This window comes from Danio rerio, chromosome 8 (assembly GCF_052040795.2).
Source record: "Danio rerio strain M-AB ecotype USA chromosome 8, GRCz13ab, whole genome shotgun sequence".
NCBI classification, from domain to species: Eukaryota; Metazoa; Chordata; class Actinopteri; order Cypriniformes; family Danionidae; genus Danio; species Danio rerio.
The window spans coordinates 15,134,086-15,259,847 of NC_141028.1; the positions used below are offsets into that span (position 1 = coordinate 15,134,086).

The 125,762-nt window shown below is 36.8% G+C and overlaps 1 protein-coding gene and 2 long non-coding RNA genes across 17 annotated transcripts; 1 reads left to right on the top strand and 2 right to left on the bottom strand.

Annotated features, from left to right (window-relative positions):
• Window positions 1-19,756: 19,756 nt before the first annotated feature.
• kcnn1b (potassium intermediate/small conductance calcium-activated channel, subfamily N, member 1b) lies at window positions 19,757-120,115 on the bottom strand. 6 transcript variants are annotated; one of them, NM_001442582.1, is made up of 10 exons: window positions 119,882-120,115; window positions 112,218-113,784; window positions 91,926-92,378; window positions 69,975-70,070; window positions 62,848-63,266; window positions 40,058-40,199; window positions 37,912-38,022; window positions 34,430-34,557; window positions 24,926-24,995; window positions 19,757-21,523 (listed from the first exon to the last, which is right to left on the bottom strand). In NM_001442582.1, the coding sequence occupies exons 2-10, from the start codon at window positions 112,932-112,934 to the stop codon at window positions 21,224-21,226; spliced, it is 2,436 nt and encodes an 811-aa protein (NP_001429511.1). In that variant the 5' UTR covers window positions 112,935-113,784; window positions 119,882-120,115; the 3' UTR covers window positions 19,757-21,223. The 6 variants fall into 6 exon arrangements, with proteins under 6 accessions (NP_001429511.1, NP_001429512.1, NP_001429513.1 ...); NM_001442583.1 differs by lacking the exon at window positions 119,882-120,115 and adding an exon at window positions 116,241-116,317; NM_001442584.1 differs by lacking the exon at window positions 119,882-120,115 and having other exon boundaries at window positions 112,218-112,889.
• On the top strand, window positions 78,524-85,973 carry LOC110440006 (uncharacterized). Of its 8 annotated transcripts, none has more exons than XR_015497659.1 (8): window positions 78,524-78,568; window positions 83,028-83,138; window positions 84,056-84,113; window positions 84,203-84,296; window positions 84,420-84,577; window positions 84,677-84,772; window positions 84,944-85,073; window positions 85,828-85,973. It is a non-coding gene; the product is annotated as an uncharacterized LOC110440006 (long non-coding RNA). The 8 variants fall into 8 exon arrangements; XR_015497658.1 differs by having other exon boundaries at window positions 83,028-83,100; window positions 84,944-85,061; XR_015497655.1 differs by lacking the exon at window positions 83,028-83,138 and having other exon boundaries at window positions 85,831-85,973.
• On the bottom strand, window positions 79,363-83,092 carry LOC101886813 (uncharacterized). Of its 3 annotated transcripts, none has more exons than XR_015497665.1 (6): window positions 82,627-82,670; window positions 81,461-81,530; window positions 81,284-81,349; window positions 80,761-81,015; window positions 80,166-80,530; window positions 79,363-79,483 (listed from the first exon to the last, which is right to left on the bottom strand). It is a non-coding gene; the product is annotated as an uncharacterized LOC101886813 (long non-coding RNA). The 3 variants fall into 3 exon arrangements; XR_015497664.1 differs by lacking the exon at window positions 79,363-79,483 and adding an exon at window positions 83,014-83,092 and having other exon boundaries at window positions 79,936-80,530; window positions 81,442-81,530; window positions 82,627-82,898; XR_015497663.1 differs by lacking the exon at window positions 79,363-79,483 and having other exon boundaries at window positions 79,936-80,530.
• Window positions 120,116-125,762: the final 5,647 nt, after the last annotated feature.

Sequence of the window (125,762 nt, forward strand, 5' to 3'; positions counted from 1 at the left end):
TTTACGAACAAAAAAACAAACTTGCTACCACTCCACTATGTCCTTAAAAAAGTATAAATATTTGATCAGTCCATTAATTCACATCCGTTCTGTACCCCTGGCTGAATTGAGAGTATCCTTTTATTAAACAAGGCAAAAACAAACCTGGGAAAAAAGTGGCAGATTTATTTGTTTTGGTTTTCAAATATTAATAAACACTCACCGAGCAAAGCTTCTTGTCGTGGGAAGATTGCTGAGCTGAGACACACTTGGGGAAAATACAGAAAGTGCTTCTATTTTTCTTCAAATTTTAATGCAAGAGGAATTTCCCCAGCAGAGCACATTTTGGGGTAAAAGAACTTTATGACAGACGCATTTGGGTGTAAATAGCTTAGCGACTGAGAAAGCTGCATGTTAAGTTAACACAGAAAAGAAAAGAATTGAAGATGAAGGACAGAATCGATTCAAAATTCCTATAACCATTAGCAGAAACTGTAGACGATTTAATTTTAATTTAATTTATTTTTGCTCAATCAAAATTTTGTAAAATAAATAAATGAATAAAATATGAAAAAAAATCTGCAGATTGATTTTGAGAGTAGAGCAGCTGAAAATTAAACAAATAAATAATAAAACATGTGTGTGAATGGTGTATATGGATGTTTTCCAGTGATGGGTTGCAGCTATAAGGGCATCCGCAGTGTAAAACAAATGCTTGATAAGTTAGCGGTTCATTCCGCTGTGGCAGCCCCTGATGAATTAAGAGATTAAGCCGAAGGAAAATGAATGTATTTCGTTTATTATTAAAGTTTATATTGCAAATCCAAGTATCCACTTATTTGGTAAATAAAACTAAGTCTAATATAAAAAATCCACTAAATGAGGATGTAAATATATGCATATTATTTAATAATATTAGTGAAGGTAAATTATGGTAAATAATTCACCATGTGCAACCATCACCACAGTTAAAAATAAAATGTTGTTATGTGTTTAGCCTCATATTAACAAAGGGTTTCTGTAATCTTATCTTAAAAACTCCTGTAAGTTTCTCTTTTTAAGTTTTAAGTTTTTAAAAGAGAGGAAAAATGCAATTGAATGAACGGTGAAATAAAGTAAGGGAAAAAAAAAATATATATATATATATATATTACTAAGTATACTTGAAACACCCAGGCAGGTGTGTTGAGGCAAGTTGCAGCTAAACCCTGCAGGGCACTGGCCATCAGGAACAAGATTGGTGACCCCTACTTTAAGCTGTATAGAAATGTCTTGAAAAATATCTAGTAACATATTATGTACTGTCATCATGTGGCAAAGATAAAAAATAATTATTAGAAATGAGTTATTAAAACTATTATGTTTAGAAATGTGTTGAAAAAATCTCTGTTAAACAGAAATTGAAGAAAAAACTTAACAGGGGGAGTAATAATTCAGGGGGGACTAATATGCTACTAGCCGGCATTTACAGTTCAATTTTTAAAGAGATGTATCTATAATTCCTAAATGCCCTGTAGTATTATGTCACTAGTACAGCTTGGGTGATTATACAGCCGTTTGGGAAAGTGATTTTCATTCTGAGTACCTATTCATTTGCATTGAACTGTATTTTGATCACGTTTATGCATGCTGTGCGTGTCACCGAAGCGCTTTGTAGCACTGAAGTCAATTACTAAAACAAGATTAACACAAGAACGAATATCAATGAGCTTGAGATGAGACAGGTTGTCCAGATCACAGCACCCACTCCTTTCAGCTGACTGAATAGATCGACGTTTTCTACTTTTTAGTCACTACGCAAGGTTGTCAAAGATGTTTCTAAAGCAGATTTTTAGATGAAATCAAGGTAATTTAAATGCAAGTACCTGGTAGCAGCACTTCGAGGGTAAAAAAAACCCCAAAACATACAGGCAATACAAAATAATACCCATGTCTCCTGGAGATACACAGAGGTTTTATGAAGTCAGTTTCTGCAAATTATGATGTATTGTTCATCAAAACGATATTTTCTTGCTCATCTTGGATACTGCAAGCTGCAAAATACTGCAAAAAAAAAAATGGATCAACTTAAATGAATCACTTAAAACAGTAAAAATGTAAACGTACAAAAAACGTCAACATAAGCTCATTCTGAAAACGTACCCCTATATACATTTCTGAAGATCGCAAATAATGTAGATGGAGGTTTGTATGGCTGCATTTTGTCATCAAAATGAACGCTGCAAGGTGGTATGATGCCGTTCTTTTTCTCACTTACCAGTTGACCGATTATCTCCGTATGGACGGCTTTCCCGCTGTTACCAGGTTGTCTGGTAGCTCGACACATACTGTATGTCGGCGGACTTGAGACACAGAGCAGAATTGACTGCAATAACAGGGTTGGAGTCCTGCGAAGAACGGTTCCAGAAAGCGGGTAAGACAAAAGACAGAAGTCAAAAAATAAAATAAAGTAAATAGCAGGGTGAGAATGTGGTAAAATCTAATAACATGGTAAAAATCAGGCACCCTAGAGGGCTTTTCTTTTTCTGGAATGCATTTGAAAACACTGCGTTTGGGTTTAGGAAAGCGGGTGGGTGGGTCAATCTGTGCTTTTTAAGAAACTATTGGTTGGGTTTAGGGAAGGGGGAGGGTGTGGGGTTATCTGTTGATTGGTCAGTCAGTCAATTGACAGTGCCCTCTGATGGATTTAGGCAAGAACAGCAGGTGTAAATGGCACTTATGAGAGAAATTTGATATCTGAAAAAACATACACAGCGGCCTCTGGTGGAGTCGCAAAAACAAAAACTGCAAAATAAAAAAACGTAGCTCCTGGGATGTATTTGGCGCTCAGCAGAAATGTGTATAGGAGTATGAAATCAGAATGAGCCTGGGTTGAGAAACTTGGTAAACTTAAAGTAATTTGTTTAAGTCTTCAAATTTTACATTACATTTAATGAGTTATAACTGTGTGACTCCGTCTCTCCATCATTATTCAAATCAATATGAGGACTGTTTGCAAAGCCAGTGATTTGATGATGATGATAATAATAATAATAATCATAATGATAATAATGTTCTACAGTGCTCAGCATAATTGAGTTCACCCCATTTTGAAAATGAATATTTGTACTTTTTTCTCAGTAAATATAGGCAATGTATTTTGGTGTTTTTAAACAAAACAGATTGATTAAAGATATACTTATGTAAATAATATTTTAGTCACTAAACATATTTAGAAATAAAAAATTGATACCATTAAATTCAAACAAAATATAGCAAACAAATTACAAACTACAATATATATATATATATATATATATATATATATATATATATATATATATATATATATATATATATATATATATATATATATATATATATTTTTTTTTTTTTTTTTTTTTTTTGCTTCTCTTGATTTTCCTAATTTTTAAATTTGTATTTAATATTTTTCCATAACATATAAAATTTGGGTGTACTAGTTTTCGGACCGTTTTCTTAAGTTATTTTGTCCAGATTTGGCTTCAGTCCTGACTAATATAATGTATATGCATATATATAATATTGTAAAGCTTCCTAATAAAAATATGAATTTAAAAGACAGATTTGTGAGGAGTGTACCTATATATGCTGAACACTGTCTATATAGTTTAAAACATTTGGTTTCTTTGACAAATTTTGCTTAAGATCTCAATTTTATTATTATTATTATTATTTTACTCTAAAAGTGCCAGTAGCCATTGACATTAACATTACAGTACATGAATCACCAAGAACATTTTTTAATGTACACTGAAGAAAAGAAGTCATCCACATCTTGGATGACCTGAGGGTGAGTAAATTAATAGCCTTTTTTTTTTTTTCATTTTTGTCTGAACAATCTCTTTAAATTTGTTCTGCCAACCATCTTAATGTACACACGCAGAGAAGAGGAATAGATGGATGGATGAACAATGAACGTGAGAAATAAAAGCACTTTTACAGGCTTTTATTCCTGCAGTTACAGGCTTGTTCAGAGTGGCCTAAAAATACTGTCCATTACATGGTTAACCGGGAGTAATACTGGAACTGCTATTCTGGGTTTGCGTCCCACATCCTGCGTCATTACTACTGCTGTTAGACAAAAATGGACCAAGTGAAACATCAGTGCGTTTGAACTGGTGAAGAATTCAGTAACACTTTACTAGAAAAGAGTGTTCATGACACCTTTATGATCATTAATGTTCCTTACCTCCACAACAGTGGTCCAAATTGAGTTTGTCAATAAATGTCATCAAATATAATGACTTAATGTTGAACAATTCTAAAGTAACATTTATCTGTGATGTATTAGACATTACGCATTACATCATGTCAGCATTATTTACCTATAATCAATTATCCCTTACCTACGTATATTACAAGGATGTTGAATGCTTGATTCTAATTGGCTGATGAGCATGCTAGCATATCTGCCAACACTTTCTTGGGAGTCTCTTGTATTTTCATGTATTTAAATAAAATAAAAGGTTTAGCCTATTAAAATCAATGGCCTATACAGAAATTAAATAAAGCTATAAAATCTACTTCACTTTTAATTGTATTTGCATATTGATCAAAGTTACTAGTTATTTAGTGAAGAGCAGCATATTAATCTCTCATTGTTTTGTTTGAGATCAGAGGTGTTAATGTAAGAATGCACAGACCTATAATGAAGCATTCGATTACTTTAGTAACTGTTTGTGCTCATTTAAGAGAAAATTAGTTGTGTTTAAAATAAAACAAGAAGGACGGACATGTTTACATATTTTTAAGTGTATTTGTCTGTTTAAACACACACCCGAATCTGAGCGGAGAAAAAAATAAAAGAAAATTAAAGCTGCAAGCAGCGATGAAAGGGACCTCGCACCCGGGCTCACCGCTGCCCGGTGACGTTACGATGACAGAGAACAGCGAACAATAATAATTTAAGCCGATATATAAAAAAAAAATCTAAGAAAATCACAGATTTATGCCAAACTTCCTCCTGTCAGCAGGTGGCGCTATAACTGTGACTTAAGATTGGCATGTAGATGTCTTAAGGAGAGGAAGCTTATCAACCATGTGAAGTTTCAGGCACATGGGACATTGTTTGGCTGACATATAAGCCAAACTACCTTCTGCCAGCAGGTGGCGTAATGACTGACTTAATATTGTTATGTGGATGTGTTCAGGAGCGGACTTTTATCAACCATGTGAAGTTTCAGGCAGATCAAACATTGTGTGGTTGAGTTATAAGAAATTCCTGTTCCATGGCGAAGCGTTGAGGTTTGTCATGCCACCACAGACACGCCCCTCAGCAAAAACTCTAGATCTTCACAATATATCATCGCTAGAGCTTGCAGACGACACCACTCTATTTTGGTGCTGATACAGGAAAGTTTGTGGGAGGAGTTTGTTACAGTGTCAAACATGTAATTTCCTGTGGCCAGCAGGTGGCGCTATAACTGTAACTGGATATCGGCACGTAAACCTGATCAGGTCAGGACTGTTATTAAATGTGTGAATTTTGAGGCAGATCGAATATTGCATGCCAGAGTTATAAAGACTTCCTGTTTTGTGGCGAATCATCAAAGTTTGCGAGGCCGCCACGGACACGCCCATCGATGAAAACTCTAAAGCTTCGCAATTTAACATCACCAAGGCTTTAAGATGACAAAACCCAATTTTGGTGTTTATCAGATAAAATCCCTAGGAGGAGTTCGTTAAAATACGTCTGAAAATGGCAAAAGCGCCACTTTTTCGCCACAGGAAGTTAAAAATATCCGACTTCCTGTTGGGTTTGAGATATAGCTCCAAGAGACTTTTTCATATTTTTTGCCATGTTTGAGGTGTGTGCCAATTTTTGTGCATGTGCGTGATTCGTAGCTCGGGGGCTCGTCCGTTTAATTTTTCTAGGTGGCGCTGTCGAGTCATTTTGCCATGCCCACTTCAATATTGTTATGTGGATGTGTTCAAGAGATGACGTTTATCAACCATGTGAAGTTTCAGGCTGATCGGACATTGTGTGGTTGTGTTATAAGGACTTCCTGTTCCATGGCGAAGCGTTGAGGTTTGTCATACCGCCATGGACACGCCCCTCTGCGAAAACTCTAGATCTTCACAATATATCATCGCTAGAGCTTTCAGATAACACCACTCAATTTTGGTGTTGATACGAAAAAATTTGTGGGAGGAGTTTGTAACTCCGTAAATCATGTCATTTCCTGTGGCCAGCAGGTGGCGCTATAACTATATCTGGATATTGGCATGTAAACGTGTTCAGGTCAGGACCCTTATCAAGCGTGTGAATTTTGAGGCAGATCGGATAATGCATGCCTGAGTTATAACGACTTCCTCTTTTGTGGCGAATCGTCAAAGTTTGCGAGGCCGCCACAGACACGCCCATCGATGAAAACTCTAAAGCTTCGCAATTTAACATCGCCAAGGCCTTTAGATGACAAAACCCAATTTTGGTGTCGATCGGATAAAATCCCTAGGAGGAGTTCGTTAAAATACAACGCCTGGAAATGGCAAAAATGCCACTTTTTCGCCGCAGGAAGTTAAAAATATCCGACTTCCTGTTGGGTTTGAGATATGGCTCCAAGAGACTTTTTCGTATGTTTTGGTGTGTTTGAGGTGTGTGCCAATTTTCGTGCATGTGCGTGATTCGTGGATCGGGGGCTCGTCCGTTTAATTTTTCTAGGTGGCGCTGTCGAGTCATTTTGCCACGCCCACTTCCAAAGCCCATAACAAACGTAAATTTTCGCCACTTCTGAGGCGTGTGCAAAGTTGCGTGAGTTTTCGGGCATGTTTAGCCCCTCAAAACCGCGATTCATTTCGCAGGAGAATAATAATAATAATAATTAAAGCTGCAAGCAGCGATGATAGGGACCTCGCACCCGGGCTCACCGCCGCCCGTTGGCATCAGGATGACAGAGAACAGCGAACCATATTAATTTAAGCCGATTTATATAAAGAACCTGAGAAAATCACTTATTCATGCCAAACTTTCTCTTGTCAGCAGGTGGCGTTATGACTGTGACTCAGTATTGTCATGTAGATGTCTTCAGGAGAATAATTTTATCAACCATGTGAAGTTTCAAGCAGTTCTGACATTGTGTGGCTGAGTTATAAGCCAAACTTCCTTCTGCCAGCAGGTGGCGCTATAACTGACTCAATATTGTTATGTAGATGTGTTCAGGAGAAGACTTTTATCAACCATGTGAAGTTTCAGGCAGATCGGACATTGTGTGGCTGAGTTATAAGCCAAACTACCTGTTGCCAGCAGGTGGCGCTATGACTGTGACTCAATATTGGCATTTAGATGTCTTCAGGAGAGGAATTTAATCAACCAAGTTTTAGGCAGATCAGACATTGTGTGGTTGTGTTATAAGGACTTCCTTTTTCATGGCGAAGCGTTGAGGTTTGTCATGCCACCACATACACGCCCCTCTGCGAAAACTCTAGATCTTCACAATATATCATCGCTTGAGCTTTCAGATACACAACCAACCAAATTTGGTGCTGATATGAAAACATTTGTGGGATGAGTTTATTACTTTGTAAATCATGACATTTTCTGTGGCCAGCAGGTGGCGCTATAACTGTATCTGGATATCAGCATGTAAACTTGTTCTGGTCTGGACTTATATTAAACGTGAATTTTGAGGCAGATCGGATAATGAATGCCTGAGTTATAATGACTTCCGGTTTTGTGGCGAATCGTTAAAGTTTGCGAGGCCGCCACGGACACGCCCATCGACAAAACCTCTAAAGCTTCGCAATTTAACATCGCCAAGGCCTTTAGATGACAAAACCCAATTTTGGTGTCGATAGGACAAAATCCCTAGGAGGAGTTTGTTAAGATACAAAGCCTGGAAATGGCAAAAATGCCACTTATTTGCCGCAGGAAGTTAAAAATATCCAACTTCCTGTTGGGTTTGAGATATGGCTCCAAGAGACTTTTTCGTATGTTTTGGCGTGTTTAAGGTTTGTGCCAATTTTCGTGCATGTGCGTGATTCGTAGATCAGGGGCTCGTCCGTTTAATTTTTATAGGTGGCGCTGTCGAGTCATTTTGCCACGCCCACTTCATTATTGTTATGAGGATGTGTTCAGGAGAGGACTTTTATCAACCATGTGAAGTTTCAGGCAGATCGGACATTGTGTGCTTGAGTTATAAGGACTTCCTGTTCCATGGCGAAGCGTTGAGGTTTGTCATGCCGCCACGGACACGCCCCTCTGCGAAAACTCTACATCTTCACAATATATCATGGCTAGGGCTTTCAGATAACACAACCCAAATTTGGTGCTGATACGAAAAAATTTGTGGGAGGAGTTTGTTACGATGTAAAACATGTCATTTCCTGTGGCCAGCAGGTGGCGCTATAACTTTAACTGGATATCGGCACGTAAACCTGATCAGGTCAGGACTCTTATCAAGCGTGTGAATTTTGAGGCAGATCGGATAATGCATGCCTGAATTATAACGACTTCCTGTTTTGTGGCGAATTGTCAAAGTTTGCGAGGCCGCCACGGACACGCCCATCGACGAAAACTCTAAAGCTTCGCAATTTAACATCGCCAAGGCCTTTAGATGACAAAACCCAATTTTGGTGTCGATCGGATAAAATCCCTAGGAGGAGTTCGTTAAAATACAACGCATGGAAATGGCAAAAACGCCACTTTTTCGCCACAGGAAGTCAAAAATATCCAACTTCCTGTTGGGTTTGAGATATGGCTCCAAGAGACTTTTTCGTATGTTTTGGCATGTTTGAGGTGTGTGCCAATTTTCGTGCATGTGCGTGATTCGTGGATCGGGGGCTCGTCCGTTTAATTTTTCTAGGTGGCGCTGTCGAGTCATTTTGCCACGCCCACTTCCGAAACCCCTAAAACCCAGCCATTTACACCGCGTTTGGTGTGTGTGCAAATTTTCGTGAGTTTTCGGGCATGTTTAGACCCTCAAAAGTGCCCCGATTGGGGGCGGAATAATAATAATAATAATAATAATAATAAAAAACAGAGCAATTCCAATAGGGCCTTGCACCGTTCGGTGCTCGGTCCCTAATTAAAGCTGCAAGCAGCGATGATAGGGACCTCGCACCCGGGCTCACCGCCGCCCACTGGCCTCAGGATGACAGAGAACAGCGAACAATAATAATTTAAGCCGATTTACATAAAGAACCTGAGAAAATCACACATTTATGCCAAACTTCCTCCTGTCAGCAGGTGGCGCTATAACTGTGGCTCAAGATTGGCATGTAGATGCCTTCACTAGAGGAATCTTATCAACCATGTGAAGTTTCAGGCAGATCAGACATTGTGTAGTTGAGATATAAGGACTTCCTGTTCCGTGGCGAAGCGTTGAGGTTTGTCATGCCGCCACGGACACGGCCCTCTGCAAAAACTCTAGATCTTGACAATATCATCGCTTAAGCTTTCAGATAACAACCAACCAAATTTGGTGCTGATATGAAACAATTTGTGGGAGGAGTTTATTACTCTGTAAATCATGACATTTCCTGTGGCCAGCAGGTGGCGCTATAACTGTATCTGGATAATGGCATGTAAACGTGTTCTGGTCTGGACTCTTATTAAACGTGTGAATTTTGAGGCAGATCGGATAATGCATGCCTAAGTTATAATGACTTCCGGTTTCGTGGCGAATTGTCAAAGTTTGCGGGGCCGCCACGGACACGCCCATCGACAAAAATTATTAAGCTCCGCAATTTAACATCGCCAAGGCCTTTAGATGACAAAACCTAATTTTGGTGTCGATAGCATAAAATCCCTAGGAGGAGTTCGTTAAGATACAAAGCCTGGAAATGGCAAAAATGCCACTTATTTGCAGCAGGAAGTTAAAAATATCCGACTTCCTGTTGGGTTTGAGATATGGCTCCAAGAGACTTTTTCGTATGTTTTGGCGTGTTTGAGGTGTGTGCCAATTTTCGCGCATGTGCGTGATTCGTAGATCAGGGGCTCGTCCGTTTAATTTTTATAGGTGGCGCTGTCGAGTCATTTTGCCACGCCCACTTCAATATTGTTATGTGGATGTGTTCAGGAGAGAACGTTTATCAAGCATGTGAAGTTTCAGGCAGATCGGACATTGTGTGGTTGAGTTATGAGGACTTCCTGTTCCATTGCGAAGCGTTGAGGTTTGTCATGCCGCCACGGACACGCCCCTCTGCAAAAACTCTAGATCTTCACAATATATCACCGCTAGAGCTTTCAGATGACGCCACTCAAATTTGGTGCTGATACGAAAAAATTTGTGGGAGGAGTTTGTTACAGTGTAAAACATGTCATTTCCTGTGGCCAGCAGGTGGCGCTATAAGTATATCTGGATATGGGCATGTAAACGTGTTCAGGTCAGGACTCTTATTAAACGTGTGAAATTTAAGGCAGATCGGATAATGCATGCCTGAGTTATAACGACTTCCTGTTTTGTGGCGAATCGTCAAAGTTTGAGAGGCCGCCACGGACACGCCCATCGACGAAAACTCTAAAGCTTCGCAATTTAACATCGCCAAGGCCTTTAGATGACAAAACCCAATTTTGGTGTCGATCGGATAAAATCCCTAGGAGGAGTTCGTTAAAATACAACGCCTGAAAATGGCAAAATCGCCACTTTTTCGCTGCAGGAAGTACAAAATATCCGACTTCCTGTTGGGTTTGAGATATGGCTCCAAGAGACTTTTTCGTATGTTTTGGCATGTTTGAGGTGTGTGCCAATTTTCGTGCATGTGCGTGATTCGTGGATCGGGGGCTCGTCCGTTTAATTTTTCTAGGTGGCGCTGTCGAGTCATTTTGCCACGCCCACTTCCGAAGCCCATAATAAACGTAAATTTTCACCACTTCTGAGGCGTGTGCAAAGTTGCGTGAGTTTTCGGGCATGTTTAGCCCCTCAAAACCACGATTCATTCCGGACGAGAATAATAATAATAATAATAATAATTAAAGCTGCAAGCAGCGATGATAGGGACCTCGCACCCGGGCTCACCGCCGCCCAGTGGCCTCAGGATGACAGAAATTAGTGAACAATAATATCTTAAGCCGATATATATAAAAAACCTGAGAAAATCACAGATTTATGCCAAACTTCCTCCTGTCAGTAGGTGGCGCTAGGACTATGACTCAATATTGCAATGTAGATTTCTTCAGGAGATAAATTTAATCAACCATGTGAAGTTTCAAGCTGATCGGACATTTTGTGGTTAAGTTATAAGGACTTCCTGTTTCATGGCGAAGCGTTGAGGTTTGTCATGCCACCACGGACACGCCCCTCTGCAAAAACTCTAGATCTTCACAATATATCATCGCTAGAGCTTTCAAATAACACAACTCAAATTTGGTGCTGATACGAAAAAATTTGTGGGAGGAGTTTATTACTCTGTAAATCATGTCGTTTCCTGTGGCCAGCAGGTGGCGCTATAACTGTATCTGGATATCGGCATGTAAACGTGTTCTGGTCTAGACTCTTATTAAACATGTGAATTTTGAGGCAGATCGGATAATGCATGCCTGAGTTATAATGACTTCCGGTTTTGTGGCGAATCGTCAAAGTTTGCGAGGCCGCCACGGACACGTCTATTGGCAAAACCTCTAAAGCTTCGCGATTTAACATCGCCAAGGCCTTTAGATGACAAAACCCAATTTTGGTGTCAATAGGATAAAATCCCTAGGAGGAGTTCGTTAAGATACAAAGCCTGGAAATGGCAAAAATGCCACTTATTTGCCGCAGGAAGTTAAAAATATCCGACTTCCTGTTGGATTTGAGATATGGCTTCAAGAGACTTTTTTGTATGTTTTGGCGTGTTTGAGGTGTGTGCCAATTTTCATGCATGTGCGTGATTCATAGATCAGGGGCTCGTCCGTTTAATTTTTCTAGGTGGCGCTGTCGAGTCATTTTGCCACGCCCACTTCAATATTGTTATGTGGATGTGTTCAGGGGAGGACTTTTATCAACCATATGAAGTTTCAGGCTAATCAGACTTTGTGTGGTTGAGTTATGAGGACTTCCTGTTCCATGGCGAAGCGTTGAGGTTTGTCATGCCGCCACGGACACGCCCCTCTGCGAAAACTCTAGATCTTCACAATATATCATCGCTAGAGCTTTCAGATAACACAACCCAAATTTGGTGCTGATACGAAAAAATTTGTGGGAGGAGTTTGTTACGATGTAAAACATGTCATTTCCTGTGGCCAGCAGGTGGCGCTATAACTATATCTGGATATCGGCATGTAAACGTGTTTAGGTCAGGACTCTTATCAAACGTGTGATTTTTGAGGCAGATCGGATAATGCATGGCTGAGTTATAATGACTTCCTGTCTCGTGGCGAATCGTCAAAGTTTGCGAGGCCGCCACGGACACGCCCATCGACGAAAACTCTAAAGCTTCGCAATTTAACATCGCCAAGGCCTTTAGATGACAAAACCCAATTTTGGTGTCGATCGGATAAAATCCCTAGGAGGAGTTCGTTAAAATACAACGCCTGGAAATGGCAAAAACGCCACTTTTTCGCTGCAGGAAGTCAAAAATATCCAACTTCCTGTTGGGTTTGAGATATGGCTCCAAGAGACTTTTTCGTATGTTTTGGCATGTTTGAGGTGTGTGCCAATTTTCGTGCACGTGCGTGATTCGTGGATCGGGGGCTCGTCCGTTTAATTTTTCTAGGTGGCGCTGTCGAGTCATTTTGCCACGCCCACTTCCGAAGCCCATAAAAAACGTAAATTTTCGCCACTTCTGAGGCATGTGCAAAGTTGCGTGAGTTTTCGGGCATGTTTAGCCCCTCAAAAACGCGATTCATTGGAGAGAAGAATAATAATAATAATAAACGGAGCAATTCCAATAGGGCCTTGCACCGTTCGGTGCTCGGTCCCTAATAAACGGAGCAATTCCAATAGGGCCTTGCACCGTTCGGTGCTCGGTCCCTAATAATAAACGGAGCAATTCCAATAGGGCCTACGCACCGTTTCGGTGCTCGGTCCCTAATTAAAGCTGCAAGCAGCGATGATAGGGACCTCGCACCCGGGCTCACCGCCGCCCAGTGACCTTACGATGACAGAGAACAGCGAACAATAATAATTTAAGCCAATATATAAAAAAAGATCTAAGAAAATCACAGATTTATGCCAAACTTCCTCCTGTCAGCAGGTGGCGCTATAACTGTGACTTAAGATTGGCATGTAGATGTCTTCCAGAGAAGAATCTTATCAACCATGTGAAGTTTCAGGCACATGGGACATTGTGTGGCTGAGTTATAAGCCAAACTACCTTCTGCCAGCAGGTGGCGTTATGACTGACTCAATATTGTTATGTGGATGTGTTCAGGAGCGGACTTTTATCAACCATGTGAAGTTTCAGGCAGATCAGAGATTGTGTGGAGATTGTGTTTTAAGACAAACTACATTCTGCCAGCAGGTGGCGCTATGAAAGACTCAATATTATTATGTAGATGTGTTTAGGAGAGGACTTTCATCAACCATGTGACATTTTAGGCAGATCTGACATTGTGTGGCCGAGTTACAAGCCAAAATTTCTTCTGCCAGAAGGTGGCGCTATGACTGACTCAATATTGTTATGTGGATGTGTTCAGGAGAGGACTTTTATCAATCATGTGAAGTTTCAGGCAGATCAGACATTGTGTGGTTGAGTTATAAGAAATTCCTGTTCCATGGCGAAGCGTTGAGGTTTGTCATGCCACCACGGACACGCCCCTCTGCAAAAACTCTAGATCTTCACAATATATCATCGCTAGAGCTTTCAGATGACACCACTCTATTTTGGTGCTGATACGGGAAAGTTTGTGGAAGGAGTTTGTTACAGTGTCAAACATGTCATTTCCTGTGGCCAGCAGGTGGCGCTATAACTGTAACTAGATATCGGCACGTAAACCTGATCAGGTCAGGACTGTTATTAAATGTGTGAATTTTGAGGCAGATCGAATATTGCATGCCAGAGTTATAAAGACTTCCTGTTTTGTGGCAAATCATCAAAGTTTGCGAGGCCGCCACGGATACGCCCATCGATGAAAACTCTAAAGCTTCGCAATTTAACATCACCAAGGCTTTAAGATGACAAAACCCAATTTTGGTAATTATCAGATAAAATCCCTAGGAGGAGTTTGTTAAAATACAACGGCTGAAAATGGCAAAAGCGCCACTTTTTCGCCACAGGAAGTTAAAAATATCCGACTTCCTGTTGGGTTTGAGATATGGCTCCAAGAGACTTTTTCGTATGTTTTGCCATGTTTGAGGTGTGTGCCAATTTTTGTGCATGTGCGTGATTCATAGATCGGGGGCTCGTCCGTTTAATTTTTCTAGGTGGCGCTGTCTAGTCATTTTGCCACGCCCACTTCAATATTGTTATGTGGATGTGTTCAAGAGATGACGTTTATCAACCTTGTGAAGTTTCAGGCAGATCGGACATTGTGTGGTTGTGTTATAAGGACTTCCTGTTCCATGGCGAAGCGTTGAGGTTTGTCATGGCGCCACGGACACGCCCTTCTGCGAAAACTCTAGATCTTCACAATATAACATCGCTAGAGCTTTCAGATAACATCACTCAATTTTAGTGTTGATACGATCAAATTTGTGGGAGGAGTTTATAACTCCGTAAATCATGTCATTTCCTGTGGCCAGCAGGTGGCGCTGTAACTGTATCTAGATAGTGGCATGTAAACGTGTTCAGGTCAGGACTCTTATCAAGCGTGTGAATTTTGAGGCAGATCTGATAATGCATGCCTGAGTTATAACTACTTCCTCTTTTGTGGCGAATCGCCAAAGTTTGCGAGGCCCCCACGGACACGCCCATCGACGAAAACTCTAAAGCTTCGCAATTTAACATCGCCAAGGCCTTTAGATGACAAAACCCAATTTTGGTGTCGATCGGATAAAATCCCTAGGAGGAGTTCGTTAAAATACAACGCCTGGAAATGGCAAAAACGCCACTTTTTCGCCGCAGGAAGTTAAAAATATCCGACTTCCTGTTGGGTTTGAGATATGGCTCCAAGAGACTTTTTCGTATGTTTTGGCATGTTTGAGGTGTGTGCCAATTTTCGTGCATGTGCGTGATTCGTGGATCGGGGGCTCGTCCGTTTAATTTTTCTAGGTGGCGCTGTCGAGTCATTTTGCCACGCCCACTTCCGAAGCCCATAACAAACGTAAATTTTCGCCACTTCTGAGGCGTGTGCAAAGTTGCGTGAGTTTTCGGGCATGTTTAGCCCCTCAAAACCGCGATTCATTCCGCGGAAGAAGAAGAATAATAAGAAACGGAGCAATTCCAATAGGGCCTTGCACCGTTCGGTGCTCGGTCCCTAAAAATAAGCACTTTTCCGACGGTCCCTTACTGAGGTGCACTCAGCGCGAGCTCTTCCGGCTAAACGCAGATTGCGAGGGCTTAAACGGAGCAGTCGTTGTAATGTCGAGTGAAAAAAAAAGAAAAAGACAGCTGTGAAACATAACCAGCTTTGTCTTTTTGTAGGAAACACACTTTAGATCTTTTTAGGGTAAGAGGTTTTTGAGTTATTGCTGTGTACCACTGAATGTGTCAGGAATATCGAAAACAAAACCAACTTAACTGCGCTCATTTCTGGCGCCCCCCTGGACGTACATCGCCCTTAGCATTTGCCTATACTGCCTATGCCATGGGCCGGCCATGCACAGACCACAGGTTGAGTGCCCCTGCTGGCCAAACTAACACCACTTCCAACAGCAACCTTATTTTCCCATGTGTTCTCCCATCCAAGTACTGACCAGGCTCAAGCGAGTCACACACCAGATGCACCACTCGGCGCTGCGACACGGCGCGCACATGACAGTTGAATGTTTAGCACACCAGACACGCACATTTGTGTGTTAAGTTTTATTGAAATTATTCAGATGGCACTCTGTGGTGTGGCAGAAATATGAACAGTGTCCTGAGTCGTGGATGGGCGCCGCGGACAGCCGCCAATTTGTGGCGACGTTGTGTGTACCTTGATAGAAACCTATGTTTAGGATTCTAAAATGCATGGCGCTGCGTGGCGCGTTGTCGAGCAGCGCTTCTGGTGTGCGACCCCCTTCAGCCCTTAGCTTCAGTGAGTAACTAGTCTTGGACCACAGGTTGATACGGCTGTTGCCAATTAATGACAGTTGTCATAACCATGCATAAAACTCTTGGCGCCATGTCAGGATTAAAAAGTGTCATAACAGTGTCATGAACCCCCCTTCAAGTGAAGCGTTACCAAGAATATTTAAAAGTACAACATAAGATAAACAAGTTTGACAAAGGCAAGGCTAATAAAACGCAATATGACTACACAGTGGATTTGTTCATTTATTTTTCTTTTATATTGGAGCCCAGCATTGTAATGTAAATCCGCTACAGCTTGGTCAACAAGGCCAAAGACACACAGTAAAGGCAGTTTGCTGTTTTTCAAACCCGTAATGACAATCGCATCGTTTCCATTCTTAAACTATAGAACTGGGGACCAAATTGTTTAATTCAGTTGAGTGGTAATGATATCCAAGTGTGGGATTCATGACTTGTTGTTGATTTTTACATTTTGTTTAGGTGACATTTCTGTTTAATTCAGTCTTTGTTTAAGGAATGCATGTTTCCAACTATGCTGCCACTCTGCGGTAACATTTCACATATCCTCTACAAGCTATAAAAATCTAGGTAAATAATAAAAAAGGAATCTCTGTAAAAAAAAATGAGAAAAGAAAAGAAAGGAAAAATTAAGAGAAAACCATCCTGTAGGTTAGCTCCATCTTCATTTGCATTGAAACGTGCAGGGGGGTGGTGAGGTGTACAGTGTTTTTCCTTTACATCACATCCACAGGCAGATTTCTTGAGCTAAAAGAGTTCGAAGGACTTCTGGAAGTTTGGCCATGAATGTTGATTGGCCTCAGTTTATGTGGTTTCAGGTTGAAAATAAAAATGGGTTTATTTTTCCTAGGAAGAACTTATTTTGCTAGCCTCTGAATGCTTTGACATCAGTGAAGCATTTAGCAGATAAACATGTTAAAAGGGATTACTCAGCAAAATCTGCATTTGATTAATGTTTTGCTTTTCTTAATGTTCATTCATTAATTTTTCTTCAACTTACTCTATTTCACAGGTCGCCACAGGGGAATGTACTGCCAACTATTCCAGCATATGTTTCAAGCAGCGGATGCCCTTTCTGCCGTAACCCAGTACTGGGAAACACCCCTCCCCCTCCCACACACACACATACAGTATAAACAATTTAGCTTACCCAATTCACCTATAGCGCTTGTCTTGAGATTGTTCGGGGAAACCCACGCAAACAAGGAGAGAAAATGCAATCTTCACACAGAAATACCCAACCCAGACTCATTCTGCTTATGTACCCCTATATACATTTCTGGAGAGAGCAAAACATGTCACAGGAGTTACGTTTTTTGCTGTTTTTGTTTTCGCAAATCCACCAGAGACCACTGTGTACACTTTTCAGATCTCAAATTCGTACCTGCTGTTCTCATATAAATCCACCAGATGCCGCTGTCGACCGACTAGTCCTCCCTACCTCCGCCTTCCCTAAACCCAACCAATAGTGTTTTAAAAAGACGCTTAGTGTTTAGTATAGTGCTTGACCCACCTACCCCCTTCCCTCACAACCGCAGTGTTTTAAGAAACAATTCAGAAAAAGGAAAGTTCCCTGATTTTCCCACATTTTCAGATTTTACCACAACCTCACCCTGTTATGTACTTATTTTAATTTTTAGCTTTGTATTTGTCTTACCCGCTTTCTGGAACCGTTCTATGCCAGACTCAAACCCTGTTGTCACGGTCAACTCTGCTCTGCATCTCAAGTCCGTCAACATACATGTCAAGCTACCGGACAAACTGGTAACAGTGGGAAAGCCGTCTATACAGAGGTAAGCGGTCAGCTGGTAAGAGAGAAATGAAACGGCATCATACCGCATCGTAGATAAAAAAGCAATCATACGTAGCTCTGGCTACAAAATTCATGATCTCCAGAAATGTATATAGGGCTATGTTTTCAGAATGAGCCTATGTTGGAAATACCAACTGGCCCAGCCAGGACTCAAACCAGCAACCTTCTTGCTGTGAAGTGACAGTCCTAACCACCGAGCAACCGCACTGCCTGCATTTCTTACTATCTGAATAAATTTAGCCTCTAGTCTTCCAAAAGCCCTTCCTTGGTTCTTATGAGCTCAATAATTTAATGACAAATCTATCCAACAGAATATAATACCAGCATAGTATTTACTGAACGCTGCACAGCAAATACTGCATACCTTTTACTTGTTATTATCCAAATCTCTAAACTTGACTTGCATTATTGTTGTCATAAAAACAAATCCTTTCCAACTTGGATTTTGGCAAACTTTTAACCCTCTGGTTTGTCCGTACTTACTGACAGACTAACAGGTGCCATATTAATCAATATAACAAACTGTATTTGTTGCTTTATTTGATATTTTGAATTTGGAGGGGATGTCAGTGCTAGATGATATTAGAAATACTGGAAAGAAATTGATATTATTATCAGTGGTTTAATAAAGGCGTTTAAAAAAACATCTTTTAAGGTGCAAACACTACATTTAGACATATGGATTTCTACATTTTCAATTTAATTCCAATGCCGGTCATTACAAGTGTGAATAATGTTAAGATCATTTAGCCATTTCTAGGCCCACCCGGAATCTGTGTGCGCAGTATTCCGCAGATTTTCTGCAGATTTTTAGCCCATCATTAATTCTGTTTATTTACTTAAGTAAATGTGTGTAAATCTGTATTTATTCAGTTGTTTTTTTTATTATTATTAATTTCAGTGATATTATTGACTAATGTGAAAATGTTCATCTGATTTATGTACAATGCAGTTTGTACAGTAATATTTTCTGTCTTTTACTAGATATATTATATGACAAACTTGCTTTATTTACCAAACAAAGTGAATCTAATTGGATTTGCAGTTTAAATATTAAATAAAAGTTAAAAAGATATTATTTTTTTATTTTATATATTAAGGTTTTAGTGATGATACTCCCAAAATAATTCCGCAGAAATCAGCAGACTTTTACCAAAATTCTCTGCAGAAATAGCAAAAAACGTCCGCAGATTCCATCTGGCCCTAGCCATTTCACATAATGATCATGTTTTCTTTTACATTTATACACTACCTGACAAAAGTCTTATAGCCTATTCAAGTTTTAGGAACAACAAATAATAACTTGACTTCTAGATGATCATTTGGTATTGATCATTTGGTATCAGAAGTGACATATGAAATTCAAAGGCCTCTAGATTATCTCAGCAGGGACTCAAATAACTGATTAATAAAGTCATCTGGAATGGCAAAGAAGCGTTCTTGCAGGACTCCCAGAGTTCATTAAGATTCTTTGGATTTGTCTTCAATGCCTCATCCATCATACCCCAGACATGCTCAATAATGTTCATATCTGGGTACTGGGCTGGCCGAACCTGGAGCACCATGAACTTCTTTGCTTTTAGAACTTTTAATGTGGAGGCTGAAGTAAGAGAAGGAGCGCTATCCTGCTGAATAATTTGCTCTCTCCTGTGGTTTGTAACGTAATGGGCAGCACAAATGTCTTGATACCCCATCCACTCTGCAGACCTCCCGTACACCCTCATACTGAATGTAACCCCGAATCATGATTCACCAAACTTGACTGATTTCTGTAAGAATCCTGAGTCCATGCAGGTTTAATAGGTCTTCTGCTGTATTTGTGATGATTGGGATGCAGTTCAACAGATGATTCATCGAAAAAATCTACCTTTTGCCACTTTTACAAATGATCAACTAGAAGTCAAGTTATTATTTGCTGCTCTTACAACATCAATTTTGGGATCAACGACAAGAGTTTTGTCAGTTAGTGTGTATAAAAGGTATGATTCACCCAAAGAAATTAAATTCTGTCATCATTTACTCACCCTTTACTTGTTGCATTCCATATTTGTGGCACTTAAAGGGATAGTTCACCCACAAATTAAACTCACCCTTTACTATATGCAAATCACTTTGAGTTTCTTTATTCTCTTAAACAGAAGAAGATAGATTTACTGCAAACCTGTTTCCACTACCTTCCATTTGTTTTTTCAATTCATTTGAATATTTTTAAGCTTTTTTAAGATATCTTAACATAAGAAAGAAACTCAAACTGATTTGCAACAAGGGTGAGTTTTAATTTATGTGTGAACTACCCCTTTAAGTGCCACATTCATTCCTTCATTCATTTTCTTTTTGGCTTAGTCCCTTTAGTAATCTTGGGTCGCCATAGCAGAATGAACCGCCAACTTATCCAGCTTATGTTTTACACAGCAGATACCCTTCCAGCTGCAACCCAGCACTGGGAAACACCCATACACTCTCATTCTCACTCACACACTACGAACAATTTAGTTAATTCAATTCACCTATACTGCATGCCTTGTTCGACTTGTGGGGGAAAGCGGAGCACCCAGAGTAAGCCAACGCCAACACTGCGAAAACATGCAAACTCCACACAGAAATGCCAACTGACCCAGCCGAGGCTCGGACCAGTGACCTTCTTGCAGTGAGGCGAGAGCGCTACACACTGTGCCACCACATGGCCCTAAGTGCCACAAACATCTACAATAAAAAAATGGACCGAACATAACCAGAGGGTTAATTCAGTTGTGCTTAAACTATTCCAATTAGCTGACTGATCCAAAAACTGATGTTAAAAATCTAGCCTGACATTAAGTTGAAAAGGGAAGCTTAAGTTGAGTGCATTCCATTGTGGGATATGATTGAACTCTGGCAAATGTAGTAGGGCATTTTATTTATAGAACTGTTTGGAATACAAATAGATCCCGCAGCAGCAATAAGTAATATGCTAGTATGCTGTTTCAAACAGCAAATTTTTCAGGTGACCTCTTACATTTTTCCTTTCTTCTCAGTTGTCGGTATTTTCATGGGGTTTTAGCTCCATTTCATGCTATGCTTCGAAACTAGATCTCTCTTTATAAAATCCATTCCACCCCCTGCAGTCAGAATACAGTCCATACTATACAAGGGCTTTACAAAAAAGCTAACTTTAAACAGCCATACAATGGCTAAACATAAACCATATCTCTACCATGATGTGTTAATTCGTTACATTTTATTCCAGTGTAGTGTGTTGAAAGGAATCATTCTTGGTTTAACGTTTTAGTACTAAAAGTATATTTAGCAGTGTTAGTTGATGACAGAGGTGTGTGGGAGTGTGTGTGTAGGTTTCGAGTATGGTTTCAAGAGTGTGAGAGCGTGCTAGCCGCTATCGGAGGACGTGTGTGGTGCGGTAGAGGGTGATCTCCGTCGGTGCACGGAGGACGCCCAGGAGCGTTCGGAGGTCTGCGAGGAGGGTCTCGTGAGGGTGAATCCGCGCTGGGTCAGCCCGTCCAGCAGGTGGTGCTGTTGCTGCTGTATGGCTTGTGAGAGCAGGCCAGGCAGAGCCTGCAGACTGCTGTTTATGGAGTCCAGTTTTGTTTCGAGGTGACCGATTCGCTTTTCCAGCTCCTCGCTGCGCTCCTGCAGTTCTGATACCAGGTCGTACATCACATTCTGTGTCTGAGGGAGTGATGAACACAAAAAGTAATACATGTGAAAACATGGCAATAAATATAACTGCACTTATAATACAGTAGACCTATTGGTCTGCTGATAAGTCAACCAAAAAACAATCAAAGGTATGCATGGTTCCTGATTACAAAGGTAAAAGTGGAAGATTATTAAGAATCTAAAGAGCAAATGTTATTTTAAAGTCTGTGTGAACAAAGTTTCTGAGACTTTTATTCTTAGTTTGTTTGATGTACTTCCAACTAGTGACGGCTGCTTTCGAAGAACTACATCGAAACCTTTACGAATATTTGTTTAGAAATCAGTGGTTTTGGGGCACATATGAAATTGGCAATATTACGTGATTTCAGTAAACAGGGCTTCATTATGAACTATATGCACAGCTTGTGTTTTTCAGGCAATGATGAACTTCCGGTGAAAGCTTAATGTGACTATTTTTAATTTCATAAGGTTCCTTTTACAGCGTTGATGTTGTAATGTAATTACAATTCATTCAGTTAAATAGGCGTAAACATTCATTTTTGCTGTTAAAGTGGAAAAAGAGACAAAAGACCTTTTAAATGCAGGTGCCATCATTCACTGCAGGCTTGTGCAGAAAATTCTGGGGTAAAATAATTATCCATATTTTAAAGACATGGCGCTGAAAAATATAATTGAATGCAGTGGTTCTTGTTTGGTCTGAGACCCACTTTATATCGTATCTAAGCCAGGCAGCGAAGATCGCTGGTTTTTAAAGAAATCAGATCTTAAACGTAGCAATTTTGTATGGGATGACAATTTACCGGAAGCCCTGGGGCTGGCTGACTGAAATTAAAAGTCTGTGTGCAAATATCCTATTGCTTCATAAGTGTTTTGAAATGCTTTGAAAATTTGATGGTTCTGTGTAGTACCATAACATCCACATGAATCACATGACTTCATTCAGATCGCTCCACAATGGTAAATCACTAAAATAGTTTTTAGTTTTTACATGATCTTGGATCAGTTTTATGAGTCTGTAGACGTTTTAATAAGACATCAGTAAAAAAGTCTCCTGTTGACCTTTTTAGCAGAGCCCACCACCACAGAATAAATAATATACAAGCCTTGAAAACATATTGAAGAGTGCATAATATGCAGACACTTAATATTTAATATTAGATTATAGGCTAAGTGCATTTATAGGTTAAACTTTCAATTACAATTTTGCAATATGCTTCAATACCTATAGCCTCTTTTTTTGTCTATTCTTTCCCTCTCTCTAATGTTTACTGTCTTATCTCAGTAAAGCTTTATTCGCGACTATTCATTTCAACAGAGAGTCAGCGACTTCTGGCGACCTCCGACTAAGCGAGCGATTGCGACCATAGGCGACCAGGTGGGCGTGTTCAACTTTATGCAAATGAAGAGTGACTTTCTTGAGCGACAGCCAATAGGAGCACGAGTAGAGCTCACGTGATCCTCTCTCTGCTCGCTCAGAGGCCGGTTGTATCCATGCTGTATATACTGTATACCTACACAGACCTGCGTTTGCAGCACCCAGAGCTTAAAGGCATAAAGGCTTAAAGGCTTAAAGGTGAAAACTACTAAAAATATTATACATTTTAAAAAGTTATAGATGTTTTGTTTCGTTTACATTGCTTTGATCAACAGGTATCTTAAGCATGTTGTGTTTTGAACACTTCAAAACAGTAGATAACTTTTGCGGACAATTGGTGCAATTGTTTAGAAGCTTTTTGAAAAGCTTAGTTTCTCCCATCACTACTTTAATCTGAAACAGAATATTAAGAAGAGGCAGAGCTTTATTTTAGCACATCATTCCCTTGTAGCAAACTAGTAGTAAGTGAGACATGGTTAAGAATATTGTGGCTGAAGCTGTCAAACTGACGTCAACCAAGAAGGACCGCCACTCTAAATACGGAACGAAAATAATCAGACTTTGATTGAAGACTTAAGCAGGTCGCACACCAGAAGTGCCGCTTGGCGCCGCAACACGATGCGCACATGACAGTTTAAAGTATTGCACACCAGACACACACATTCGCATGATATTTACATGAAACTAATCAGATGGCGCTCTGTGGTGCTGCTGAAAAATGAAATGCGTCCTGAGTCGTGGCCGAGCGCCGCCGACAGCTGCTGACTTGTGGCGCCGGTGTGTACCCTGATAGAAACCTATGTTTAGAATTCTAAAATGCATGGCGCTGCGCTGCGTTGCGCGCCGCCGAGCGGCACTTCTGGTGTGCGACCTGCTTTAGGCGACGCGGTGGCGCAGTGGGTAGCACATTCACCTCACAGCAAGAAAGTCTCTGGTTTGAGCCTAAGCTGGGTCAGTTGGCATTTCTGTGTGGAGTTTGCATGTTCTCCCCCTGTTTACGTGGGTTTCCTCCAGGTGCTTCAGTTTCACCCACGAGTCCAAAGACGTGGTAGAGGTAAATTGGGTATGCTAAAATTTACCTTAGTGTATGTGTGTGTGTGTATAGATGTTTCCCAGCGATGGGTTGCGGCTGAAAGGGCATACGCTGCGTAAAACATATGCTGGATAAGTTGGCGGTTCATTCCACTGTGGCGACCCCAGATCAATATTGAATGATTGAAAACTTTTTTCAGTGGATTAATTTGCACGGATTCACCAAAAGAATGCAAAATAAAAATAAAAAGTTTTGATTTCACACGGATTTATATTACATATTTAGCTTTCAATGTCCTGTTGTGTATGTGTATTGCTGTTTGAGATACGAGAATACTTTTGTGTGAAAATAAACCAAAAGAACGACTTTATTTAAGATTTTCTTCTTTTTCCTCAGTGTCAGTATATTGCGCACGTTCATGAGAGTTGTGCACTAATGCCATTATCTGTGTATTGGAATGCTCGGGTAAGATTATGTAAAATTATCCTTCTATTCTGTTTTAATTTCACTTTTTACTAAGCTAAATATTCGATTAAAGTGTTCCCTCTTACTGAGAGATAGGGTAGTTCACCCAAAGATGAAAAATCTGTTTCACTCCCACTTTTGCTTTTTTCAAAACACAAAAGAAGATCATTTGAAGAAAAATGGAAAACTATAACCACAGAAAACACTTCCATAGTGTTTGTTTTTCCTACTATGAAAGTCAATGGTTACAGGTTTTAGTTTTCTTCCAAATATTGTCATTAGTGTTTAAGAAAGAAACTTATAAAGGCTTATAACCACTTGAGAATGAGTAAATAATGAGTACATTTTCATTTCTGGGCAAAGAATGCTGAATTGGTCACACTGCTTCAAATGTGTGAAACGCACAGCATAAACCCGACAGATGTACATTGATGGCCTGGTGTGTCAAGATTCTTACAGTATATGACTCTGCTACAACAAAACATCCAGCATAACATCAGTAAAAAGTCAAACAAGTGATAAGAAACACTGTACGGACCTTTGCTAAGTCCACCAGCGTGTTTGCTTGGTCATTCAGTTTCCTTTGCTCCATCTTCACACTTCGAAGTCTAGGAAAACAAGAAGCCAGGGAGCAGGTGGACAGAGATGGGCCACGAGACACACATTCAGATGAGAGGCAGGAGAGTATAGAGGAGAAATTGCAGGGGGAGGTGATGAAGAGTCAATGATAGAGCAGGGACAATCGCAGGGAAAACAGGAAGAAACAGATTTTTAGAGAGAATTAGCCTGAAGTCTAGAGGTCTGAAGAGTCACATTATGATTTTTCTCCTATTAAATGATGTGCCCGCATGCAAACATTTACATTCCTGTTTGGTCCAGTCTGACATGCAAACTTATTCAGCCAGAGGAGATACAATACAAAAAAGAAAAAAAAACTAAAGCGGAGGCATCGTTTCAAAACTTCATAAAGCTTATGGATATGGGTTTTATCATTCTAGCTAAAAAGTGAAGAAACTGCTGCAGAACTTTTTAGATGGTGATTTGATGCTGGTAAAAACTCTCAACAAAAGTGTAATGGACAGTAATGAAATGCAGTTGGACAATTATGAAGTAATAAAAGCAAGAAATGCATTTATAATGGTTTGAAACCATAAAGCTGTTTCACAGTTAATGGCTCTTATGAAATATATATTTTAATTTGCAAGTGAATCTAAATACGTGTTGATTTTGTTCTGTTAGTTTGAGAAGTTTTATTCTGTGTAAATAGCTGTAGAAAAAAACTGAAAAAAAAAAACTAGAAACTTCAAGGATTTACAAGGTTTAAGTTTGAGTAAAATACTAATCATTATTCTAAAAAGATCTGATAACATTTCCTCCAATGTTTTATTTATTTTTCCCAGAAAATTCCACTAACCAATGTACATTTGTTGAGATTTTTTTGTAGAAAATAGTTATTTCACCAAATATTGATTTATTAACACTTAGAAAAAGTAACATTTTGACTGTGGAAGAAATGCCATCAGCAGAAAATAACACACACGCACACACACACGCACGCTCACACACGCACGCACACACACACACACACACACACACACACACACACACACACACACACACACACACACACACACACACACACACACACACACACACACAAATATATATATATATATATATATATATATATATATATATATATATATATATATATATATATATATATATATATATATATATATTTCCTCTGATTTCAAACTAAATCGGGGTAATATATATATAAGGTATATACAGTGTTCAGCATAACTGAGTACAGCCCATTTTGAAAAATAATATTTTTATCAATTTCTCAGTGAATATAGGCAATGTATTTTAGTGCATTTAAACAAAACAGACTTATTAAATGGATATATTTATTAAAATAATATTTTAGTCACCAAACATATTTAGAAATTAAAAGATAATACAATTAAATTTAAGCAAATTATTGCAAAATTAAACATTACATTCTACAAAATTTCAAAAATGTTTTTTTTTTTTATTTGTATTTAATATTTTTCTATATCATTATGGTCAGTTATTTTGTTATATAAGCTCCAGATTTGGCTTCAGTACAGACTAATCTAGCATACAGTGCATTTAGGAAGTATAGCGCTTCACTTTTTCCACATTTTTTATATTACAGCCTTATTCCAAAATGGATTTAATTAATTTATTTCCTCAAAATTCTACACAAAATACCCCATAATGACAATGTGAATGTTTGTTTTTAATTGTTGCAAATTTATTAAAAAAAAAAAAAAAATCACATTTAAACAAGTATTCACAGCTTTTGCTCAATACTTTATTGATGCCCCTTTGGCAGCATTTAAAGCCTCAAATCTTTTTGAATATGATGCCACAAGCTTAGCACACCTGTCTTTGGGAATGTTTGCCCATTCCTCTTTGCAGTACCTCTCAAAATCCATGAGGTTGGATAGGAAGTGACGGTGTGTACAGCCATTTTCAGATCTCTACAGAGATGTTCAATAGGATTTAGGTCTGGGCTCTGACTGAGCCACTCAAGGACATTCACTGAGTTGTTGTGAAAACACTCTATTGATATTTTAGCAGAGTGCTTTGGGTCATTCTCCAGCTGAGGTCAAGAGCACTCTGAAGCAGGTTTTCATTCAAGGATGTATCTGTACATTGCTGCATTCATCTTTATCCTGACTAGTCTTCCAGTTCCTGCTGCTGAAAAACATTCCCACAAATACTGCCCCCACCATGCTTCACTTTAGGGATGGTATTAGCTTGGTGATGAGCGTAACGCCTTGCATTCACTCCAAATGGTTAAATTTTTATTCTCATCAGACCAGAGAATTTTGTTTCTTATGGTCTGAGAGTTCTTCGGATGCTTTTTGGCAAATTCCAGGCAGGGAGTGGCTTCTGTCTGGTCACTCTAACATACAGGCCTGATTGGTGGATTGCTGCACAGATGGTTGTCCCTCTGTAAGGTTCTCCTCTATTCACAGAAGAACACTGGAGCACAGAAAGAGTAACCATTGGGTTGTTGATCACCACCCTGACCAAGGCCCTTCTCACCCGATCACTCAGCTTAAAGGCCGGAAAGTTCTAGAAAGAGTCCTGGTGGTTTCAAACATCTTCCACTTATGAACGATGGAGGCCACTGTGCTCACTGGCTTTCAGAGCAGCAGCCAATTTTCTGTAATCTTCCCCAGCCTTGTGCCTCGAGACAATCCTGTCACAGAGGTCTACAGACAATTCCTTTGTCTTCATGCTTGGTTTCTGCTTTGACATGCACTCTCAACCCTGGGACCTTGTATAGACAGGTGTATGTCTTTTCAAATCATGTCCAATCAACTGAATTTACCACAGATGAACTCCAAATAAACTGCTGAAACATCTCAAGAATGATCAGTGGAAACAGAATGCACCTAAGCTCAATTTAGAGCTTCACAGCGAATACTTACGTATATGTGATTTTTCAGATTTTTAAATTTGCAACAACTTCAAAAAATCTTTTTTTCACATTGTCATTATGGGGTAATGTGTGTAGAATGTTGAGGAAGAAAATTAATGTAGTCCATTTTGGAATGTGAAAAAACTAAAGTGCTATGAATACTAGTAATATACAGTTGAAAGTCTAAACAGAACTTCATCTCTGAAATCTAGACTTTACTTCTGTCAAGCTGCTTTGACACAATCTACATTGTAAAAAAGCACTATATAAACAAACATGAATTGAATTGAATATAATATTGTATGACTTTCTATTAAAATATGAATTTAAAAGATTGATTTGTGAGGGGTGTACTTATATATGCTGAGCACTGTATATATAGTTTATTCAATGTCACAGATTTGATTACCAGGACTGTCTAAATATTACACACAGAAAACCTGATAATCAAAAAAAGCATTTGAACATTTGAATGTTTTTGCAGCCAAACCGGCGTCATAAATGAACAGCTCTATTGTACCCATGAACAGTGCTAAATGTGCGAAAACACCTCAAACAGCACCTCTGCTGACATTAAACCTCAATAGGACATGGCTGAACACATTCATTATATTGTGTCAGACTGGAACTGGTGTAACGTGGAAACAGATGAACTGATAAAGACACAGAATGGAGCGGACACACGCTTTGTGCTCCATGGAAATGACAGATGAGCTAGCAGTGGTGCGTTAGCATTAACCTCATTTCGCTGCCTAGCTAATCAGAACGCTAACACCAGAAACTCTCTAGATACACAAAGTCAGGCTTGAAACATGAGCAAAACCCGGAAGGGAAAGATGGCGAGGAGTTTTGTGAGGAGAGTTTTTGTCTGATTTTAGTACAGTTTCTAGAGAAAATTCAATGATACTCACATGCAGAATAGAAAAAGAAGATGATGGCTTTCATGGCTTCTTCAAAAATACAGTGAATGTCTTCTCCAGATTTATCCAAGCAAGCAACCAAACCCAACAATACATTCGCTTCAATCTCTTCCCCTCCCAACATCAAGAAAGGCGAGTGTGAAAAACTCAAGCTTTATGGAAAATAAAGGGGTGGACGTTTGCGCTTTTTCACATGTGCTTGTGTTGTTTTAAAGATGAACTTCTCAATTTTGGGAAGGGCCAAAATTGGTCTGATTGTTTCTGTACCCAGACCTCCACAGTTTCCTGCACTCCAGATGTGACCGTTACCACAAGCCGATTTGAGTTTGCGAAGCATTTCATGCACAGGTATTTATAGAATTTTATGATTGTATGCATTAGGCAAGGGAATGTTTATGTGGTCTCGTAAAAGTGAAGGCCAGATACATTATAAATGAATTGTTGTGCTCAGCAGTAGCGCTTTCACTTTGACTGCGTGCCAAACTGAGGTGATTCGCATCAGAGAACCTATAACATGGCCAGAAAATGTTACTGCACTTAAAGGGTTAGTTCAGCCAAATATTAAATTCTGTTCATCATTTTATCACTCTTATGCTGCTCCAGACTTGCACCACTTTTTTTTTTTTTTGGAACAAAAAGTAAAAATTAAAATTGTAAAATGCACCGATCACTGTTTTTCATGCTGACAAAATGCATTAGCTGCTACTGGATTTATTAATTTATGGAGATAATTTAATACTGTAGATAATGAAATGAATTAGATTTGAACCAGAATCAAAGTGCAATATTCACTATGTAAATGTAAGTGATGAATAATATCATTTAAAAATATAACCGAATCAATTCATTAAAAAAATATTTTGATAATACAAATTTGCATTTAGATTTTACCATAAATGTTTTATTTTTTTCATTAGATGAAGATCATTGTATTTATATTTGTGTGTTTATTAATAATAAATAATTTACACTTGCTTTAATAACTAATTCACTTATATTTTAATTTGAATGTGGTCCAGTAATTACTCCTCTAAGTTTATTATTTTTTTCATTTGGATATTTTTTTATGAAGACAAATGAAAAGGCTTTATGTGTATTCATAATTATAAATTTACTTCAGTAATGTCCAATTTAAATAAAATTGTTCAACCAAAATCGAGGTAATCTATATATATATATATATATATATATATATATATATATATATATATATATATATATATATATATATACACACAAACACACACACCCACACGCACGCAAGCTCGCTCACTCACTCACTCACTCACTCACTTACTAGCCACTTTATTAGGTACACACTCTAACACCTAGTATCGGACTGGAGCCCCTTTTGCCTTCAGAGATACCTTAATCCTTCAAGGCATAGATTCAACAAGGTACTGGAAATATTTCTCAGAGATTTTGATCCATATTGACATGATAGCATCACACAGTTGAAGATTTGTCAGCTGCACATCCATGATGGGAATCTCTAGTTCCACCACATCCCAAAGGCGCTCTATTGGATTAAGTTTTGGTGACTGTGGAGGCCGTTTAAGTACAGTGAACTCATTGTGATGTTCAAGAAACCAGTCTGAGATGATTCACGCTTTATGACATGACGCGTTATCCTGCTGGAAGTAGCCATCAGAAGATGGGTACACTGTGGTCATAAAGGGATGGACATGGTCAGTAACAATACTCAGGTAGGCTGTGGCATTGACACGATGCTCAATTGGTACTAATGGACCCAAAGTGTGCCAAGAAAATATCCCCCACACCATTAATACAAGGCAGGATGGAGCCATGTTTTCATGTTGTTGATGCCAAATTCTGACCATCCGAATGTTGCAGCAGAAATCGAGACGCATCAGACTACACAATGTTTTTCCAATCTTCTATTGTCCAATTTTGGTGAGCATGTGTGAATTGTAGTCTCAGTTTCCTGTTCTTAGCTGACAGGAGTTTCCTGTTCTTAGCCGATGTGGTCTTCTGCTGCTATAGCCCATCCGCCTCAATATTGGATGTGTTGCGCTTTCAGAGATGCTCTTCTGCATACCTCGGTATTTGAGTTACTGTTGCCTATCTATCAGCATGAACCATTCTAGCCATTCTCCTCTGACCTCTGGCATCAACAAGGCATTCACGCCCACAGAACTGCCGCTCACTGGATATTTTATCTCTTTCGGACCATCCTCTGATTTGGTTGTGCGTTGTACATAATAAAGTGGTATTATTGTACTTAATAAAGTGGCCGTTGAGTGTGTGTATATATATACAGTATATTCTATTATATAAATTCTATTTGTTATTATATTATTATATAGCAAAACTTTATATTAATTACAATCAATTTATGTGATCAACAAAGTTTTTTAATCCGATTTAAATAATAATAATTTGGACATAAATACTTACACCAATATTCACAATCTCTGTTCAAAAACAATGTTGAATAAAAGATCTTACATTGGTTGACTAGCTGATTGGTGAATTTACCCTTTTTGAGCCAAATGCAAAGGCTTGTTTCTATTTTGCTGTTTCTCTCTATGCATCCTGATGAAAAAGTTTAGCAAATTTGCATTTGAAAGAACACAGTGCAGACCATGCAGCAGACGATCAGACTGTACATGGTGGACTGAACGGATATGCAGTGCCAGGTTCTGTGGAAATCTGGTACAGGCTAAAGATGAATGAACTTCAGACATTGTGGCATCTGATCAATTTGAAGCTGAGAAGATGCAAAGAACCTTTCCCTACAAATACCTTACAGATTGGTAAACCATTCAAACACAAATTGACTAATCGATAGTAAGCCTAAGTAGAAATGTCGCCCAGCTTCAAATGTTTTCATCATGTTGGTTGAATATTGCTGAGTAAGACTTATAAAAAATGAAAAGGGTTTCCAATGGTAAGGAAAAAGAGAAGACATGACTTACTTCTGAGCTCTGGAGTGATTTAAGGCAAAACAAATGGAACACAGAATACATTTTTTAAAAACCTCAAAAGTTGCACACCACACCAAAAGACTTTCAACTTTTATGAATGACTCAAATATCTGTCATTGGACTCTTACGTTGGCATGCCATTTAGCAACATTTTTGGGATACTTCCATTTTTCATGATATTTCCATCAATACTAAATAATTAATGACTGCTGTATATCTCTTCCTCGTTGTTTTTACATGAACTGAGGAACATTTAGTGACCCTGATCTCCTCCATCATGTATACAGGCTACTTTTTATTAGAGCTGCACGATTAATCACAATATTATTTTATGCATTTTAAAAGAAAAAAAAAACATTTAGAGATGATATATTTTTCTGCAGTTATTAATAGGTATGTAAAACAATGTCCATAGTCTTTTTGAATGCACAGTACTCTTTTACTACCTTAAAATTTTTAATCAACTTTTTTTACAGTGCAGAATTACTAAGATAACACAGAGACAACTGTTTATAGTTTGGATTTAAAAATTCGTGTTTACTGTAGTGATCAATAAAGTAAATGATCTTTTGGCAATACTTTAAATATTTCTATCAGTTACATTGATAAAATACATGTTAACGTATGAAGTTAAAAAAAAAAAACTTATTTGTTTAAAAGATTTGTTAAAAATAAAAAATAAAAACGAGCATGAGGCGGTTTTTTTTTTAATTACGCTTTTGCACCTGCCGTTTTGTGCGTTGGTGTGCATGATCTCATTGGCGCCCTTTATTTAGTCACGAGGCGTTAAACGTCAGAAAACGTGAGCAAAAAGCGTCCCGGTATGCCAGGCCTTTAATGTGTTCGTCATTAAGTCGTTCACTTAAGATATTTGTTAATCAGTCTTTATCAGTGACTAGCTAATTCATTCCAGAGATTTGTTCAAAATGTTAAAATTTGTTCAAATGATTTGTTTAAAAACAAACTTATTAGTTTAAAGATTTGTTTAAAAATGCTGATTCATCCAGTAATTAAACAAGTGAAGCTTGTTTGAGCAAGTCACTGCTTCACTTGTTCAAAAGATTCATTCAAAAATGCTGATTCATCTAGTAACGAAACAAGTGAAGTCTTAATGTGTATGTAATTGAATCATTCAGTCAAGATATATCTTTAAAAATTATGATTCATCCGGTAATCAAACAAATTAAATCCTTATCAGTGAGTAACAAAATCATTCAAGAGATTTGTTAAAAATGCTGATTCATCCAGTAATAAAACAAGTGATTTTTTTTTGAGTAATTCACTGAATCATTTGTTTTAAAGATTCATTCAAAAATGCTGAGTGATCTAGTAATGAAACAAATAGTCTTAATGTGTACGTCATTAAATCATTCACTCAAGATTTTCATTAAAAAATTTTGAATCATCCAGTAATAAAACAAATGAACTCTTTATCAGTGACTAGCAAAATCATTCAAGTGACTTGTTCAAAATGCTGATTCATCCAGTAATTAAACAAGTGCAGCTTTTTTTGAGCAAGTCACTAAATCATTTGTTCTAAAGATTCATTCAAAAATGCTGATTTATCTTGTTATGAGTGATGTCTTAATGTGTACGTCACTGAATCATTCACTCAAGAGATTTATTTAAAAATGATGATTCATCATCATTACAACAAATCAAGTCTTTATCAGTGAGTAACTGAATCATTCAAGAGATTTCTTCAAAATGTTGATTCATCCAGTAATAGACTCATTATATTAAGAGATTTGTAAAAACAAATGTGAATTAATCCAGTAATGAAACAAGTGAAGCATGTAAGTCACTAAATCATTTGATTTGTTCAATAGGGTCATTAAAATAGATAATTTAGCAATAAAACAAGTGAAGTCTTTGAGTTAATCACTGAATCATTTACTCAAAATTACAAATTTACAATTTTTTTAAAAACAATAATAATAGTATGTAACCTTTTTTAATTGCAGCAATTACCATTTTTTTAAAAATTGTTAATAAATCTTCAAGTTATTTTGTTTTCTATTTGAAGAAAAATGTGGACTCTATTTTAAAACGTGAATCAAAATGAATCCAGAATCGTGCAGCTCTAATACCAGTCAGACTTCATTATAAGAAGATATAACATATTTAAATAAATATAAACAAATAAACTCAAAACAACGGCATGAACCCTTCGAGTATAATTAAAATCATTAATAAATAATTAAGAGCAGTGAGTGGGTTTTCTCTTTTTCTTGCCAGTAGTATCGTTTGATTGATATTATCATCATAATAAATGTGAAACAGCAAGTTACCACAAATGGATCCGATATTGTAAGAAAACAACATTTATACACACAATTGAGCAGCTTGTCTGATAAACGAACACTATAGTTATTATATTTTCAGCATCACTTTGTGGAAAGCCTAGTTAATGCCATTCTCAAGATAATAGGCCATGATCTGACAGATAAAACCTCCACGATCTTAAAAACGCAGAGGCAATAAATCCGCTTGAGTCTATTTGGTCTAAAAGGTTCAATTGGGTTTTCAGAACTCCATATAAAACATTTAATGTGAGTGGATTCCCTAAATTGGAAACTTGAACTAAATCCAGTTTTAATCACCATAAATTTCAGATTTATATTTCATCTCTCACATAAAATAGAAAGGTGGACAGCAGACGTAGCAGAAAAGAGGATGATGAGGATTAAATGTTGTGAATGTATACGTACTGGTGAATGGCCTGCAGGAACTTGCGCTGATGCTTGCGGACCTTGGCATGGTCAATCTTCTTCACAAGTTTTGTGTGTTTGTAGATTAGCCATGTTTCCCTGAGTACATTAGCAGCCGTGTTTTTCACCTGTCAGCAAATGACGTTCAGATTAGAAACTTGCATTAAAAATTCATTTTAAAACATCAGCAACAGCTGGTGTAGACAAAAAGACACAGTGCAGTGTTTTTTGGAACATATTACACCATAAAAATGGAAAAGTCTATAGGAAAAAAAATCTACTGTTTTACCTCAGTTCAGGTGACGATGTAAATAAAATAGTAAATAAATAAATATAATCGCTTCTACACTACCTGACAAAAGTGTTGTCGCCTATCCAAGTATTTAATTAGGACAGTAAAGTCTGACTTAACAGAAATAATGTACAGTATAGAATATAAAGTCATGGTCCAGTGGAAAAATGTATGCAGTGCATGACTCCCATGAGCTTGGAGGACTGCATCCATACATCTCTGCAATAACTCAAATAACTTAATAAAGTCAACTGGAATGGCAAAGAAAGCGTTCTTGCAAGACTCTCAGAGTTTATCAAGATTCTTTGGATTCATCTTCAAAGCCTCCTCCATCTTACCCTAGAAATGCTCAATAATGTTCTTGTATGGTGACTAGGCTGGCCAATTCTAAAGCACCTTGACCTTCTTTGCTTTCAGGAACTTTGATGTGGAGGTTAAAGTATGAGGAGCGCTTTCCTGCTGAAGAATTTTTTCCCTCTCCTGTGGTTTGTAATGTAATGGGCAGCCCGAATGTCTTGATACCTCCGGCTGTTGATGTTGCCATCCACTCTCCAGATCTCTCGTACGCCTCCATACTGAATGTAACCCCAAACCATAATTTTTCCTTTACCAAACTTGACTGATTTCTGTAAGAATCTAGGGTCCATGCCGGTTCCAATAGGTCTTCTTAACTATTTGTGATGGTTGGGATGTAGTTCAACAGATGATTCATCTGAAAAATCTACCTTCTGCTACTTTTCCAGGGGCCTCATGTATCAACGCTGCGTACGCACAAAAACTTTGCGTACGCCAGGTTTCACGCTCAGAATCGCTCACGTTTGGATTTACTAACAATGAACTGAACGTGGGAATGTGCGCAGCTTCACGGCAGCTTTCTGGCAGGCGTACGCACATTTTTTGTGCGTGTCTGTTTTATTTCCATTGGCGACTCCTAGAGGCAGTTGTGTTAAATTCCTCTCTACAAAGTGTCTGAACCTTGCAATGGCAGCTGTATGAGACGGGTTCAGCAGGTATATAAGGTTTCCATACCATACATTTGACCAGCTAAACATTAAAGCACAATTTGCAGCAGTCGCCTGTTTTCCCAATGTAATCTGAGCGATCTACCGCACGCACATTGCTATAAAGACACTATCTGAAGATGAATTTGCATGCGTGAATCAGAAACATTTCCATTCAATAAATGTGCAAATAAAATATGATGCTTATTGATATGAACTTATTGATGATTCCTACTTGTCTTTCTCGTGATAAATAGTTGGCAAAATCTGATATGTAGCGGGGGGAAAAAACAAGAATGAGTCCATCAGACGCTGGATTCGAGCCGAGTTCATGCTCAAACGTATCAATTCATGATCACAAGCGTCTTACGAGCGCGCCACTGAAACTGTTAAACATCCTGCAACATTTTACAGATATAAATCACACTATTTTTTTAATGCACTCAGTGCGATATGTTCAGACCCAACTGTGTTGACCGCATCAGCTAAACTCTCCCACTCTATTTTTTTCTTTTGTTGTTAATTCCGGAGAACAAACTTGCAAATAACACCGCTTTTCTCCGGTCTACCTCCGAAAGCAGCACCTCCAATTCACATTCTGTTCAAAGTTTCTCTTTTTGCTTGCTTTTGCCATTGCTTTTTCGTTGGGTTTTCCATTAGCATAGTCATTAGCATATTCATACGGGGGAGGAGGCAGGGAGGGGTTTTGTGCTCGTGCATGTTGCGCTCAGTTTCACGTTCATTCAGATGTACAAAAGAATATGCGTGAGATTTGGCGTACGCAGTGTTTCATACATCTAAAATTTTTTCTGCGTACGCACATTTACAGCTTTGTGCATACGCAATGTTTTAGTAAGATTTCCACGCAAGTCCTCGTACATGAGGCCCCAGATGATCAGCTAGAAGTCAAGTTATTATTTGTTGCTCTTTCAGCATCAATCTTGGGATCGACGACAAGACTTTTGTCAGGTAGTGTAGATTTGAATTTAACAAATTACATATAAAATTGACTCTATTACTATTAACTGTTTAGATTTAAATACATTTAAAATACATGGTTAATAATCATTTATTCATGAACGTTCATGTTTAAGTGTTTTTTTTTTATGTTTGTTGACAAAATAATGCTAAAATATCTTCTTGACATTCTTTTTGACAAAATGATTTGCAGAAAAAAACAGATTATTTATATCTCATTTTGGGCAAAAATCTAAATTACTTAATTGTTTAGATTATCAAAATGCATTTAAATTACTGTTAATAAACTAAAATAGTATTTTTTGCATTAAAAAAGTTGGCCTCAGCTCAAGTTATATTCTAATTATTTTACAAATTTATACTATTATACTATTAAAGAATAATACTTTATTAGGTAAACAAACCTACTGAACTGATATATATATATAAATGTACAATGCATAAAAAAATTCTTGAACTTCAGTTCAAATGAAAGTCAAAATGTATTATATTTTAATGATTATTATTGAATAAGTGATACATTTTACATTAATGTGGATAAAAAAACGAATGGGAAAAATACATAAAAAGTAGTGTTGTAATGTGATTATGCTCAAGTGTTTATTGATGGTTGACTGTGTTAATACGTTCCGCTGTGACGACCCCTAATAAAAAAGAGACTGAGTTGAAGGAAAATAAACAAAGGTAAGAACTGCCATTGTCTTAATTTATTTTACAAAATTGCCCATTTTATCTTTTTATTTTTGTTATTATTTTATTACACTGTAAAACCCAAAAAGTAAAGGCATCTCAAACCGTTTCAGGAAACCAATTGCAACAAACCATTTAAATAAAAAACTAATCTATATAAATACTGTGAACTGAGTACTGTGATCAGCAAACAAAAATAGTCTTGTACCTCTCAGTGTAGGATACAATAAAAATAAACTACTTTGTTTAATTAACAATAAATAATCTTAGAAGCGAATAATAAGTACATTTCTACCAATAGTAAAATTGACAAACAGTACTAAGTGCTACTAGTTGTAGATTCTAAAAGTTTTTGAGATATTTCTGCCTAGAAAATGATACCGTCGGGAAGTCTAAAGTCAGAAGTTTAAAGTGGCCTTGAGCAGTGACTTTGACTGCTCTGTTTAACCCTCATGTTAATTTAAACCTAATTGTTTGTCATTTAGCTACCCTTGTTATTCTGTATACTGAAACATGCTCACTCTTTTGCAGAGTTGAGTGTCCATCATAAAGTTATGGACATGCTTTTCAGCCTTGGTGAGCTCTAGTTTTCTGGCTACGACAGCCACCACGAGGGCAGTGCACCCGGCCCCCTGAAAAACACACAAAAATACAGCAAACATTAGACATTTCGGGAAGCTTTTTATACACAGCTCCTCAAAGTGGCTTCATGGCTTGACAACATTATGGATTGAGTGGATATAAATCATTATAAGTAAAAATTATATATGCAAATACACTTGAAAGGGTATTGTAAAGAGGAGATTTTCTTTTCACAGGATGTAAAATTAATTGTTGATGTCCCCAGAATGTGTCTGTGAAGTTTAAGTGTGTGTGTGTGTGTCGTTTTAAATGCAAATGTGCTGCTGCTTTCCAAAAGAGGGCGGAGCCTCCACATGCAACTCTGACACTCTAGAAACAACAAAACAAGCACTAGTTTGCATAGTAGATGACTGTAGTAGATGGTTAATACCTCCCATTCAAACCAGAGTCTGGAAATTATGATGAGGAAAAGATTACAGGATGATTCTGAGAGGTTACAGAATACATATATGTAACTATTGTTAAATAAAGTCTAGCATATTACTGCTCTGATGTGCCTTTGTAAATAAACATTACATTATAAGTACAATTCTCTTTTCTTTACAGAAAACAAGTCTGTCATACGACTATTCAGTGCATAATAAATGTGTGTACAAGGTTTATAAAATGAGTGTTATGGCGACTAATTTCATGTCTCTGTAAATACAGTCCGAAACAACGGTAACTTTATTCACATTAGCAAGTGTACAAATATTCTCAAAATATGAACTGACTTACTTTACCCTTAGTTTGTGAAGCAGTTCAGTGTAAAATATATATTTTTCTCAATTATAGCAAAGAAAATAAGTTCTTATCAGTGAGTAACTGTATCTTTCAAGAGATTTGTTCAAAATGCTGATTCATCCTGTAATGTTTTATGAGTAAGTCACTAAATCATTTGTTGAAGACATTCATTCAAAAATGCTGATTCATCAATGAAACAAGTGCTCTTTATGAGTGCGTTGTTGAATTATTCACTCAAGAGATTTGTTTTGAAAATGCTGATTCATCCACTAATGAAACAAGTGCTCTCTACAAGTGCATCATTGAATCATTCAATCAAAAGATTTGCTTAAAAATGTTGATTCATCCAGTAATAAAGCAAATCAAGTCTTTATCAGTGAGTAACTGAGTCATTCAAGAGATTCGTTCCAAACACTGATTCATCTAGTTATATAACAAGTTAAGTTTTTTTTGGAGTAATTCACTGAATCATTTATTCTGGATATTCATTCAAACATGCTGATTCATCCGCTTATTTTAAAAGTTATGTTATGTTTTTTTTATATTACTCACTAAACAATTTGTTCAAGACACTGATTCAAAAATGCTGATTCATCCAGTAATAAAACAAGAAGTTTCACGAGTAATACATTGAATCTTTTGTTCAAAAGACTCATTCAAAAATGCTTATTCATCCAGTAATGAAACAAGTGGTCTCTACGAGTCCATCATTGAATCATTCACTCAAGAGATTTGTTTCAAAATGACGATTCTTCCAGTAAAGAAACAAATCAAGCCTTTATCGGTGAGTGAGTGAATCATTCAAGAGACTCATTCAAAATGCTGATTCCTCCAGTATTAAAACAAGTGAAGCTTTCAGAATAATTCACTGAATCATTTGTTCAAGCTATTCATTCAAGCATTCTGATTCATTTAGTGATGAAATAAGATAAGTCTTGAAGTAAATCACTGATTCAAACAGATTTAAAAAATCATGAAAATTAAGTAAACATTCTTTTAAATGCATTGCAGGAATCACCATCTTATATTAATTAACTATTAATCTGTAGATGATAGTAATTTCATACACAATAACCATACAGCATAATAACAAACATTCTTAAACACTTAAACATGGAAAAAGTCCCCAAATGTATATACAGTAGTTCCTCTATAAAAAGCTTTATAGCCTGCTGACATTACAGCTGAGTGGACACTACTAACTCTAAAATATATGCAGATACACTGGCAGGGAGATTAATGTCTTAATATAATACGAATATAAGATTTGTACGTGGTGAATAGGGTAAAATAGAGACGCACCATGATTCCTGTGAGGAGACACACTCCCTTCCCACAGTATGTGTTAGGCACCATGTCTCCATACCCGATCGACAGGAAGGTTATGGAGATCAGCCACATGGCTCCCAGGAAGTTACTGGTGACTTCCACTTTATCGTGATATCTGTTGAGAGAGAACGACAAGAAAAGAAGATGGGATTAATTTGATACAGTGACTAATCGATAGCTTTTAGAATAAATCTCAGGAGAAAACCTTTAAAGGTGACCCCTGTGCATGTCTGTAATGAAAAAATAAATTAGGTTTATATAGGTTACAATAAGTATGATTGAGTAAAAGTTATGTATTCAAAATACATAGTTTTAGCTTTTTTAAATAATTGGGACAAATTGCACCTCAGCTCAGGTTTCCTAATTATTTTAATATATTAATTATTAAATACACTTAAATAACCTATCAAATAAATAAACAATTAAGATTTATTTTGACAAACTAAATAAATGAGAACAAAAAAGGATTTGTTTACCATTAATAAGTTAATTTGATTATTTGAATAGTTTAATAAAATAAATGAAAACAACGTAGCTACATTAGGCTAACATAACTTAATTTAGATCAGTTCAATTTAAAATTCTAAATAAATGTATCACCTAAAATATTAAATATGTAATTGAATTGAATTAAATAAATACAGCTACATTACACTTATGCTGACAATAATGAACTGAAATTCTTTTAAAAATAAATTATTTAAATACGTCATGGAATAAATGATTAAAAACAAATGTATTGACAGGCAAAGGAGTTTTTTTATACCTCGATTTAGGTTAAAACTTAAATTAAATTAGAATATTTAGACCAAAAGTGTCAAACTTCCTATGGAGGCCACAGCCCTCCATAGTTTAGTTGAAACCCTGCGTCAACACACTTACCTGTAAGTTTCATACAAGACTGAAGTGCTGCGTCCCAATTTACACACTATCTATCCTAAATAGTATTTGAAAATAGAATAAGTATGCCCCAAATCGTAGTATGTTGTAAAAATATGTCAAAATACATAGTTTACGGAGGGTTTACTATTTCAAATGTAAAAGTGTAGAAGTGTCCATACTCTAATCGCTGATATTCCCCACAGTACATTGCACATTGGACGTGAATTTGATTAAAACTACAAACGAGGGTGAAAAGTGTAAAAAACGACTAGCATCATAGACACGCGAAACCAACCGTCAAGTAGAGAGACTTTGGGAAAGATGTTTGTATGATTGTTAATTAATATCTAGGCCACTGGAAAACATTTAAATAGCGTTTTAAATGTTCTAATAATAGCGTTCCAATAATTTTGACCTTAAAATGATTTTTAAACAATTAAAAACTGCTTTTATTCTAGCTGAAATAAAACAAAAAAAACGTTCTCCAGAAGAAAAATATATTATCAGACATACTGTGAAAATGTCCTTACTCTGGTAAATATCATTTGGGAAATATTTAAAATAGAAAACAATTCAAAGGGAGTTTATTAATTCTAATTGCAACTGTATATTTTTATCTTCATGAAAAAGTAAATACTTTTAGGGCGTAGTATAAGTATGCAAATTGGGATGCAGCAAAGGACTCAATTAGTTTGATCAGGCGTGTTTCATTAGGGTTGGAACTAAACTGTGAAGAGCTTCGGCCCTCCAGGAACGGTGTTTGACACCTGTGATTTAGACCAAGGTTTCCCAACCCTGTTCCTGGAGGCACACCAACTGTACATATCTTGGATGTCTCCCTTATATGACCCACTCACTTCAGGTTTTGGAGTCTCTTCTAAGGTTATGTGTACTGTTGGTGTGCAGGTTGGGAAACACTGATTTAGATCATCTCTCTCAATTTAATAAAAAAAAAAATTTAAAATTAAAAATAATAATAAAACAGAATCTAAATTAATCTTGACAAAGAAAATATAAAGTGAACACTTAAAGAATTGATTCCCGCACCTCACTCCAAATTTTATGAACTCTACTTAACAATCTGTGCTGCTGCAATCATATTTTCATAGATTTGCATTGATTTGTCCCATACTAAATAATACGCTTACATAAAATACAACACAAAGAAAGAGCCCTCTGAATCAGCAGCCAACTACTTTACACCTTTGCATTAGGGGTCTTTTGAAAAGCCCAATTACATTTGAAGGGTAATCCTAAAGACGACCTAAAGTGCAATATCAATAAGTATTGAATGCAGCAGCATATATCAATATTCAAGCCTGAGCGCACGGGATAAAAAGGCAGACGGCCCAAATATAAATCAAGGTGCCTTTGTGTACATCATATTCACGGGAGCGATGTCCATACATTGTTCTGGTGTGAGTGAAAGGGCCCATTAGGAGGCCTGCTCTTGTTCCCCCAGTGTTCTAGATCAGTCTGGTGCGGAGAAAGCATCTGTGTAAAACTATTGTGGAGGTCACAGTCCATTACACAAGCATAAAGAGGCTATATGAAGAAAAAAAGAAAAAAACATGCCGGCAGTGTAACCAAATCCAAAGCTGCCATGAGCTCAGATAATGCACTGCTCTGACAGTATGAGGCACATCAGAGCATTCAGGCAGTCAAATTCAACATTATCTCCCATCAGAGAGCTTCATTTGTACATCTCACAGAATCATACACATAGATTCAGCCTTTACAGAGGTTTACCACAGTGAGCCAGCAGTTACTACATTTTTCTTGTCCTTTTCTTGTCATTACTGTAAAAAAATAATAAGGAAATGACATTCAGAAAGTTTTTCATGGTGTAGCAAGAATGAGTGCAGTAACTGGAATTTCTGGATTATGTTTAAGTTATTAGAGCTGCACGGTTGTGGATTAAATGAAAAAACATTTTTTCTGCATGATGATGAATAGGGCGACACTAAAGGTGTCAAAATGAATAGTTTCCGGTTATTACATTTTGATGTAATTTATCTCATATGTGCTTTGTAGGTGGTGAATACAGTGGCCAGAGCGTTAGAGTCAATCGCAGCCTTTTCTGTTGAGCACGTGACCATTCATAGGCATTTACCAACTTGCTTGACAACGATAAAAAAGCAAGTGGGATAATATTGACATTTATTTATTTGCTTAAATACTTGTGTTGTTCTGTGCATGTACTTTAGTTTTGTTTTATGCAGAGGGTTTTCTCTTTGAGCAGGTCAAAGTAAAGGTACGGGGGTGATCACCAGAATGGGAAAGTCCCGGAGTAAAATGAGAAAATATGATACACTTGTGTTTTGGAATATGGAAAAACTGTCTTTACGCTGTTTTCATTTGTTTCTATATTATTTGTTTTTATTTTATTTGCACCTGTCTCTTTTATTCCTGTTCATTTAAGCACTTTGAATTACCCCTGTGTATCAAATGTGGTTTATAAGCAAACTTGCCTTGCCTTACAGTTCATCTTGGATTAAAGGACAGGATTGTACTACAAACACATATTAAATGTATTTATAAATTTTACATTTTTAATACAAGAACTCTTGTGCTGTGAAGTAAAATATAAAATTGTCTATGCAAAGCATTTAATCAATCATAAATACATAATCAAAACCGAATCCAACCGTGAGACAAGTGTATATTTACATCACTAGGTGGCACGGTGGCTCAGTGGTTAGCACTGTTGCCTCACAGCAAGAAGGTCAATGGTTTTAGTCCTGGCTGGGCCAGCGGGCATGTTCTCCCCATGCTGGCATGGGTTTCTTCCGGGTGCTCCGGTTTTCCCCACAGCCCAAAGACATGTGCTATAGGTGAATTGAATAAACTAAATTGGCCGTAGTGTACGTGTGTGAATGCAAGAGTGTATATGGATGTTTCCCCGTACTGGCTTGTAGCTAGAAGGTCATCCGCTGTGTAAAACATATTGTTGGCAGATCATTCCACTGTGGTGACCCCTGATGAATAAAGGGACTAAGCCTAAGGAAAATGAATGAATGATGCTTAATAGAAAAACTAATAAAACAAACACATGTACTTTACTGAATATTCGAAATATTGCTGCACAACCTCACAAAGATTACTTAAAACTACTAGATTGATGTCGATTGAGTTTGTGACTCAGTACATCTAAAACAGCTTTAATTCGAAGCTAAACGAATTTGTGCAGTTGTAAGCTGGTGTAATTCTGCAGCTACACTGAGTATAACAGACATCTTTTCTGTGTATTATAGCCTTGGTGACATAGTAGCTCAGTGGTTAGCAAAGTCGCCTCACAGCAAGAAGATCTCTGGTTCGAATCCCGGCTGGCCCAGTTGCATTTCTGTGTGAAATTGGCATGTTTTCCTCATGTTCGCGTGGGTTTCCTCTGGGTGCTCCGATTTCACCCCACAGTCCAAAGACATGCGCTGTAGGTGAGTTAAATAAACTAAAATTGGCCGTAGTGTGTGTGTGTGTGTGAATGTGAGAGTGTGTGGGTGTTTCTCAGCACTAGGTTGTGGCTGAAAGGGCATTCGCTGCGTAAAACATATGCTGGAATAGTTGGCGGTTCATTCCGCTGTGGCGACCCCTGATATATAAAGGACTAAGGTGAAGAAAAATGAATAAATGAATGAATTTCAGCCGCTCCCACTGATTAGCATAGGCTTTGCAAACAGGTTGAGGTTGAAAAATTAAATCAAAAATGAAAACCGAATTAAAAATGTTTATAAAAGGAAAACTTAACGTTACGTTTGAATTTGAATTGTGTCAGTATTGCAGCGTTTTCACTCGGAAATGAAGTAAAAATCAAACGGTAAATCGACAACCATTTTATTGATCAATTTTGACAGGGGTGATGTGTTGTCACAGTGAAAATGTTAAATAATGTAATTTGATTTACAATTTTGGCAAATATTTTCCGAACAGTGTATCATAATGAAATTGCTCATGTGGTTTTCATTTTAATTTTTTAAGGTTTATTTGATTTATTTAAAATGTACCTTCCATAGCAACCACCATCCGCTAATGTCTTGTCTTGGTCATATCAAAATAGCAAACACTGAACATCTCTAAATTTAGACTAAAAGACTGCTTTATTTCTTTCTTTATTTATTTATTTAAGACTACTTATTTATACTGAATGTTTGTGCTTTCATTTTAGTTGTCTTTTATTTCTTCAATTCTATTTTCCAAAACGAATCCTCTTTGCACTTAAAAAGTTTACAATAAAGCGTGTTAACAAATTTTAAATGATTAATGAAGGAATTATAATGCTTTGACTTATTGTTTAATCTCATTTACAAGCACAGTAGCATATTTAAAGCTGCTGTATAGGCTATTTCTGGCCGTTCGCATCCCGTCCCTTTGTGCCCCCTGACGGCTTATTCACAAACTGCGGTCATACACTAAAAACAGGGCGGCAGCTATTTCAAACGGCGGCGAAATAAGCTCCGGCGTTAATACTCACTTTGAACTCTCACCGACTGTAACAGAAAACAACTGCGTAAAAAGCCTCTGAAGTTCATAACTATACATTTAATCTCTGTGTCAGCGGTAATGTGAAGGCAGATGGCACTATTTGTGGTGACCTTACCTGCAATATATCCCAATCATCGACATTTACTGTTGGAAGAAGATTGTTTAAGTGTTTGAATCAGGCTTTTAGCAATTAAACGTGCAGCTGTAGTGGTCACCCCTGTTAAATCTCCATAAAGGCAATGGCATACCATCTATGTTGATTCTCTCAGATAAAAAAATAATAATAATACAGTCAACTCAGGTAAAAAAATACTCACCCAAACGCCCCTTAAATAAACATCAAATCTAAAATAATTCAAAAATGATGCCAGGGTTCCAGAACAAGGTCTTCTTTTGGCCTCAGATTCATGTTCCATCAGAATGAACAATATTATGTCCATGTGCTGACGACGGCGTAACTCTACATTTATGTTGGAATGAATCAATCAGCGAGAGTCCAGCTTCTGCGCCTATGAATTTAACTGAGGCCTCATTAGCTTGAGTGCTATTAAACGAGGCCTGTCGACTAGCCTGCCGACAAATGATTTAAAGTGAGCAAGTAGCGGTGGCCATTTAGAGGCGAGGCCAAGGGAAATACGGCGTCTCTGAGGGCTCTAAAGGTGCTGATGAAGCACCGCTCCGTTCCTCCAAAGACTCATCCACTGTAACTCTTACGCAAGACTTGATAATACTGAAAAATTACAAGCTTGCGTCACACTAGACTGGAATATTAGCTTAGTTGGTGGCCTCAGCACTTTTTCCACAACCACGCTGCAGAAAATTATTTTGTAAGATTGTGTTTTGGACTTGCTTTCCAGTAACAAGATCTGGGCATGCTTAAAACAAGATGAATTTATCTGGGAAGCAAAGTTGTGGTGATAATGTGCTCTGTATTCTGAAGCTTTCTTATAGTTTGAGCATGAACCACACAAAACTTGTTCTCATGAATGTCACTGAGGTAAGACAAATAATGTCACTGAGGAGATATGGCTGTTTTAGCTACTATGGGCACTTTTATTGTTTTTTTCAATTAGTTTAATTGTCTATGAAAAAGAAAATATGACGAAAAGACGTGTTAAAATATATACAGTTGAAGACAATATTATTAGCCCTCCTGAACATTTTATTTTTTCAAATACTTCTCAAATGATGTTTAACAGAGCAAGGGATTTCTCCACAGTATTTCCTTTAAAAATGTTTCTTCTGGAGTCTATAAAAGCAGTTCTTAATTTTAAAAAGGTCAATATTAATAGAAATGAGTTATTGAAACTATTGTTACGAAATGTGCTTAAAAAAAGATCCAATTTCCCTTAAACAGAAATTGGTGAAAAAATATACAGAGGGGCTAATAATTCTGATTTCAACTGTACATTTAAATATAAAACCAATAATATTATACAAATTAATTTAATCTTTAATATTAGTTTAGTTTATTAAATTGCAGAAAATAATATGAAGAACAAAACCATGATGTAATATTATTTGGGGAAGAAGTGAATTTAAAATATTAAAAAAACAACCTATTTAATAGTTTTTTTTAGTAATAAATACAAAACAAATAATATTCTTTACATACTGTATTGATTCGACATGACATTCAAAGATATTTAGTGCATGTTTTGATTTAGTTTGATTGCATAAATGAAGCAATTGTTAAGTGTTTATATACAAATGATTCCATAGTCCATGATGTAATATTGTGTGGGGAAAAAGTGTGAATTTAAAATATTACAAAATTACATATTTAATTGTTTTCAGGAATAAAAAAAATAACAAATAACATTTTTCACTTACTGTCTTAATTTGATATGAGATTCAAAGATATTTAGTGCAGGTTTTGATTTAGTTTGATTGCATAAATGAAGCAATTGTTAATAATACAATATATTTTATTAATAATTAATAATTTCATTAAAAAATGTGAAAATCATCATCAAAATAATGTTGTTATTTTTTTTAAACAACTTAATATTAACTGTTCTTCTGATACATGATTGTCAGATGATGGTGGACAAATTAAATAAACATCAAGTTTATTTATGACAAACAAAAGTGACTTTTTTTGTCAGAAACAAACTTCCACACGTCAGTGTTTATTCAAGCTCTATGTTTGAACACATTAGTGTTTATATACAAATGATTTAATGGTTCATGATGTAATGTTGTGTGGGGAAAAAGTGTGAAGTTAAATATTCCAAAATTACATATTTAATTGTTTTAGGGCATAAATAAAAATAACAAATAACATTTTTTTACTTACTGTATTATTTTGATATGAGATTCAAATATATTTAGTGCAGGTTTTGGTTTAGTTTGATTGCCTAAAAGAAACAATTACTAATAATAAAATGTATTGATTATTATTAATTATTATTTTTAGTTAAAAAATATGAAAATCATCAATAAATTTAAGCTATTTTCTTTAAACAGTTTAATATTAACTGTTCTTCTCTGATAGATGAATGCCAGATGATAGTGGACAAATTAAAATAAACTATTAAGCATATGAAAAGCATGTCTCAGTGAACAAAATGATTCATTGGATTTACTAGATTTTTAAGGTAAGTGCTTTAAAACAAATTATAAGCGCTGAGTTTAAAAAACAAATCAAAAATAAAAATGTTCGACTTCATTTGTTTGTTTAAATTCAGGCCATATAAATTGTTTGTAATAACTTACCTTAAAAATACTAAGTAAACCCAATGAATTATTTCTTTCAGTGTAGATTGGCATGATCAAAAGTTCCCATGGTTGCAGAAAGCCCACATCTCTCCACTGTATTGGAGAAGCCTTGTGTAGTACTGAAATGCAGAAGGAGCAGGTGTCTGATGGAGCACATACAGCCCAGTCTGATGGGTCAGAAATGGCACAGAGCCCTGCTGAAGGGCTCGAGATGACCTGATTGGCATTGCTGTGCTGTTCTCTCTGGGTTTATGGGTCATGACAAACAGTCCGGATCTCTATTTTTCGCCCCCGAGGTCTAGGTCAAGATGGCATCTTGGTAAGAATAGCACTTTAGAGCACCAGAAAAGGTCAAATATCTGACAGCGCTTTAGGAAAATAACAGGCTGCCATGAACATGATGACCACCATGTTGACACATGGTGTCAGCAGCCTGAAAATCCCAAAATCTATTGAATGACACAAAAACAGTCAATTGCCTAAAGCTCTTCAACAGAAGCTGTTTTCATAGTAGGGATGGGCGATGTGTACTCAAAAACATATCACAATATTTTCTGGTATTTGCTGTAATGAAATCAGTGACGATAATTCACATACACAAAAAAAGTCCTGTATCATTTAAAAGAAGTATTTTTCCTACTTTTATTTATTTATTATTATTGCTTTATTCTATTTTTTTACAAACTTTTTTAGTGTGTTTTTTGAGCAAACACGTAATATAATATATGGTTTTCCTGCACAATTGGACTACTAAGGCTCATTCTGAAAATGTACCTCTATATACATTTCTGGCGAGCGCCCCCATCGGCCGCTGTGTACGCTTTTTCAAATTTCTCTCGCGAGTGCCATTCACGCCTACTGTTCTCACAAAAATCCACCAGAGGCCGCTGCCGACTGACTGACTGACTGACTGACTGACTGACTGACTGACTGACTGACTGACTGACTGACTGACTGACCGACTGACTGACCGACTGACTGACTGATTGACCAACCCACCCTCCACCTTCCCTAAACCCAACCGATAGTGTTTTCAAAAGCACCGATTGACCCGCCCATCCACTTTCCTAAACATAACCAACAGTTCTAAAAAGAAATCCAGAAAAAGAAAAGCTCTCGCCTGATTTTTACCACGTTTTCAGATTTTACCTCATTCTCACCCTGTTATTTAATGGTTTATTTTAGTTTTTAGCTTTTGTTTTTGTCTGGAACCGTTCTTCGCCAGACTCGAACCCAGTCGTCATGGTCAACTCCTCTCTGCTTTTCAAGTCCGCCGACTTAAATGGCGAGCTAACTGGAAAAACTGGTAACAGCGGTAAAGCCGTTCATACAAATGTATGAGGTCAGCTGGTAAGCGCAAAAAGGAATGGCGTCATACCGCCCCGTAGCATTCGGTTAAAGGACGAAATGCAGCCATTCCTACTTCTGGCTACATACTTTGTGATCTCCAGAGATTTATTTAGGGCTGCGCTTTCAAAATGAGCCTATGTTGCAATTGTACTAGCAAAAAAAATAAAATAAATAAAAATAGGCAACTTTTATAACCACAAAGTAGGTAACTGTCTACACATCACAAAATAACTAATCAGAATAGCAACATCTGGGAGAGGTATGTGAAAATACTTTTTTCTAGTAATATGCATTAGGGTTGTCAAAAGTACTAATTAGTACTGAAATTTAAAAAACATAAATTTCTCTCTAAAATTTGAGCACTGTTAACTTTGTTCTTAAATACCGCTGATTGCCCTAGTGTTCACACATGGTGGTAATCGGTCTACCACACTTCACCGCTCTTCACCAAGTGCAAACACAAATAAACAGACACTGGAGCGTTTCAAAGCTGCAAACACAATGGCAGTCAGTGGTATTTAAGAACACCATTATTTCACTTATACTTTGGAGCTGAGGGATTGAGATGCAGTATGTAGACTACATGACTGACTAATAGTGGTGTGCAACAAGGCATGGCCTAAAGAGAAAGGTAAAAGTGAAATAATAGATTTTTTCCTTATAATTTTAACAGATTTTTATTTTACTTTAAACTATTGAAAAGTAACAGTTCAGAGTAAAAGGTGTTAAATGCTAAGTCTTTTTTGTTTGTTTGTTTGTTATTATTATATTGTTGAGGGCTAAGAGATTAATGTAAGTTCAGTAAAAAAAAATCACAAGCGGACGTATGGTCACCCTAGTTTTGTGACAGTTCGCTATGTAATAAGCAGGATAACGTACATGCAGCTGATTGTTTTCATAAAATAAAGGAATAAAGCCCCGCAATCTTACAAAACAGCTGTTAATAAGCCTTTCAGGATTTTTTTTTTCTGTGGGAACAATCGACTGGATGTACATTATCCCTCACAAAAATATAGCATGACTTCTTCCTCATTCTATGATATAAAGCCACGTCTGGTCACAAGAAGAAGATATTTCAGTCACACTTTAATGTACAATTCACACTTTTAACAAATCATTACTAAGAATTTGAGCTCAATAAACTACTAATTAGCTACTTAATAGTTAGTAAGGCAGTAGTTTGGTTTAGGTATTGGGTAGGATTAGGGAGGTAAAATAAAATCATTCCTTATATGTGCTAATAAACAGTTAATATGTTATTAATAAGCTAGCAGTAAATGGTGTGAATTGTTACTCAAACTAGAGTGTTGTCATTATTTCTAACACCCTGAATTACTGAGGTTAAATTTAGAAGTAGAGGTAAAACTATGTGTGTAAATCTCTTTGTTTGTAAACAGGCTCTTACATGTTGACATATCTAATTGCAAACATGCTTTTTTAGTAAATTTATTCACAGTGCACACCCATTGTAGGTTTGTTGGAGAAAATGTTAACAGGTATATCGCAAATGAAACAATATCGTCCATCCCTGATTTATAGGCGTTTATAGATGGAAGCAAATTTGGAAGAGGACAGAATTTGGGATTTCCAGGATGCCAGCGATTTGCAGTTTTGCGAGAACAGCTCATTGAGAGAGAAAGAGAGAAAGAGAGAGAGAGAGAGAGAGAGAGAGAGAGAGAGAGAGAGAGAGAGAGAGAGAGAGAGAGAGAGAGAGGTGAGCAGAAGCTAAGAGCCAGGGCATTTTTTTTTTTCCTTGCGGATCACAGACTCACTTTGGACCCCTGTCCAGCAGCAGCCGTGTGGGAAAAACATAGAACAAAACCATCAACAATGAGAAACACACATTCACACATCCGCGTCACCTGATTAATCACATTTATAGCACAGGAAACACCAGCAGCATTTGATGGAGAAAATACACAGTAATCATTCACTCGAGAAAAAAAAAAAAAATCAGTCATTTACTAATAATACTCAAGATTTTCTGAACCCATACAATTTCTTCTCCTGTGGAAATACTTCCTGGACATTCTTTACCATATAATGAAAGTATCTTAGTTTGGCAAGTCAAAACAGCATGATAAAAGTATCATAAAAGTAATCCAAAATAAACCTGTAATCCATAGTTGAATGCCATTTTCCAGTGCTTCTAAAGTCATATCATAGATTTGACATGATTTTCCTTAGTACACAATATAAACAATCAAATTAATGGGTCTAGGTTTTATCTGTTTATCACGAAGAGAATCGTGTAAATAGTGAGAAAATGAAAATAGTGCATAATGTACTATAATAATGCATATTATTGTGAATTTTAATTCATTAATTAATCAGAAAATAGAAATTATTCATGATGATTCTATGTAAAAACATTACTTTTTTATTATCTAAAATATTTAAAAAAAAGAAATATTATAATTTTACAATATTGAATATAATAATATTGTACAATATTTCATAGAGTGAAGGTGCTATGTAATATTCTATGTAAAAAATTGATCAAATGACATGGGATTGTGTGTTTTAATTAATCTATTCTTTATATTATGGTTATATGTCATTATTTCATTATAACTGTTATATAATTCATAAATGCAGTCACAAAGCAAAAAAATAAATTCATGTTTTTACATTTCTTTATTTTATTAAATATAATACAAAAATTATTGTATGACTTTAAAAAAGGCTGACTTGCATATCTTAATTAATTAGTTATATTTTATAAATCATTTTCAGTATTAATCATAACAAAACTATTAAAATAAACACACATCAAATGTGTTTTCATTCCTATAATTTGATTTAGTATCAACTGTTTGAATAACTCTAAAACTTGAGTAAACAATTTTATTTCATTTATAAACATATTAATGCCTGGAAATATCTCCGTTACATTAATTATTGTTTGACATGGGGAATCACATAAAGAACTCTTTTGACAAAAAGAATGTCATACAGAAGAAAGTTATTTAGTTTTTTTGAACAACATAAGGAATGAGTTTTTATTGTGTGTGTGTGTGTGTGTGTGTGTGTGTGTGTGTGTGTGTGTGTGTGTGTGTGTGTGTGTGTGTGTGTGTGTGTGTGTGTGTGTGTGTGTGTGTGCGTGTGTAATTTTAATTTAACGCAAGACATTGCAGGTGAATAGGGTTTACAGTTGATCATACTTCCCTAATTGCAACTGCATGCAGTTTGTTGTATTACAAGTTTTTTAAAACATTGCGTTTGAATATACAAATGGGGTATTATTTTATTAAATATGCACTAAATTTCATTTATTGCTGCCATAAAAATCTGTTCACTTGAAAGAGTCAGGTTTAAATATTGAAAAAAGATTTATTAGTCGATTTAAAGTTATTTAAAGTTTTTAAAGGGGAGGTTTTGGGATTACTTCAGGTTTCAGAAAATTATGACGAAAATAGCCAGGAAACTTTTAGCAGAATAAAATGTTGTATATAATCAGCTGAACTTACACTGTAAAAAAAATAAATAAATAAATAATATATATATATATTCACAATATATATATATATATATATATATATATATATATATATATATATATATATATATATATATATATATATATATAATATTCACATATATAATCACAAAATACAGAAAACAGATAATATACAAAAAAATAAAATAAATATATATATATATATATATATATATATATATATATATATATATATATATTTTTTTTTATTATTATTATTTTTTTTTTGTATATTAGCTGTTTTCTGTATTTTGTGATTCATGTTTTAATCCTGTAATTTTTTCCTGTTTATTATGCTTTCAAATTGCATTATGGGACATTTATCTTACTTCCAACAACTTTTAACCTTTAAATGTTCGAACAACTAATTTTAATTAACATTTTTAATAAAGTGACATTTTGTCTGGGCTGTTGTAGTATATTACATTATAAAAACCTTGTAATAAACTGACTTATTTCTCTCTATATTATTTCTTATACATTACATTATATTATTTCAAAATACTAAAATATCAACAAAAGTCACTTTGTTAAACTGTAGAGGTGAATTTTTATATTTCAATTTTTTTTATTAGGTTTTTACATGGAATTTTAACCATATCAGTAATTTTCCTTCCACATTCCTTCCATGTTAATGTTAACACTACCCCACATGATTACTTCCCTCCCTCAACAACCTCTAACTTCCCATTGAGAAAGAAAAGGTAATAAAATAATAATAATAAAAAGGTAAATAAAAAAATGAAACATAAACATAAATGAAAAATGAAAATAAATAATAAATATGTATTCATGTATTATTGCTCAGCTAAAGAATCAAGAGAGTTTGTCAGCAGGAACCCTAAAAAGGGGCGCCACACCTTGTCAAAGGTCTTTAAAGAACCAGTAAGTGAGTCTATTTTTTTTCAAATTTAATGCAAGTAAACACTTCTTTTATCCATGCATTAAAAGAGGGTGGAGAGATGTGTTTCCACTATAAAAAGATGAAACGTCTCACTATTAAAGTAGTAAAAGCTAAAGCCTTTTGGACCATTACTGAAAGCTTAGCATCTACCGCCGATTCAAAAATGGCCAGAAGTGGATTTCCAGATCTATGTCGAATGCATCTTTCAGAGTTTTAAATATTTTAGTCCTTTTAATCAAATAGTTTAGGGCATTCCCTCAACATGTGGACGAGATCCGCTGGTGACTGTTTGCACCTATTACATGCATCGCTGACAGAGGTGTATATTTTAGCAAGTCTAGCATTAGTCTAGTAAATCCTATGTAGAATCTTACATCGTATAAGCCTATGTCTTGCAGATATAGAAGAGGTATGTGTGAGCTCAAGAATATGCTCCCAGTGTTCATCAGAGAACTCAAAACCTAAGTTCTCTTCCCAAGCACCTCTGGCTTGATTTGCAGACCTTGGATTAATATTGTGATTCAAGTTATAAATTGTAGAAATGTTTTGAGCGTGGTTCAAGCTTTAAAGGGTCACGAAACACTAAAATACATTTTTTTAAGCTGTTGACAGTCATATATGTGTCCCATGCTGCTACAAACACTTTTAGCACACATATATTACACAAAAAGGGAAAATTAGTTGTTTTTGCATTATTTTGAGCAAATCCGGTCTTTTATTTTGAAACAAATTTTTGAAGCTGCGTCACGGCGATTAGATGCATGTATTTCAGTGTGTAGACTGGAAGTCTGTTCCTGAGAGTACTTGTGACGTCTCTGAGTGTGCTTCATTCATTCATGAGAAAGACTTGGTTCAAACCAATCAGCTCACTCTATTGTACATGAGGTTCAGCTTCATTAATATGCATGATAGCTTTGAAGACTGTTTTACCTGAAACAGTGTTCAGACAGCAGAGAGACGACATGTTGTGTTGCCAAAAAAAGTGGGAGAAGAAGAATTGTTTGAAGATACGGGTCGTCAGTGTTGTGTTATTAAATGTGCTAAAACGTTCGAGGTTACAGAAGTAACCCTTCGTTCCCCGAGGAGGGGAACGGAAGTGCCATGAATGGGAGGATTCGGATCAGAAGCCGCTTATCTGGAGAGTATTGAACGGGCCAATGAATGAAATTAATTGGCAGCGTAAGCTTGCGCAGGTGTGCGACATCTGCAATCATCTCAGCATATAAGCACACCTGAAGCCAGCAGACGCCATCCTTTTAAGCTGAAGAGACTTTCAAACAGCTAAGGGACAGTCATTATGGCGACGGAATATGGCACTTCCGTTCCCCTCCTCGGGGAACGAAGGGTTACTTCTGTAACCTCGAACGTTCCCCTTCGGTTGGGGAACTTCAGTGCCATGAATGGGAGAATATGGAAAGCGCCATAATGACTGCACCTTACCAACACCCCCGATGAGGAGATAGTCAAGCAAGCGTGACGCACCCACATCATGGGGGGCGCGGTCCTCCAACGTGTCCCTGGCCCTAATTTATCCTACTTCAACAGAAGTTTTACGGATTTAGATATATTTTTTGGGAAGTCGTGAGCATCTAGATAATTCTAGGAAATACGACAGTACGTTGGGAAGCGTGCAATCCCGATAGGGAGGACGCTGCGGAGGCCATCCGTTACCCAAGGGGGGGATAGATGGCAGAATTACCTATGGACTAGCCCTAAAAGGGGGAGTACGCATAGCAAAGAGTGGTTAGCGGAGAGGGAAGACACGGGTCCGCCCAGGGGGGGGACTTAACCGTGGCGGAATAAGCATATGGGATCGCCTAGTGGGGATCACGCATAGCAGGCACCTATACCCAAAACGCGGGCTGACCAGCGGGCAGACCTACAACGTAGTGGACCAGCAAGTGACTCCTCCGCTGAGTCAGTGCTGGGGGCCACGGAGGAATCTGCAGGGCTCACCTGACGGGGAACTTTACTGACAGATAAAAAAGGCGCACGTACCTCCGTGTTAGGGAGAATGGCGCAGCAAGCGTGTTTCAACACCCTACCGAGTTGTCTCCTCAATCACCAAAGGGTTACCTAATACCCTTGAGGAAACCGGCTCCACTCGCAGATTGTAAAACCTTGCAAATGTGTTGGGTGTCGCCCAGCCCGCAGCTCTACAGATGTCTGTTAGAGAGGCGCCGCGTGCACGCGCCCAAGAGGATGCAACGCTCCGAGTGGAGTGTGCACGTACTCCCGGGGGACACGGCTGACCTCGACTCGAATAAGCGAGTGAAATGGCATCCACAATCCAGTGGGATAATCTTTGTTTCGATACGGCACTTCCCTGCTGCCGACCGCCATAACAGACAAAGAGCTGCTCAGATGATCTAAAATTCTGAGTACGGTCCACATAAATGCGCAGAGCGCGAACTGGACAAAGTAAAGAAAGGGCTGGGTCTGCCTCCTCCGGGGGCAGCGCTTGCAGGTTCACTATCTGATCTCTAAAGGGGGTGGTAGGAACCTTGGGCACATAACCGGGGCGGGGTCTCAGGATAACGTGAGAGTAATCCGGCCCGAATTCCAGGCACGAGTCACTGACCGAAAATGCCTCCAGGTCCCCGACCCTCTTGATGGAGGCCAACGCAACCAGCAGAGCTGTCTTCAGGGACAGAAATCTTAGAGATACTGATTCGAGTGGCTCAAAGGGATCGGATCGCAGACTCGTGAGAACGAGGGCGAGATCCCAAGAGGGCATGAGAGGGGGGCGAGATGGATTAATTCGCCTAGCACCCCTAAGGAACTGGATGACCAGGTTATGCTTTCCCACGGTGCCGCCAGCTACCGCGCTATGATAAGCGGAGATGGCGGCCACGTAAACCTTGAGAGTGGAGGGCGACAGCCTGCTGTCCAACTTCTCTTGAAGGAAAGAGAGCACAACACTAATCTGGCAATTTCGGGGGTCTTCTCTGCGAGAGACGCACCATTCAGTGAATAGACTCCACTTCAGGGCGTAGGCGCGCCTCGTGGAGGGGGCTCTAGCCTGAGTGATGGTATTAACCACCGCAGTCGGTAGGTTACCTAAGTCTTCCTCGCGTCTAGGGACCACACGTGGAGGTTCCAAAGATCGGGGCGAGGGTGCCAGATGGTGCCCTGTCCCTGAGAGAGTAGGTCCTCTCTCAAAGGGATCCGCCAGGGGAGGGCCGTCGCGAGGAGTGAGAGCTCTGATATCCAGGTCCGGTTGGGCCAAAGGGGCGCAACTAGCAGAACCTGTTCCTCGTCCTCCCTGACCTTGCACAGAAACTGCGCGAGCAGGCTCACTGGGGGAAACGCATACTTGCGCATGCCCCGAGGCCAGCTGTGGGCCAGTGCATCCGTGCCGAGAGAGCCCTCGGTCAGGGAAAAAAACAACTGGCAGTGAGCGTTCTCGGGGGAAGCAAACAGATCGATCTGGGCCTCCCCGAATCGCGCCCATATCAGCTGAACAGACTCGGGGTGGAGTCTCCATTCTCCAGGGCGTAACAGCTGTCGTGAGAGCGCATCGGCTGCACGATTGAGCGTGCCTGGGACGTGAATGGCGCGCAGCGATTTCAGCCGCGGGTGACTCCAGAGGAGCAGACGGCGGGCGAGCTGAGACATGCGGCGAGAGCGCATACCCCCCATGCGGTTGATATACGCCGCCGCCGCCGTACTGTCCGTCCTGACCAGCACGTGTTGCTGCTCCAGCACCGGTAAAAAGCGGTGGAGAGCGAGGAACACTGCCAACAGCTCTAGGCGATTGATATGCCAATGCAGCTGGGCACCCTTCCAGAGGCCCGCAGCCGCATGCCCGCGACACACGGCCCCCCAACCCGTGTTGGAAGCGTCTGTTGAAACAACAACATGGCTGGACGCCTGTCCTAGAGGCACACCGGCCTGTAGGAACGAGGGGTCGTTCCAAGGGCTGAGGGCGCGGCGACACAGCGCAGTAACCGAGACCCGGTGTGTGCCCGCGTGCCATGCGCGTCTGGGGACCCGATCGTGAAGCCAGTGCTGAAGTGGTCTCATATGGAGCAACCCGAGCGGCGTGACGGCGGCTGCGGATGCCATATGCCCCAGGAGCCTCTGAAAGAACTTCAGTGGGACCACTAGTTTGCTGTCGAGCTCCCTCAGACAGTTCAGCAACAGGCGAGCGCGTTCCTCGGAGAGGTGCGCTACCATGGTGATCGAGTCCAGCTCCATCCCGAGAAAAGAAATCCTCTGCACGGGGGCGAGTTTGCTCTTTTCTCGGTTGACCTGAAGCCCCAGTAGGCGGAGATGCCGAAGCACCTCGTCCCTGTGCATAATCAATTGCTCCCGCGAGTGGGCTAAAATCAGCCAGTCGTCGAGATAATTGAGTATGCGAATGCCCGCGAGCCGAAGGGGCGCTAGGGCACCCTCCGCGAGTTTGGTGAAGACCCGCGGAGACAGAGAGAGCCCGAAGGGGAGGACCTTGTACTGCCACGCTCGACCCTCGAACGCAAACCGCAGAAATTGGCGGTGGCGTGGAAGAATGGAGACATGGAAATACGCGTCCTTCAGGTCTATGGCTGCAAACCAATCCCGAGGACGAACGCATTGGAGAATGCGCCTCTGCGTGAGCATTCTGAACAGCAGCTTGTGCAGACAGCGGTTCAAAACGCGCAGATCTAGGATTGGCCGTGACCCACCGCTCTTTTTGGGTACGATGAAGTATGGGCTGTAAAACCCACTCTCCATCTCGGCTGGAGGAACCGGCTCGATTGCACCCTTCGCCAGGAGGGCAGCAATCTCCTCTCGCAAGACAGGGGCGGACAGGGGGTTGACCCTGGAGAAATACACGCCCGTAAACTTGGGGGGCCGTTTCGCGAACTGAATCGCGTAACCGAGTCTGATTGTGCGTATGAGCCACCGCGAGGGGCTGGCCCGCGCTAACCAGGCAGGCAGAGCCCTCGCTAATGGAGTCATCGCTACAATCGCTGACGTACCAGCGGTGGGGCAGCGCGGAGTGGGTGTGCTGATCCGGGAAGCACGAGGGTCCCGCGGAAAAGCTGGAGGAGAGCGATTCGCTCTGGCTCCGCACCCTGACTCCGGAGAGGGGGCTGGAGGGCTGAGGGAAGGGAGACCGTCCCCCCAGCGCTCGTGAGCCACTGGCGAAGCACGTAGAGTCTGCGAGCCGGAAGGCAGCGCGTCCCGGACTGGCAGAACTCGTGCAGTCACATCCGGGGAAGGGGAAAAGTGCTCTTTTACTGATGTTTTGGTGGCACTGAAAAGTACCGTTGTAATCGGGGCCCCGCCCACCAGCGGGGAAAGAGCAAGTTTCCTCTTCTCCGGATGGCCTGTCTCAGGGACGCTTCGCGGTCCGTTTACCGGACTTAACGGCGCCCTGGGCAGGAGGGGCTGCCTGCTTTCGAGGTGAACGCCGCGCCCGCTTGGCCGGAGGCGCAGGCGGGGGCGGGGCAGCACTCGTTGGCGGGCGCCCTCGGCGAGGAACAGCGGAGGTGGATGGCTCGGCGGGCGGAGCGGGCTTACGGCCACGCCGATAGATGACATTGCCCATCGCATCCGACTGCTCTTTCACCGCCTTGAATTCCTGGGTGAATTCACCGACGGTGTCGCCGAACAGGCCAGCCTGGGATATGGGCGAATCAAGAAAGCGAACTTTGTCAACGTCGCGCATATCGGCCAGGTTTAGCCAGAGGTGGCGTTCCTGAACCACAAGTGTGGACATCGTCCTCCCCAGCGCACACGCGGCGGACTTAGTAGTCCGAAGAGCATAGTCGGTCGCGGTGCGCAGCTCATGTAATAAGCTTGGGTTGGACCCGCCCTCGTGCAGCTCGGCCAGCGCCTGCGCTTGGTAGCGCTGGTAGGTGGCCATCGCGTGCAAAGCAGAAGCAGCCTGGCCCGCAGCCTTATAAGCTCTGGCTCCGAGGGAGGCAGACAACCTACAGGCTTTGGACGGGAGGCGGGGCAAACCCCGCCACGTAGAGGCGCCGCGCGGACAAAGATTGACCGCGATAGCGCGCTCCACTGACGGGATCGCCTCATACCCCCTGGCAGCTCCGCCGTCAAGGGCGGTGAGGGCGGAGGCACTCGCAGCACGGGCAGAGAAAGGTGCCCTCCAGGACTGCGTGAGCTTACTGTGCACTTCCGGGAAGAAGGGGACGAGAGGCTTCGAAGGCTTCGCCTTCTGGTCCTCTACGTAGCACCCATCTAGTCGGTCCGGCCGCGGAGCTGGGGGATAAACCATCTCCAACCCCACGGCCGAAGCAGCCCGGGAAAGCACGGCTAACATGTCCGCTTCAGGATCCGATTTGACAGCGCTCACCTGCCCGGAGGGGGCGAGCGGGTCCGGATCTTCGTCAGACAGTGAAAGCCCACCCTCCGATGCCGCGGAGGACATCTGATCTCCGGTGTCAGCGAGTGTGAGAGCTACCATCTGGTTAGACGGATCACTCTCACCACCCGAAGCTTGGATGGAGCGCCGTGAGGAGCGAGAGGTCCGCGAGCCCGTGGGCGGCGGATTAGCTCCCGCTGAAACCCTCAGATCTGCCCGAGCGCCCGCTGCTTTTTTAGAACAGGAGGCAACTGGGGTGGCTCGCTCTCTTGCGAAAGTTAGCCGCGATCTTAGCTGTGCAACGGTCATGGCATCGCAATGACGACATGAACCGCCCGCGAGCACCGCATTAACATGCTGGACCCCCAAACATGCAATGCAGTGATCGTGTCCATCATCCGGAGACAGGAAACCCCCGCATCCAGAAACGCACAGTCGGAGCGCCATCCTGAAAAGGACGTGCTGCACGACTGTGTTGCTCTTTTAGGAAAGTTGCAACTATACGCACCGCTCTGGAGGACCGGACCCAAAGAACCGCAGGCAAGGGAGTAACCCAGCTCGACCGTCTGCCACCGCGAAGACCCACTCTGGACCGGGAGACACACTCATTCGCTCTGAAGTGCTGATCAGCAAGAGGAACCCTCATCGACTCACTCAGAAAGGATCTGAAGCGAAAAGGATGGCGTCTGCTGGCTTCAGGTGTGCTTATATGCTGAGATGATTGCAGATGTCGCACACCTGCGCAAGCTTACGCTGCCAATTAATTTCATTCATTGGCCCGTTCAATACTCTCCAGATAAGCGGCTTCTGATCCGAATCCTCCCATTCATGGCACTGAAGTTCCCCAACCGAAGGGGAACTAAGGTTTTGTTTTCATTTTCCCACTATGAAAGCGCAGCTGGACTCACGTGTGGATTACAGTGCACGCGACACGCGGCAGAAATACATTTGTACGGAACATTTTTTACTCGAGAGCTTTTCGCATCTGGAAATGGTGAAATCTGGATTTGCTGCTTGTCTCCTTTTAATAAAGATGTGGCTCCAGTTGGTGTTGATTGTCTTGTCTCTACAGATGTGGTAAGTGACCGATCAGTGGTTTTTTATTGTTTATTCAGACGCAAAGTTAGTTCATATCGTCAGCAGTACTCTTTCAGTGTTTAAAGACAGACCTTAGTTAAACTGATTTCTAAGTTACTTCGTTTACAGTACGTTAAAGTCACTACAATATTATAGACTGAAAGATCCGCTATAAATGCTGCTCTCCGAGTGTTAACATATAAACACCACAATCAAACTATTACCGACCGCTGTGTTAAATTTTCAACGTATTTTGTGACAGGATAGTCTACACACACACGGCTTTCTGACCTACCTACTACCTACCTAACTACCAACCGATAAATACAGAGGTTTTTTTCTCTTATACGATGTGCAATGTCAAACATTCCACTGTCAGTAAACACAGTCACTGTCTTTCTCCCCTGTGTGTGTGTTTGTTTTGCCTCGGTGAAATGCCCAAATGGAAACTACCATTTTTATTCAAATCCTTCCCTCTTTCCCTCCCCCGACACTCCCACCTAAACCGAGCTAGAAACACCCACTTTCCTGACTTTTTCCAAACTAGAGGAGTGAAAACACCCTGCTGAAACAGGGGGGGTTTCATGGCCCTTTAACAAGTCATCTAGTGGAGATTCAGGAGGTCTATTTGGAAAATGAGGGAATAGTTTTTGCACAAAGTGCCTGTCTTAAAAAATGTTTTTAAATAAATAAATAAATAAATAAATAAATAAATAAATAAATAAATAAATAAATATATAAATAATAAATAATAAATAAATAAATAAATAAATAAATAAATAAATAAATAAATAAATAAATAAATAAATAAATAAATAAGTGTGAAATAGGTAGGTCAAATGTTTTAGAAAGGTTATTAAAGGATGAGAAAACACCACTCTCGTAGAGGCCACAAATTGTTTTTATGCCCTTATCAAACCACATTCTGAAAGCTGCATAAGTATTAGATGGTGCAAAACAGTGGTTTTTAAATATTGGAGAAAGAATGAAAGACCTATGTAAACCTGTGTGTTTCCTAAATTGAATCCATATCTTAACTAATTGGGACACTACTACATTTGAGCTGAGCTTTGCAGGTTGGAGTTGAATTTTTAACACCAAAAGTCAACAAAGCAGAGACTAAGGTCCCATAATGCAAGTCACAACAGCAAATAAACTTAAAAATAAAATAAAAACTCTTGTCAATCACAAAATACGGCACCTTGTAATTTTTTTACAGTGTATGTATGAACAGATTCCTCTATGAAAACCTTTAGAATGTAGATATAAATAAAATTTTAATGCTTGGTTTATTTAAGTGCTGCTGAAGTGATTAAAGAAAAGCAACTTTATGAAAACCTCCTTTAAAAATATCCATAATAAAAAAATCTGCAGACACTAATTAATAAAGTGTGGCAAAAGAATCAAGTGTGTTTTTTGACTATTTCTTTCAATCAACTAATAAAAACTCCAAAGCAACAGGTGCACTTAAATACAGCATCTTGCCTCAATCCTCATTGTACAATTAGTTTTTATGCTGAAATCCCTGTTTTCCTCACCTCTCGCAGACATGCACAGTCCAGGCGGCGATGATCCATGACGAGATGCTGAAGACCAGCAGGACGGTGCCTGGGCAGATGGTCATGAGGGTCTTCATGACGAAGCGCGTGTTGAAGTTGATCTTATTGAGGGCTCCGATGCTGCGCGACGAGGCGTCTGTAAAGAGTTTACTGTGCAGGAGCATTACACGGCCGATCAGGTAGAGGCGCAGGAACATGGGGATAGACAGGATGATGTCCACGTCTGCGTCTGCCACCGACGGCGTGTAGGTGAAGGCCAGGCGGGCCGTCCATGTGAACACATACTGGCCTGGGATGGGGTGGATGGCGCACACCAGCAGCTCCAGGACTATGAAGAGGATCCGCTCGTACGTCATGGCAATCCGCCAGTCGTCTGCGCCATTGTCCACCATAAAGAGCTGGACATCACACAACAGACAGGACAATCAGTAAGGAATATGAGGATCTGTTAACAAAAAAAACCCACCTATATATAGTTGAGGTCAGAACTGTTAGCCCTCCTGAATAATTAGCCCCCTGTGTATTTTTTTCTCAATTTCTGTTTAACAGAAAAAAGTTTTTTCAACACATTTCTGAACATAAAAATTTTAATAAATAATTTCTAATAACAATAATATTTTACACTAGTATTCAGCTTAAAGTGACATTTAAAGGCTTAACTAGGTCAAGTTGGGTTTATTAGGCACGCCTTTGTATAACAATAGTTTGTTCTGTAGACAATCATAAAAAAATATTGCTTATGGGGGCTAATAATATTGACCTTATTAGACCTTAAAATGGTTTTAAAAAATGTTTTATTTCATTTTAGCCGAAATAAAACAAATAATACTTTCTCTAGTAGAAACAATATTATAGGAAACACTGTGAAAATGTCCTTGCTCTATTAAACAGCATTTGCAAAATAAAAAAAATAATAATAATAAAATTATATATATCTATAATAGATATACTTATAGGGCTAATCCTTTAGGGCTACTCATTTTGACTTCAACAGTATATGTTTTGCCATGTAAATATATGGTATATAATTACTTTTAATATTTAACATTTAGATTTCTTTGTTAACCAGACACTTTTATTTAAAGTTATGTGCAGAATACAGCAAAGCAATTTATCATAAAGAGTTAAATACTATGATAAGCGCTAATAATGAAAGTTTCACTTTCTAGACAGCAAAATCCAAGATGAAATAAACAGGTATTAAACTGATTTAAATACTCATTTAACATATAATTTTCAGTTAATTTACTGTAAAAGAATTTCAGATATTTTTATCTGATGCATACAGTTAAAGGGAAATTCATTAGCCCTCCCGTGAAATTGTTATTCTTTTTAAAAATTTTCCCAAATGATATTTAAAGGTGCAGTATTAGGTTTTGCATTCCTGGATTAAAACAAACGCAAGCCAGCCAAACTGAGGACCACCAGGAGTGAGTCTGACTATCGAGCCTAAAGGCTGATTTAAATTGTGTTCTATATAAAAGCAACAGCACGCTATAGAAGGAATATTTTTATATTAAAAGGAGTTTTTGTTCTAACCAACTCCTTGAATTGATATATTAGAAATGGCTTTCATTTCTTGCAGCTAAACAACAGAAAACCAACACATATCAGTGATTCAGCATGTACATTTAATAATGTTAGAGGTTTAATATATATTAATTGGATTATAAACATTACCATTTTGTGAGTGAGTGCGTATACTGTGCTATTGAATGGCTTATTTTAAATTTCTGTCATCTTTCGTTTGGTGCAAACAGCCTTAATTGCTTATCACTGCAAAACTCGTCATGTAGAATGTTGTTAGGACACACACGGGGTACAGTGTAACCTGCTCACCTAATGTTTACATTTGTACTAATTACTTTTTTTTTTTTTTGCTAATTAATAAGCCCCTCATGTGGAACTCTAAATCTGAGTCTCATTTCAGAGTCTGCTACTGTCCACCGAAGGTCACATTTCAGTCACAGACGCATGCTTTAAAAGCCTTCTTGACTTGAAAAAATGAAATATGCGGTTTTCCACCAAGGCAACCCGAGGTGCTGCAATATAATTGGCTAAACTGGCAGTGGGCGGGTTAAAAGAACCAAAACAAAGACAGCCGGTCTGGTCTTTGATGGATATTTTCAAAGCAGAATATCTGACTTCAGCGTTGTTTTTCAGAATAAACAAGACTGTTTACTTTGCATGTTTCTTAAATATCTGCAAACATATTATGGTATTTTCATGCACAAGAGTCAAAAACTTCCATACAGCAGCTTTAACAGAGCAAGGAAATTTTTCCAGTATTTCCAAAAATAAATTTTTCTTTCAGTTTGGCTGGAATAAAAGCATTTTTTAATCCTTTACAAATATTTTTAAGGTCAATATTAATTTTTAGCCCCCTTAAGATTTATTTTTTTCAGATTGGCTACAGAACAAAGCACTGTTGTCAAATGACTTGCCTAATTAACCTTATTTGCCTAGTTAAAGCAGGCTAATTTGCCTTATTACTAATGTATGAATACAAATATCTTGCAAAATAATTAGTAGGATATTATGTACCGTTATCCTGTCAAGGACAAAAGCAATTAGTTATTAGAAATTAGTTAAACCTTTTGTTTAAAAATGTGTTGCAAAAAACTTTTCTCCATTAATCAGCACTTATTCAAATTGAAATAATTTAAATTTCACAGGAGGGTCTATCTATGTATCTATTAAATAGAAATTAAGTCTCTGGAAGACATATTAACTATTAACTATGACTTAGCTTCAATAAATTCTTAAATTACATGTGGACATGTTCTCCCTGTGTTCGTGTGGGTTTCCTCGAGGTCTACTGGTTTCCCCCACAGTCCAAAAACAAGCGCTTTAAGTGAATTGGGTAAACAAAATTGGCCATAGTTTGTGAGAGTGTGTGTGAATGAGTGTGTATGGGTGTTGGAAACATATGTTGGAATAGTTGGTGGTTCATTCCACTGTGGCGACCCCTGATAAATAAGAGACTAAGCCGAAAGAAAATGAATGAATGAGTAATAGTAAGACAGTTGATGCAATAGCTAAGTTTATATGTTACTTATAAGAACTAATAAACAGCCAACACATGTAAGCCAGAAGGCAACTAGTCAAAAGAAAAATTGAGCCTCATATATTCTCTGAGGTTTCAGTATTTTCATTATGACGTGGACCTTTTACGTTTTTGTAATGTACACAACCTGCAATCAGGAGAAAAGGTTTTTAATTGTTCATCTGTTCAGTAATGTGACCGCCAGCTGATGCTCCAAGTCATGAAATAATGCTTACAAACCAACTGATTGACAGGCTTGTATTAAATTATGTCTCCTATTAGCCATAAGCCCCACTTGTAATACCATCATTAATCAAAATCAGCGTCTTCTCTGTAAAGAGCTTTTAATGGATAGGTAGAACAGTACAGACTCTGAATGCAGATCTCAGGAAATATAATAGCTAGAGTGAGTTTTCCTTCTGCCAATACTATTAGGCAAGACACTGCAGGCAAAAACAGGTTTTTCATGCACCTGTCAATTGTCAGATTTTTGGCTTTTTTCCTTTCTTAAAGTGTTCTTCAATTTGTGAAGAACATTTCCTAAATGATGTTTAACAGAGCAAGGACATTTTCACAGTATGTCTGATAATATTTTTTCTTCAAGAGAAAGTCTCATTTGTTTTATTTTAGCTAGAATAAAAGCCGTTTTAAATTTTTTTAGAAACATATTAAGGTCAAAATAATTAGTCCCTTTAAGCTATATTTCTTTTCAATAGTCTACAGAATAAACCATCGTTACACAATAACATGTCTAATTACCCTATCTTGCCTAGTTAACCTAATTAACCTAGTTAAACCTTTAAATGTAACTTTAAGCTGTATAGAAGTGTCTTGAAAAATATCTAGCCAAATATTAAATAAAATAAATTTATTTAAGTAGAAATATTTAAATAAAATAAAATAAAACAGTTATTAGAAATTAGTTATTAAAACTATTATGTTTAGAAATGTGTTGGAAAAATCTTCTCTCCGTTAAACAGAAACTAGGGGAAAAATAAACGAGGCTAACAATTCAGGGGGGCTAATAATTCTGACTTCAACCGTATATTCATTCACAATGTGCTTAAATATTTACAACATTTTATTGTACAAAATGATACATTTTTCCTGGCTTTTTCACAATGTTTTCTGAATTATGGAGTGTCAAAAAGATGACTCTGACTCATTCTGAAACTGTTCCGCTATATACATTTCTGGAGAGCACCACATACATCCCAGGAGCTGTTTTTTTTTTTGTGGAGTTTTTGTTTTCGCAAACCAACCAGAGGCCGCTTTTTGAGGTCGCAAATTTCTCTCGCAGGTGCCATTCTCACCTGAAGTTCTTACATAAATCCACCAGAGGACGCTGTCGACTGACTAAATGACTGACCGACTGACTGACTGACTCACCCTCCCCCTTTCCTAAACCTAACCAATAGTATTTTTAAAAGCACCAATTGACCCGCCCACTCACTTCCCTAAACCCAATTGAAAGTTTGAAAAAGCAATCCAAAAAAAGACAAACCCTCGCCTGATTTTTACCACGTTTTTTGATTTGACCACATTCTCACCCTGTTATTTACTGGTTTATTTAATTTTTTGGCTTTTGTTTTTGTCTTACCTGATTTCTGCAACTATCAGATCCCAGAAATGTATATATGGGCGATCTCCAGAAATGTATATGGGGGACATTTTCAGGATGAGCCTATGCTGCAACCAGAGATTCTCAAAATCCCCCTCTGAAAAAACGTTGACTAAAATGTAAAAAAATATTACGTGTTTTTTATCATGCTATATAGATTTTTATCTGTAAATAGCAATTACAACACATATTTCTGAAGTCCTTTTCAAAACAAGTTTCTTTCTACACTCCACTGAGCATTAAATCTGTTTTTTTTCTGTTTAATAAATTTTATTCATCTATATTCTGAAGGTTCATACAGATTTATATTCATTCAAAATGTGCTCTATTATACAGTATGCAACATTTTATTCTACAAAATGATTCGTCCCCCCCCCCCCCCCCCCCCCCTGACTTTAAATAATATTTTCTATGTTATGGAGTGACAAAAAGGCAACCAAGGCTCATTCTGAAAACATAAAGCTATGTACATTTCTGGAGAGCACCAAATACATCCCAGGAGCTACGTTTTTTTTTTTCTTTTCAGTTTTGGTTTTCGTAAATCCACTAGAGGTAGCTACTGACTGACTTGACTGACTCACCCTCCTCCTTCCCTAAACCCATCCAATAGTGTTTTTAAAAGAACCGATTGATCCATCCACCCACTTCCCTAAACCAAACTGACTGTTTCAAAAAGCAACCCAGAAAAATAAAAACCCTCGCCTGATTTTTACCACATTTTCAAATTTTACCACATTCTCACCCTGTTATTTACTTATTTATTTTATTTTTTCGCTTCTGTTTTTGTCTTACACGCTTTCTGGAACCGTTTTTCACCAGACTCAAACACTGTCATCATGGTCAACTCCTCTCTGCATTTCAAGTTTGCCGACATTCATAGCGAGCTAACTGGACAAACTGGTAACAGCAGGAAAGTCGTTTGTACTTCTGGCTATCAATTTGTCACTGTAAATATTAATTACAATACATATTTCTTAAGGTTTTTTTTAATTCTCAAAACAAGTTTTTTTCCTCCCTCACTGAGCCTTAAATCTGTTTTATTCTGTTTAATAAAGTTTTATTTATATCTACACCACCAGTCAAAAGTTTGGGGTCAGTAGGATTTTTAAATGTTTTTAAAAAAGCTTCTCCTGCTCACAAAGGCTACATTTATTTAATCAAAAATACAGCACAAATTGTAAAATTATGAAATATCATTGCACTTTAAAATAACTGTTCAAACGTAGTTTATCATTTAATTTAATCATTTATTCCAGTGATTTTAATGATGAATTTTCAGCTTCATTGCTTCCAGTCTTTAGAGTCACGTGATCCTTCAGAAATCACTATAATATTAGTTATTATTATTGTTGTTGTTGTTATCATTATTATTAATGGTAACAGTAATAAAAGCAATAATGACTGGAGTAAAAATTTCATTTGAAACTATTTACAATAAGAAAGCAGTTATATAAAGTTTTAATAAATATTTAACAATTACATTTTTTCTACATTTAATAAATGCCGCCTTGATGAACAGAATCATTTTCTTTGAAAAAAAAAAAAAAAAAAATGACCCCAAACTTTTGACCAGTAGTGTATATTTTAAAGGTTTATACAGATATACATGTTAATTCACAATGAGCTTGATTATATAAAACATTTTATTCTACAAAATAATTTATGTGTTTTTCCACTGAAGGTTCTGAATTATGGAGCCTTTAACTAAAACCTTTGACTAAAATGTAAGAAAAAAAATTTGTTAAACACAAACTTTAAATCTGACTTGGTCAAATGTTCCAATTTTTGTGAAAGAAATGTATGCAAATTAGTGCATATTTCACAAAATAATGGCTCATTTGCTTATTTACACATACCATTTTACTTGTAACACAAACAAATATCTGCAGCTGTAATAAATCAACTGTTAGACTAGAGTATGGTGATATATATATATATTCAATTCATCTTTGTTTGTATAGCGTTTTTACAATGTAGATTGTGTCAAAGCAGCTTCACAAAAATGGTCATAGTAATTGGAACAGAGTAGTTCAGTTTTTAGTGTTTAAGTTCAGTTCAGTTTAGCTCAGTTCAGTCAGTATGGTTTAAAATCATTACTGAAAGTTCAAACACTGAAGAGCAAATTCATCGATGGGTAGCTCTACCAATCCCAAACCATGCAAGCTAGTGGCGACAGCGGAGATGGAAAAAAAACTTCACCGAGGCGAGTGAAGAAAAAAAAAACCTTGAGAGAAACCAGACTCAGATGGGCACGACCATTTTAATTTCTCCGCTGGCCAAACGTCTTGTGCACAGCTGCAAGTATATATATTTGTTTTCTCTGTTCACCTGCAGTGTCTTGCCATAAGTCATGAGAAATTTGGCATAAGTGATTCTCTGTAATCTATCAGGCTGGTGTTTTAGTCTCTGCTGATATTTACGGCTGAATCGTCTGCTTACCTGGATCTCTCTTGCGTGGTACATAATGATCAGACAGAGTAGAATTACAGTGGAGAGGCTAATAAGGCATTTCAGTGCAAATGAATATGAGGATTCCTGCAGAGACAGAACAAAAAAAAAAAAAAAAAGAGATGTTAGATTCATTATTTGTAAACACTGATTCATTGCGTCTTTGTTCATGCTATACATGTCAGTCATTTGATTCCAAGAGAAGACGTATACTAAGAAGCATATGTCTTTAATGCACTGCAATGACTATAAGAGATATACTGTATTTCATGACAGACAGAAAAACAGCATTTTAGGACGTTTTTACAGTGTGCTCAGATCTTGTAGAGAAGTTCTAGAAGCAAAACAAGCAGTTTGTCAAGTTTGAACTTCATTGTTTTTTTATATCTGATGCAAAAAGGAAATTGCTGATGTCCACATTTCTTTTAAAAAAACATATAAATGACACATTAATTGGGGGTTTTTCAGAAAGTAAAACTGTACAGTGTCCTGAGATGGTTGCATTTAGGGCAATAGAAAATACAATTTGAACAGTATTAAAACAATGGAAACTTATGTAATGTCCCTATAATTTACAAAAACAAATGTGTGTGTGTGTGTTCTTGTATACATGGTTTACAGGGTCCAAACAACACCAGGTTATTTACCAGCATTACAGGGTCACCCTAGTATACAGGGACACATCAGTGACCCTGTAAATCTGAGACCCACTGTGTTATTTTATGACTCCAAATAAAATGAACGATGAATGAATGATGAAGTCAAGTATGCAACTAACCTCACTCAGTGTTTTTTGTTTTGTTTCTTGTCCCGGAAAACCATGTTCTCACTTTTAAACCACTTTGCTTGTTGTGTATGAATGATTTACGCACGCACTTACTGTAAACCTGTGTCCCAACAAACCATGATACAGATGACCCTGTAAACTTGTGAAAAAACAGGTGTATTTTCCACAACTGCATGGTCAGAAGTGATTTTTAAGTGAGATTTTACAGTGCTCAGCATATTTGAGTACACTCCATTTTGAAAATTTGTAACAATTTCTTAGTGAACATAGGCAATGTATTTTGGCAGATATATTTATTAAAATGATATTTTAGTCACCAAACATATTTAGAAATTAAAAGATAATACAATTAAAACCAAGCAAAATATTGTTAAAAAATAAAAAATACAACCTACAAAATGTTAACTACATTTTTTTTTCTTCTCTTGATTTTTTTTCTCTTTTTAAAATTTGTATTTGATATTTTTCTATATCATATAAATTTGGGTGTACTAGTTTTTGGGCCGTTACCGTTATAAGTTATTTTGTTAGATACGCTCCAGATCTGGCTTTAGTACTGACTTATCTAATGTATACAGTATGCAGAAATATAACATTGTATAGCTTTCCATTAAAAATATGAATTTAAAAGATAAATTTGTGAGGGGTGTACTTTTATACACTGAGCTCTGTAAGTAGTTTGAACAAACAGCAAGCATCATTGAGTGTAATGTCAGTTTCAATGATAGATTTGCCATGAAAATGAGAAATGTTTCCTTTGCAACTAGCTGAAATATGAAACACTCTCTAAATTTTTAGCATCCTTGCTCCAGTTTTCTATATCACAGAAATTTTAAGCAAAGCTGAGTTTGAAGTATCAAATATACAGTAAGCAGTCCGGCAAATTCTGTTCAAAGAACATTCTAACAAATGCAATCAACACGGCGAATACATCGCAAAACCACTCATAAGTCTAATAATGTTGTCAACTACCAGAGCGCACAATCAGAAAACTACCAACAATCATATATTTCACTTTCTTTCCCTCAATCTCAGCTCATCGTCTCTGGATGACAATCCTCATTATGAGATCAGTGCAATTGGAGCTCATTAAAGCTGTCTGACTCTGCTGAAACATTGGAACATGATGTGCTGGCAAAGATATACAACTACGCTTTAGGGGGAGGTAAAAAAGGAAAGCTCCACCCCAGGGATCGTCTAACTAGCTACAGGGCCAGCAATACACTTAGGATAGAATAATAATAATAATATTGCAAACAGATTTACTGTAGAACCATAGGGAGGATGTGGATGACGATTTTCAACAGCCAGACTAGAGGACATAAACTTCAAAAGAAGTCATGAATAGCATATTTATAATGTTCTCCTCGGTCTACTTATAATGTTAGCGAGATTTTAACAACATCACCACAATTTAGAAGTAATAATCTCTCCTGTTTTTGAGACACCGTGTTGACAGACACACCACGCATTCAGGACTTGTAAGTAAACGCCTACTGCTCTGATTAAGTAACAGTTTTGCATATTAAAATAATAGATGGGCACTGCTGTGAAGAATGCTGAAAAGAATATGGGTTTTTTTGGCATAAAATTTAGAATTAATTTGTACATTTCAAAAGGTATGCACGTATTAAACATGCACTGTAAAAACAGGCATTTCTAGAATCACTTAGACTTTAGACTTAGCTCATATATTGATCACCTTTATGATGAGTAGGCTGACGTGGGTGGCGATTCTTCAGCATTATTTTCAAAATAATTTGATTTATTTCTTGTTCTCTGTTTTTTACTAGCAATATCTAGCAACACAAATAAGTCACGGCTTGTACCTCTTTTCCTGTGAATTTAGCTCCATACTGCTGATTATTATTGAGCTCATACAAAGGAGAGAGACATCTCTGATGTGCATTACCAAGTGCATCACCAGGGCCAGACAGAATCTGCAGACATTTCTTTTTTGGCTTTTTCTGTGCAGAATTTTGTCAAATAAATAAATTATTAAATAAGTATGTACATTTGACATCAGAATTATTAGCCCCCTTTGAATCTTTTTTCTTTTTTCAAATATTTCCTAAATGATGTTTAACAGAGCAAGGAAATCTTTACAGTACAGTATGTCTGATAATATTTCCTCTTCTGGAGAACGTCTTATTTGTTTTATTTCAGCTAGAATAAAAGCAGTTTTCAATTCTTTAAAATCTATTTTAAGGTCAAAATTATTAGCCCCTTTAAGCTATATTTTTCTCGATAATCTACAGAACAAACCATCATTATACAATAACTCGCCTAACAACCCTAACCTGCCTAGTTAATCTAATTAACCAGTTAAGCCTTTAAATGTCACTTTAAGCTGTATAGAAGTGACTTGAAAAGTATCTAGTCAAATATTATTTAGTCATCATGGCAAAGATAAAAGAAATCAGTTATTAAAAATTGGTTATTAAAACTATTATGTTTAGAAATGTGTTGAAAAAAATCTTCTCTCTGTTAAACGGAAATTGGGGAAAAAATAAACAGCGGGGCTAATAATTCAGGGGGGTTAATAATTCTGACTTCAGTTGTATATCTGTGGAATTATGTGGAATGACTATGAGAGTAGGCAATGCAATGGTGCAGTAGGTAGTGCTATCGCCAGCAAGAAGGTCGCTGGTTCGAACCTTGGCTCAGTTGGCGTTTCTAGGTTTACACTGCAAATCCAATTAGTACAACTAACGAAATCTAGTAATACAATAATAAAAAACATACTCTAAAATATAAAGAGATACATTTAAAAACTGTAGCGTATACAAATTCTCTAAACTAGGGGTGCCCAAACTTTTTCGTATAAAGGGCCAAAAAACAAATTTCATTGATAGCCGTGGGGTAAATATACCAAGCTATATTAGATTAAAGCTGCCATTGGTTATTTCCTAATTTATTTCATAAGATTTAAAAGTAAATAAAAAATACTTTAAATTATATTACCTAATGTAGTATAACAATTAAAATGAAAACTCATTGCAATAATAACATAATCACATGTATAACACAGTAGAGTTTAATGCTGAATAGACTAGTCAAGCAGAATCTGCCTTTGACTTGATTTGTCCTCTATGCATCTTGTGACGGCATGTACATTTAAACTCAATCTGATTCATTTACAACATTAATTGAACTATTAAGCTTCAGCGTTTAACAATAAAGTAAACAAACAAAAGATTACATTACATTTGAAATGCCTATCATTCTTCCTCTTCTCAGATGGAATGGCGAGCCAAATCAAATGTTATATGGGCCAACTTTGGCTCGCGGGCCCTAGTTTAGCCATCCCTGATCGAAACCATTTAATAATATAACTGAATCAAATGTTTAAAAAACTGAATAAATATATATTTACACACATTTACATAAGCAAATAAATGTGATGTGTTCAATCAGTGGGAAATTGTGGATTTCTGCAGGAGCAGATTCTGTGTGGGCCTGCACAGCACAGCACATCACATCACTAACAAACTGTTTGGTTCTGTTCACACTCACACTTGTGAATGTGGTTGCCATTACTAGCATTTTCAGGAGTTTAATCTGTATGTTAAATCTGGCTATAACTTATAAAGTACTGAACGTTGTGTACAGAACAAGATTAAGCCCTAAAAGGTACACTGACAACAAAATGTAGCTGCAGTATAACAGTATGTGGCCACTGAGACTAAATCCAAAACAAGTCGTTCTGGCAGCTTTGGTTTCAATACATGCCTCTTTTGAACTAACAAAAACATTCTGACTTCTGAAACTTTATGACATTTTATGTGCCAAAAGATGAAGAGAAATTTGATTTCTCAATAAATGAGCTCTTTAAGCTGGTCTCTGGTTGAGCTGATTTTAGGCACACTTACATGACACCAATGTTCTGAACAATGGAAATATTTTTACATTACAGTTTATAGGTTTTGCGATGTTGTCAAAATAACCCATTCACACTAATCTACAGAAATGAATAAAAATGTTGTATTATGCATGAATAAACACTGCATAAGTATACGCTGCATTCAGTATATAAAGCAGCACATACTCATGCAAGTTCATGCTAATAAACAAGAACATGGCCCATATTTTAATTCAAGGAATAATTCACCAACTACACCCTTTCACCCTTTACATGTTTTAAACCTCCATGATTTCCTTTCTTCTGTTAAATGCACAAGAACATACACTGAAGAACACTAGAAACCTGTATCCATTGACTTTCACAGTATTAGTTTTTACTATGGAAGTCAATGGTTTTCAGCTTTCTTTTAAATACCATGTTTTGTGTTTAACAGAAGGAAAAAAAAAACTTAAAGAAACCATTTAATTTAAACATTTAAGTACATTTAATTGTTATAGATGAACTATGCCTTTAATTTAAATGTATTTATTTATTTATGTACAGTTATTGTGCAAATGCTTTTGCTGTATATGGGTGTAAGATGAAAACAGGGTTTCAAGCATCAAAACATTAAAGTGTAATCCAGTTTTATTGACTGACTGTTTGATTAAGTGAAAACTAGTGAAAAACGGTTACTATGATGTATTTTACTATGATTTACAGAAGGCATTCACTAGCCTGTCATTCAGTGTAACAATAGTTTATTTACTAAATATTTTCAGGCATAATTAGAACAACAATTCAACGACATACTAAAAGATCACAGTTTAGCCTCAAAATAATGATTCCTGGTCACTTTAAACCTTTATAGTTTGCTAATGGAACATTAATTATATCACCCATATTTTGACATGTAATTTTCAGAAAAATAATTGGGAACATTAAAGTAGACACACTGCTTGAATTTAATATGCTTTCTGTGCAGATACACTCACCGGCCACTTTATTAGGTACACCTGTCCAACTGCTTGTTAACGCATTTTTCTAATCAACCACTCACATGGGAGCAACTCAATGCATTTAGGCATGTAGATATGGTCAAGACGATCTGCTGCAGTTCAAAACGAGCATCAGAATAGGGAGGACAGGTGATTTAAATGACTTTGATCGTGGTATGGTTGTAGGTGCCAGACGGGCTGGTCTGAGTATTTCAGAAACTGCTGATCTACTGAGTTTTTCACGCACAACCATCTCTAGGGTTTACAGAGAATGGTCCGTAAGAGAAAATATCCAGTGAGCGGCAGTTTTGTAGGCGCAAAAGCCTTGTTGATGCCAGAGGTCAGAGGAGAATGGCCAGACTGGTTCTAGCTGGTAGAAAGGCAACAGTAACTCAAATAACCACTTGTTACAACCAAGGTATGCAGAAGAGCATCTCTGAATGCACAACACATCCAACCTTGAGGCGGATGGGCTACAGCAGCAGAAGGCCACACCGGGTGCCACTCCTGTCAGCTAAGAACAGGAAATTGAGGCTACAATTCACACAGGCTCACCAAAACTAAACAATAGATGTTTAAAAACGTTGCCTGGTCTGATGAGTCCCGATTTCTGCTGCAAAATTCGGATGGTAGGGTCAGAATTTGGGGTTAACAACATGAAAGCTTGGATCCATCCTGTCTTGTATCAATGGTTCAGGCTGGTGGTGGTGGTGTATTGGTGTGGGGATTTTTTTCTTGGCACACTTTGGCCCCATTAGTACCAATTGAGCATCATGTCAATGCCACAGCCTACCTAATGTTACTGACCCTGACCATCCCTTTATGACCACAGTGTACCCATCTTCTGATTGGCAAGTTCCAGTCATAAAGCGCAAACCATCTCAGACTGGGTTCCTGGACATGAAAATGAGTTGACTGTACTCAAATGGCATCCACAGTCACCAGATCTCAATCCAATCGAGCACCTTTGATATTTAATGGGACGGGAGATTTGCATCATGGGTTAGCGTGACGCTATCATGTCAATATGGACCAAAATCTCTGTGGAAACTTTCCAGTACCTTGTTGAATCTACGCCATGAAAGATTAGGGCAGTTCTGAAGGCAAAAGGGTGTCCAACCTTTTATTAGTAAAGTATACCTAATAAAGTGGCCGGTAAGTGTACAATTAATCACTTTTGATCACTTAATTTGCTATAGACACCAAAACAGGACATCGTAGTCACTGATCTAAAGCACGCATTTGTTTTGGGTGTTGGTTTGAAAACCTTTTCCTTCATTATGTAGCATGACTTTCCTGTTCAACCTGCTTCGCCAGAGCAGCCATGCTGGTTAATCAACATTTTTTATTGCAAAAAATGATGACTATGCTGATCCACAAGCTAGACCGGCTCCCAGCAGCAAAAACCAGCCTGAAGCACCATTAAAGTTCATGCTTGTATAAGACAGCCTTTTCAGGAGGGAGGTGATGTGTCACAAGATATAGCATGTTGGCCACTGCTAAATTAGCTTTTATACATCTTATTTTATCCTTAGTACTTTGATTCATAGCATGTAATTAAATGCTTCAGAATATTGAATGCAGGATTGATCTATTTATGACCATTTAAAGACAGTAAAGAATGAATTCATCATTGGCATCGGCTATGTTAGGTGCATTTCCTTAATGGACAGAGGCCTAAGAGAGAATCAATCAATAAGATCAGAGCACACTCTTGACAATTACATCATGTGTCATTTTTTTATAGAAGCACTTTTCATCCCAAGGTATAGATTCTATACAGAAGAGCTTTAGTTATTTCATTGCATGATTATTGAAGGGGCATTAATGGGTTCAATTATAGCAGGAGATTTTTGCACTTACAGATATATTCATTAGACCTTTAAATGCTGAGCATGAAAGAAAAAAAAGTTTGAAAATGAAGGATGTTAGAACAGTAGGTAAGTGTAAGGGACTTCAGAATGTTTTAAACCAGCTTAGAAACTTGTTGTTTAAGTGACTGAAAAGGTTGGCATTATGTTCGCATTTGGATACTCTATATTGGTTATCAGCAGTTTTAAATTTAAATTTAAAGTCCCTCTGAAATCAAACGTTTTTTTAAACATTTTGACATGAGGATTCAAATCTTTAGGATTGTCACTTTAAAAAAAATAATGAATTAATTATTAAACATCACCATCTAATTCAGTTTCTCATCAAATCTTCTGACCAAACAGATTAGAAATTATTTAAGTCACGCAATACTAAATTTTGAATCGCTGCCAGATGAAAGAAAGGTTTACAGGCTACTATTGGGCTCACCTGATTCCAAACATTTAATTTCAGATTTTGTATATGTGTTTTCACAAGAATTGAGCTACTCTAATATTCATTTAAAGAATGCTTGGGAAGAATAACTGGGTATACAGATTGACTCTGGTACATGGGAGGAAAGCCTCAGTAGAATTCAATCTTGTTCTATTAATTCCAGGCATCAGTTAATTTAATTTAAATAATGCATAGACTGCACTACTCAAAATGTAAATTACACAGAATTTTTCCTACCATTTCCCCTACATGTGACCGGTGTAAGTTTGCTGAAGGCTCCCTGACCCACCTCTTTTGGACGTGCCCAAATCCTTATGATTTCTGGTGTGACACACTGTAAACCCTAATGCTGTAACTAATTAATTGAGTTGAGTTCTATTAACTTAAATCATTAAAATTCGTTTATCTTAATTAACCTTGATGAGTATTTAGAACTTTTTCTTATTTTTGAGTTTGTAAAAATTTAATCTTTCAAGTAAGGTGAACAATTCTGCTGGGTTTAATCTATACAAAATGTCTCTTTAAAGTTTCATTAACTCAAATTCTGTCAGCCTAGTGATTTTGCGTCTGACGTCATCCAGGTTCACGTACGTGCTCATGCTTCATTCGTTTTTTTCAAGATGGCGGATCGGCCTCGCTTCACACTACAGTAAGTAAAATATTTACAAATCCAAGAAATATTAAATGTATGTTTTAATTAATATAATCACAGTAACAGTTCAATGTAATGTAGAGTTAACCAGGGTGCGTTTACATGTCGTACATTACAGAAAACATGTTTAGCCTCACTTGTTGCTAACTAACGTTAACATTACTGTTTAAAAAGTTAGAATCAGTGCAATGTTAGCGTTAGTTGTAATGTGTTAACTCTGAATTTTAACAGAGTGTGATAAAGACAAAAATATTTAAAATCGGCAGATTACATTTTTCAAAAAAATTTAAATCTTGGCGCGAGTATGCCTTTTCTCCAATAGTATGATCCTGCACAACTGGAGTAGCTGCACTCTCAGGACCGCATGTTTAGGCCCACATTTTTAGGACCCTAGTTTTTTGCAGAAGTGCCACCTACCGGATTGGATGACAAAGTGAAACTGCATTTCTAGGACCCGTTTTGTAACTGCGCCACCTACCGAATTGGATTATATAGCGGAAACTTTCAGGCACTTTTATTACAGAGGTTAAAGTGTAAAACGCCTGCTTTAAGTAACAATTTTAAAATAAAACAATTGAATTTACACCTAAAATATAAATGAATAAATAGAGTTGAGTGCCTTAAAAGTCTTAAATTCCTTGAAAAATACTGTATATTGATGAACCCCATTATATTGAACAAATTAGCTCAGTATTAAGGAAAATAAATTGAAATCAAATGGGTTCAGCATTTGCAGTTACTAATTTAAAACCAGGTTGTAAAGGTTTTAGAGAGACAAGACGCAAGAATGATTCAAGAATGTACATTTATATAAATATCCACACTTTTTTTTTTATTAATGCAATTCAACCACAAAATTGACCCCACTGTTTATTCAGTTGCTGCATTCAGACTGGCTGTAGACTTTAGCTCCTGTGAATGAGAGTGAAGAAGAAAGTTCAAGTATATATATATATATATATATATATATATATATATATATATATATATATATATATATATATATATATATATACACACACACACACACACACATATACATACATATATACATACATATAAATACACACACACACACACACATATATATATATATATATATATATATATATATATATATATATATATATATATATATATATATATATACACATACACACTGGGGTAAATAAGTATTCAACAAGTTCCCATTATTCTCAGAAAACATATTTCTAAAGGTGCTATTGACCTGAAAACCAAAGAAAAAAAAAATATATGAATAGAAAACAAATCTAATTACTTTACAAATTGTTATCAACATCTGGTGAAAATTTCAAGTCAACAGCACCTTTATAAATATGTTTTCTGAGAAAAATGGAAACGTGTTGAATATTCAATTCAATTTTAATTAATTTCATCTTTATTTCTAAAGCACTTTTACAATGTAGATTGTGTCAAAGCAGCTTAACATTTATTAAATTCAGTTCAGTTCAGTGTGGTTTAGTATTCACTGCTGAAAATCCAAACACTAAAAAAAAGCAAATCCATCGATGCACAGTTCCACAAGTCCTAAACCAAGCAAGCCAATGGCAACAGTGGAGGAACAAAACTTTACCAATTGATGAAAGGGAAGGAATAAACCTTGAGAGAAACTAGGCTCAGTTGGGAACAACCATTTCTCTTCTGGCCACACTTCACATGCAGAGCTGCAGTCTAGGCGCTGGAGGCAAACACTGGGCGTCCATCGTAGAGAAGCTGCAGGTGCGAGTAGGTCACCAGCTGGTTTTCAGGCTGGACCACAGGGTCAATGTGGGCACTCATCTGTCACTGGGGTCTTTCATTAATCAGTCTCATGCTCTCCACTTCTCCATGACCACCACAGCATCTGCTCATGATACGGTCTGTTTCAGGATTATGGATACATTTAGAAGTCCTCTATGGTGGCATCATCTCTTCACAGGTTACGATCTCTAGAGGCCTCTGGATGAATATCCCCAGGTGGAAATAGGGAACAAGGAAAATAATTAGTGCAGCTGCTGTTCATAGTGTATTTAAACAAGAGATATTAAATATCAAGACAAAAATGAAGTGCTAAGAGATAAAATAGCAGTTATATGAATAAACATGAAACGCACATGATTATTTATAACAAAATGTCTGGTTAAGACAGCAAGAGTGTTCCCTCCAAGTGGTTTGTCAATCCCACTCACCCGCATAGAGCACATAGGGCAGCACAGTGGTTAGCACCGTCGCTTCACAGCAAGAAGGTTGCTGGTTCAAGCCCCGGCTGGGCCAGTGGTCATTTCTGTGTGGAGTTTGCATGTTCTCCCCATGTTCAAGTGTATGAGTGTAAATGGGTGTTTCCCAGTACTGGGTTGCAGCTGGAAGGGCATCCGCTGTGTAAAACATATGCTGGATAAGTTGGCGGTTCCTTCTGCTGTGGCAACCCCTGATAAATAAAGGGACTAAGCCGAAAAAGAAAATGAATGAATATATATATTCTTGAATATGTAAAACAATGTATATGAACTCAAAAGGTTCATAATCAATTGTTATGAAATTAAATTCAGATTAATATTTAATATAAGAGGTATAATAACAAACATTTGCTTTACAGTGTAAGCTATAATATATATATTTATTTCTGGCTTAAGCGTATGCACTGTTGGGAGAACCAAACAGGAAACTTTACTCCCAACTCCATATTTTTAAGTTTATAAGAGCAATACCCACCTATTGAATGGTCTCCCTTCTTTCGTCAGTTGTTTGTAAATCTGTCTGTTAAATTCTTTTACTTCACTGAAATAGAGAACAATCACTGTTGAGTAAACATATATACCAGTAACAAAAAGGCTCTTTGAGCATTGTGCCAAAATTAACCATATTCTGACCTGTAATGATAACCGTTACCAGAAAGAAAGACCTGCTCAGCATTATCCAAAGACCAGCTCCTCAAGACACCCAGAGGATGTACGATGGCCTATGAAAAAAAAATCATTTAAATATGAACTAAAATACCACCACAGAACAGCAAATCATTTTACATGGATTCATAAATGAGTAGCACCCAGCATGCAGTTTATAAACTTATTTGGCCAGACATTCCTCTGGAAAATGAACACCACAGATAAGCTGCACTTCTTCATAGATATGCTATAAACTCAAGAACACAGCTAGCATTTGTAACTGTATTTATAAACTGCTTATCAATGTCTATTTAATGTAGAGTTAATGCTAAACAAATAAAATATTAATAAATTAACTAGTTATTAAATGCTTAATAATTATTTATTTATAGTATGCAGATGTTATAAAGTGTTACTCAACAGTTTGAGAAAACCTCAATGAAAATCATCCTGTAGTTTGTTTTCTTTTCCTCCTACAATGAGCCTAAGCAATCCAATCATATTGGCCATAACTTCTTATTCGCCAGGTAAAACAGACCTGATATAAATTAAAGATATGAGACTTTATATGGTTAAGACCTGCAGAATAATCCTAACTTTCAGAATCTCATTCATCACTGTAAAACGATGACAAAACATCAGGCTAATAACACATACAGTATTGTGGGGCAAACAGGCAGTCAGCACAATTTTTAATGTGCTAATGTAATACAACGAATAACACGAATTCAGTAAAATATAGATAAATCTAAAACTCTTACATCAAACGTGCTTTTACCATCTTAGTTTAATACATGTCACTAAGCACATTAGCCGTTAAGTCAACAAGCCATTAAATCAACAATGTTTCATTAAACCATGGTCACGAGCTACGAACGTCGTAGCATTTAATCAAACTAGAAAACGAACTCTAGAAAATTATTAACAGTTATAACAGCTCTCACTCTGGCTGTGTAAAATTATCCATATTTATTATTATAATATTTTATTCTTCTTCTGGAAAAAATATCGTCACGTAACATTTTTGTCCCAGACCCTTAAAAGTGGGATAAATCATGCAGGCTAATCTGGCATTTCTGCATAAACTCACTGTATAAAACAGCAGCATTACAAAATAAACACATACTTTAACAGTTTAAAATAAAACTTAATAGAAAAATCGGTACTTACACTTTCCTTGTCATCCGTGTCGTCCATTAGCGCATCCATGATCCAATCCGACAGGTGACGCTGTCACAAAAAACTAGGGTCTTAAAGATGCGGTCCTAAAAATGCGGTCCTGAGAGTGCAGCCACTCCAGTTGTGCAGGAATACCCTTCTCCTTTTCTCAGCCTGTGCTGAAGTTGTCATGGAGACGTGCGCTCTCACAACCGCATGTCATGGCGCTGCGCTGAACTCCATCCAGTCTGTGAATGTGGTATTATCTTCGCGATCTGTAGGCACTTCGGAAACGAAAGGCGCAAGAAACGTAACGTTAATCATAACTCAAATGATCTCCGCCTAAACACTTAACGGTATTTTCTGATGACGCGCAAAAACGTAGTCTCAAAACTTAACTCTGTCACATGCAGCTTGTTGCTTGCTGATCCATGTATGAGGATAGCCTGACGGAGAACATTTAAGCTGCGCTCCTCACCTGAGCAGGTACAGAGCAGAGCTTCATTTTACACTACCACATTGAGGTAAAGTTGGTTTTGTATTCATACATTCATTTAGAAACAACTTGTGACTCGCTCCATAAATTGTTTACCATGGTTCTTTGTCTATTCGTTCTGAAATCACATGCAAGTATGACATGAAAACAACATTACACTAAATGCACTATTTTTTTTTGACTGAACAATGTTGTACTTTGAAAGTCATTGGCTGCTAATATGATTTCACCATTAAGAATATGCAAAAATTACCTTTCTGAAATTATATTATTAAGGAGAAAGTCTGAATGTGTAAATATAAAACTAACTTTACCTCAATCACCAGCACTGATCAACACTTAATATTTCCTCGCGCTTAAGACGACATCTCTGCATATCAATGATTACCTGATTAATGCGATCAGTTAAATGAGTTTAAATGTCATTTAGGTCAAATGTATTTTAAAGGTATGATAAAAGTTTTTTTTTTTTCAATCTATTTTTTAAAATGTCTACTCTGGAGAGAATATAAACAGCCTAAAAACAAAGTATGCATATCTATAACACATTAATACAAAATTATGTTATTAAATAAAATAATAACAAAACAAAATATTCAAGACATGGTAAAGAAGACAGTTTTCTGATGTGCAAATTTTGTAGCTTAAAATATATTTATATCTTAAAAATATAAATATTTTAGTCTATATATTTTTACATCATTAGACAATAAGGTAAGTTTTGTTATTTCTAGCTTTTAAAATCAGGCCTTAAATTTCTTTGTCGTCCTATTCAGTTTTAGAAATTTCAATACTGTTTAAATTAAATCTGTGTTCATCGAATTAAAGCAACTAACATGATAATCAGCTCTATTGCTAACCGTTTTGGAGGTTAACGTTAGACATCAGGCAATTGTACTACTTCCACTCTCAGCTAAATGACACTGTGACTTTGTGTACATACAGAATTGAAGGTCGGGTGTTGCTGACTACAGATAGGTTCTTAAATGGAGGCATGTGAAAGGTGGGTAAAATATTTATTTTGTACTACTATGCCTGGCATATCCAGATAAAATAAATATTACAGTGTATTTATCAATGATACTTTTGCAGCAAGGAAAGTGAAACTTCAGCTAGACCTTGAGTTCAGTTTACAACATGAAGATCCTGCTTTCAACATCTGATCAACACCTGATTTTCATCTGAGGTAAAAAATAGATAAGTAAATGAAACATAATAATAATATTAATACATTTTTTCTAGAATTGTATATTTTGTGGTGTGGGTTTGTTTAATGAAATTCTCTCTTGTTTCTTTTTGCTGTTTGCAGAGTACCAACATGTTACAAATGAGAATTTTCCCCACAAATTCTTTGCAAAACTGGACCACCACCTATTTAATTTCATGACAATTTCAAGGCAAACAGCATCCAAAACTGGCAAGACAGCAGATACCCTGGCTAATCTTTTAAAGGTTTATGATGAGCAGGTATGTTTGGGGTCACGTGTTAAAGTATACATTAAAATATAATTTGATTTTTTTTTTTTTTTTTTTTTAATTTTTAAAAAATTGATTCTTGATTTCCAGGAACTGCATAATGTCAGTTCATGACGGACTACTGTTATCAGAGGTCTTTTGGTCTTGCTGCGTGAGCGTGACTTAAGATTCTTTAGGAACACCCTGGTAAGACTTCATTCATTCTTTTCACAATTAGGCATGTTTAATGAAAAGATGAAAGTTTTGAAAACTTTTACTTAACATATTTGTAATCAAGAATAGTTGATGAATCATATAATATTGGCTCAGTCATTTTGATACTGTCCTTACATTAATATCCTTGAATTATGTTTTTAGATTGATAATCCTGCTGACTGAAGATGCTTTATTGGCCCTGCATTCACTGAGGGTCTCTGTTGTCCTGAAGAATGAATTGGACACCACCCACAGCACACTTCCAGACCTTTCTTGTCTTGTATGGATTAATGTATGCTCTTCACATAATATATAGTAAAGGACTTTGAACTTGTGCAAAAAGTTTTGCTTGGCATGGATGATGGAAAATAAAAAGTCTCGTAGCATGGAAACCTTAAAGAATGAGTTGATGTAGAGCTTTTTTTTTTTTTTAACTTAATAAAGACTGTCTCTGGGGTAGTAACTTCAAAACATTTATTTACCTTTAATTGGTAAGTATGCATTTTATTATATATAGGGATAGTTTGTCCAAATGTAAAATTCTGTCATTTACTAACTCTTCACTTGTCCCAAACCTGCTTGAATTTCTTGCTTCTGTTGAAGACAAAAGTTAAGTAAAGCTGACAACCTGTAACCACTGACTTTCTAATAGGAAAACAAATACTGTGGAAATCGGTGGTTACAGGTCTCAGCTTTTTTTTTTTTTTTCAACAGAAGAAAGAAACTCAAACAGGTTTGGAATAAGTAAATGACAGAATCATAGTTCAACCAAGACTGAATATATATATATATATATATATATATATATATATATATATATATATATATATATATATATATATATATATATATTGTAACGAGCGCACACATGCCACGTCGCCCTGGTCGCTAATTCAACCCAGCTGGACCATCATCAACACAGGATCATTCACAGCTGGACGTCATCAAGTGGAGAGGCATATAAACCAAGCCCACGCAAGGAGAAGATGAGCTTCATTCACCCAATGACTCCATGCGCTAACGCTTGTCTCTCTGTCTCTCCCCAGCAGACTCCAGCTCGTGACGATCCCACATCCGACTACTCACTGTCCTTCACTTACTTCCCAGAGCACCTCACCTTGAAGAAGAGCACTGTTTATACCCCATTCACGTTGTAAATAAAGCACCCTCCGGGGACTTGTCTGTAAACTTATCCAACTGTGTCGCTGTTTTCCCTCTGCCTCGCTACAATATATATATATATATATATATATATATATATATATATATATATAATCTGCTCTCCGTTAAACAGAAATTGGGGGGAAAATAAATGGGGGCGAATAATTCTGACTTCAACGATATATATATATATATATATATATATATATATATATATATATACAGTTTCTGTGTAGTTTACACTAAACGAGTCACTTCACAGAATGTGCACTTATTATTTTTTTTTTAACGAATGCCTTAAGAGTAAGTTTTACACTTATTAATGTATTATTAAATTTTATCAAACTTATAGTTGTTTTTTCTTGAGGCTCTTATGTCTGAGATCTTATTTACATTGTGGGTAATTTTTAATAATTTCAGAATAGTGTTCATTTTCAATCTCTTTATGTCTAATAGTTTTTATCGTTTTAAGACATTTGTAATTGCATAGGAGACAAATTTGAAAGTACTGTTGGACATTTTTTCTTTAACAATAAATGTCTAAAATGGTATTGTCTGTGTGTTTTAAATTACAGATTTATTTTGACAGATTTATGGGGTTTAAAGATTAAAATAATGGCTAATTTTATTTGTGAAACTGACGATGGAGAAGTTAATTTTAAAAAATGCCATCAAAATGTATGAGCTGGGTGACTAAGTATGTAAAGGTGAGATAAATAATTAAAAATAAGTTAATTGCTATTAAAATGTATGAGCTGGGTGATTTAAGTATTTAAAGTTGAAAGAAATTAAAGCAATTAAGTTAATTGGTATTAAAATGTATGAGCTGGGTGACTAAGTATTTAAAGTTTGGAAAAATTAAAACAATTAAGTTAATTGCAATTAAAACGTATAAGCTGAGTAACTTGGGTATTTTAAGTTAGGTGAAGTGTCTTGCATGAGTACAACAAACTCAAAACTTAATGTTTCTGTTTACTTAAAATAGATAATTTCATAACTTAAAAAATTTGACGTAACTGATTACCTCAAATTTTTTGAGTTTTGTCAACTTATTCGGGATTACAGTGCATATTTAAATGGTTTTCCGATACGTATGGTTTTACTTTGACACCCGACCCAGAAATTGCTATATTTGGGTACTCTAGTTCTTTGCTGGATCATAATGTGTATATACAAAGCACCATCATTTATGGAATGATTATAGCTAAGAGTGCCATTCTAAAACAGTGGAAATCAGATTCTGTTCCTCAATTTTAAGACATGGTTAACTTATCTCACTCAAATATTGAACATGGAAAGAGTCCGATATGGAGATATTAATAATCTTGCAAAATTGTATAACATATGGCAACCATTTCTTGATCAACTGGACCATAATAATGTGGATTCTGAGCAGCAGTGTAATGCTTAATATGCTCACTACCCCTATTGACTGTCTTTTTGTATTTTCGTTGAAACCGTTTATATGCCCTATAATTGTTTTTAAATAATAACTTTTTTATTTTTATTTTATTTGTATCTATTTTTCTTTATTTTAATTATTATTACAATTATTTTCTTTGTAATACCATGCTTATTCCTTCTATTTTTTTATTATTGTTGTGTTGTTTGGTAATTACTGAAAAATGTAAAACTAATAAAAACAAATATACTAATAAAAAAAAAATCTTCTGACCAATCAAATGTTCTCTAGTATTTATTATGCCACGCCACATTTATTTGCTGATGCTGAAATTGGTCATTTATTAATGTCATTCACAGTGATGGGAATAACGGCGCTAAAAATAAACACTGTTACTAACATAATACTTTTTTTCACTAACAAGTGATCAATGAATTACTGTTTCCCACATTACAACACTATTACCATTACTGACAATAAAATGGCAATACTATAATAGAGGACACTGAATCGGTTTTCATGCGAGCAGCATCTCTCTCAGCCATAGGACCTCTCTTTCTCTGGGTTGGGAGTATGTGTGTGTGTGTGTGTTCGGGGAGGGGCGGGACACATAACCAACCAGTGATGATGATTGGTGTGTCTGTGGATATGGTGTAACTTAGAATGTGATGATTGGCTAAAGCCGCCTTTCCACTGCACACAACATTTGGACTGTCGGAATACGCCCCCTTGTGGCGGTCGCACAGAATTTTCAGTTCTGACGTGCACCTTGGGAGAAAAGCTGTTCTCACAGTGTTCGAAATTAAGGAGTGCAAAAGCAAGATCCTATATTCTCTGTGCGTTCACAGTGGTTCAATAAATTAATGAATACTAGAAACTCAGACCGCTAAAAATATTGGAAGGAATGTGTTTTTTTTAATTACGTTATTACTTACATTTATGAACAGAAATGTTTTTTTTTTGTTTTTTTTTTTAATATAGACTTTTTCCGATTCAAAAAATAACCAAAAAAACTAGTATTTCTCATCTCGCATGCATGGACCTGCTTTTACAACACTGGAATACATCACATCACATCACATCCGGTCGGCCGGTCGCATACAGTCTAGTCGCAGGAGTTCAAATAATTCAACAGATCCGCAGCTCAATTCGGATCCGAGTTTTCCGCATACGGAGATGATCAGAACTCCACGCAGCTCCCGGACTACTCTCCATTGGAAAAGAATGACGTCCGGTCTGTCGCTTGTCGTTTGTCGTGTGCAGTGGAAAGGAGGCTTTAGACAGAATACATTTCCATTGTTTGCCAATCAGAAGCAGAGTAGGGTGGGTGTTCACACAAGCATACTTCGTTCACACTAATGACCAGGAGTCAGAACGATTGCAAATCCAACAAGTTTAAAGGGAGCGTTTGCAAACTGGAAATAAAAGCGCTACTTTTCCCTCGTTGAGGTGAAAGGCAAGAATGTTTATGTATCGTGCAACTTATGCCCATGAAAAAAAAAAAAAGAGTCTCTCTGTGTTGGTGACAAGTAATTCTAATCTAATGAATCGCCTCACGTGGTCACATGCTGCCACAAAATTAGTGGCTACGCAAGTGAGCTCTGCTACCAAAGAAGAAAACGAAGCCACAACGTCAAAGCAAATAAAACTTAATTGTTTACCACCGTAAAAAATATTACTGAGACAGAATTAAACAAAATAATATAATGTACTGTTGAGGACAGGCGAGTCAGTGGCGCAGTAGGTAGTGCTGTCGCCTCACAGCAAGAAGGTCGCTGGTTCCAACCTAGGCTCAGTTGGCGTTTCTGTGTGGAGTTTGCATGTTCTCCCTGCCTTCGCGTGGGTTTCCTCCGGGTGCTCCGGTTTCCCCCACAGTCCAAAGACATGCGGTACAGGTGAATTGGGTAGGTTTAATTGTCCGTAGTGTATGAGTGAGTGTGTGAATGTGTGTGTGGATGTTCCCAGAGATGGGTTGCGGATGGAAGTATAGACATCCGCTGCGTAAAAACTTGCTGGATAAATTGGCGGTTCATTCCGCTGTGGCGACCCCAGATTAATAAAGGGACTAAGCCGACAAGAAAATGAATGAATGAATGAATTGTTGAGGACATGCTGCAAAATGATGTAGATTACTGTATAATGTTTTTTTATTTATTTTATATTGTCATTTGACAAATTCATTTTTTTATGTAACGCAATAGTTAATTGTATAATTATGTAACTCATCTCATCATCTAACTCAGTTACTATTTGTTAGAAGTAACTTGTAACTATAACTAATTACTCTTTTAAAGGAATGTGCCCAACACTGGTCATTTACTAATAATTAGTAGGTATTTGGAAGTATTACGAATGTAGAAAAAGATCATACTTTATAAGCACTAATAAATAGTCAGTATCTTATTGTTGGCATTTCTGCGTGGAGTTTGCATGTTCTCCCTGCGTTTGCGTGGGTTTCCTCCATAGTCCAAAGACATGCGGTACAGGTGAATTGGGTATGCTAAAATTGTCCGCAGTGTATGAGTGTGTATGTGAATAAGTGTGTGTGGATGTTTCCCAGAGATGGGTTGCAGATGGAAGGGCATCCGCTGCGTAAAAACGTGCTGGATAAGTTGGCGGTTCATTTCACTGTAGCGACCCCGGATTAATAAAGGGACTAAGCCGACAAGAAAATGAATGAATGAATGAATGAATAATTCACTAGTTCGTAGCTAGCGGGATTTGGTCCTTAAACTAAAAAACTAATATTAAATTAGTAATATTAACTAACTAAATTATAACTAATAATGTTCAAACCGAGGGTTCACATAAACACTTGCAAATATAAGAAAAAAAATATATAAAAGGGTAGCCAGAACACTCTGAACTCCTTACTTATTCTTATTCGTTTCTTATTCGCATCTCTCTACAGAAAGCCCCGAGGGGAAAAGCACATTGCATGCGCGCGCACACTATTGCGCACGCACGCGCACGGACGCACGCACACGGACGCACGCACACACACAGTCAGCATAAAGGAACCCATGAGATTCAGAATTAAATCCGTTACACACAGTCTTCATTTCATTGGGTGAATAGTTCTACAGCAGGTAGTACAGACAGTGCAAATATATGATTTCCTTTAGGTTGAAGGATGTCTGCTTTCATCATTTTCAAAATGCCACGTGAACCACTGCAGTGTGCAGGTATGGTCTGAGTGAGTCGGCACAGACCACAAAATGTACTGGAATTACACAGAATGCTGTATTTTAAAGCAGAGAAACGATGAGTCAGACTCTGTATTACTATTATAGACTGTGGCAGTCAAGAGTCTGATGCGCTTTAGCTCAACAGCTTTGACTGGCAGAGCTGTGATATAAACTAAACGCCATTGGCTGTTTTTGAAAAGAGGGAGGAGCTACTCTAAGTCCCACTTTGTCTTTCTCAGTTTACATTATGTCAAACATTAAATAAAAATGCATATTCCAAAGCATTTCAAGGGACTTTTAAATTCGCCATCCAATTAAAATTTACACTTCTTATTTTCATATATTTTGTATATGTATATGTATATATTGTATATGTTCATATGTATATAAAATATACAATATACCTAAATATATCTGTGCTTGTTATATATGATGTGCACTTCATTATTTTGAAAAAAATTCATTTGCGCTGATTATTAATCAAATAGCAGAAAATTCTTCCACCATTTGAAGGAATTTTCTGGTAAACTGGAATGCCATTTCTAAATGGGCTATTTGGGCGTGTGTCTCGTTTCTAACCTGCTTATGTCCACTCATCAATCTTCCTTCACTTTGTTGGCCATGCCGATCCTCCAACTATCCAATCGGATACCAATGGACAAAATCAAGCACCGACCTAATTTTTTTCTCTTTTCAGGCCCTTTTAATGGGGTATATGCAGAAAGACTTTTAATTTTAGCCAGCTCAAGTGGTTCCAGTCATCCTATCACAAAATCGCCATGTTTAAGATCGGGTTTCTTTAAAAATCAATAATATTCACTTCCTGTATAGATATACGATATAAAATGGATCTCAGAGTTGACAAAAAGCACTGCATTAAATTCCATTGTTCTGCTTAATATCTCTAAAATATAGAAATTAATTTTACCACAGTATTTTCAATAGAGTTTCGCTTACCTGCTGCTCTGGACGCCGCTTGCATTAAAACGCAAGTCTTCTCATTTTACGCCTGAACAACTAAATGAATGCTTAAAGAGGTGGTTCATAGTGTTTTTTAAGGCTTGGTTGTGTTTATAAGATGCAAAGCAATGTGTGCTCATGCTTCATTTGTAGAAAATCACCTATTTTTTTTATATTTCTTACTTTAATTACAGCTACTCAGCAAACAGGAAAACCACTGTCATATTTCCTAGTTTCCCTTAAGAGGCTCTGATTGGTCAGCTAACATGATGTGCTGTGATTTGCGGATCGGCTCCACGTCACCAGGAAGCGTCACATCCAGTCACTAGCACACGCTGTCCCTTAGCTGTGTAAATACAATCTTAACTTTCATTTCATGGCGACTTTAAGCTCATGGAAAATATCAGGATATCAGTGTTGGCGAAACTCTTACCTTTGTATAAACTCCCCAGGAGAGTTCAGTCTCCGTCACCATGACAACAATCCCAAACATCCCAAAAATCAGGGCGTAGTCACTAAGGCGCTTGCGCTTCTCGAACAGCGCCCTCCGGTGGCCGAGTTTATAGCCAATGTCCTTGTTCTTCTTATGTGGCGCGCTGCACGGTCTCTGCGTCACCAGGTTCTCACTAGACTGCTTACTAGGGTCTTCCCCGTTTCCTTTGGAGACCACCACCTCCAGGCCGGACGTGTGCAGGGTCTGCAAAGGCTGAGTCTCAGAGTCCAGCTCTGCGAGGTTCCTCCGGGACGCCCCCAGACTGCCGAGTGGTCTGACTATGCCCCCATTGTACTTGCAGCTGTTCATGGCTATCTGAGGATGCTGTGGGCCGCCGTGGGACAGGGAAGGCCGCGATCCAGCATGGCTCAGCCTGTTGGCATCCGCATTCACCTGCCAGAAATAAGAAGATACATTTTATAGATTTTTATCATTGTCTTTTGCGTCTGGGAGATTGTGTACTGGCTGAGGGGGGGGGAGCACTGCCAATCCACAATGCTGATTTAATGGGCATTTCTTTAGAAAATTACATTATGAATGCCAGCTTTTAATGCAAGTGGGAGGAGGTTCGTCTACTGATCATGATGACTGCCGGAAAACACAAAGCTTTCAATCAAGACATTTGGAATTTACTGGATACTTCAAGAATTATATAACAGGTTAATCATTTTGATGACAATCATGGGTGTAATAAACATTTAGATAAATAAAATGAAAAAGGCAGCAAGATTTACTGCTTAAAAGCTTGAGGTAAGATATTATTATACAGCAAAGATGCATTAATACACATCCCTACACAAAATGAACGCAAATTACAATAGAAATTGCTCAATGCATACAGTAGACAAATCTGTCATGAGCTACTGAACAAATTGAGGAAACAAACACTGGCCAAGCTGACAAATGTCATCCAATATATCAGTCTATAACTGGTATTAAGCCACTTTTTTCTGCCAATACTAATTATTTACACTGTTTATCTTAACCCCTAAAATCTCTCTCATTTTTGAGCAAGTGGGAGAAAAAAAACTTTGTTGTAATATTTTTACTTCGCGGTATTTACTAGAGATGTCCCGATCCATTTTTTTTTTCCTCGAGTCCAAGTCCAAGTCATTTGATTTTGAGTATCTATCGATACCGAAACCCGATCCGATACTTCTATAATACATAAAAAAAGAATTAAGAGCGAAGAAACAGATTCAGGATGTTCCTTTTTTTTAATTCACCTTATTTTAACATTTAACAACTCTGTTAACAAACAGAGCACTTCTGTGTGTTAGCTTGAACAATAAATTGATAAATAACAGAAATTATTCACTTTTGCAACAGTAAATATACAGGTAATCTTAAATAAACACAAATAGCACCTCAACTTAAAATACCCGGCCGGCAATCCCAAATTTATTTATCTCACAGTTTGCTATGGCAATGTTGTCGTCTTCATCAACTTTATAATAACTCCAGAACGCAGACATACGCTTGCTTTCCGCTTCAAATTACTTCTGTGTTCTACCTTGCCCTCATTTAACCAATAGCATCTCTGCAACAAAGTGATGTCAAGTTGCACACAATGCTGTTTCTGTGTGAAGTCAAGACTCTGTGCTACCGCATAACTATAGATGTGCTAAAAAACAATAGCAATATACGTGTGTGTGTGTGTGTGTGTGTGTGTATGTATGTATGTGTGTATGTATGTGTATATATATATATATATATATATATATATATATATATATATATATATATATATATATATATATATATATATATATATATGTATGTATGTATATTAGTGCTGTTAATTGATTTAAAAAATTACTAATTAATCACGCTTTTTTTCAAAATTAATAGCATTTAAAAAACTGAAACTTGTAACTTTGGCTATTCAAATGTAAAATTAATGTAAACGCAAGACAAAAACTATTTAAATTCAAAATGTAATTGTTTATTAGAATTTTTGTTTAACTTGTAACACAGATTTCTTTATGTAAACAACATACCCACAATAAACCATCAAGATCCTGCTTGACAGCCATATTTATTGCAGAAATTAAAACAGAGGCATGTTAATGCCATTTGAATATCAATACCAATAAAGAAAAAAAAATTCCAAGTTGGATTCTGAGTGGATTGCAAAAAAAAATTAAGAAAAAAGCCAAAATACAGGCATTGCAGATATGGAAAATGGAAAATTATACTACTACTACTACTACTACTACTACTACTACTACTACTACTACTACTACTACTACTACTACTACTACTAATAATAATAATAATAATAATAATAATAATAATAATAAAGTATTGAATACAAACAATTGTACTCATTGTAAAGTTGTATTGCTGTGAGTTGACAATTATTATAAAGTAGAAACAATTTTGCTCAGTCCTCCTTTACATTCATCCAGTTGCAAAGACAGTCTAGTCTCCCGGAAGTTGCAGGAGTATCACAGAGTAGCACAGAGACTCCCGGATGTCTCTGTAAGTTAGGACAAGAAACGACTAATTTTATTAACCTTAAAATAATACTAGAAATGTATTCCTGGCGAGCCCCCATGTATAAAGGCTTATTTATACTTCTGCTGGAAGCGCATGCGTATGCTCTGGTGCAGCCTTCAGTTATGGCTTACTTCAAATTTTGCAGTTTGTTACTGTATGTTTAATCTTCTGTGTCAAAATAGCCCCAAATGCACACAAAATGTACAACAGTTTTTACATAACTCCCACATGTAAAATATCAAATCTATATATTCAAAAGAGTTAAATTTGATCAAGATAATCATTTGATCTTTTCTTTTAAACTAGACAACATGTTTTAATCCAACATTAACATCACTGATGAACCTGAAACAAATATGAAAAGATATTAAAAAGATGAAAACATTTGAAAGCATGGGATCACACCAACATTTCCTTCAGAGTTCAGAAACGAATGCGTATTTGGCCTAATTGCATTACAGGCCTGTAAATACAGCAAAATACTCATGATAACGCTTATGACATGAAAAAGCTTGCTCGCAATGATCTCACATTATTAAATTATTTTCCTAAAAGGAATTTTTATTCTGAATTCATACTGTTCTAATTTTCTTGCCAATAAGGATCGGTTTCTGTTATCTAGCTAGTGCTGCCGTCTGACACAATGCCAACTCATTTGCAGAGACCTACTTCTGTAATGTCATTTTCTGATAGGCAGAGCACACCGCAGACCCACATTCAAACCCCACTGCATTCCAAATGAGACGAACGACAGCTGCTGCTTCAAACCAGTATACATATCTAATACAGTCACTACTGCTGATTAAACTAGTTAACCAAAATCCATTTCGGTCGCACCACAAACCTGGTTTTGTTGATTTAATCCACAAGCACTGCTTGAACCTCCTTCGTCCTCAAACGAACTGATGATTTCAATGTTTTTACTTGATAGTTTCTGTTTATCCATGTTGCTGAACTCTCTATAATCAAGGCAGGGATCTACAGTTAGCACAGCTACTACCGTATGTAGTGATACTTAAACTGAGCTTACCAATTATACCATTCAAGAAAAAAAAATGTAGGGCCCCAGACATATACTTTCTAGCAAGGCCCCTTGTTTGTGACAGTTCTCATGGAGTCTTTTACGAGGCTTTCTGCTCACATGGTAACAGTGAACATCTATTCTGTACAGCTTTTTGTTTGTCTCGCGTTTTATGTTTGTTTTTCACAAAATGGATTGTGGGAATTTGTCCAAAGCTACAGTTTTGTACTAAATGTACCCATTTATGTACACTTTGAATATTAAATTCAATGTGCTGTAATGCAGAATGCTACATTTAATGGATTATTTTATGATATTTTATAACAGAGGTACTGAATTAAAAGCTGGAAGAGGTCTAGTGTATTTATGTCCTTCCAGGTGAAAATCTGGACATTATTTTTGAAATAATTAGAAATTTGAGGCTGGCACAGTGGGTTAGTGTTTAGCACTGTTGCTTCACAGCAAGAAGGTTGCTAGTTTGAGTCCCGGGCTGGGCCAGTTGGCATATCTGTGTGGAGTTTGAATGTTCTCCCCGTGTTCACGTGGGTTTCCTCAGAGTGTTCTGCTTTCACCTTACAGTCCAAGCCATGCGGTATAAGTGAATTAGATTAACTTAATTAACCGTAGTCAAATAGCTTAGAATGACCAAGAAGCGACACTCAATAGAACGTTCCATTGCAACAGCAGCGGTGAAAGCGGTCGGCTGTCCATTGGATCTTATTGCTGTCGCGATGGCGAGCAGCTCCTTTGTTTTTTATTTACTTATTTAAAAAGCACATTAAAGCTAAGATACAACCTAAAAGACGACATTACAACACTTACTGTCACAATCATCAGCACTTTTAAAAGTTTACTTTACAGACTTATAATATGTTGTTGTTCTATTGGAATTTATATTCCATAATGGCTGCCATCTAGTGGCTGTTTCCCGAATTGCACTAGAGTGTCGCCTCTTGGTGATTCTATGCTTTTTGCCGTAGTGTATGAGTGTGTGTGTGTGTGTGTGTGTGTGTGTGAATTAACTATTTTTATTTTTATTTTAAAACAATACTAGAAGGGTATCCTAGCCCCCAGATATAACCCACCAGTTCTACAGCACCCAACCCACATTGAGCCTGGATCAAACCAGCGATTTTTTTGTATGGGATTCGGTTGGTCTAACAAGGAGGCTGAAGGCCATGGCCTCTAGCGTCTGTCACTAGAGCATCTTTTGGGGTCAGAGGAGTGAGGTTTACCTGCATAGCACTTTCCTAGCTGGCCTTTATTACACTGTCATACATGTTGTTTTTAGTAAATAAATGGTTAGCACTGTCGCATCACAGCTAGAAGGTCGCTGGTTCGACTCCCGGCTGGACCAGTTGGCATTTCTGTGTGAAGTTTGCATGTTCTCCTCATGTTTGCATGGATTTCCTTTAGGTGTTCTGATTTTCCCCACAAAGACATGCAGTATAAGTAAATCAGATTAATTAAATTGACCATAGTGTGTGAGTGTGTGTTTGTGAATGAGTGAGTATGGGTGTTTCCCAGTACTTGGTTGCAGATTGAAGGGCATCCGCTATGTAAAACATATACTGGAATAGTTGGCAGTTCATTCCGCTGTAACAACCTCTGAAATAGAGACTGAGCCAAAGGAAAACCTTTCCATTTGGGCAGCAGTATACTTTGTAAAAGAAAATTGAAAAATGGTTAAAATGATGATATCGAGCCCCAAGAACAAAATAATTGGTGTTTAAGAATTGCTTGTGGTTTCCATATTTTGCCTAAAATAATAATATCCACTAAAAACAGAACAACAATGTAAATAATATGCATCATGAGCAGAAAGCAAAGTTAAGAAATCATTTAAAAGATTTAGTTGTCTTCCAATCTACAAATCATTTTTCCAATTACAATAATAACACTAGATGGGGGGTGGATCTTGTCCAAAAACTTGTTTATTAACATGCAGTTGGAGTGAGCGTAATTTAATTCTTTGCAGTGTTTTTGCAAAAGGATCAATATTCTGCTGCTCGCTGTGTTTTTGCTACTTTTCTTAAAATAACCTCCTCTTCTGCATCTCTTAAGTAACACACACACAGAGCAAGATTGGCTTGAATAAAGTGTGTTTTGCTCCGGACACTAGTATTTTACTTCATATTATTTTGTAACACGTGTATATATTTTGTTAATAAAACCCGGTTCCCAAAATGGTTGGTATAAATGGTTATGATTCATATGAACATTTACATGAGGGAAAAATTTACATACAAAAGTAACTTATATAATTTACTGACATGCTGTTATAGTTTTTATCAATATCAATTTCATCAGTAGTTAAAATCTGCTTGTTAAATGTCACATCACAAAAAGAGGGTTCTGGGTCCAAACAATGAGAGGCAGATTCAGAGTTCCACATGAGGTGGTATTTATTTAGCAAATAATATAAACATTACGAACAGGTAACCTTCTGAGCAGGTTATATTGTCACCCTGTGTCCTAACAACAAGCTACGTGATGAGATACCAGAGATAAGCAATTTGGCTGTTTGCACAAAAACAAAAATAACAACAGAAATTTTAACTATTATTACAATAAATTTAAAACATTATTATATTTCAGTTAACTTTTTTTATTAACACTTAGTTTAATGATTATTGTTTTAGTAATTAATCACTCTGGTTGCAATTGAGTATTGCACATTTAAAATTTCTTTACTTAATGCCATTAGATAATAAATAGAAAGAATTTCTAGCAATTTCTGAATGGAAACTATTGCTACAACTTGAGCTGCACTATATTGGAAAAATCTGACATTGCAATATTTTGCTTTGCTGAGATATACATTGCAATAAGATCATAATTAGCTCTATCTGGGAAGATTTCATTAATTTAGATCCACTGGAATGTTCAAGTATTTTTCTACGCAGTGCATCTGCATTAATCATAATAAGTTACAAGCAAAAAAAATAAATAAATAAACAGTACTTTATGTTTTTAACAATATTCAAGAACAGAAATGTAACAATCAAGTGTAAAATAACATGGTCATCGCTGTATAAATAAAGCACTAATATCTTTATCTTTTAATATTTACCAAAAATCTGCGATGTGACTATTGCAGATACATACCTTGCGATATGGATGCTCAAACGATATATTGATCAGTGCCATCTAAAACCTTTACTTTTCAAATGTACAAAATATTAACAATACACTCACCGGCCACTTTATTAGATACACCTATCTAACTGCTCGTTAACGCATACTTATAATCAGCCAATCACATGGCAGCAACTCAATGTATTTGGCATGTAGAAAGCACAAAACATCTCAGACTGGTTTCTTGAACATGACAATGAGTTCACTGTACTCAAATGGCCTCCGCAGTCACCAGAGCTCAATACAATAGAGCAGTTTTGGGATGTGGTAAAACGGGAGATTCGCATCATGGGTGTGCAGCCGACAAATCTGCAGCAACTGTGTGATGCTATCATGTCAATATGGACCAAAATCTCTCAGAAATATTTCCAGTACCTTGTTGAATCTATGCCATGAAGGATTAAGGCAGTACTGAAGGCAAAAGGGGGTCCAACCCAGTACTAGTAAGGTGTACCTAATAAAGTGGCCGGTAGGTGTTAAAATAAAATCCTATGTTTTTATATTCTCAAAATCATCATTTTATAATGCAATGTTTTAATGTTTAATTGATTGGACATTATTAACTTGTAATGAGAGGATATTGAAGAAGAAAAAAAAAACAAGTAGAAGTATAAAACACCAAGGACAAAAAATATGCTTACTGTAGGAATACACACACTTTGGAGTACACCGGAGGAGTTCTCCTTTAACAAATGTCTGTGAAATAGACTATTTCAGCTGGAGAGAAATATATCTATTGTCCGTCGTCCCGTTTATGTGTACCTATAGTACTTTAAAACACAATGCAGTAATTGACATAATAAAACAGACCCAGAGGTTCAGAACTGATTTCCAGCAAGCGGCGACAGTATCTCTGATGAAAGAGCTCCAGGGATCAATTGCAATACATAGCAAAGCTCCTGTCAAAACTTCCAGTCTTTCCAAGGCCAGCATGGTCTGCCAGTTGCCAAACAAGATTTTTTTTTTTTTCGATCAGTGTCCAGAGAGAGCCAGTACTCAATTGTGTTATTAGTCTTTCTTCCTGTAAATGTTAAGAGGTACAATATACTAAAATCTGTTCCCGAAAGATAACGTTAAATATTGACAATATCCTGAGGTTTAAAACAATGCGGCATTTTTATTTGTAGCTATATTGAACTAAATTTTAACTTTCTCTCCGATGTAGACAAATTCCTTATGACTGAAAAGACAAATAAGAAACTGCTGATATACTGTAACCATATAGGTCTATTTAATTTATTTAAATCAAATGCAATATTTATTCTATTTCTATGTAGGTTTTTAATGCCTCTAAAGGAATGATCACAAACTCATTTTTAACCCCAGGCAAATAAGCATATATAGTAACTTAATTGACATTGATTAATATATTACTATAATAATATACACTACCTGACAAAAGTTTTAAAGTTTATCCAAGTTTTAGTTCTAGTTGATCATTTGGTATCAAAAGAGGCTTATGTAAAAGGCAAAGGCCTCTAGATTACGCTTATTTAACCAAAATAAAATGATCATGCCTTGATTTTTAATTATTTAATTACGACAGTAGGGTCTGTCTTTGCTTAGACAAAAGTCTTGTTACTTAACAGAAATAATGTAAAGTAGAATAAGAGGTCATGGTGCAGTGGAAAAAGAATTCATATTGTGTATGACTTCCATGAGCTTGGAGGACTGCATCCATACATCTCTGCAATGAATCAAATAACTTATTATTAAAGTCATCTGGAATGACAAAGAAAGCGTTCTTGCAGGACTCCCAGACTTCATCAAGATTCTTTGGAATCATCTTCAATGCCTCCTCCTTTATCTTACCCCAAACATGCTCAATAATGTTCATGTTTGGTGACTGGGCTGGCCAATCCTAAAGCACCTTGACCTTCTTTGCTTTCAGGAACTTTGATGTAGAGGCTGAAGTATGAGAAGGAGCACTATCCTGCTGGAGAATTTCTATAAGCAAGCTATATATATTTTTGATTGGCTACAGAGCAAACCATCATAATACAGTGATTTGCCTAATTACCTTAACTTAACTAAGCTGAATATTAGTATCTTGAAAAATATCTAGTAAAATATTATCATGGCAAAAATCCAATAAATCAGTTGTTAAAACTAATATGTCTTTAAATGTGTAACAAAAAATCTTCTTTCTGTTTTCTTGCTAAACAGTGAGGTAAAACATTTCACAGTAGGTCTAATAATTCCTCAACTGTATATAAAAGATACGTTAAAGGTTCCAAAAAAAATTTTTTTGCAGCGATGGCATCGAAAAAACATTTTAGAATCCTGCAGTGAACATTTCTTTTAAGAACTATTTGGTATTGGCATGTCAATTTAGTGGCACCTGAGCCTGTGTTAACAAATGTTAGTCTTCAGCCCATTTTACATATTCATCTAAATGCAGAATATGCAGCACTGAGATGTTCACAGTGCATCACTTCTCAGGTATTTTGAACCTATTTTTACACCCAAACAAAATGAAAAAAAAAAAAAAAACAGCTTGAGTACATTGGACCCCTTGATGTTACAATGAAGGGTTCTTTTCATATGATGCATAAAAAACAGATAAAAGAATTTACTGAAATGTGGATCTGTAAATCTCTGACTTTTTTAATGCAGACTTCAGTATCTTGGCAAATCTCAGCACAGTTAGTGACATTGATCCCTTCTGAAACTCTTGAGGAGGTGCATCGATTACTGCACTTTTTAAGCAAAAGTCTCCTTTTCCTCTATTTAATCACACATGCTGTCAAGAGAAACAATTGGGATATTACAGAAATCTCATTTATGATCTACACCACAATGCTACTTCCAGCATAAATAACAGCACAGCTGCTAAAACAACAGAGACGCACAAAGCTAGCGATACTTTGCATGACCTTGAACACACAGACAACTGCTCAGAGTACAGTTTTACGCTGATTTAGGAGATGTCTACGAAAACCCATCAAGTATAATTCACAAAAACAACATCTGCTGTCTCCATTTACTCAATTTGGATGCAACAGGCTAAGAATGCAGCACATCGCAATGGCGTTGTCATTGTCTCAGCCTCACAATTTCACATTTCGCTAATTTCCCTTATTAACCAATATTCTCTTCTGTGCATGTCAAAGCTGAAGGGCCCTTAGACTTCACCCCCTCCCCCTGCTCCTTCATTCCCCTCTCTGCAAGCTTTGGTCCGTACAAATCCAATTTAGCAAATCTATTTTGACATTGAATTTGCACTCATTCAGATGTGGCATCGGACTCTCTGTTCCTCAGGTCTCTTTCTGTAATGAAATGTCTGCAGCAGACCTGAGAGCTGATTATACACATCCCACTATTCAAAAATATCTGTTCTAACTACTCGACGCTATCAAAATCTGAACTTTACAACCAGGCATCTTTTGATGCAAAACTTTGCAACTCAGGGACTGTAGCATTTAATGGTCTCGTGAAGTGCGATGAATGTGCATTTTTATTCAATGTTTGACGTAATCTTAACTGAAAACTGAAAAGAAGGTGGAACACAGTAGACCATCCCCATTTTAAAAAGTAACCAAAAGTGTTTTATTTTATCACAGCTCTGCCAGTGAGATTTGATCAGCTCAAGCACATCAAATGAGAAGCGAATGAGAAGCGTCTTGAAGGGGGCGGGGCATGTCAGATAATAGAGAGCGTTTAATTGATTAAGATTTGATGAGAAACTGAAGTATGAGGTGATGTAAAATAAATAAAAAAAACATTGATCCATTTAGATGGAAGTGACAAACTGCAATGTTGAGAAGTTTTGTTCTTAAACCGCAAACTCAGTGTCACACCCCTGCTCCGATGGTACACTCCAATCTCCTCATTCAACCTCCGGCCAATCAGGACTGCCTCAAGGCCTTTATTAACTGCACCTGTGCCCACAGTTTGTTACTTTCTGGCAGCACATGGCTGAACTGCAGAGGACTAAATTTGATCTCCCTTGTTTTCCTTTGTGTGCGTATTTGACCATGTAAGTGGCTTTCGTATGATTTAAGTTGACTTAAGTGCTCATGTTTCATGTTTGCCATATATTTGTTTAGTTATGTACTTAGTTTGGTAAACTGTAGTGGTGGGCAAAGCGAGGCTTCGTAAACACTGAAACTATCGAAGCAAATGTGTCGAAGCTTCGAAACGTTTCGAAACACCACTCTACAGCGACACCTAGTGGTCATTTTATTTGTATTTCACTGAAACAGCATCGGCAAAGAACAGTTGAGCAAATTAGGGTATCAAACCCTACTTTGTAGCCTTGTATCTGCAAGTGGTTTAGACGAGCGGTTAGAGTTCATGACCAACATGCGGGAATGTTGGGATCGAATCCTAACTGAAACAATTGTTTTGAAATGCTTTAATAGCAGTTGGTAATGCTTTGTTATTGTATCGTTTTGTTTCAACATTGCTCTGACATACGAATAAACACCTTGTAAATAAATTTGTATTGTTTTGTTCATAAAACAGGGTTGTTGCTAGATCAGATACAGTTGTGGCCAGGAGTTAACAATAATTATTTATATTATTAATTAAATTTCCCATTGTATTTTATTAACGTCTATCCTAAACCCATCACAGTACTGTAAAAATATGAATTGTTTTACAGTGATACAAAAATGATGCTAAATTGATGGCATATCCGTAGCTGTATCCTATCTAGACTACACCATAAAACAGTAACATGATTAAAATATATAAAATCATGATTTTATAGTATTTGGACAAGTCGGGATTCGAACCCAAAACAAATTTGTAACACAGTACTGTTGAACACACGCACGGTCCACTAAGCCATACAAGACACAGGTACGTTATAAGTACGTTATTATATAGTCAAATGCAGATTCTCCGGGTCTTGAAACGCCTCTGAAATGATCAATGCTTTGAATCGCTTTAGTCACGTGACCAAGTGTTTCGAAACACTTTAGTCACGTGACCTGGGTGTTTCGGATCATGCTTCGGTGCAGTGTTTCGAAACACTTGCGCTTCGGGATCTCGACACTGTGTCGAAACGTCAGTTTCACGTCAGCCATCCTTAGTAAACGGAAGCATTTGTATTTGTTATTTCCTTACTGATTACTGATACATTGTATTTCTGTTGTTTCCTTGCAGAAAACCACACACACACACACATACCTTTCATCCTAAGTACAAATCCTTGTCATTGTTAATAAACACAACTAAATGGAGTGACTAGACTGGACCTCTGTTCTTACCGACAGCACCACTGGCCTCAAGCTAGCTACCTAAACAAGTTACTCATAACCTCCTTTTCATGCAAGCTTTGGATGTTTATATCAGTTCTATGTCTACTAAACACAAATTTTGTTACTGTATTGGAGCACACCAACATTTAGATGTCCTTAAAACTAACATTTACATCTAGGAATCGTTTAATTTCATGGGACCTTTAAAAGACCAAATTAAAAAAAAGAACATCTGAATGTGATTTGATTTAACCATTGTGATTTTCATTAGACTGAAACTGATCCATGATACTTGGAGAAAGCTATCGGTTGGCATTATGTCAGTTGTCTGGCTCATATAGGGCTGCCGGAGGTATACGATTACCAATCTGCCATCTCTGCTCATGGGAGCCACAAAACTATTTGAGCCAATCAAATTAACTGTAAATGGCATGTCACTAATCCCACCAGGAACACACAGATTCAAAAAAAACCTTAACCATTACCAATCCGGACAAAAGAAAAACTAAAAGAACAACATTATTACTATTAAAAATAATTATATTATTAATAAAAATAATAATTTGGCCATACCAAAACTTTTGTAAACAAATTCCAAGATAGGATTTCATAGCATGGTCAATACAAATACATTTTGTGTTTGCAAAAAAACAACAAAGATTCATTCATTTTCCTTCTGTTTAGTCTATTTCAGAGGTCACCACAGCGGAATAAACCGCTAACTATTTCAGCATGTTTTACATAGCCTTTCTAGCCACAACCCAGTAACACCCATACACACTCATTCACACACATACACTACGAACAATTTAATTTAGCCGATTCACCTATACCGCATGTCTTTGGACAATGGGAAAACCGGCGCACCTGGAGGAAACTCACATAAACAAGGGAAGAACATGCAAACTCCACAGAGAAATGCAACTGGTCCAGCTGGAACTCGAACCAGTGACCATTTTGCTGTGATGCGACAGTGAAAACCACTGAGCCACCATGCCGCCCCATGTTTTCACCATGGGGAAATTACATTTTTTATAACTGTTGTGAGCTCTGAGGTGTGCAAAAGTCATCCTGCTTCAGTTATACCTTGTGACACCTCAAATCATTCATATTACATTTTTATGCCTTGTTATTTGCAATACTTATTATAATATTGAGATTTATAATAGACTTTTATTGAAAAGGGACATGGGGTGATACGGTGGCTCATTGATTAGTAAAGCTGCATGATATAGGAAAATGACATTGCAATATTCTTTTTTTTTTTTCTCATATATATATATATATATATATATATATATATATATATATATATATATATATATATATATATATATATATATATATATATATATATATATATATATATATATATATATTTTATATATATATATATATATATATATTTTATATATATATATATATATATATATTTTATATATATATATATATATATATATTTTATATATATATATATATATATATATTTTATATATATATATATATATATATATTTTATATATATATATATATATATATTATATATATATATATATATATATATATTTTATATATATATATATATATATATATTTTATATATATATATATATATATATATTTTATATATATATATATATATATATATTTTATATATATATATATATATATATATATATTTTATATATATATATATATATATATATATATTTTATATATATATATATATATATATATTTTATATATATATTTTATATCGTGATATATATATTTTATCGTGATAGATATATATATTCGTGATATATATATTTTATAATATATATATATATTTTATATATATATATATATATATATTTTATATATATATATATATATATTATATATAATATATATAATTTTTTTTTTTTTTATATAATTTCACAAGATGACTTAAACAACTCTTTTTGCAAAAACTTTAGATTAATTGGGATCACTTTATAGGGGAGTAAAATATACATCTATTTTTTTTGTAATTAATTATATACATATAAATAAAAAACAGTCATATATAAACAAGATACAGCAAATATTAAAGTGAAATAAACAGTGATTTATGGGAAGATTCTAACAGTATTCAGTTACAGAATTTGAATAATCAAATGTAAAATAACAATTCAAAGTCTTCAACATAAATATTGGTTAACAAAATGGATCTTTAATAAACACCTTTATGCTCTAAAAAAATACTTACAGAGTAACAGGCCTTAAAAACACATGCAGATAATTAACTTTCAGTCTATTATGATTACATTCTGCAGTCTCCATAAATCTCATGTGTTTTGATCTGTGGTTCCTGGTCATCTATAATCCTAATCATGCGCTATAAGGTGAACTGAATAAACTAAACTGCCCATAGTGTATGAGTGTGAACGAGTGTGTATGGATGTTTCCCAGCACAGGGTTGCCGTTGGAAGGGCATCCGCTGTGTAAAACATATTCTGGATAAGTTGGTGGTTCATTCCATTGTGACAACCCCTGATGAATAAAGGGACTACGCTTAAGGAAAATGAATGAATGAATGAATGAATGAATGAATGAAAAGGGACTTAGCCACAACTTAGAACCTACGGTGTAAAACTTGCAATACCCTACACTGACCAAATTTTCGAGAAACTTTAGCACTGCAAAAGCCTTTTTTTACTTGACTAATATGTAGAAGACATTTCCATATAATAAGTTAAAAACCCCTTCAGACTCTGTGTCCATAACATTAGAAATCACATGTCAGCCCATGTTTTTTGTTGTTCCTGAGCATGTCATCTAATTTAAAGGCTGCAGTCCATGAGAGTGGACGATTGTCATCCAATCAAATGGCGGTAAGGCATGGCATGTTTTAATTTGAAATAAATCCACTACACCGAAAAGCAGCATGGCATGACTTCACTCCAGACACAGGCGTAACGTAAGCCACATCTATAATGTTTTTATCCAGACTTGTTGATATGTTTGCCAAAATTTCATAGATTTAATGTAAAAAAAGGGACTGCACTTATTGATTAAGGTTTAAAATCTTTTCTAACATTGCAAGTTTTAGATCAGGATTCTCTTAAATATGTCTGTCCATTAGGATGTAGCATGGGTTTAAGATCTGTTACTGAAATTATATCTCCAGTAATGCTGATTGAACTTTTTTTATATTAAAAAACTATATTGATGTTGCTGAAACAATTTCATAATCAGAATATACAGATCTTGAAGTTCTTGAGCATATAGCAGATGGAAATATCTAAGGTGTGGACATTATGTGGAGTGATGAGGAAGATGAAGATAAAGTTTGTTATAGACCATTTTGAGAGATGTAAACAATAACAATGGTCCTAATGTATTTCCTGTTTTAGAGCTTTCATTTCCAAAGCTTCTGAGAATATAGAAAGCTGAGTGTTGATACTTTTTTAATGACGTCTGTGTTAACATTAGTTATAACTGAATCGCCTCTTACATACAGTTCTGAAAAAATCTATAAGACAAGCAGGAACTGTTTATGGACCCATGATATCGCCATATTGAATTGGTCTGTGAACAAGATGCAATCTATACAACCTCAAAATTTAAGTAAAATGTTACGATGTTAATGTTTAGAATTTTGAAAAAATTAATTTCAAGACTGTACTAGCCATCATGATTTATTTTATTTCATTTTAATTTGGTATTATGTTCAGGAAGTACAACTCTTCTGACCTGATGTATATTGAAATAAATAAATAAATATATATATATATATATATATATATATATATATATATATATATATATATATATATATATATATATATATATATATATATATATATATATATATATTTAAAGGGTGTTGATTTTTTATTTTTATAATATGGTCTCATTTATAGAAGCCTCAAGAACTGGAAAAACATACTTAAACATTTTCAGAAACTTGGAACATAATGCAAGTCTGAATGTGTCAAAAATACCCTGCAGCTACATTCTTAAGCAAATGACTTCGTAACATAATTTCTGTCTTTTTCCCAAGTGACATTTATGCACACACACACAAACTGCAGGGGCTCTCATAAGACAACAAGAACAAAATGAGCAGAATCAGGAACATTGTTACTGAATCAAAGTTTTTCTGTCATCAGGCTTGAAGAGAATGATCAGGAATTTGAAGGGCACCTATTTTACCTAATTTTCAAGATGTAAAGTCTTTAATGTGTCCAGAATGTGTCTGTAAAGATTCAGCTCAAAACCCCCCTCAGATTATTTATTATAGCTTTCAGAATATTGGAATTTCCTGCTCTGAACACAATGTTACCATTTTTGTTGCCTGTGCTTTTAATGCTAGTTTTTTCTGCCCACCGTTCCAACAAGCCTGTCAGAGTGTGCCTCAATATCCGCCTTGGCTGCGTCAGATTAACAGCACAGTGACAGACATGAAGGAAGCAGATCTCACGTAATGTTTGTGTGAAATACTACAGTAAGAACTTTCCCAATGATTATTTGATGTATTTGTTGTGGAGTTAAAAGTCTTTCAGCAACAAGTCACACACAATGCCGTTAGGGATGTAACGATTCACCGGGAGTCAGTTGAAAATCGATTAAAATATGTGACGATTCAAATCGGTTGAAATGTTGAATGAATAGCCATACATGTTTTGAACAGAGGGGCGCTGTGTTTACAGGCACAATCTTGCTTTACCTGCACATAAACGGCGAGCAAGAGGTGGGGCGGCAGAGTAAAATGACAACGGTGAAGTGCGCCAGACAAACTTTGTGCAAATACTGCAAAAAGACGTTTATATACACTAACAGAAGAACGAATATGATGCACATAAACCATCAGCACAGTAAAAAAACTACTGTCACAGATATCTGTACGCAAATAAACTATTAATAAGCCAAACCATGCGGATCAGAGGATTTGCAGCTTCGCTTGCTCTGATGAGTGCTACGGAGATCTAACAGTGCATCAGTGTTTTCTAAGTTAAAAGTGTGAGGATGTTTTTTCAGACTAAATGAGAAAGTTGTTCTGTTACAGAATTAAATTATTTCCCCCCTCTCCTTTTTAAATTAGTTTATGCATATTTTAATAATATGCTTATTATATTTAAAAATGTTCAAGATGATCTCTTTTCTAAGTGTGTCAGACTAATATTGAATTATTCAAGTAATATTATTATTAATCTTCATAATCATGTTCATCTCCTGTCTTTGTTCTATTTGATAATTAATTAGTAATTTTATATTTATTATTTTTTATGCCAGTGGCCAGTTCCCAGGATCAGAGGGCTTATTGACCACCTCTGTCCACACTGCTCTCTGGTTTAGGAAAGGCTTACTTCTCCACACCAGTCATCTCAGTCCCCAGTGAAAGTGTTTTTTCATCAGCAGGGGACATTGTAAATGTGCAAAGACCTCGGCTTATGCCAGAGAACACAGATATTCTGATATTGCTTTTTTAAAATGTTAAATCCCAGCACAGCCCTAGTTTTAGTTTGTTTATATTAGGCATGGGACGATAACCGTTTTCAAGGTGTACCACAGTTGGGAAAAGACAAGATTTTAAAACCGCCAAAATTTTCTGTAATATCGTTCCTAAGGTATGTGTAAGATTTTTTATTTACATTTTTTTGGTTTTTGTTCTTTGTTTTTTAAAACAGTATCTTTAGCAGAAAATCTATCCAAAGAAGCTGTATTAAATAGCAAAAAAATCAGTGGTTTTGAAACAAATAAAGACAGCAGAAGTCAATGATTCATTTGAATTATATAGTTTGACGTGTTTCCTGCTCTAAATTATCATAAATCATTCAAAAAATAGAACACGTTTTTTTCAAATGGGAAGAAAAGTTTTTTTTTTTTTTTACCCAGACATTTAAAAAGAATATATTTTTGAGCAGTGAGTATAATACCATGAAACCGTGATGTTTTTATCCAAAGTTATCAAACTGTCAGAATTTTATACCAGCCCATGCCTAGCTTATATTAATGAGTCTTCTTTAGTTTGTATTATTCTTTTTATTTGGAGTTTGTTTTTAAAATAGCAATTTAGTTATGGTAGAAAATATATTATAGTTAGCAAAAGTTGCAGCATTTAAAAAAAAAAATTAAGGGCTTTTCACCTAATATTTGTTTCAAATCATTTTGTTAAAAAATCTTGACTAAATCATGAGATTAGTACCCTGAATTGTATCGAATTGCGAGTCAGATGAATCTTTACATCCCTAAATGTCATTACAAAGTTCAAACACATACATGCAGCACACACGTTTAACTTTGCACTGTTCTTGCACAGCAAATGTGACAGGATAAACGTTTATATCCACTGCTGTACTGATATCCGTAATTTTAATGTACAAAATAAACCTGATTTAACATCCACAAACCGCGATTGAAGTGTCTTCTTTTATAATTGTACTGACATGCGGCTGTAATGATAAAGAGGGTAAAAATCGCTGTCATTCACTAAACATGCACTGTTTTGAAAAACGTTTTAAACTTCTAAAACTCACTCTTGATCACATTTGACGATGATTGATGATCACAGAGAGCTGAACAGATCTTTTAATCTCAGTTGCTTTGCGCACGTCCTGTTTTGTTGATATTATTATACGTGTTACTATGGAGACATGTTAATACTCAATTGTCAATCAATCAAAAAATGGCTGGGATTTAAATCCTATTTTAATGTTAAGAAATTTAAAAAAAGAGACTTATTGTGTTTATATCACTCCAATACGACTGTGGACACACTATACCTACACACAGTTCTGTCCAAACAGCTTACAAAAGAAGATTTTGATCATAGATGCCCTTTAAAAAAATGGACAGATACCTGAAATATGCTCTTATAAAATTGGCTGAACCAATAAGTGATCTTAAAATAACCTTGATTAATTTTGGTGTGAAGATGATTTTAATAATTTAAAGATTTGACATTATAAAAACCTTTTGTGGAATGGAACGATTACAGTTATTTACAGAACCATAGTTAGAAATGAATATTAACGGTGGTATCCATAATTCAACCCTAAGCCAGAGTATGTAAATATTACAACATAGTCTTTTATAAATAATCTACAGCAACAGGCCCTGGGATAGTCTGACATAGTTCCTCACTCACACACACACACAGTAGGTATTTACAGAGAGAGCCTTTGGCCAGTTTCAGTTGGAATACACACAGAGACAAGAGAGCCAGGCCAATTATACTCTCCACAAATTACCCTTGATTAAGCAGCAGAACAGCAGCTGCAGAGCAACAACACCCGGAGACTCTCTCCTCTGGTTCATGCTGAAGCGGTCATTCCCTTAACATCCACGGCACATCCCAGAGCTCCCACTCCCTCTCGTGCACAATCAAGAAGAAGCCCAACTGTAAACTCTGCGTAAATATTTACATAATTACAACCCCCTGCAGACAGAATTCTGCATAAATGTGTGCTTTTCCTAAAAGAGTGATTTGTAAACAGCTCGACGTGATTCCCAGGGTTGTTTTGCCATTTCAGAGCAGTGAATTAAATGACAAATTAATCAAATGCCACAGGTTGAACAATCACAAGCACAATGCGGTCAAACACAAGAAGCAGTCAAGCGAGCGAGATACTGACGCAAACAACAGGGAAGACGTATGGAAAGAGATGGGTGACGGCTTTACATCCATCTGCTGTGCATTGTGAACTAAACTGATACTAATGTCTCTTCTCTCTGGCAGTGATGTCTAAGCCGTCATGAATAATACAGGCCCCAAGTACATGTTAGTGCCACTCAGGGGGGCTTTCCCTTGGCTTGCAGAGGCAGAAAATGGAACAGCGAGACAGAAACAGGGTCGGCTCTCCCACAAGGAATGAATGACACTGATTTGCCTTTCTGCCTTGCTTTTCTGCCCCTTGCTTCTTTCAGGCGACTGATGCGCTGCTAGGGCCACACAGAAAAACAGACAGATAAACAGATGCAGGAATTATTCTGAGCTGACTCACATAATGAGGTAATAGTCAGGCAGGCACTGGGCTAAAAACAGTATGAATGATGCAGGTGTGGGAATGAATGAAGGAATGCTTCATAATGCTTACTATTGAACGCCATCATGGGAATCATGAACAGCCTGTTGCAAGCAACCCCCGCCTGTGCTTTCTTTCCAAGATTTCGAGGTTACCGCGAATACCAACACCTAGCAACTACAAAGCAGCACCGTGCATCGAAATTTGCTGTTAAAAAATGGCAAGCGATCTGAAGCATGACCTCCCTGTACATTGCGCTGTCAAGCCGAAGCCTGCGTAATCGTTGATAAAACTGGCCACCTGTTAAGCATAAACTTCACAGAGTCTAACGGCGCGTTGTTCGCACACAAATCAGCTGGTAGAAGGAGGATTACCTTATAGCCTTCGTGTCTGTGTTTATTCTCCTCGAGCCACAGGCGACTGTCAGACGACAGCGGGCTGCTTTTACTCCGCGGAGAAACGGAGTTCCTGGCTCCCTGGCATCTATCAGGCGTGCATGCACGGGCGTGATGAGCTGGATCGCCGGATCTCAGGCTGACGTTGTCTCGCTGCTGCTGGCTTCTCAGCTCCGCGGATCCCCTCACGCAGCAGTTGGGCAGGCTGCTCCTCAACAGCCGCTGCTGCTGGACCTGTAGCTGGAGGGAAGGTGGAGGCTTGTGATGCTGATGCTGCAACAGCTGATGCTCGTGCGATTCGCAGCTGCACGAACAGTGATGATCTTGTTGGCAATTCGCAGTTTTGGCAGCCCCTCCGACACTCTGCTGCCGACTTAGGGAGGGTTTCGAACAGTCTGCGAGACTTGGGTTGCTCCCTTGGCTTTTGACTGGTGCTTCCTGACTGAAAGGGCTGGGCAGACTCTCTTGGCTGTGTTTTGGCAAGGGGAGTGCGGTCTGTCTAGGGCCACCCCTGTGCTCCGCGTGCTGGTGGTGGTGCTGATGGACGGCTCCCGAGTAGCGATGCTGCATCCCCGCCTCACCTGCGGCGGAGTGCCGCTTTGCGTTGCAATGATCGGGCACCCTTTCGCTCCGCGCAGCCCCGGTGGAGTCAAGGAGGCCCGTTTCATTGGTAGGTTTGACCAAGACCAGCCTCATCACGTCACTCTGAAGTTACAGCGAGCACCGCCCACATGTGACAGTCGAACTGTTTGTATGAATGAGTTTGCTAACTGTACGAGGTTGCGAACAATCGGGGGGTTGAGGGAATCAGATTCCTCGATTTAACACTCGAACCCCCCTAAAACATAATGGTCTCAGTTAAAATACATAGTCATAAGAGAATAGGTTTAGCAAACAAATGCTAACGGTAAAAGTTGTTTTCATTTGAGTGTAACCATGGCAACTATTAACGGCTCCATCGTGGAGTAAAACACTGCATGTTTTGTTATCATTCATCAGTCAAATGTATCGGAAATAGACTACATTAACATGAAAGTTTATTCAATTAATATTATATATAGTTTTTAGAAATTCTATATTTAGCTATCTATATTATGCTACGACAGACAAATCTGGAAATGTTCATAATTCAGCAGAATAATTAGATGAATTTGTCGTCCATATTGCTTTGCTAAAGTCTATCTACTAACTGGTGGCTTGGTGAATTATCTAGGTTGCTAACACAAATCTGGAGGATTTTATCTGCATTAGATGTGACTCCAGAACAAGAGAATTATTTAAATCACAGTCCTGATCTGGCACCATTGTTCTCATAACTAATGTCAGTTAAAGGAAGCTGTACAAACAGCAAGTGTCCTTTAAGTCGTTTTGCATGATATGCATTGACTAAAGCTTATACTAAACTAAAGGTAAGTCATTTAGAAAGAAGGAAACAAACATCTTATAACTTATTAGTGAATTGATTTTGAATTGATTTGATATAATGTAAATGTGATGCAGTGCTGGGTCAATCCGATGGCCAGATAGTCATGCTTCCCAATGTGACCTGCAAAGAGACAAGAGAATAAATGCACATCAGTTCCTGTAAAACAATTGTTCCATTTCATTTATAGTGTAAGTACATGCACCTAAACCATAATATAGATATGTGTGTGCCCTTTTTATGATTTTAGGATAGTAGTGATTACAGGATAGTAGTTTTCACAGGATTGAGCGCTGTTATCAGTGAGGCTGATGCCAAAGTTTGGAGCTGGATTTCAGAGTGGATCTGGGGCACAGATGAAGAAAGCTGGTAATTTGATCTTTTTCATTAAGTAATTAGTCCTGGAGACCTGTATGGGTTCCTGACCAGAATGAAGTATCATTTGCTTTCTGGTTATGGAGGCAACGTTGCTTACAACCACATGAATTATTAATTTCCTTTCCCACTCTGTTCAGAGATGTTGTGTGTGTGGGATTGCTTGCTGAAATGACCTCAGTGTGGCATTTAGAAAACAAAACAAAAATCCTCTCTGTTCAGTTGTCAGTGCTATAGACAGGCTGTTGTTTGACGGAGTTACATGCTGAACATTTCAGAATAAAAACTAAAAAGTAAAATATTCAATTATCAGTGGTAAATAAATACAATTAAAATGTAAGGTTTTATGTGTGTATACAGCAAATAAAATGTTACCAGTAAACATACTAATTACACTTTCAAACAAGTAAGACTAGTTCATGTTAACATTTATTCAAGTGAACTAACAATGAGCAATAATTTTTAACAAATCATACAGCAGCCACTCTTCAACAAGTTTATCCTCCTGATTGGTCAGATGAAAAGATAGGCTCATTCAACCATATTTAGCTTCTATAAAGAAATAGAATCAAGTTATCAAATCTCATTAATTTTCTTGATCACTTTATACCTTATACATTCTGATTAAAGAGCAATGAATTAATCTAGTTTATTTGAATTTTTTGCTTGATTACATTAAAAAACAAACAAAAAAACTTTACAAATGTCACTTTAAAAATGCACAGATTTAACGTTATAATGAAAGCATTCGATTGCTTTCTTAACGGTTTATACTGATTTAGGACAGAACTAGTTGTGTTTGAAATAAAACCCACCAAGATCGACATCTTTAGATGGTATTATTTTTAATTGTGCAGAATTTCACTCTGCTTCAAATCGCATGTACAGAATTTGTTTGGGAAACAGCGTCTATTTATCACTATGGAGCGCATCTGACAGTCACGCACCGCTACATGACTGTTTTGAGGATTGCTGAAAAAAGTGTTGCATGCAGAACTCGTGCAAACAATTTATTTGTGTTGAATTTAAACAATAAAATTAAATTGAACAATGTTCAATTCAATTTGTTTGTTTAAATTTAACACAATGAAATTGTTTACAACCACTTAACATTAAAAAATTTAGTTAATCCAAGGAATCATCTTTGAATATTTTTTTTAGTGTAGGAGGGGCGACGGCACTTGTAATGAAAAGGAAAGGGAATTCCGCCGTTTTTAAATGTATTTTAAAGTGTTTTGTGCCTAAATAAAATGAAAGCACAAAACAGATTCACATTTAGGAGCAAGAGGCGTCCCCTGGTGATTTGGCGGTATGGCTTGTGTATAGGGAGGACTGGCTCTTTAATGTTTAACGCCACCTCTCAGAGAAAGACTGAAAATAAAGGAAAAATACGTTAAAAATAACTTTACAGGATGATAGCGAGATAGAACTTTAAAATACGAGGGAATTCTAGGAAAAATGGGAGGGTTGACAGGTATATGGCCAATGGAGAAAGAAAAAAAATGTACAAGCCAGTGTTAATTTCGTTGACAAAAACATTTTTAAGTTTCTAACAATCAAAACGAGACAAAAACTAAAAACTTAAGAGGTGATGATGACGATAACTATAATAAATATATACTGACATTTTTGTTGACTAATAAAAACGAGACAAGAATGTGATTGAATATTTTCCCAAAAACATCCCTCAATCAGATTTAGTCTTGGTGTGTGATTCATGGCAAAAACACACTGTAACTGGTCCACTGGTAGATTCGGGTGATTATCATGTGGATTAATTGCGACACATAATTTTACATATTACTTATGATATAAATAAACAATGCATACGCAATTTTTGGTCTTGAATCAGAAAGCTATATTTCATATTTTATGAAGACAGTTTTATTAAATTTGGAGTTAGAATATTTTATGTAAATAAATGTATACAACATTTAATTAAATTACACTTAAATTAAACCAAATATATTTTAGTCAACTAAATCCAGTCAATTTTTCGACTAAAATCTAATGAAATTTATTCGAATAAAACTAGACTAAAACTAAAATTAATCAGAAGATAAAAAAATAAAATAAAATAGAATTTTAGCCAAAAGACTAAATTAGACTAAGCCTAAAATAAAATTTGCTGTTGAAATGAACATTGGTACAAGCAATAATTACACTTGTGTCCAGCTGTTATTCAGTTGATTAATTAGGTTCACCTGTGTCTTGTTTAGTTTTGTCCTCTTGAGTTTATATGCCTTCAGATCATTTGTCCAGAATTTTCAGTGATGACGATGCTTTACACATGTCAGCTCCTGCTTTTTTAAATGGTGATTCAATGGTTTTATGATTACGTTCACCTGTGTCTGGTTTAGTTCCTCGTCATCTTGTTTATATGCTCTCAGTTCCTTCAGTTCACTGTCCAGCACTTTGACGAAAGCTGATATGTTCTTTCAGGTGCTTAAGTTGGTTTAGGGTTAGTTAGGGTCACCTTTTATGGCCTGTTGTTAAACAGCTGCAATTAGATCCACCTCTACATCTACCAGTTATACAAGTAAACTTTAATTCATACATTACAAATGAATTCAACTAAATTTATTGACATATTTTAACGCTGTTAAAATGTTTGTGGTTCATCCGCCATTTTTAATGCGCTAACTAACATAGGCAAAATTGAACATGGCTTTACAGAGTACATCTCGTTTTAAGAAGACAGAAGCTGTAAATGAAACAATCTCGACAATTCAGTAGTCTGACATCAGAATCAAACCTCCCCAGAGGAAGCAGATTGTAATTTGTAAAGCCACTCAGGGTCTGGAAACAGCACACCATACAAACAGAGCAATTTTATGGGCTATCAGGTATTTAATATCCTGGTATCACTTTTACAACAGAAGGGCCATCTGTTTTCTATTTTAACCTGTACAAGAGAGCGGGCATAAGTAATTCTTTTACCAATCAAGCTGACAGCACTTATATAAAGGCCTCTCAGTGTGCATTATTTATATATCTCCTCCTGGCGTTCCACCTGTTCATTAAACTGCATTCGAACTTCTCGCCCACAGCTGCAAGGAGGTTACACGCAATCTAAATATACTAGTATTTTTTTTACCATTTATTGCCTTACTGGTGATTTTGGATCATTTTCTAAGAAAGAAATCCAGGCCTGAGGAAAACCAACACTGCCTCGAGACCAGCAGCGCAAATCAGTTGTAATTATATGCAATAGTTAAGATTCATTCGCATAAATTCATTCTTATAATCAGTTTCAGCCCAAGCAAAATCACACTTTACAGCTGATATGGAGTCAGTCTGAATGATTAGCGTTTAATTCAAGTCAGCCTATAAAAGTGATTCAAAATGTTGTAATAACGCCTGAGGAAAACCTAGCGACATGGTTGCTCCCATGTTTATTTTGTGTTTGCGCTAAGGTAACCGTGCCATTACAGATGCTCTTTTGTATGAATAAACGCATGTTCCTGTCTAACAGTGAGCGAGAGATGGAGAGGCCCTGTCACAAGCAGATGAGTGTTCATTACTTTACCCTTGACGGGGGGGTTTGGGCAGCAGGAAAGAGATTTCACACTCATTTGTGAGATGACACCGTAGTCACTTACTCTGTGTGTGTGTGTGTATATGTGTGTGTGTGTGTGTGTGTGTGTATATATATATATATATATATATATATATATATATATATATATATATATATATATATATATATATATATATATAGTTGAAGTCAGAATTATTAGCCCCCGTATTTTTTTCCCCAGTTTTTGTTTAACGGAATGCAGATTTTTTCAACACATTTCTAGACATAATAGTTTTAATAACTCATTTCTAATAACTGATTTCATTTATCTTTACCATGATGACAGTACAGAAATGTATAGCCTAAAGAGGCTAATAATTTTGGCCTTAAAATGTTTTTTAAAAAATTAAAAACTGCTTTTATTCTAGCCGAAATTAAACAAATAAGACTTTCTTCAGAAGAAAAAATATTATCAGACATGCTGTGAAAATTTCCTTGCTGTGAAAAAAAAATAATCAAAAGGTGGCTAATAATTCTAACTTTAACTGTGTATATATATAAAACAAACAGATCATATCACTCTTGACAGCACTTTAGCTCTTTTTAATCACATCTAAAAACACAATTTTTTGATGGTAACTTGTTGTTTAATATCCCTCCATGCCATAAAGGAAGTCAAAATGGATGCTGTTCAAACAAAATAAAAACGGTAAGTAGGAATTATGTTTTTCTTCCATGCATTGCAATAAAACACAGCTCTTAACCACTGCAGACATTATTGTGGAAAAATCTTTCCCAGTAAGTAAGAATTGCCAAATTGTTCATCCTAATATTTACATTGTATTATTGGAATCCATTATGTAGCTCTTTGCTGTTAAGATGACAACAAAAAGATTAAAAAGTAGCCTTTTCGGTCTATATCTAACACCACCTGCCAATGTCAACATAACTGATGACCAATCAGATTAAAGAAGCATGGTCTACCGTTCTCAGAAGATTCAGTCAATCATTGAATGAAAGCGAAAGTGGCTGAACATTTAATGCGAGATATGTAACTTACAATTCAAATGTTAATATATGTCAGCTTCTCTTCACATTTTAGAGTTTTGAATTAAACATTCTGTGTGCAAACCATGTATTTAAACCCACTTCAAATGTGATCACTGAATTGAATGGACATTATCAGTGGATATCACCTGATAGATATGGGTTAGTAGGGGCCTTCTGCTGCTACTAGTAGGCTCAGAAGGCTGTTGTCATTCATCCACATGGTTAATTAGCTATACTAACAGAGAAGACTCCTGATTTAGATCTGTTTTTATTTAATTGTGACAGTTGGGTTTAGGGTTGAGGTAGACATTATAAAAATACTATTAACAGAAAAATGTAATAAATCATATAAATAATTCTCATGGTTAATCAGCTATAATAATAGAGAAGACGCCAGATCAGTTTTTACATTACTGTGATGGTTGGGTTTTGGGTTGGAGTAGGGGTAGACATTAACAAAATACAATTAATGCGAAACTTAATAAATCATATAAATAATTCTTGTTAACTTCCAGCTGCAGCCATAAATAATGCTCTACAGCTGATTAACCATGTGGATGGATGATAACAGCCTTCTGACCCCACCCAGTAGGCACAGAAAGCCCTCACTGGCCCATATCTATCAGCTGACAACCACTGATAACACGCATTTAATCAAGTGATAGCCTTCGAATTTGCTGGTTTTCCTAACTCGACAGCATTTATTAATCTTAATGTCAATTTCAACATTTACTAAGACATCTAAAACCAAAAGTAGTGTGTTCAGGTTAATGAATGCACTGTGAACTATCATCAGCAAATGTTAACAGATACTGTATGTTAAAGAGTCGAAAATGAAATGTTACCATTTCCTTGCATTCAAGTGTTTCCAAAGCTATATACGTTTCTTTTTATGTTAATTTGGAAATCAGTAAACAATGTCAATTGCAGGAAAAAATACAAGTCTACTATTAGTTTTCAACATTATTGACTTAAAGTGTCTTCTTTAGTGTTCAACAGAAAAAAAAAGACTGCAAACTGATTTGGAACAAATTGAGATCAAGTAACTTATAAACTATAATACTAAAACATTAACTAATGTTAAGAAATGCTTCAAAATACTCTTAAAACATATCCTAAACATTTCCTCAGATATGACACCTGTTGATTACACCTTCAAAATCTGCATTAAGTTTCCCCAAAAGCCTCTACAAGACAAAAAATAAAACAAGAATTTGCATTCAGGGTCTGATATATAAACAAAACATCCATAACTGCAAACCAAGACATCCTTACCTTAAAAGCAGCGTCCTCCTTTCCCTCTGCAAGCATGTTAGTTAAACTCGAGTCCCCAACATGCGAGATTGAGTGATGGGCGCTTTTTCGAGAAAACAGGATTTAGTCAACAGACATGCAGCGTTTTCCTCAGACGCTTGTCAGATGTCGGGGGCCGGCCGGTCTCTCTTTGAGACGCATAATTAGGATGCAGGCTGAAGAAAGGACAGCCCAGCTTGATAAGGGTTGGCATGCAAATGGATAAGGAGACAAAGAAACAAGCAGCACACACAGAGAGAAAGAGAGAGAGGCAGAGCTGAACACTATATGTTGCGCACACCGCATCACTTTCTGCTTTAAGTGTCGGGTATCATTATTGCGTCCGGCGCTCGGGTTGGTGGAGGCAGGCGAATGCATTGAGGAAAGCGAGGGGAGAGAAATGTGCGATTGATGCTGAGCAGTTCAAAGGCCTTCCCAAACCCTCTTATCTTACCCGCCACAGAGGCAGCTCAGATAAAAGAGCAACAACACACATCACATCAGGATCACGCTGGACGGAAACACGCATGTACATGTACACGAGCAGCAGGGTTCATGTGCTTAAGTGTGGACGCTCCTCTGTAATTAAGCTTGCTGGAGAAAGGGGAGATTTTTATGATGTTGTTTTTGGGGTCATTTGTGGCACCTGACCACATAACTTTGTTGCACGTGTATATTTTTAGCAATAGCTAGGGGCCGACTTAGTGATTTGGGGGCCCTAAGCAATTCAGGCTTCTTTTTCTCTCTCACTCTGTCTGTCTGTCTGTCTGTCTGTATATATATATATATATATATATATATATATATATATATATATATATATATATATATATATATATATAAATCAGCCAATCACATGGCAGCAACTCAATGCATTTAAGCATGTAGACATGGTCAAGACGATCTGCTGCAATTCAAACCGAGCATCAGAATGGGGAAGAAAGGGGATTTAAGTGACTTTGAACATTGTTGTTGGTGCCAGATGAGCTGCTTTGAGTATTTCAGAAACTGCTGAACTACAGGGATTTTCATGCCAGCCATCTCTAGGGTTTACAGAGAATAAGAAAGAGAAAATATCCAGTGAGCGACAGTTCTGTGAGCGCAAATGCCCTGTTGACGCCTGAAGTCAGAGGAGCCAGACTGGTTTGAGCTGATATAACAACGCAATCAACGCAAAACTTTTTGATTTAGTGGCTAATTCGTATGATCTAATTCGGACAGTTTAGTACGATTTGCTCATCACCCAATGACAGTTGGGGTTAGCGGTGGGTTTGGCTGCCACGCCTCCTTTATAAAATCGTACATTTTCGTACGACTGAACTCGTACGAATTAGCCACTAAACTGACAAAACATTAAATACTTACATTTTCTCGTGAGATCAGGCTGAATATAAAGACAACAGTAACACAAATAACCACTCGTTACAACAGAGGTATGCAGAAGAGCATCTCTGAACGCACAATACCTCCAACCTTGAGCCAACCTTGTGTCACTCCTGTCAGCTAAGAACAGGAAACAGGATACAATTCACGTAGGCTCAATAGAAGATTTAAAAAATGTTGCCTGGTCTGATGAGTCTCGATTTCTGCTGCAACATTCGGATGGTAGGGTCTTAATTTGGCATCAACAACATCAAAGCATGAATCCATCCTTCCTTGTATTAATGGTTTGGGGTGGTGGTGTAATGGTGTAGGAAATATTTTCTTGGCACACTTTGGGCCCATTAGTATTAGCTGAGCATTGTGTTAATGCCACAGTCTACCTGAGTATTGTTGCTTCCTCCAGCAGGATAACAAGCCATATCATAAAGTGCAAATCATCTCAGACTGGTTTCTTGAACATAACAATGAGTTCAGTGTACTCAAATGGCCTTTACAGTCACCGGATCTCAATCCAATAGAGCACCTTTCGGTTGTGGTGGAACAGGGAATTCGCATCATGGATGTTCAGCTGACAAATCTGCAGCAACTGCATGAGGCTATCATGTCAATTTATACCAAAGGAAAATTTCCAGATCTTGAATCCATGGCACTAAGGATTAAGGTAGTTCTGAAGGCAAAAGAGAATCCAATACAGTACTAGTAAGGTGTAACTAATAAAGTGGCCGGTGAGTGTACATATATTTATTTTCTGTAATTCTTTTTTTTTTTTAAAAATTGTTTTTATTTTTTTATTCTAGTGGAACTTTTATTTTCTTAATGTAAAATAAAAAAATAAAAATGAAGTTCACAAACTATGTACATTTAATTAGCCATATTTGTGATTTTAATATCTGTATGTGCAATATGGAAGGAGCGTTCCACTAGGCTATTCATGGGGGCCCTCGATTTTAAAAAGAATAATGTTAAAATCTTAATGGTTATAGACAGATATTACAACATATGACAGAAAATTTATAATGATATAATTAAATGATTAAAATAGGCTTTTTGGCATTGTTCTGGGCCCTCCTAATTCCCCTTGGCCCTATAACAGCTGCTTACCTCACCTATTTGATAAGTCCGCTCCTGGCAAAAGCCAATACTTCATTGTAGAGTATTTTTATTTTATGCCAAAATTAATATTAGAGAAAGCTAATGCTCCATGAAGTTGTCCATGATATTTTTGACTCTCTATTGTCAGCACTTGAATTTTTTTTAATAAAATTTAATTTAAAAAGATATTTTGTAAACTTCCTACTGTAATTTTATAATAATTACAGTAATAATACTGTAATATATATATGGTGACAAAATGACAGATCTTTCATTTTTTGGGTGCACTGTGCCTTCTTTATTGTGCATTGCTTAGAACTTCATATGAACTTTAAAGGTGATATTCTGAGTATTTTTATTTAACCCTCAGATTTCAGATTTTGAAATAGCAATAAATTCAACATATTGTCCAACAAATATATTCATATTGTCCAACAAACTAAACATCAATGGGAAGCTTTTTTATCTAATCAGTTTTCATGTGATGTATAAATCTCAATTTTCAAAAATTGACACACGTTTGTCGTCCATGATCAAAATTAATATTTTAAGAGTGATTCAGGGACATGATGTTGGAAAACACGATGACTTGGGCCAAATTATTTATTTCAAAAGAGCACTATTGAAAATTTCTATTGCATTTTAATAAAAATAAAAAATTAAATACATACATACATACACATACGTATATATATATATATATATATATATATATATATATATATATATATATATATATATATATATATATATATACATTATTATTATTATAATATATAATAATAATAATAAGAAGAAGAAATCCAAAATTCTGTATTTAACAAACTGGTTTCACAAAAAGCACTACGTTTAAGCTAGGACTGGACTTTAATTAAATTAGTGTATTGCTATTATAAAAATAATATAATAAAATATATAAATATTATAAAAAAAATTATTTAAAAAAAGAATTACCTAATTTTGGTCAAGTCCTCTTGTAAAATTTATAACAGCATTAAAGGGGTAATTCACCCAGAAATAAAAATTATCTTTATTGACGTGGTTTTAAACATAGTTTCTTTCCTCTGTAGAACAAAAAAGAAGATATTTTGAAGAATACTATATTTTACGTTTTATAATAGGTCTTGAATTGAATTCATAATTCCCTTATCATTGAAAAAAGTATTCTTTACATGTCACTTCACCTACAATTTAATCATTCTTTTTGATTATTTTGTAGATAACTGACCAACAAAAAATACATTAAAATAAAAATACATATTATACCAAATGAAATTTGTTACCAAAATAGCTTTTTTCCAACAAAATTAGGCTAAATGAAGTAGTCAAAAATAGTTTCAATGTTTTCTGTTGCTATTCTGTGTTTTTCATCATATCAGGTAAGAATCTAAAGTAATTTAAAATGTCCCTTTGTGAGTCGTTTTTTTTTTTTTGAGATTGTCGCAGTTGTTGTAGCTAATAAATCATATTTAGATGAACAGAAATGAACTGATTCAGATGTGCGTTTGAAACATCAGAAAACTTGCAACCTTACAGGGCTCTACATACTATTCAAATAAAAAGGTCTCTAGTTGTAAAAGCGTGTGAGCATTTTACTGACTTTTCCACATCAACATTATCTATTGTAGATAGACCTACAAACTACAGTGGCACCGCCAGTATTTCTGAGCGATACTACCATAGTACCGGTAAACTGTGCAACTCTAATGTGAGTAAATTAATTACATTTCATTTTTGAGTGAACTATCCCTTTAAACCTGACTAGAACATGATCATGTTTGCATGGTTAGAGACGTTCCACAAGACATTTTGTGCTGCGGTGGAAGCAAAAGCATCTGAGACAGCATTTTCAAAGTCACAGATTTAATCAGTGACATAAAAGCTGCGCAACATCACTTCTGATCACTCAAGATCTACACAGGCCTCGATCTAGAAAGCATAATGACAGACTGAGCTTTCTGTGCTAGACAGATGTGGGCCATCATCAGCCAGACTCCGCGGATTAGGGAACTCCATGCTATTTTAGGCCTGGTGCTCTTTAGGACAGCAGGGTCTCTCCCTCTCAGACTCCTCATGCTGCGTCGAGCATCAGCTACTTTAGTCAGCTTCATCTCGCAAAACAGACCACTCATTCAATAGAGAGGGTGCACTTTAATGGGACATATTATACAGAAGATGTCAAATAAATCTCTGGTGTTACCAGAATGTACAGTTGAAGTCAGATTCTTTAGCCCCCCTGAATAAGCCTCTGTTTATTTTTTCCTCAATTTGTTTAACAGAGAGATTTTTTCGACACATTTCTAAACATAATAGTTTCAATAACTCATTTCTAATAACCGATTTATTTTATCTTTGCCATGATGACAGTAAATAATATTTGACTAGATATTTTTCAAGACACTTCTATACAGCTTAAAGTGACATTTAAAGGCTTCCCATAGGGGGCTCAGCTCCATATGGGAATTTGCACTGAAGATTACCAAACTTGCACAGATTCAGCTCGAGAATAATGATGTAAGCTTGCAAAATAAACTATATAAATCATGATTTCAAGTAGACTAAGTATTTGTTATAATATGAACATGAACTAAACGCCTAATCAAAACGTACACTGTAAAAACGCTGGCTTTCACACAATTCCCTAATGATTTTCCAACACATCGATTATGTTAACTTAATTACTTTTGCAAATTTAAGTGGGCTGAACATAAAACAATTAAGCTGTCTTAAAAAACTCAAGAAATATGTTGATTAAACTCATTTGAAGTAGTTTGAGCAAGCAGCAAAAAAAAAAAAAGTTATGGTTTAATAAATTGAGCAAGTAAATATGGACCATTTTCACAAGACTGGTATGACATGTTTGTCATAATCTTAAACTCTTCAAAGTTTTTTTAAATTAATATTTTTATTATCAGTGTTGGGGAAAGTTACATTTAAAAGTAATGCACTTCAATATTGAGTTACTCCCACAACAGTAGCTAGTTGTGTTGCGTTACTTAGTTCCTTGCTTTTGTAAGTAATGCGTTACGTTACTTTTGGTTACTTTTTATTACCTGCTGAGGATTGATCTATTTCAGAACTTGTTTTTTTTTTCTTATTATTTTTTATAACCTACATTTATCTTTAAAAAAACACATGAAAAAATATTTTAGGATAATGTTATCAGAGAACTTCCTGACTCCAGAGCTCAACATGTTGTATATACAGATTATTCAATGTTTAAAGCAATGTGTTTGCTGCCTTTGTACTAATTTACAGTGTCTGAGAAAGCTTAACGCAATGCACTTTAAGAAAACATATGCAATTACAAAAAACGCCAGCAAATTGAGAAAAGATCAGCCAAAAAATCTATACAGTGAAAACACATTTAAAAAAAAAAATAACACGC

Coding starts and splice junctions, on each gene's coding strand:
- kcnn1b (NM_001442582.1), bottom strand. CDS start 112,934: ATGAGGCTGGTCTTGGTCAAACCTACCAATGAAACGGGCCTCCTTGAC. Junction 38,023..40,057: donor GTCTCCTCACAGGAATCATG/GTGCGTCTCTAT, acceptor TGTGTTTTTCAG/GGGGCCGGGTGCACTGCCCT. Junction 24,996..34,429: donor TTCCTGCAGGCCATTCACCA/GTACGTATACAT, acceptor TTGTTTTCCTAG/ACTTCGAAGTGTGAAGATGG.